General features: G+C 33.8%; 13 protein-coding genes and 2 long non-coding RNA genes across 19 annotated transcripts in view; 8 read left to right on the top strand and 7 right to left on the bottom strand.

Annotated features, from left to right (window-relative positions):
• LOC144855488 (leucine-rich repeat and guanylate kinase domain-containing protein-like) overlaps positions 1 to 3,158 on the top strand; it is an 8,730-nt gene extending 5,572 nt beyond the window's left edge. For all 3 annotated transcript variants that reach the window (XM_078713379.1, XM_078713376.1, XM_078713377.1), the window contains exons 10-16: positions 1 to 31; positions 386 to 499; positions 845 to 1,046; positions 1,327 to 1,477; positions 2,022 to 2,172; positions 2,352 to 2,440; positions 2,722 to 3,158. The exon at positions 1 to 31 is cut by the window's left edge and continues 66 nt beyond it. In XM_078713379.1, the coding sequence (XP_078569505.1) occupies positions 1 to 31; positions 386 to 499; positions 845 to 1,046; positions 1,327 to 1,477; positions 2,022 to 2,172; positions 2,352 to 2,440; positions 2,722 to 3,115 (1,132 nt within the window). In that variant the 3' untranslated portion in view covers positions 3,116 to 3,158. The remainder of the gene's footprint in view (positions 32 to 385; positions 500 to 844; positions 1,047 to 1,326; positions 1,478 to 2,021; positions 2,173 to 2,351; positions 2,441 to 2,721) is intronic.
• A 348-nt stretch (positions 3,159 to 3,506) lies between these two features.
• On the bottom strand, positions 3,507 to 5,562 carry LOC144855500 (small ribosomal subunit protein mS33-like). Its single transcript, XM_078713390.1, has 3 exons — positions 5,408 to 5,562; positions 4,475 to 4,686; positions 3,507 to 3,890 (listed from the first exon to the last, which is right to left on the bottom strand). The coding sequence occupies exons 2-3, from the start codon at positions 4,681 to 4,683 to the stop codon at positions 3,785 to 3,787; spliced, it is 315 nt and encodes a 104-aa protein (XP_078569516.1). The 5' UTR covers positions 4,684 to 4,686; positions 5,408 to 5,562; the 3' UTR covers positions 3,507 to 3,784.
• A 393-nt stretch (positions 5,563 to 5,955) lies between these two features.
• On the bottom strand, positions 5,956 to 15,255 carry LOC144855493 (adhesion G protein-coupled receptor L4-like). Of its 2 annotated transcripts, XM_078713383.1 has the most exons (13): positions 15,124 to 15,255; positions 14,426 to 14,533; positions 13,965 to 14,052; positions 13,654 to 13,774; positions 12,948 to 13,018; positions 11,863 to 11,992; positions 11,136 to 11,233; positions 10,730 to 10,835; positions 10,168 to 10,391; positions 9,788 to 9,854; positions 9,114 to 9,217; positions 8,642 to 8,810; positions 5,956 to 6,615 (listed from the first exon to the last, which is right to left on the bottom strand). In XM_078713383.1, exons 1-13 carry the CDS (start codon positions 15,173 to 15,175, stop codon positions 6,538 to 6,540), a joined length of 1,416 nt encoding a protein of 471 aa, XP_078569509.1. In that variant the 5' UTR covers positions 15,176 to 15,255; the 3' UTR covers positions 5,956 to 6,537. The 2 variants fall into 2 exon arrangements, with proteins under 2 accessions (XP_078569509.1, XP_078569510.1); XM_078713384.1 differs by lacking the exon at positions 8,642 to 8,810.
• A 451-nt stretch (positions 15,256 to 15,706) lies between these two features.
• On the bottom strand, positions 15,707 to 16,833 carry LOC144855893 (uncharacterized). The gene is made up of 3 exons (XR_013614873.1): positions 16,780 to 16,833; positions 16,433 to 16,624; positions 15,707 to 15,796 (listed from the first exon to the last, which is right to left on the bottom strand). It is a non-coding gene; the product is annotated as an uncharacterized LOC144855893 (long non-coding RNA).
• A 339-nt stretch (positions 16,834 to 17,172) lies between these two features.
• Positions 17,173 to 25,720, bottom strand: LOC144855245 (uncharacterized). The gene is made up of 5 exons (XM_078713051.1): positions 25,522 to 25,720; positions 25,221 to 25,274; positions 24,404 to 24,574; positions 23,331 to 23,378; positions 17,173 to 17,381 (listed from the first exon to the last, which is right to left on the bottom strand). The coding sequence occupies exons 1-5, from the start codon at positions 25,700 to 25,702 to the stop codon at positions 17,173 to 17,175; spliced, it is 663 nt and encodes a 220-aa protein (XP_078569177.1). The 5' UTR covers positions 25,703 to 25,720.
• Positions 25,721 to 30,701: 4,981 nt separating this feature from the next.
• Positions 30,702 to 39,809, bottom strand: LOC144855492 (guanine nucleotide-binding protein-like 3 homolog). Its single transcript, XM_078713382.1, has 15 exons — positions 39,676 to 39,809; positions 39,349 to 39,404; positions 38,780 to 38,917; positions 38,500 to 38,616; positions 37,638 to 37,863; positions 36,940 to 37,043; positions 36,340 to 36,484; positions 34,979 to 35,066; positions 34,675 to 34,786; positions 34,027 to 34,092; positions 33,499 to 33,641; positions 32,906 to 33,042; positions 32,353 to 32,552; positions 31,981 to 32,185; positions 30,702 to 31,126 (listed from the first exon to the last, which is right to left on the bottom strand). The coding sequence occupies exons 1-15, from the start codon at positions 39,695 to 39,697 to the stop codon at positions 31,020 to 31,022; spliced, it is 1,866 nt and encodes a 621-aa protein (XP_078569508.1). The 5' UTR covers positions 39,698 to 39,809; the 3' UTR covers positions 30,702 to 31,019.
• A 403-nt stretch (positions 39,810 to 40,212) lies between these two features.
• On the bottom strand, positions 40,213 to 53,922 carry LOC144856553 (mitogen-activated protein kinase 14B-like). The gene is made up of 9 exons (XM_078714572.1): positions 53,684 to 53,922; positions 52,450 to 52,579; positions 51,694 to 51,864; positions 47,824 to 47,901; positions 46,596 to 46,710; positions 45,588 to 45,659; positions 44,676 to 44,755; positions 43,827 to 44,079; positions 40,213 to 43,616 (listed from the first exon to the last, which is right to left on the bottom strand). The coding sequence occupies exons 1-9, from the start codon at positions 53,803 to 53,805 to the stop codon at positions 43,558 to 43,560; spliced, it is 1,080 nt and encodes a 359-aa protein (XP_078570698.1). The 5' UTR covers positions 53,806 to 53,922; the 3' UTR covers positions 40,213 to 43,557.
• Positions 53,923 to 56,325: 2,403 nt separating this feature from the next.
• On the top strand, positions 56,326 to 64,227 carry LOC144855901 (uncharacterized). Of its 2 annotated transcripts, none has more exons than XM_078713854.1 (10): positions 56,326 to 56,425; positions 56,823 to 57,811; positions 57,931 to 58,011; positions 58,352 to 58,527; positions 59,106 to 59,406; positions 60,014 to 60,222; positions 60,610 to 60,765; positions 61,292 to 61,514; positions 62,421 to 62,477; positions 62,882 to 64,227. In XM_078713854.1, the coding sequence occupies exons 2-10, from the start codon at positions 56,861 to 56,863 to the stop codon at positions 63,377 to 63,379; spliced, it is 2,652 nt and encodes an 883-aa protein (XP_078569980.1). In that variant the 5' UTR covers positions 56,326 to 56,425; positions 56,823 to 56,860; the 3' UTR covers positions 63,380 to 64,227. The 2 variants fall into 2 exon arrangements, with proteins under 2 accessions (XP_078569980.1, XP_078569979.1); XM_078713853.1 differs by having other exon boundaries at positions 59,058 to 59,406.
• Positions 64,228 to 69,916: 5,689 nt separating this feature from the next.
• LOC144855904 (alpha-N-acetylneuraminide alpha-2,8-sialyltransferase-like) lies at positions 69,917 to 91,081 on the top strand. The gene is made up of 8 exons (XM_078713856.1): positions 69,917 to 70,054; positions 74,418 to 74,501; positions 75,768 to 76,028; positions 83,899 to 84,037; positions 84,528 to 84,637; positions 86,812 to 86,901; positions 89,402 to 89,643; positions 90,715 to 91,081. The coding sequence occupies exons 2-8, from the start codon at positions 74,434 to 74,436 to the stop codon at positions 90,951 to 90,953; spliced, it is 1,149 nt and encodes a 382-aa protein (XP_078569982.1). The 5' UTR covers positions 69,917 to 70,054; positions 74,418 to 74,433; the 3' UTR covers positions 90,954 to 91,081.
• A 6,682-nt stretch (positions 91,082 to 97,763) lies between these two features.
• On the top strand, positions 97,764 to 105,522 carry LOC144855494 (alpha-N-acetylneuraminide alpha-2,8-sialyltransferase-like). The gene is made up of 7 exons (XM_078713385.1): positions 97,764 to 97,829; positions 98,657 to 98,950; positions 100,047 to 100,182; positions 101,413 to 101,525; positions 103,020 to 103,109; positions 104,180 to 104,421; positions 104,974 to 105,522. Exons 1-7 carry the CDS (start codon positions 97,765 to 97,767, stop codon positions 105,201 to 105,203), a joined length of 1,170 nt encoding a protein of 389 aa, XP_078569511.1. The 5' UTR covers position 97,764; the 3' UTR covers positions 105,204 to 105,522.
• Positions 105,523 to 108,243: 2,721 nt separating this feature from the next.
• LOC144855501 (uncharacterized) lies at positions 108,244 to 112,437 on the top strand. Its single transcript, XR_013614825.1, has 3 exons — positions 108,244 to 108,359; positions 111,801 to 111,894; positions 112,386 to 112,437. It is a non-coding gene; the product is annotated as an uncharacterized LOC144855501 (long non-coding RNA).
• Positions 112,438 to 112,470: 33 nt separating this feature from the next.
• On the top strand, positions 112,471 to 118,096 carry LOC144855499 (alpha-N-acetylneuraminide alpha-2,8-sialyltransferase-like). Its single transcript, XM_078713389.1, has 6 exons — positions 112,471 to 112,646; positions 113,537 to 113,672; positions 114,474 to 114,583; positions 115,427 to 115,516; positions 116,635 to 116,882; positions 117,747 to 118,096. Exons 1-6 carry the CDS (start codon positions 112,603 to 112,605, stop codon positions 117,986 to 117,988), a joined length of 870 nt encoding a protein of 289 aa, XP_078569515.1. The 5' UTR covers positions 112,471 to 112,602; the 3' UTR covers positions 117,989 to 118,096.
• A 2,966-nt stretch (positions 118,097 to 121,062) lies between these two features.
• LOC144855496 (alpha-N-acetylneuraminide alpha-2,8-sialyltransferase-like) lies at positions 121,063 to 142,185 on the top strand. The gene is made up of 8 exons (XM_078713386.1): positions 121,063 to 121,186; positions 123,597 to 123,704; positions 124,039 to 124,311; positions 125,779 to 125,914; positions 126,960 to 127,075; positions 137,037 to 137,126; positions 137,547 to 137,788; positions 138,739 to 142,185. Exons 2-8 carry the CDS (start codon positions 123,637 to 123,639, stop codon positions 138,957 to 138,959), a joined length of 1,146 nt encoding a protein of 381 aa, XP_078569512.1. The 5' UTR covers positions 121,063 to 121,186; positions 123,597 to 123,636; the 3' UTR covers positions 138,960 to 142,185.
• On the bottom strand, positions 128,013 to 132,150 carry LOC144855487 (protein toll-like). Its single transcript, XM_078713375.1, has 2 exons — positions 132,025 to 132,150; positions 128,013 to 130,832 (listed from the first exon to the last, which is right to left on the bottom strand). Exon 2 carries the CDS (start codon positions 130,806 to 130,808, stop codon positions 128,199 to 128,201), a length of 2,610 nt encoding a protein of 869 aa, XP_078569501.1. The 5' UTR covers positions 130,809 to 130,832; positions 132,025 to 132,150; the 3' UTR covers positions 128,013 to 128,198.
• LOC144856145 (protein toll-like) lies at positions 132,806 to 135,197 on the top strand. The gene has a single exon (XM_078714108.1). The coding sequence runs from the start codon at positions 132,952 to 132,954 to the stop codon at positions 135,061 to 135,063; it is 2,112 nt and encodes a 703-aa protein (XP_078570234.1). The 5' UTR covers positions 132,806 to 132,951; the 3' UTR covers positions 135,064 to 135,197.
• Positions 142,186 to 144,179: the final 1,994 nt, after the last annotated feature.

Genomic DNA, 144,179 nt, shown 5'->3' with positions numbered 1-144,179 from the left:
AATGGATCAGTTCACAAAAAATATTAAACAGGTAATATATTTTAAAAAGGCTTGTGTGTACAATGGTTTATGTCCTCTATGCAATATCAATAAAGTGTACGGATTATGGATGGTACTGTTTTGGTAAACATTTAAAGGAAGCCAATTGGCCAATCGAAAATCAGTCAAGCATTTAGGGAGCGAAGACTGATTGTTTAGAAACTAGAGGTAAACTATTTGATCTGGCCGAGCTCAGCGTCCTGTTGTTTGATTGCCTTGATGCAACTCAAGTGATTGGGTTTAGTTGCCTGCTATTGGTACAGTCAACCAGCTATCGACACAGTCAACCAAACACTACTGAAAAGTGTAAGTGCAACTCGATTCACAATTGTCAATGTCTTTGTAGGGAAACTTTGTACTAACTTACCAGGAATCTGGACACAGCTTCGGACTGACAATTGATTCTATCGAAAGTGTCGCTCAAGAAGGTCTGGCCTGTGTCACGCATATGAAGTTAGAGGTACAGTAATATCTAATAGTGGGACTTAATTTATTATTTAAACTTGGCTACTTCTTTTTCTTTGCAATAAAATTACTCTGAATTTACAGGTTTATCTATTGGGTAAATTATACCCCTTGAGTTGTTGTAAGATAATAGTTGTCCTGAGGTAATAGGGACTTTACGAAACAAGACGGTTAGGGGAGGACGACAAAGATCCTGTGTTCGCTAAAGCTTAAAATTAGGGTGTATCGAAAAGTTGAGTCATGATTGAAGCGATGTCTAGTTTTTCTGCTAAATGGCAAAGTGTTGAATTTCCTTTTTCAAAACAAAAATTCAGCATCACAAATGGTTGTTTCTATCTAGGGAGTTTTGTCGATGAAACTGACGTACTTTGAACCACGCTATGTTCTTCTATTACCCTTGGACAAGGAAGCTCACAGGAAAAGACTGGTGGAGCGAGGAGGCTTCAGCAATTTACAGATAGAATCGGTGATGCATACAAATTCATTGTACCAGGATATGCATGATGGCAAGCCTGGATTCTTTGACATTACAATTGATAGTAGTAAGTATAGATCAACTAAAACCCTTGGGCTTGTCCTAAAAATCTGGTACAGTATTCAGAAAAAAACTTTTGCACCTGCAGGAAATTTTGGTTTTGGAAGAGTTTCACTAGGATGTACACTACTTGCAACGCAAGTATTTGACCTATCACAAGTGACAGTTGTATGACTTTTATGTAAAAAAACATAGTAATTTGACAAAATATCCATATAAAACAATAAAATGTTTGTGATATAACACAAACACATTTATAAAATATATATCACCATTTATTGTTGTAGCCAATTTGAAAGATGCATATCGTCAGTTAAGAAAACTTCTGTTGGAATACCTTGGAATTTGCAATGATTTCAACGAGGATTTTGACAGCGATAGCTATATTCAGGAAATTTCCGATGGCTCTGCTTCAACATCGGAAACATCAAATTCAAGGTTGGTAGTACTGCAATAGGCACACTTGTCTTGCTTAGTTAGGTAGTAGTGACAAATAGTGCGTCTAATAAATTAAAAATAAAAGAAAAAAAACAAGCAAGGTACTGTATGTTAAGGCATAGAAGACGCATGAGATTATTGTCTTAAAAACAATCACGAAAACTAGCCCGTAGAGGGAAATGCATGGTAAAAGTTCTTACTTTTTTACCCCATGTTTTATATTCACGCTATGCCTAGCATTATTTGGACAGATGAGAGAGCGCCTTAATTGGCTTCACTGACATGAGTCCACAGTGCCATGAGCAATGATCCATTCGTTTGGAATCGCCACTAAACAAGAACTCCCATTACATTATTTTTATTCTTATACAGTAGTTTGGCCAAGTACAATACCTACTTGGCCTGTGTGATTCTCGGCTAGGCTAGCCTCACAAACGTTACTTTGCACACTGTGTTTGGGTCGCTCCATGATTCTCTCTCGATATTTTGGTAGCCAATTAACTTTTGCCTTCCATTAACGCTTTGTAACAAATGAATCTTACAGAACACAATCTCGAGCGCAATCTGGCACCAAACCGGGCAGCACTCAAAACCTTGAATCAGGAATGCGCACATGGTCTCGTAATACATCAGATGGAACTCATAAACTCTCTCCAAGCGTCCAATCAAAAATGGAATCTTCCAAAAGTGCAGTGGTGAGTATTGAATTGAATATATTTGAGATTGGATTCTGTCGCAATTAAAACGGTTTTTTTTTTGCACATTATAAATTCATAACCATCAAATATTGATTTATTTAGGTGAAATAAAACCAGTGGACAGGAATGTCATTGTTGAACAAGCTATTAACAATTTTGTTCTCAATTTCTAACAGGAAAAAGCATCATACGAACGCCGGAAAAGTGCTGCTGAGGCCACAGCAGCATGTGGATCTGTACCCAGTCCTGTTGAACAGCTTAATAGGTTGGTGATGTTGATATCAAGTTTGCGGTACACCACATACTGTATATTTATTTACGTTGGGTTTCGCGACATTTCGATCAACATACTTTGATAGTCCTCCGGAGTCAGAATGCAGAAAGTCTGTGAAACTTGGAATACAAGTGAAATTTGGTGGGACTGTTGCCACCCTTTCCCATCAGTTTACCGCAAACTTTATATATTAATTTAATAATCGGTAATTTTCACAATGTTCACAATTTGCAAAACATGCAAATTAATGAATTTTCATAATTTTTTTTCAGGCTTCCCAAATCATTTCCAAAAGACATGGACACACTTTCACAGGACTACACAAAACCGGATAGTCCAGATTCAAGTGAGGATGATGCAGGCAGTGTGTCAAATCTTTCCAACCTCTCCGAGGCTAGAGGGTTCTCTGCAGAGCCTTCACCACTAGGTTCCAGAGCATCTCTACACTCTGATGGCACAGACCATGCTAGATCTGGAAGCGCAAGTAACTCACCTTTGAATCTTATTGACCATCTGACTCAGAATGCTAGCCCTGTGCCAAATGGATCAAGGCCTGGCAGTGGGAGGTCTGGATATGAAGGCTCCAGGCCTCATAGTGGAAGACCAGGCTCTGAGAAAAAACCAGTTCTTCCACCTATTACTGATAAAAGTCAACCTGAATATTAAACTTTACATTACCTTGATGAAACAAATGTTGTATTAAAACAAATTTAAATTAAAAAAAATTAAATTATTGGTGGTTTATGTCGCAAGTTTTCAAGACTCAATTCTAAAACGTCTCTTTAATCGTATTACTCTACCACTGAAATAAGAATAGACCATCTATTTGATTTGTTAATTTTTTTTAGTTATACAGTTCCCTCCCGATATGGCTCTTTCTTTCAAAAAGGAACCTGAGAAAATATATTATCAGATTTTGTTTCTTCTAATGAATGGGATATGAGGTTTGAAACATTGCTTAACTTCGGTGATCTGATGAGAACCGGTGTTTCAATGCTGTATGGCAACGTATGGCCACTGTAGCATGAAAAACAGAAAATAAATAGTGCCAGATAATAGATTAATTTTATTTTATTAAATTCCAAGTTCTCTTGGCATCACCAGACCTGCTACTTCCTCAAAGTGACCTTTCAAACTAATTTTGTTCGATATTGTTTTTTTAATTCAAGCCCATAGTTTCCACGGAAACCATTCATTTTCTTTCCAACAGAAGAAGAAAAACTGTGTATAGGTTCTTGTTTTCTTTGCCGAGTTGCTTCCTATATTTGTTTCACAATCACGGTCACTTCGTTTACTTGTGTGAAAGAAAGTTACCTTATAAATAAAGGTCTGATATCACTTGCGTTTTAATGCACGTTTTCCTTCTCCTTTCTTCGGTTTTCCTTTCCCTCTTAATTTTGCTACTCTTTTCATTTCATCTTTAAAATCTGCGTGCTCATCTCTATAATGTGGAAGATACAAAAATAGATACAATATTCCAATATTCGTTGTAACGACCCATGCGTATACTTGCATATCGATGGGCACATAGCCGCGTTGTAAAAACATTAAGGTTCGATTTTATTTGCTAAAGCCGGACCGGAGCAGGTGTGAAAGACTTAACCTAACCCTCTAAATAATGTCTCTCTCACTATAAAGTGAAAAGATTCGAACGCCATACATTGACATCTAAAGTCCATAGTATAATCCATCCATTACACAGAAAGCTCGACAGAAAGCGTTTGCATTAGCGAATTGTAGTTAGGCTCTCAATTCTTACATCAACTTATGGATATGACTATTGAATATTCATGCTTATTTTGTGACGTTTCATGAGGAGGCCCCAACTTAGGTACGAAAAGAAATATTGCAGCCAGGGTGATCTGTACTCATATGATCTCATCTGGTACTTAATAATGCACTTGTTAATTGTATGACCCACTACATGACCACCCGGGAGAGGTACGTCATTTGTCCGATGTGTAGTATAGTGGGTCATACAATTGACAAGTGCATAAATAAAAAAAATATTAATAGAACACTGACCGATAAAGTCCAAAGTGTCTTAGTCTGTACATCAGCCTTGCAATCTCCACATGAGGAGGGTAGTAGTCAACGTAATATTTCTGCTGTTCAATAGGCTCTCGGCTGAGATTACCGACAACCCGCATCGATGTTGGATTGGTTGGACGAACTAGTTGACCAAACACTCTTGAACTTAATCGAGCCATGCGCTTGGCATAATTTGATGCCATAGCCTATCAATTGTAAATACAAAAGGATTCAAAATGTATTTATTATTTATGTGTGATTTGCACAATGTCAACATTGTGGAAAAATCTGAATACCATACACCCTAGGTTTTTAGGAGGTGGGCGTTAACCAAATAAATACCCCAAAATTGTATCAAAATGCTTGGTAAATTGTAGATCATGTCAATCATTGAATTCTACTAGCTAGGCCTAGGCCCTACATAGAAAATGTGTTTATATGCATGTGGCGCGACGTTTATATGACGAAGTAAATAAAGGTGACGTTTTATTATGTCATAATAATACTATTATGTAAATAGGCTAGCCTAGGCCTAGTTCAGACTTAAGTTATAATGAATAGGCCTAGCCCAAATTGACCTGCTTAAAAACAAGCCTAGGCCTCTGGGCCTAGTAGGGCCCTACTAGAGATAGACATTATTTATAGGCCTACCTAGCTATTCTAGGCCTATTTTTTAGGCTAGCTAACTATCATCATTCAAGCTTTTAACAGGCCTACTATTTAGGCTAGGACTCGACTATAAGAACACTAAGTATTAGTTTTATGACTGCTGCTGCTGCTGGGCCTAGGCTAGGCCTAGTAGTAGAGTAGGTAGGCCCGGCCCTACTAGCTAGGCCTAGCCTAGGCATGCATTCTGGGGCCACCCCCCAGTCAGTGGCCCTGTAGAGTGTAGGCCCTAGCCCTACTTACGAATTTAGTAAAACTCACAAGTTCAAGTTCTTCACAGGACAAATATCGATAGTTTTTGCTTTTTATACGCCGTCTCAACACATGTTGCAGACCGATCGCGAGAGCACCTAGCCACACGGAACGGCACGGCGGAAAAAAAGGATCGGAGTCGAGCGAGTAGGCTACTTTCTGCGCTCAATAGTCTTTGTGCGTCAACTTAATTTTAAAACGCGTTGTCTATCGTGATGTGACTAATTAATCGTTTCGTATCTCCGGCCGCTATTGACCTATAATTTGCATAATACAGCTGAGGAGTTACATACATTTAAAGAAACACACATGTAAACTACTTTTTTTGTGCAATAAATATATGTGAAGAGTATTTATTCAGTAGATTATTCCAAAAAATCTTGACTAATCCATTTATAATTTAATTATAAATGGTCGGTCGGTCAATAATAAGCTAAATTCATTCGTAATTTATTTACAACATACAACAGCTTGTCACTATGACGCACATAACTTTTACTGGACCGACAATAATGAACTCCAAGCCCTACAAATCGTCATCATTATTAAATGCCGTTTATGCATTACGTCATTCATCAATTCAATCAATCACGCATATTGGATTGCAACTAGCGCCATCACTTAGTATTATGGGGTTGGGTGTGAGAATGCTTTCTTCAAGTACGCTTAATGGTGAATTTTTAACAACTATTTGCCATGATAAAGTTGCTCTCCAAACAAAAGAAGAATCACTTTATAACATTAACGTGTAACTTTACGTAATACACAAACACTTTTCATGAGTTAAAAACATCTGCCTCGTTATCATCACGAAAAACAAATTGCACAAGAATGCCATGAATACGAACCATTTAATATACATTTGCATTGAATAACATTTGAATTATCAATACTATGACGTCACGATACAAAAGCAATATATAAATTGATAAAAAGCTATAATAAAACATTAGATTTCACTTGACTCAACAGGATACAAAGTACATTTCCAGTGCTGACCAAACAGAGCAACAACAGAATATCCAGATAGTGTATTTAAAAGTTATTTGGAAAGCCTTCCTTAGATGCGAACAAAATATGAAAATGGTTTTCCTTTATCAATATAGCAAGCGTTATCTGGGTCAGTTGCACTAAGTGTACTAACGTCCAGGTTGTGTTACTGTAGTGATTGCGGTGACCCGATTTCGTTTGAAACGTTTTTCAAAACACTTCTTTATCTGGAAAGAAAAAGGTGTTACTTTAGTATCATAAATCACGCGCTCAAATTTGATATGCAGATACCGTTTCTCAGTAATATCACTTCCAACATATTTGTGTAATGAACCATGTCAACATTATTTTACTACAGTAACTGCAGTAATTACATTTTCAATCACACACACTGTTTATAATCATTTATTTGCCTCAAACTGTTTAATAAGAAAAAAATAAAAAAGAAAACAAAACGAAAACAAAACTAATTTTGAATGTTGAGTTAAATGGAGAGAATATTTACATGATACAATTTGAATGGACCAAACTCACGAAACTTTCTCATCTGACATTCAACAAATACATTTGTACCAATTTGTGGAAATGTTGTGGAATTCTCTATCGATGTCAATTTAAATTTGAACTCCCTTCAGACCCGACCGAAGTATTTTCCAACAAGCGGTTTCATTTATCTAACAATTTTACCTGTTTTAGTTCTATTTTATATACAGCGCATTGAAAGCCTGTTCATATTATTTAATTGTTGTCTCAGAGGTAAGAACTAGCTATTATCAGTAATTGCAAAGTGCAAGTGAGTGCTGCAAGCAGATCTAAAACGAACGTAATTTGGGCCCTCAAAACACAACCAGAATGTCAATATTATTCGAACGCTTCTCATTGGTCAACAACATACCTCCCATGGACTATGCAGTGTGCAATCGCCGCCTGCAATAATTGATTTCACCCGGAGAGCGAAAATCTAGCCTATGGAGTCTTAGGCCAATGTTTCGTAGTCAAACAATGAACTTTCGGATCTGACAAGCAATGAAGCGTGACGAAAACTCAGATCTCAGATATATTATCTGAGTTTTCTAGATCTTTCAAGATCATTCTGCTCTAAGAAAACTCAGATCATCACTACTCTATTGTTCCATTATTAATCAATGATAGGTTATTTGAGATACTATTACTTTTAGAGTATATATTTTATGATCAAATAAAAATTAGCATTAATTAAGATAGTTGCATATTTTACGAATGAAGTATATACGATATAAAATATCAATACTGACACCAATATACCAACAGCAAGGATCCAAGTAATTGCCATGCTATTAAATATATACAATAATATAGACAATTTAATAGTTAAGAGTCAAAACATTAACAAAATTATGCAAACCCTAACTTATAACAGTATTAATAATGCACGCAGATCTGAGTTTTCTGGACACCCTGACGAGAGGTTAAATTGATCTGCAGAGCATGAATATTGCAGGTTGCAGTTGATGACAGTTAACACAACAAACGAAAGTGTGAACATATTGATTCATTGAGTTAGAAAATATATAAAGTAGGCCGAATTCGATTCTCAACTTAAGTGCAAAGAATGAAAAAGTCGTCGACAAATCGGCACATGTGAACATCTAACGAAATGTGTTAGAAAGAAAAGTAGGCCGTAGTTGATGCTCAGCTTAAGTGCAAAGAATGAAAAGGTCGTTGACAATGCGGCACATGTTAACATCTAACGAAATGTGTTAGAAAGAAAAGTAGGTCGTAGTTGATGCTCAACTTAAGTGCAAAGAATGAAAAGGTCGACAATGCGGCACATGTGAACATCTAACGAAATGTGTTGGAAGGAAAAGTAGGTAGTAGTTGATGCTCAACTTAAGTGCAGGAATGTAGAGGTCGACAATGCGGCACATGTGAACATCTAACGAAATGTGTTGGAAGGAAAAGTAGGTCGTAGTTGATGCTCAACTTAAGTGCAAAGAATGAAAAGGTCGACAATGCGGCACATGTGAACATCTAAAGAAATGTGTTGAAAGGAAAAGTAAGTCGTAGTTGATGCTCACCTTAAGTGCAAAGAATGAAGAGGTCGACAATGATGTGAACATCTAACGAAATGTGTTGGAATTGAAAAGTAGGTCGTAGTTGATGCTCAACTTAAGTGCAAAGAATGATCAAACAAATGAACTCGCTTAAGTGTGATGAGTAAACTCTTCCAGCTTATGTGATTTTCAACAGTGGGAACAAACTAATCACGTTTACCTCATCATCAAATGCGCAGTAGATGAAGAATATGAAGATGCCTTGACAACCGTTCAGTAAAACAAATATGTATTCAAGAAATACAGTATCAGGACCTATAGCAAACGGACCAATCAGCCACGTGGTCCCCATCAGTGGTAACAGCATGCCGGTTCCCTTTGCAGCTTTTCTAAAGTGTGATATTTTATTATTTTCTTTAAATAAATATGAATTATGAGTAGCTATGCATCAAGCATTGGAGAGGTGTAGTTCACACAGAAAGAACCGGTGTCGCAGTTACACAACCCTCAATATACTCACCGTCGTCTTTATTATGTACAAGGGTTGGATTAGCTTAAATCAACATCGTCTGTACTCACTTATTTGGGCACGGGTTTAACTTGATAGCATAGATAATTCTGGCGCCAATGGACAAATTATGTGAAAAAGCACTTGGCTTTTGCGTAATTGGCAGTAAATTAATTTACATTACCTTATCTGTGTAAACTTTACTTTTTGTCGAGGTGACTTTCGGACCATATTCCCAGCTCGTTTATAGATTGTTTTTGCCACTCTACACATTATAGCAGTGTTGACCTTTAAGAAACGTAAAATGATCAAGATTAAGGTTTACATTAGAGAATTGTATCCATTTTAATTAATGGTATACTACTAAATCCCAATGTAGAACTAAATGGGAAATAGCATAAGATTGTTGGGAGTCAAATTCATGTTATGTGTATCAAAGGCTGGAGTGCAATATTTAACAAATAGTAGGCCTACAATATTATTCCCATTATTGTATATATTGTTATGAATTAGTATGAGAAATCATCGATTCTTGAAGAAGAGGCGTATATGATGGGACTGGTTACACATCGTTATGCCTGAATAATTAATCAATACAATGACGTAATGCATAAAAACATAGAGTAGGTCTACTATATTGTTGAGACCAGTTTCGTTATGTTATTCTAACAAGCCAGTGCGTTTATAAAGTACGTCTTAGTCGGATGCCTTTAAGCTAAGGAGTGTTTGTGTACATTGGAAGCTTTGTCACCTAGCTTTGAATGTTGCACGCACAATTCTACGTAGTCGGGAATGTTTGGACTGTTGGGCATTTATAGTTCAGAGAGAGAAGAGAGGGAGAGAGATAAAGCATCTTACCAGGGCGATACAAACAGCTGGCGCTACAAATGCCCATATCATCCCATCTTTTTGACTTAACCAACATCTGTGAAATAAAATTCAAAGAGTTATGCTATTCCATTTTTAATATTTCAAAATATTATTATTTGGTCATTCCTTCTTTAGTAACTTAATTCATATAAATATGTGTTTTTTCTATGAGAAAACTGTTAAATTTAATAAAAATGTTAGGTATATTTTGCATTGTAGGCCTACTGTATTGTTTGCATTGAGATGGGAACCACCTACAGTATGTTACTTATACGAAAGACCAGCTGCTACCTTCCAAACTGTAATTTTCATGTACGGATACTATACCAGGTTCGAATATGATATTTAAACGATGAAGACTGACTTACAAGTCACCCTCAGAGATGTAGTTCGATGAAAATGCAGCTGAAGAAACGAATACAATGACAAGTGGGATACCATAGCACATTGCCAGGAAATTCCTCAGTCGGTTGTGTTTGCTTTGAACTACAGATGAAACTTTGAACATAAGATAGACAGCTTCAGCACACATCCAAGTGAAGGTGTTGAGTGATGTAAGATGCAGCAGGAATGTGATTATCTTGCATGCAATCTAGAAAGAATGTTATTGTCTCATACTATAAAGCTCAGTTCAGCCAGTTTGCGCCCTAAAATCACCAAAATTAGCGCCTATCATATCGAATATATTTGTAGGAAAAGAATATTCTCGCATGAAACCAATAAATAAGTGATATAACATCATCTTCTAATTATACTATAATGCTCAGTTAAAAAATGTGTGCTTTAAAGGAAACATAGGCCTACCCACAAACTACAAAAGGGGTTTCTTTTTTCCTGAACTACTACACAGTATGTATACATTTTCCAGAAAGAACACAAGCTACATTTCCCCTACTTTAGAAACTATGCTATAATAAAGCTCTTATTTACCCTCAGACCTGTCCGATCAATTCCAAACAAAAATAGCGATTGCATTATGATCATGTTGGCAACTAAGTTCTTATGAATGTTATTCCGTAGAGAGTTCCATAATTCCCTAAATATGGTATAAATGATTAAATTCAGTTAAAGATGTATTGTCCCCCAAAAACATGAAAAAATAAAGATTAATAAAACACTTTGAATATAAAATAATAAATAATAAACACAGATAATTTAAATGTGTCGTTTTGTTGTCTACAATTGCCAATCACATCAATGTTCATGATGTAATAGTACAATCATTCGTTTTTCACTACATTATCTTGTATTAATAATAACAGAACATTGTGTTTCTATGACTAGCTAAAAACTATCATATGGGTGTAATAACCACGAAATATTAACATTTACTTACCGAAATGAACAGTAAACACCAAGCGTGGCGCACAAGGCAATGAGCGAGAGATAAACACAAACGTTTGAGAACATTGATAATTTGTGGCCATCTGGTGCCTTAGTAAAAAAATGGTAAAAAGTAACAAGATGATAATTGCTGGCATTTATATTTTTTGCGTCAGGGAGCTACAGTAAGTTTTTAAAATTTAGTCAAAGGTTGCACCAAGACATTTTACTATTTTTGAAGCAGCACCTATGCGACCTAAAACTTGGGTTTCCACTCTAGGACGCAATGGAAGGACGTAGACACAAGTTATCGACGCAAAGTGCCGTAAGAACATAAGTTCGGGTCACAAGTATGGGAACCGTGTGACACGATATTCAATATCGTTTTTTGCTTTGCGTACGTTGCAACAGTGATGAATCAACTTCTCATAATTGTAATCAATGTAAACATAAACCAGTCATATGAATTGTCTGACCCTTGACCCTGTGCTTTCAGCCCTCCATGAATTATACTATCGATCAGCTCGATCGGAGACATTTGAAATTTTATAAAACGTCCAATTTAGCCCATTCTCCACTCGATCATAAACTCACGAACAAGCTAACGGGTGGAAAGATAAGCCGGACAAGATAGACCAGTTGGCGAATGTATCAAATGTCGCGTTTGGTGGAAATAAATAAAAAAAGGTTGGTTTGTAAAACAGAATCCATGTCAGCAAAAGCTGACTGGAAAAACCTACGTCATGCGCCGTGTCCGTATTAGTAACTTTCATCATCACAGTGAAGCTGGTTAAATGCTTAGAGTAACAAGATACCTGATTCTGTGATACATCTGAATGGTGAGTTATAATACCTCTGTCACTCCAAACCCTTTAAAAATAAAATAGTTTGAACGACAGTGTTAATAATGGCATCAATGCATGGCTTGTTTCCTATTGACAGTCAACGCAAGCACGTGAATACGCATACAGTTCCAATGACGAGCGACAGTTAGAATTATCACTTTTACGCTGCGCTTACATCCCTCTTAAGCGCAAGGCAACGTAAAGCTTGGTTCCCACTAGAGACGCAACGCAACGACGTAACGCAACGTAAAGCGTGGTTCCCACTACAACGCACCGCAACGTAACGACGTATTGACGCAAAGTGCTGTATCGTCGTCGGTTCCCACTTGTGATTACGCAATACAGCATTTTGCGTCGATACGTCGCGGCGTTACGTTCTAGTGGGAACCACGTTTTAGTGAGTTGACCAATCACAAGAGATGAATTATTCGAACTCTCACTTGTGATTGTTCAACACGATTGCTTTAGCATTACGTTACCAAGCATTTTGGCCACCAACGAAATCTTCCGTGATTTTAGTGAGATTATTTATAAGGTATAGGTAGGTTCGTTGAAGGGTGTTTAGAGTTATGTTGATTATTTATAATACAACTTATATATGTAAATACAATCTTTAGATGTTAAAAACAAATATCATAGCCAACCTTAGCTTTCAATCTGAATTAAAAGTAGGCATTCATTTCATTCAATCTAACTGAATGAACTGACACGAATCTACTTAGATGATATAATTAAAGAATGTTTTTATATTCGTGGAATGGTACAAATAATTTCATTCGGTGAAATATGAAATTCCATCTTTCCACTCATAAATGTTCATTAATTTTATACTGTTCATTTAAGATTTTTTTTGGTTGAGATAATAATAAATACTTCTTCCTCTCGAAAAGCTCAAGGAATGCCAATTCGGGATCCTATTGTATTAACTTATTATAATATCCGATGTTCTCAATTTGTTAAAAAAATATAAGACGTGTTACCTTTTTATTTCATTGAAGAAAAGACAAATTGGCTCTGACGTCAGTTCTTTAATTTCTGTTAAGATTGTTAGCTAAAAAATATAATAAATAATATAAGATAAATACAGTATACTCCTATTATTTTCGCAGCAAGAAAACCCTAAAAATAACTAGAAATACTATGTTTCATAGAACAAAACCCCAGTCAGATGAATTTTTGACCTTTGACCTTAATATTTCAGCACTCCTTGAATTTTAAAGAAAGAAAGAAACAAAAAAAGAAGTAAGTAATTACGCCTGAAAACAAATCTGCTGATCTACACTGAAAAAGAAACCAATAGAACTTTATTTACTTTATTTTACAATTTTTGGGCACTGGCTCTCACATAATAATCTTTCTGCATCCACCCGATTGGTCACAATCAAATGGATTTTATCGGTCCATTACATTTGCACTGTACAGTTATAAATACAAGGAGAAACTGAATGTGGAGTACCAGTAGGCCTATCACCAATGAAAACTGTCAAGCATTGGACAATTAATAATATGACGATCCATTTTTGTATTAATAACGATTATTTTGTTGTTTTTGTGAAAGGAAAAATTAATAGGGGTTTAATCAACCATTTTACATTATCAAAAGTGACTCCGTCTCACCTTAAATAGGGATTTGTTTATTTAAATTAAATATTTAAATTGAATGAAATCAATAATAAAGTTACTCACGGAATGTTCAGAGATGGTAAAGTTTAAATCGGCATTCATGTTTGAAAAATTGTTTGAGATATTGTAAACACTACATGAAAATGTACTTGATAAGTACTGAAAGTCAACATCCTCAATACCCCTGTATAAACAAGAATTTTCAAACTTTTCACTAAATAGATTTTAGGCTCCAAATAGTTACCAGTCTAGATGATTTAAACTAAGCTTTCGATTCCATGGTTGATTATGCATGTTTGTTTTAAAAAATTATTGGAGATTTCAAATAGTAACCAGTGGTGTAAGCTATTAGTAGTAAAACGTATTTAACTTACAATTCTAGGTCGACAGTCCCCCTTTCCACCTCTTGGCCTGTTTTAGCTTCTGTGAGATTGCTGAGAGTGGCAACAACCAGGACTTCACCTAAAAACAAGATTATGTAATTTTGGTGAATTCGATTGCAAATTTGTGTTCAGATCTTTTTCTATTGTAGTTTATTTCACATTATTATGATTCAATGTAAAAAAAAAACGTCACAAAAGTTTCTGATTGAATACGAAAAATGTCAATAATTCAACAGTAAGTAATATATTTATATTAGATGAATAATTTTTGTAGGGGTCAATAATAAAGAAACAATTGTTATAAGTGATGCCACAATGCCAAAATCTAAAAAGAAATGTTTAACTTGTGGATTTTTCAGTTTTTGTCAAGAATTCAGGAAATTTATGAACAAATAAACAAAACAAATAGTTTTCCAATATTTGAGCGAAATTGTAAAAGATTATTCCCGTACCCTTTGTGTCAAGTTGAAGCGCAAATTCAACTGTATTTTCATCAGAAAGTTGAAGGTTGTTCAGTATCGGATGGTCAATGTCCACAATCTCTACCTTTGCTAACACAACTATAAAACAGTTAAAACCATAATTATTTTTATTTCATTTATTTTTTAGCTACACTCTGGATAGCTACCCTGGATAGCGATACTCTGGATAGCTATCCTGGATAGCGACACCCTGGATAGCGACACCATGGATAGGGATACTGTGGATAGCTACCCTGGATAGCGACACCCTGGATAGCTACCCTGGATAGCGATACCCTGGATAGCGATACTCTGGATTGGATAGATACAACATAGATGACTACACCCTGTATAGCGACACCCTGGATAGCGATACCCTGGATAGCTACACCCTGGATGCTACACCATAATACAGGAGGTACAGTAACCCTAATAACATCACTCTGGACAACTACAACCGGGATAGCTACACCCTGGATAACTACCCCCAGGATAGCTACACCCTGGATGCTACACCATAATACAGGAGCTACACCCCAACAACATCACCCTGGACAACTACAACCGGGATAGCTACACCCTGGATAGCTACACCCTGGATAGCTACACCCGGACAACTTCATCCCGAACAACTACACTCTAGTAAATATTAAGCTATCCCTTTGGGGCAAAAACAAAATGATTCGTACCATAGTTTTCTTCTTCAACAAAAAAATCAGATGTGAAGTCCCTCTCTTTCATTTGTTCAATTATAGTACTTTCAAAGTCATTAAAAAGTTTGTCGACCTAAAGTGAGAACACAAAGAATTAGTAATTTATTCATAAATTTCACACAGATCTAACTCTAGGCTGTGACATAATCTTCCTTTGATTTTATTATAAGAGGAAAAACTATTTGATACTAGGATTGAACGTCGATCTGACTTTATCTAAAACAAAGAAACTATTTTTACGTTTAGAGCGCTGTGCACATGTTTACTGTATGTCCATAAGTAGAGTGGTTTACTACACTAGAACCTCTATTAAGGGGACACCTTTAATAAAGGTGTCCTCTGAATATGAGGTGATAGTAGTGTAAACATATTTTCTCTTGTCAATGTCATTGGAAATTGCCTCCTTAATAGACTCGTCCCCTGAATTGGAAAGGAAAGTTCTACTAAGATTGCGTAAGTAACTTCTTTCTACACACCATTGAACCAAACTAACAATTCTATATTATGGGAAATCAACCAATCAGGACTAAGTATTATTAATAGAGAAATACATCACTTGCTATTATTTCATCTTGATGATCGACTGGTGTGGGAAAGTCTTGTGTAGTAGATGGTATTCCACGGACTGGACCTACTGTTGTAGAAGATTCTGTGTAAATAAACAAAAACTTCAATTCTAAGTTGACTTTCAGCATTTTACTTAATTCGTTGGTTATCCGCACGGATAATTTCAATTATTATTTCTGATTTTTAATGAAATGGAGTAGAATTATAGAATAGGCTACCTCTTTAATGTGACGGAGATAAATCTATTTTTTTTGGGTTACACATCCAAAATCCAGATTTTCTGATAATTTATGTATAATTATTATTAAGAAAATGATATTTAATAGTAGATGTGGAAATTATTATATCATGAATAATGTATGAGAATAATTATTGTCATGTTAAAGATAGCTCATCTATTCCCTAAATATAAGTTAACCAATTAATTAGCACTCAGTGAGTGAAGTACTTGGCAAAATATTGGCACAGAGGGCGCATGTTGATATTTTGGAAGTTATTAATAACTGGCCAGATTTTTCTGGTTTTCTGAAAAGTCTGGTATTCGGAATGTATTTCGAACGGTAAAAATGAATTTGGGACTATTTAGAATTCAAGAAAACTCTGGTATTGGGAGAGTTTCCGGTTTTCAGAGACTCCGGTATTGGAAGAGTTGGCCGTTTTATCAAGGCTGATTTGGGCGTGGGGAGGTGCGCATCTTAGGGACGAAGGAAACACTTACCTCTAAAAACAAAATTGATAGTATAAGAAGGATCTACATAATAATAATAATAATAATCATCTTCCCATGTGACATGGCATTCGGTAGGCCCACTACTTGATGGATTCTGAAGTGTGAGGAGAGGACCACTATAATTTAAATTCAATTGTCCGTTTATTGACTCTATATTCTGACCAAGTGGACAGGTCGATCCTATTAGGAAGAGAAAAATGTTTATATTTGTGCCTAAAACATCTTTTTCAAAATACAAAGGGAGCATTTCAATTGTTTATTCAACACACTGGGACAATACATCTTTAAGAAATAAGTTTTAATTTCTACAAGAAATAAATATACTTCCATAATACCTTGTGCAGTAGATTCACTGACTGCTGCTGTAGGATCTGTAAAAACATTAAAAGTATAAACAAGTGTAAGCTTTAAGATACTTAACAAACCCTTCTTATGTCAATTAGTCTTACATTCATGTCATTAATGGATTTGGAAGCACTGTTGAAAGCACATTGTTGTTCCTATTCCTATTGACAAAGGGCATCTCATCCAGTGCACTCTTTGACCAGAGGAAGGCCAATACGTCTGAGGCAGATACTAGATGTAGGGGCTGCCATAAGAGTCAGCAGTGCTGATTTCAAATTCAAAATGGAGGAAATGGGGTGCCCAATTTGGGACGGGTAGCTATGCTGTCGAACGTTTGACATTTATGATGCTCAGACGTTTTATACAAGAACTCACTGTAACAATTAAAAAAAATCAGAGACAAAAAGATAATACTTCCCTCTTAAACCGAATTGAAATCTATATGTACGGTCATAGAAATGCCAATTCCATTTGATATAGCACTCGGTATATACATCTTCACTAGACGCTTTCTGTAGCGCAAGACGAAGTTTATTAACACTTAATGTTCCGTTTGTTGACCCTATATACGGGACATCTGGACAGGTTGATTCTACTAATAAAGTGAGAGATAAGTTAGTATTACAGCGCCTAATGTTCTTAAATAACTAAATAAATTTATAAATAGCCCAATAGAACATAAAAACAATATTACCAATAGGCTATAAAGCTCTGTCTACACTACCAAACTGGTTTGACAAAAAAAGTGTGATGTGCCCAAATATGGTGGTGATATGCCCAGATATTATGGACACATCACATTTTGTTGTCATATAAAGTTTGAAAGTGTAGACAGAGCTTTACTGACGTACATTTCAATTTGTAGCTCATAGCATCCATCACTATACGAGACAACAACATTGTTTTTACTTGATTCAGTGCTAATGTCAAGCCTCATGTACATCTTCATGGCATATTATTTATGTTTTATTTTGTTTTATTTATGTCTATACGCTGCATTAAGAAAATTAATTTTTTACTTAGCATTTAGTTAGTTCGATTATGTTATGTTTAATTTCTTTGAATAAACTAATGTCTGTTACAACATTTTTGTATGTGAATCGAAAGTAACATTAATAATACGTTTGATGATAAAAGTAGGATGATTCTACAAAAGTAAAAACAAATCTTATTTTATTTAGTTATTTTCAATTCAAATGTCAACATTTCTTTTTCAATTGATATTTCATAAATAATAATTATGTAGATAAAACAGTGGCAGATTGATATTTAGCGTTGTAATTAATACTATTTTCATTTTTTTTAAAAGATACGCCCGTTTGTGAAATCTCTCATCCACACCATACTTAGTCACAAATATGTAGTTTCATATCAAATTTATAACTTACGCATGAAAGCTTTACAAACACTCCAATATAAAATAAAAACAATATGGTTGCAATACTGAAATTCCATGTAATTTGTTGTTAAGCCACCTGACTATTATAACTCAGCAACACAGCAACAAATACGGGTATCTTCTTGATTTAGAGCTTATATGGTTGAGTCTCTAACAATCTCCGTGGTAACACTACTATTATGTTCATATCAATTGGTTTTATTGTGAATACTCTGAATGGTAATCGTTCATTAATACTCTTGTAGATCATTTTTTTTCCTTGTTAGTTATCTTTGACTGTCTACTGCAAAACGATATCAAGTCCGCCACTACCATATAATTTGCACCTAAAATCAGAACTCTAGGTGCCTCTTTAGCAGAGATATACCTGAAAAGTGAAAATTTTGGGTCCGCCATTTTGAAATCCAAAATGGCGGTTTCCCCTGACCAAATGTTGTGCAACCCTTCCATTTCATGTTTTTGACACCCTAATGAATAACTGTGCAAAGTTTCAAAATTGTATCACAATTTGAAGGATTGGTTCACTTAACAGGCCTACTATCCCATCTCCAAGCTACTTTAAATCATTGAAACTGGTATTGTTTGCAAGTATTTGATTCGACACAGGAAGTGATTGAAAAAAGATGATGTATCAACCTCAACCTCTATGATATTTAATTTCCGTAGATATAAGACCTATACCTGCTTTTTATCTTTTGTGGTTCACCACCACCTTTATTCATTCAATGTTTCGTTACATCATTTCTAAACATTTTCTACCTTTTTTCATTATTTTCTGTTTTTTCCTCATTGATATCATAATTTTAACCTTTATTATCATACCATTAGTAAACATTAGCATTCATTTAGTATTTTTGTTTACTGAATTACTAAACATCAATACAAAGTATTAGTACCTGATGATGACCTATGGTCGAAAGTACTTGTATAATAAATATTTTTATTTTGAGGCAGAAACAAGAAATTTGTCTGTTTTATTTTTATATATAAAAGACCTATACCTAATGACTTTGTATGATACCAATTGCAATATAATACAAAGACATTTAATCTAAACAATTTCATTTAAGAACAGAAATACAAAAGGATGACACTCGTGCACTTTCTACTTAAATCGTAATAATTATTGAATGGAATTGTTTATACGTTCAGAATGTTCACCAAGTCTACCATAAAATTAATAATATGCATTCAATGTAACATTCATATAAGGACCACCTGAATAGTTTCAGTTATACTAAAAAATGTTTTGTTCTTTTCAATTCATATATCAACATTTGTTTTTCAATTGATATCTCATAAACACATTTTCCCCAATCATTAATTATGTAATAAAATATTACTACTGTACTATTTTCGTTTTAAACATACGCCCGTTTGTCAAATTTGTACATCCATGGTGACAGTAACGCAAAATATGGTGACATAAACGCAGTTGAGTTAAGTTGAACTGTTCTACTAATGATAATCAAAGTATATAAATGATTGTAACTTCAATAAACTAAACTTTTCTTTATAGAACCACACACGTGGTGTACCACAGACTTTATAATATCAACAAATTGATTTTATAATATATATAAATATATAATATAGATATATAACTTACAAAGTGCTTTACAAACGGCACAATATAAAATAACAAGGCCAACAGCCATAAGTCGAGTGCTAAAACGCATAGTGATACCGGACCGACAGACAGACCGACATAGTGAACTATAGAGTAAAATGAGTTACAAATATTGAAATTTCATTTTGTAGCTTATAGAAGATACCACGACAGGCTGACTACAACCTGTCCATCACCTTGCTTTAGAGCTAATTATACTATTTACTCCATGGTAACACTAAACTATCATTTTCATGTCAATTTGTTTTATTGTGAATACTATGAATGATCAGGACATTCATTATCTATTGTAGTGAACATGACAGATAATCTTGTTTTTTCTCTCTTTGATTGCCTACTTTAAAGCTCTCTGTCTACATTATGAAACTAGACAAAAAGTGTGATGTGCACAAATATGGTATTGATATACTCAAATATGGTAGTGATATGACTTCATCATGTCTATATAGGCCTATAGGCACATCACATGTTTGGTCACATAAAGTTTTTGTAGTGTAGACAGAGCTTTAACTTGTTTTCTATTCAATTTTCAACACTTCTTTTCTTTCAAGAAATCTTATAAAACACCTAGACGAATCCATCCTCTGTGTGTCCCTCCCTCTTTTTTTTCTCGTAACATAATACTCGTAACATAATACTGATTGTTAGATATCTTAGGTATTACATTGGCATTAAAAATGTTATTATATCTGAAAATAAAACAAAATGGTGAATATGCCATTTTGATATCACATAATAGTTATTCACTTTGACCAACAAATTGTATCCAATCAAATTGTCTGTCAGACATTGGTTTCTAGTTAAAATTTACAGTTTATTTATTTTTTTAAATTAGTGAAATCATTATTTATGTTTGTTTCTACGAAAGTGAATAACTTAATTAAAACAAAGGAAAAAATATTCCGCAAATGTATTACTATTATTGAGTGTGGTACAGTACATTGAGAGAACATCATGCATTCATAACAACATTGCGTTGAAAGCAGTTCAATAATGAAATGGAATACAATTCCCAATAATGATATCTCTATTAAATACTTAGCTAGGACTAACAACTACATTATGTATCTTGCTTAAAATTGTACTTAAGTAAAAAATACAGAAGCACTTACCAACTATATGTCACCACAGTAAACAAAATAACCGCCACAATGTTATCCGCTTGTTAACAGCATACACACAAAGATACAAGCCTACCGAGTCAAGCAAGCATGCTTAACAAGCCTAATTTGCATAAGATATACGTGGAGCACCTGTAAAACAAAGCTACTGTATACGCTTCAGTGATTCAGAGCAATTACAACATTTCATCTAAGGCAACTACCAAGAGACACCCAATGGGCAAAAACAACTTCATCGATTATTACGACATAGTAGGTTGTCTAGTGTAGTTTTCCTAGAGGATAGTTGTTCGTTGTGAGTAGTTGTCATCATGGGGGAAAATTAGTTATTTGGAGGTTGTTTTTCCAGGGGTTATTCTGTAGTGGAGATGTAGCTTGGTGGTTAACATGATTGCCTTCTAATCCCAGAGTTCAGGGTTCAGTCCTAACCTAGTGCCAAGGTTGTAACTCACGGCTCGTTCACCTCCACTCCACTCCCTAATAGAGACTTAGTTTATAAGCACGATAAATGATACATAGTTTATCCTTATCCGAGTTGCTTGCGTTTGGATGCGTATAAAAACAGAAGAAAAAGAAGAATATACATTTTAAACAACACATTTTTCTGTGCATTTTGGAACACTTTTACATACTTTTTTTATTGTTAATTACTCCATTTGCTCAAAAGCCATTGCATTTGATAAACAAAACTGATCAATTTGTAATTTTTAATGATCAAGGCGTACGATAATCAATGATTCGTCATCTGTCTATATCTATATCTCACTATAAACTTCAGGAGACCTGCGCATACTCTTAGCTTAACTTTCTAAACAATCCTGACGAACTTTTCATTAAATGGAATCAATTATTATTTTTCCAAATGGAACGAAAAATCAACCATTTAAAGTATAACAATTATAAGTGTTATAATATTGTGCAATACAAATTTACAAAAAACATCACCTTTCACTTGACTCTTAAATAAACAGGAATGCTACATTTACTACCAGTGCTGATGACCAATCAAAAACAAGTACAGTATGAATATTATTATTGTTATATCAAATTAGGCCCTGTTCAGACCCATGGCGTTTACACCGTTTTAGCGTACGACGACTGTCTTAACAGTTGGGGATTAGCGAGGCCTAAAAGGAGATGGGATCGTAGTCCGTATGTTTAAATACAAGGTGTATTTATTTATTTCATTTGTTATAAAAAAAATAATGGTAATCAGTTGATACATGTAGTTTGTAGCCTAGTTTGTTTTAAACAGTTGTATTTGTAGCCTAGTTAGGCCTTATATATTCTGGCCTTTTTGTTGTTGAAATCTATCTCACACATTGATGATACAGGATGTCAGCCTAGATCAAACCTTTCGCGTCATAACTAGTGTTGACCATGCAATCATTTAAGTATTATGAATATTCATTTTTCAATTTATTTAACTAATAAAACAAAACCAATTTATTTATTTATTATTCTTTGTGTAACCTCTTCAGTTGCTGTTTTTTCTAGTACACTGGGGTAACCCCCTACTCGTCTCGAAAGATGTAATAGGTTCTTTAAAGTGAACATGAGCCAGATGTGTACACTCATGGACCTACGGTTTGTAGTCCTTATCCGAGAAAACTCGTTCAACCATCATAACCATGGAGTGAGTGAGCCTCGAACCCTTGCCGATATTATGGCTACGTATCGGCCACTCACTCGCTCCAACAATGTCGTCTCGGGCCACAAAAGCCTTATGCATAACGATGATAATAATTCATGCATTTATGTAAATTTCATTAAAAAGTTCAAATGGCGCTATAATAAGTTTGAATTTAGTTTACAATACAATATTCCATTTAAAAAGTGACGCATAGAAAGATCCATATTATTCTAATAATTACACCTTTTCCTTCTAAACAGTCCACTTCATCCATCATCCGGCTATGTTAGTACGCCGAATTCCAATATCTTTGCGGTGGCCAAATGCCAATTTCTGCAAATTCTTTATGTCAAAATCATGTCACAGAGAGGTTAAATTCACACATTTAGATAGTACAAGTCTTGAAGGGTACACGTCTAGTATATTTTAAATACAATAGACTACAATTGTATCAACAATTCTTTGATTCATAAAAAAGCAAGAGTAGACTAGTATACAAATAATGAATGTTGAGTGTAATTCCCTTCCCTTGGCCAGGCCTACCTTTCATTTGATTCGAATGACAGTAATCTATTTAGATGTTTAAAACAAATAATGAATGTTTTATATTCGTGTAATGTTACAAATAATGGCATGAGGTGAATGATGAAAGGTTATATATCAACGAGGCGACAGCCACATAATGAGACAAGAGGTATTATCGGATGTGTAAAACATAGCACCAGCCCTCAAATCGGTATAAATATGTATTGCCATACCTTGTGTAGTAGTAGATTCTCTGTTTATACGTACTGTAAAGTCAGATTCTATAAAGTAGAAAACAAAATGATAGAAAGAAATTATCACACTTTGTGGTATTAAATGTGCCACGTTGTCCAAACAATTACCGTTTATAACGATAAATAAACTTACTGTACATTTTACTTACATAAAACAAGAAAAGAAAGAAAGAGATTGGAAAAGTTTTCATTCTAGAACTATAGGATAATTAAGTAATGCTGTCTTTGATAAAATAATATTTCTAAAATCAAATGACGTCATAATCAATAATAGCAATAAAATCGTTGTATGTCACTATGCTATGCTACTACTAATCATAACGTCATTTGATTGGACTTAGCAGCATAAACAGTTATCCTAATAGTTCTAGGATGAAACGTTTTTTATTTCACTTTATTTATCTGTAGGAAAAATGCATATTGATCGTTATCTTCCTAGCTTAACTCGACAAAAATACTAGCCATACTACCAGCGCTTTACTGTATTTAAGAAGTGTGAGGTACAAATCATCAAAGATAGAAAATCAAAGTATAGTAATGTATTGATAGCAACAGCCTTTATAAAAAGCACAATAGAAAGTGCATTATACAAAACCAAAATATAAATCTTTATAATGTATACATTTTTAACAACATTTCAATTAATATTATACTTATTTTGACATTAACTCCTTTAAACTTGAATTAAGAAGTTTATTTCTAGATAAATTTTATCCTAATGTACGTATATATTTTAACAATATTAACTTTTAATGTTACTGTTTTTAGTTAACTTAGTGTGTAAACTTTTCTAGGCCATCAAAATGAATGTTATTAAATAAAAATACATTTTGTAAATCATCTCAATTTGATTTTTACCCGACCTAATTAACAAAATAGATTAATGACCATGTTTAATGCTTCTTTGTAGTATATTTTCTCCAACAATAGTTTATTGACTTTGTATGGTACATAAATAATGTAGTATGATACAGCAACCAACGCATTTGAATGAAAAATACTTTGTCACATTCTTTGAGAAAAAAGAGAAACAAAATGGTAAACAATCTTACCGCTTACACCGAAATAAACGGATTGTAAAAAAATGTCATCCACTGTGATATGGCACTCAATACGTTCACCACCTGAAGGATTCTGATGTGTCAAGTCAAATCTACCATCTTTATATCCAAAATAACTCAATGTTCCGTTTGTTGACTTCATATACGGTTTATTTGGACATTCTATTAAAGTGAAGAGAAAATAAAATATATTTTTGATCCCTACATCAAAATATCGTAACATATTTTAACACTATAATTAATCAATACATACTTGTTTGTTCTTGTGTTTGTATCTATTTGTTATGTTGTAGGCCTACGTTTCTAGTCCTATGGTGGTTGACAATTGTGGAAGAGAAGGGGAGAGAGGAGACTAATTTTAGAGTTGGGCCGGAGATTCCATGAGCATAAAATCATAGGATACTTTTCTCAAATATAGCAGTGTGTATAGTGTTGAATGGACTCATCAAGTTTTATCTACCACTGTAGGCCTATAATTACTATCATGGTGACGTAAAAAAGGAGGTTTATTGGCAAATGATCTCTCTCTCTAATATTTCAATTTTTCTGACCTGATCTACAATATAACGTATAAGCTATTAGCTTACGATTCTAAGTAACTACACTACAAATATATTTATTAAAATAATTTCACTTGGATCCAATAATTAATGTGTACATTTCTATTTCGTTGATCGTATATGAGAAAATGATAAGTACTTTATTAATTATTTAAATTATTTTAAAACAGAAATTTAAATTTAACGCATAGATTAAAATAGTTTATTCTGAAGAAACAAATCGGCCAGCTTAAAATAAGTTATCATACCTTGTGTAGTAGGTGTAGTCTTATTGACTGGACTTATTGTATTAGGTCTAGATTCTGTAAGTAGAAAACAGATACATATAATAGATTCTTCTTTCTTAATGGGACATTTATCTTAACCAGGAGAGGCATAAGCCAATATGTCTGATATGAGGCAGGGGCTGCCATAAGAGTCAGCAGTGCTGATTTTAAATGCTTAATGGGAAAATTTGAATTTGAAAATTAAGCAAAGCAAAGATGTTTTAGTGTAAACAATTTACTATTCTACTACTACTAAAACGAGACACAAAATGATGACACTCACCTCTTAAACCGAAATGAATATTGAATTGATCATCCCAATACCATGCGATTTGACACACAGTAGGTCCACCACTTGATGGATTCTGAAGTGTGAGGTTAAGATTACCACAATAATAAGAATAATCAAATTTTCCCTCTATTGACTCTATATATTCGTCATCCGGACAGTTAGTCTTACTCATATCTATTATTAAACGGAAGAAACAAATTTAATAAATCAATACATGTATTTGTGTGTATTTTTTCATTATCTTAACCAAAATATAGAAACTGTATACTAACCATCTTGTGCTTTACAAAAAACCCAATAAATAATAAAAACAAGAAATTTCCAATACTGAAACTTCATTTTGTGAACAACTTCTCTAGGGGCGGATCCAAGATTTTGTGAAAAGGGGGAGGAGGCGCAACTGTAGAGAGTCCCCCAGAGCCATATATATTTTTATATATAATATGGCTCTGGAGTCCCCGCGTGCACCCCCTTGAATCTGCCTCTGTTCTCCATCTCCTTGCTTTAGGGAATATACGAGTCTTTGCAACTTCGCTAACATCTCCATGGTAACACTAAACAATTATTTTCATGTTAATTTGTTTTATTGTGCATATTCTGCACATCTATATATAAATTTACGTAAGGGCAAAATTTGGTAATTTGCGAGTTATTTTTTACTCGATGGTATATGAAGTTGGTTAGAATCTCGGTACTGATTTTAACCACCTGATGTAACCCTGTTTACTAATTAAATTGAGTTAGATAATTAGTTATGGACAATTAAAACGAATTTAGGTTCAATGATTTGCCCCAAATAGGGGTGTTTTCCGATCGTGCTATACATTGTCTAATGGATGTCCTCTTGAAAAATACCCGCTTACAATAATACGAGGATGCTTCGCATTTTCCTATCTCCTCCTACGATAATTGTTTTTAATGGCTGAAAACTGATTGGACTGCTCGAGTACAGTATCATAATGTTGAAGACAGGCCGATTTTCTTTAAAAAATACTATTTTTATAGATTTCATATACGTTTATACAACTGTATTGATTTGCGATGAATGGAACATTCCAATATAACTATTTTGTTTAACCATGGACGTATACCTCCATCTTTTAACACAAGTAGGTAAATTTATGGGGCCTTGGAGAATAAACATAAATAGTATTGCAATGCTATACAATAGTGTAAATAGGTATTTAACCACTTTTGATTGCCATTTGAATCGCAAATTTCTTATTGTGATGTGAGTGTTGGTACTGTTAGATATAAAAAACAAAAATACAAATAAATTTTATTACTGTGAGTGTGGGTAGCCGCTACTGTTAGATTATAAACACATAATATACAAAATACACTACATTACTGACAGTTGCTTCTCAAAGTTTGTATTAAATAATAATTACAAACGTAGTGTATCGTTACATGTACTTTACTATTTAATAAAGTATTAAAATATTTCATTACTGAGTGGATAAAGAACATATTTAAAATTGTTCCTCTTTGTACCTATCCTCTTCCCCATCCCTCAACTCTAATTTTACATACAAAACACTTGGGTTTGTTTAAAATGAGTCCAAATCATTCATTTTGTGACAAGTTTCTCTTTCGGAATTAATTCCCAGGGTGCTAATTTTGGTTGACTACATAAATCATCGTGTCTATTCGTTTCTGTAAATGACAATGTATTATAGTCGTGCGGTACGTACATTTGAAATCGCCAGTTTTTTTACGCTGAAATTACTGTGTATTCGAGAACCATTTGTGGGCACGACCTAGATGGTACGCTCGCGTACCATCTAGTTCTGAAAATTAATATTTTCCTTTGTACGTGTTTTGAAAATGACTACATAAAGCAATATGTTACACTAATTTTGATATTTATGTATAATTTTACATAGTAAGTAAACATTTAAATCAAACCAAAAGCGGTTATATCAACTACCATACGTTTGATTTAAAGACCACCCATGGATTTTTACAAAACGGTTTTTTTACTTCATTATATATTTTTATTTTATAAATAGAATAAGTAGCGATGGGATAATATAATCTGTTTTTTTGTATAATTTCCACTGCCACAAAAAGAGCTCTTTAAAAGAGCGTTTACTACCATCAGTTGTTTTAAAAATGTTATCTATATTTCTCCATAATTTATTGTTACTTGGACATTCAAAAAAACATGTTTTTCATCGTCTAAGGCATCACAATTATTGCATTTGCTAGTACTCTTAATATTCCACATACATAATCGACTATTTGTAGGCATAGTTCGATTCAACAATTTATAATTAAATTGTGCGTATTTTTTTGTTTTTTTTTCATTTAATACTTTTTGTCTCCAAACATCTTACCATTGTATTGTCTTATTGCATACTCTCTCCCATTTATGTATACATTGAGGAGGAATAAAAATGTTTTTGACGAAGTGTAAATATGTATATTTTGTAGTCCTTTCTAATATCTACCTGTTTATTGTTCTTAATTACATTTATTCACATTTTTGGAATTGCCTCAACAATTATATTGTATTCACTAATCCAATTTCTTTTTATAATAATGTTTAGAGCAAAAAAATCAATCCAAAATATTACTGATTAAGTATCTTTTACCTTGAATTCCTTTCATTTTTTTATATATACTATATGTTTTGTAGATAGTTACCTTTTTGTAAATGTGTGTGTACTAATGTAAATTACTTTGTTAGTTGTCTTTGAATTATTTTTATTATATTGTTAATGTTCTCTACTGAACCACTTTGGAAATCAATTCTTTAGCACTGAAAGTGTCATTCAGTAAAGACAGAATAAATAAATAAATAAAATAGTCGATTATGTAGATCAAATTATAATTACGATTCTGTACCAACGATAAGCTGGTAAGCTTATTCGACGGATTAGTAGAATAATGAGTGAATACTACGTTCAAAACTTGGGGGTATAACATGGAATTGTGTATAGACGCTCAGGGTTATAGTATGCCCAAGTAAAAACGTGGTAGCATAAGGTTATAGGAATAATTCGCATTCCCAATGTTAAAATACAGGTGATAGCCGATGTACGCCTACGATTTTGTAAAGAAAACGAATACTGTAAACGTAGGGCCTACATTTCAAATTTTAGAAAGATATGACAATACAGTTCAAAAGCCTACATAAATAATCAAAAATGTTTATTATTACAAATGGAAGTGAACTAAAGTAATCCACGACAACATGGCTTTTCTTTTACTTGAATATTGTGGCTAACTTATCGACTCACCTCTTTAAACGACAATTCTGCCGTTTGCGATGTTCCTGCTTTTATAGTCTTGAATATTTGATCTATATATAAATTTACGTAAGGGCAAAATTCGGTAAATCGCGCGTTACTTCTAGAATGTTTAATCGATGATATATAAGGTTGGTTAGTAGGCCTACTTTCGGTACTGATTTTAACCACCTGATGTAACCCTGTTTACTAATTGAGTTAGATAACTAGTTATTGACAATTAAAACGAATTTAGGTTCAACGATTTGCTCCAAATAGGGGTGTTTTCCGATCGTGGTACTGTCTAATGGATGTCCATCTTGAAAAATACCCGCACAAAATAATACGAGAATGTTTCTTTTTGGAAAATGCGGCCGTTAAGAGAGGTGGCCGCTAATAGAGGTTCAACTGTATTAATGTTATCCTTACTTGAAAACACTTGCAAATAGATCGCTTAGGTATTCTTTCCAATTCTATTCAATATAAAACACTATTAAAAAGATAAGATTTTCGAATTAAAAAAAAATCTTTATACTTACTTGATTTACAAACGGTCCAGTACAAAATAAAAACCAAAAATTTCCCATACTGAAATTCCATTTTTGTAGCTTGAAGAAAAGTCATACAACAATTACATAATTCTTGTTTTAGAGCTACTGTGCAATGTTAATCTAGAAATATCTCCATGGTAACACTAAATGCTTAATTTACTGTATTTCCAATGTTAATTTGTATTGTGGTGTATACTTAAGCAGTGAATAGTGTATGTTCTATTTTTAAAATTAAAAACTATAATTAAGTCCAAGTAGTTTAATCTAACAACTTACAATTGTGTTTAAAATCCATTAATTTTCTACTGCAATTATATTTAGTTGATAGAGGAAATATAATTTCCTCAATGCTACAATATATATATATATATATATATTTCCTCAATGCTACAATTGTGTTTATTTCTGGTAATTGTTGACAAAAAATGTTTTGCTTGTGTTTTTCTTTGTTTGTTTCCTACTGCTTGGCTTATTTTTACTTTAACTTTCATATTTTTTTTTCTGGTTTTACAAAAACACAATGTCAAGTCAATGGAATATGCGAGTACTTGGTAATAACTGCCATGGCGTTCATTCATCTCAAGAGCTTTCTGACTTTCTGTATCTATTTTCTAAACTACAACTTTTTAAGCGTTTTATACATTTTATCGTATTTTAACCTTTAACTATCTACTTTTTAAACTTAAGTTTTTGTGCAACAATATGTGTGTATTCTATTTTTTAATGTTTGTTTGTAAATGTTGACAAAAAATGTTTTGTTGGTGTTTTTCTTTCTTTGTTTCCTACTGCTTGGCTTATTTTTACTTTGACTTTCATATTTTTCTTCTGGTTTTACAAAATAATACTTGGTAATAACTGCCACGGCATTCATTTATCTGAAGAGCTTTCTGAGGAGATATAACCAGGGACAAATGAGATTACAATCTCACTCTTTCCGGATTGAACTAAGAACATCAGTATTTCAAAGTATACTATATACTGGGTTTGTCTGTACACTTGATATGTTATTCTAATTGGTAATATCCACCTTGTTAAATAGATCAGTCAATCTTGCAACTCATGAAATATTATCACCATTCAACTTGTATATTATAACACACTCGATTGTATTCTTGCAATTTGATTGGTCAATTACACATCATGTGTCATTTGAAATTATCCCTATTTAACATAATATTAAGTTCCGTTCAGTTTCCTGTAATCATTGAGAATTTTTGCCATGTGACGACGTTGACTGAAATTCAAAAACCAACTTGTTCTACTCAACGTCTAAAGTTGCAGTACTGCTTATTTTCATGGCCTAGCTTCCCAGCCTAGCATTCATCAATTTACCATGGATAAATTGAATAAAGGTTATAAAACAAATAATGAATGTTTTGTACTCAACTCATAAACAGTCATTATTTATATTCTAGTTCAACAAAAAAGTAATTTTTCTCTAAAATTACTTATTAGTACCCCAATTAAATTATTTCAAGTAGGTTACTATTATATTTATCAGTTTGTCAGTGCTATTATTGTATTCTTTACTATAAAGTTCCAATCTGGTTTTTATCCTATGTGGTGTTCTTACAAATCCAATTTAGGTTTTCAATATTGGCCGTTTTTGTTATTAAAATTAAATAAAACTTATTTTATATTTAAAACAAATCTTGGTACAAATAATTATCAGAATTATGCAGGGTATTTAAAACATATCTGAAAATTATTTGAAATCCGTCTTGAAATCATAATCATCGTTGTCAGCAGCACTTCCTCCTAACATTTCAAATGCAGAGGTGAAATTGTCAGCTAAGCTTGTTGCCACAGCATCTGAAATAAAAACAAATATTTAATGAATTTATTTTCTGATGAAAAAGAAAAAAATGATACGTATATACAGAAAAACCTTGAAAAGAATCCTCTTTGGTTTGCAAACGTAATCTAAAAAAGAAGCCCATCTAGAATCAAGCCAACTTGGCTTTTTTTCAAGAGAGACTATTAAAATATCACAGAAATGATTTAACATCAGTGAACTGTATAATATCAATTTTTGTTTTAATAAAATAGGTGCTTAGGTCATGGTAAATAGATTATATGGTAACCGTAAAGCTGCCTTTATGTAAAATTTGCAAATATAGAATAAAAGTTAAATACTGAAATTGATGGTGAAAAAATAAATAGATAAATCTGGCAATAATTTTATTCTCCTCTGTTTGTTACATTGAACTAAGTTCTCTAACAATCGTAAATAATTTCTCAAATTAAAAGCCTCTTTGACATTTGAGTTGTACTGTTGAGCAGTGTTTCAATTCTGATGGGCAAAATAAATAAGGAGTTATGGTTATGGTGGTTATGATGCTTGGCTACCACTCCAAGGGTCCTGGGTTCAAGTCTCGTTACATGTCAGGATTTTTTGTAAGGACAAAAATTACAACTCCACTCCCAAAGACTTGTAAGAAGACTTTGTTTATGTAGAGCATCTTGTGTATATGTTTGTCTTGTGAACCTCTGAAGGTTTCTAATGATCAGCAATTGCTGGATGGATCACCCTCAATATATAAAGTAAAACAAAAAACAAAAAAAAACATGGCTCATGAATATAGGATTTCCATAACCAGTTTACAATGATCAGACGGCCTTCAAAGCAGTTGAGTCTACAACGCGTATGAAGAAGCAAGACGTACCAGTTCTTCGGCGTTTCTTTAGCATTTTCTTGTACGATTTCTTCTGGTTCTTATTGGCTGTTAATGTATGATCATCATTTGTAATATCAACATTTTCATTCGGGTTCGCAAACATGTAAGCCGGTAACTTAGCGACTGATGCCATAGATGATGCTTGTTTCTGATTGGCCCTCTTAGATGGCAAGTTAACTGTTACACCCGATAACTATAAGAAAATGTAAAATGCTGTATTTTTTAAAAACTAAAAAACAATTAGAAACTTTTTACGTCTGAGGTTTTATGAGGCATGTTGAATTTACATATTCAACTGGCTGATTTGCATATTCAGGAGGGAAAAGAATACAGATGGGTTCTACATCTATTTATTCTAACCTTATCTTTCTTATTGTCTTCTTCATCGCTTTCCTCCATTGATTCCTCATCTTCTTCTTCTTCTTCCTCTTCAGATTCCCCCTCTTCACTATTCTCCATCTCTTCCTCAATACTTTGAAGCTCACTGTCATCTTCAACGATTCCTTTTGAGGGACCAGTAGACTCATATAAAATAGCTGAGCTTGGCTTAGTGTGTAAACCTAAGAAAAATACTCAAGAAACTATTGTATACCATAAATTTTGGTTGGGGTGCTTTTTCTCATTCTCAGATTTTCCTCATCAAAGTTGAGGGAATCTGTTGGCCCAACTGAGATTCCAACCCAGAATTGTATGCCTGATATGCAGACATCCTACCATTAGACCACTGGGGCTTTCATGGGCATTATTCAAATTTGATTGGATAGTGACACCCCTATGGAATGAAAATAAAAGTCATCATGAAAACAAATGCAGAACATCTATCGTTTTTGTGACATCAAAGTTGTCAAGTTTCTTTAACCTACCAACCCACATACAATGGCAACATTTTATACTAGTACTACTATACTCTTACCTTGCAGAATTTCTTTTTCTTCTTTCTCAAGAGCTGACATATCAAATGCTTTTCCTAACTCTGTCACAATTTCTGCTGTTATGTGTGTTGGTAAGGTGTGCTGTTCTGGTGGATGTGTGTAATAGGATATTTTTCCGCTACACCAAAAAAAAAAAAAAAAATTAAAAACTTTAGGTTGTCCTACAAGGGGCAAGAAAAAACATTTATATTGAAGAAATAATATCATTAAAATCCGGTTTTCCACTAATTGTTTGTGCAAATTGAAATCGTTGATTCTATATGCTTGCAGTTTCATCTTCCAAATCACTTTCTGCGATGAAGTCATTGTGTTTTTCATTTAGGCAGTAGTCCAAAGAGTTTCAATATTTTGAAAAAATTGCGCAACCAATAATAGTGCAGGAAATGAGTGATGACATACTCATGAGCACTCATGCGAATCGAACACATCTAGCTGATGTGTCCTAGTACATCTTCCGAGATAAGTAGGGGGTTACCCAGGTGTACTAGTCATACACAGCCACTGATCATAACTGTGACCTCTGGGAGAACAGTCTTTGCCTGAAGAGGCTACCCAGTATAAAATAAATAATAACCTGTTCCAATCTATAAGCACACCCACAGCCGCTTTGTCAACATCTGGTATGCCGCCTTTCTTCAGCTTGCCTTGTTTGTTAGCCAGTAACGACAAAAATTCATGAACATCACTAAATTCTGGCACCGAATAATGCATCATTAACTAAAGATTTTAGAAATTATAAGTTTTATTTATCTGAGAATTTTTTTTTTTCATTTTTGGCTAATTGCGTGCATTTCAAAATGCCAGGGTTGGGTCACAAATTGCAATAAAAGTGCAAGAGGAGGTCATTTGCACTTAAATTTTTATAGTAAAAAAAAATTTAAAATAAAACAATAATTAAAACAATAACAAAACAATAATTAAACATTTAGATTGTATTATTGTCATGGAAATTGGTATTCATGTATAAATGTGTCGAGTATTAATTAATTTTTTTTTTTATTTTATCAAAATCGGACAATAAAAACTAAATTGCCCACTGTTACTGCCCACTGTTACTACTGACGGTGTATATCCACAAAAACAATTATTGTATTTCACTTGCCTGACTCTTGTTACATCTTCTTAATATTGCCTGAACAGGTCCAATTTGATCATCTAAAGTTTCAATCTACAAACAAAATAAATTTAAATAGTTTTTATTTTGCCCAAGGACCCCAACAAGGCATTATTTTCACCTCACCACCAAACATTGACATACTCCCTGGGAATGTTTAAATAACTGTTTTTATGTTGAATCTATATATTAACTGTACAAAAGGTTACAATAGATTCAGGACCCAATAAATAAGCCCACCCACCACCCAATAAATAAGCCCACCCACCACCCAATAAATAAGCCCACCCACCACCCAATAAATAAGCCCACCCACCTTCAACATGAAATCATGATAAGTTTGGGGGTTGGGCTTATACACGAGGATCCAAAAATGCAGATCGTCAAAAACAGCACATGTACTGTGTATTCAATCATGGAAATCATCCCTCCTCTGAAACCACCACACTAGTGGGTGGGCTTATACCCGAGTGCCTCATTTTGCATGAAAATTAGTCAAAAGTCGGGAGTGGGCTTATACCCGAGTATGGGATTATACCCGGGTCAGTACGGTAGTTTCCATTCAGAAACAAAAACGATGGAACAAGCATAGTCATTCTCTTGTTTTAAACATTTCCCTGTACATGATTGACTCACCTTGACACAGTTTCTTAGAGCCATGGCAGCATCATCATTGCCTGAAGCAAGCACAACGCCAGGACTATCCAGTAACCTAACATGCTTATCCAGATGGACCTCTTGCATCGACCTACAAGAAATATATTACTGGTTTATATACTATCAATACACAACAGTACTGTAGCCACTCTGGTGCATTGCCACATAACAACTCTTATACAACTGCAATTTTACCTAATCTAATATTTTCTATTTTTTTTATTTATGTAATGTGGAAATGCTAAACAAATGAAATTCCCACCTAAATAATTTGCATACTTACTTTGTGACACCTGGCATTGCACCAACGTTACAGGTCCTTGACCTTTTCAAAGAATTTATTAAGCTACTCTTGCCAACATTTGGAAAACCTACAATAGATACAGCATTTATAAAGTTAAAACTGAGGCTATAATTAGAGTCCATATATTGACATGTTGAGCTGTTGAGTGTTATAGTAAGAGGTGTCAAGTGTTATAGTAAGAAGTGTCACGATAAGAATGGTAAGAAGTGTAGAATGTTATAGTAAGTGTCGAGTGTCAAAGTAAGAAGTGTTGAGTGTCAAAGTAAGAAGTGTCGAGTGTCAAAGTAAGAAGTGTCGAGTGTCAAAGTAAGAAGCGTCGAGTGTCAAAGTAAGAAGTGTTGTGTGTCAAAGTAAGAAGTGTTGAGTGTCAAAGTAAGAAGTGTTGAGTGTCAAAGTAAGAAGTGTTGAGTGTCAAAGTAAGAAGCGTTGAGTGTCAAAGTAAGAAGCGTTGAGTGTCAAAGTAAGAAGCGTTGAGTGTAAAAGTAAGAAGTGCCAAGTGTCACTGTAAGAAATTTCAAGTATCACTGTAAGAGTGTCGAGAGCCACAGTAAGATGTGTCGAGTGTCACAAGTGTTGACTGTTACAGTGTCGAGTTTCACAGTGTGGAGTGTTACGGTAAAAGAAATGTTGAGTCTCACATAAGTGTCATGATAAGAAGTGTCATGGTAGATGTGTAGAGCATCACAGTAGGTGTTAAGCATCACATTAGAGTTGTCAAATTTCATGATAGATATGTAGAGTGTCATGGTAGATATGTAGAGTGTCATGGTAGATATGTAGAGTGCCATGGTAGATGTTTAGATCATCATTATAGATGTGTAGAGCGTCACAGTAGAGGTGTTAAGCATTACAGTAGATGTATAGAGCATCATGGTAGACATGTACTAGAGTGTCATAGTAGATGTGTAGATCATCATTATAGATGTGTAGAGCATCATGGTAGATGTGTAGAGCGTCATGGTAGATGTGTAGAGCGTCATGGTAGATGTGTAGAGCGTCATGGTAGATGTGTAGAGCGTCATGGTAGATGTGTAGAGCGTTATGGTAGATGTGTAGAGCGTTATGGTAGATGTGTAGAGTGTTATGGTAGATGTGTAGAGTGTTATGGTAGATGTGTAGAGTGTTATGGTAGATGTGTAGAGTGTTATGGTAGATGTGTAGAGTGTTATGGTAGATGTGTAGAGTGTTATGGTAGATGTGTAGAGTGTTATGGTAGATGTGTAGAGTGTTATGGTAGATGTGTAGAGCCTTCGTGTTGAGTGTAACGCTGAACTGCTTCCAGGCTCTGGTGAGAACGCTGTAGCATTGCTTTTTAACATGAATAATATATTTTCACATACCTACAACACCAACTGTTATAGTAGTCTTGATGCCAGAATTTCTACAATAATTAGCTAACAGTTTAATTAAAGATTCTGCTCCCAAGCACTGACTTGACTGAAGAAGATCTTTACTACTTAGATTAACAGGAATTTTACTACGACCCTATAGAAGTAAGATTAAGAATTCCATAGCTGATCAGATTAAGATTAATTTTTAAGAAAAACACTAAATTTTGGTTGATGTACAATCACTTTTACATCAGCCTACAAATCTGCATTATTGCATTCAATGTAATTAGTTGGATGCTTTTTAAATCTGGCGTAATTGTACCGAGTACATTACTTGTGAAAACAATTCCTTGCCCGCTTTTAGTTTCCACCACAAACTTGTTTTTCATAAGTATTATCAAATGTACCAAGTATTCTGTACAATTGCGTCAGAGTTTGGAAAACATCCAACTTAACTACCATAAGATATTTTTGTCACATAAATCAATTTTAACTCGAATTTATACACGGCTTGTGGATTTGTTTCTAAGATTATTATTATACTGTTTTCTATGGATAGGAATCCCGAAATAAAGACAAATAATATGAAAAGTAATTTCTCATGCTCACCAAATTTTGTTTCTGCGTTTGTGTGGATGCTTTGAATGCAACTGTTGGAAACTCGTTTCTAAGATGTTTTAACCATTTTTCTGCATTTTCTTTTGGTACAAGATCTGAAATAAAGAGAGCGCTGTGTTAATAATAAATAAGGTAAAAAACAAGAGATTGTATTATTATTGCACAGATGTACCCAAATATGGTAGTGATATCCTTAAATATGGTAGTGATATGACATATGGGGCACAACACATGCTTAGTATAAATACCTTATTTACGAACAGAATTGCTTATAATTAGGAGTAGAAAAGTTTTATTTAATTGAATACAAGTTCACTCACAATATGAAGCTAATAAAAATGTGGTTATATCATAAAAAAATCACAATTTTTCCACGGTTTTTACCATTTTCCTACAATCGTGTTTAAAAGTTTTCCATATTATAGTCCACCTGTACATCAAACCAAACAATGTGCTATTGATGGTGTTTGCTGTGATACTTAAGCTCTTTCTACACTATCAAACTTGACAAAAGAATGTGATATGCCCATAAATGGACACGATGACGTCATATCACTACCATATTTGGGTATATCACTACCATATTTGGGCACGTCACACTTTGTAAGTCATACTAGTTTGATAGTGTAGACAGGATTTATGGTAGTATTAATCACAGGAATGTATTTTTAGGCTAAAACTGAACTCACCTATTTTATTTAGAATAAGTACTAATTTTTTATCCAAACCGGAAGCAAGGACTGCTTGTTCCAGTTCAGTGCATCGTGAGCTGAGCGGGTCACGAGCATCAAGAACTTGTAAAACGACATCCGAGGCATTTAGAACCTTCTTAAATTCGCGGTAGTAGGCTTTCCGTGTAGAATCAATTTCTTTACGAGTATTAGTTACGGCATCTGACTCTCCTTGTAATGCCATCTACATAAAAAATGGTAATTAATGCGTCAACTTTTATGACTAATTAAACCTTTTGCACACTGAACATTCTGTGCAGATAATCAACATGGTTAATTAACTTGGTCTAAATAGGTTAATTAACTTGGTCTAAATAGGTTAATTAACTTGATCTAAACAGGTCGATTAACTTGGTCTAAACAGGTTGATTAACTGTAACAGGTTAAACTTGGTTTAACCAGGTTAACTAATTTTGTCTGAATGGTTAACTTTAGTCAAACTGGTTTAACTTGGTCTTAATTAACTAACATGGTCTAAACAGGTTAACACCCAAAAAGCACAGTAAGAACAGTGATAGATGTTGAAGTCACCCAGGGTTCAAGCTATTAATGAACTGCAATTTGAGCCAGTTGATTGAAATTTAGGTGTACAAGAGAAAAACTGAATCTTTTTTTATTGGTAGTCAGTGTCTTCCATTTCGATAATCTAATCTAGATGTCACTAAAGCAAGAACAAGCTTAGATGAAATATCTTCTTGCAGTGATAAAGGATTTTGAAATAAGGGGGAGGGAAAGGGGCGAGGGCCTAAAATGGTGAAATGAAGGCTGAGCCGGCTAGGCCCCACTGTCTTGTTGTAGGAAACATTTTCTTCCCATTTACCTTTTTTGCATAAAGTTTCTGTTTCTTTTCAGCATCTTTTGTTAGATGCTCAAGTTTTCTTTTCTTGATCAAATCTTTGTGTCTTTGTTCTTTTTGACGTTGCTTGTTTTCCTCTACCTGAAAAAAATAATAAATTAATACCATTACATTTTCTCTCTTGCTCCAGTAATAACTACTGAAACTTTAACTGCACTGAACTTTTTTGACAAACTGTTAACACTTGGTCATTTTGACCGGGAAGAAGTCCATTGTATACATACTTTGACCACAGTATACTTACTCTGACTTTCCTCTCTTCTGCTTCTCTCAATATCTTTTCTTTGAAAGGTGCCAAATTTGGTATTCCAATTTCCTTTTTAGGCTTTCTATGTGGTTCCTTTTTGCTCTTTCTTCGTGCCTTTTTATCATGAGCTTTGACCTAAGTAAAAAATAAAAATAAATATAAAGAACATTATTCACAGTTTCTCTTGAAGCATGGTGTAAGAAACTTATACATAAAATCTCGACTGGATGGACCACCCGTAAAATATTGTTGAAATTAATAAATAAAATAAATCATAAATTATTTAGTAATAGTAGTAGGTTTAGGCCTAGTCATTAAAAACATAGACCAAGAGCAATCAAAGATTTAATTTTTATATTAGAATGTATTCCTATTTTTTGTTGTTAAGAATTTGAATTTAAAAAAAAAATCAATATAGCCTACAGTATCTTTACTTTAATTTAAAAATAGGCCTAGTGTATGATTTCTTATAATTGTTAATATCGTATAAAAAAAATGTATTGATTGATCAATGTCAATGATAACTTTTTAAAGAATCTTTTTTAAAACATTTCAAATTGACTCACCTTTTTCTCAATCTTGTATTTCATTTTACACGTCATTCGTTTACTCTTGAGTTTTCCTAAAATAATGAAAAAAATATTTGTGAATTGTTGAATAGCCTAGGCCAGACAGGCCTACAAGCAATGGAAGGCTAGCTATGAAGGAGGCCTAGGCTAGTTTACTCGCGCCTCTCCCTCTATCTAGCTAGGCTAGGCCGCAACTAGCTAGGCCTAGCCTAACTAGGCCTAGCTAGGCCTAGGTAGGCCTAGCTAGCTAGCTAGGCTAAACATTTAGGCTAAAAAAAAAGCCTAGCCTGAATATTATAATAACAAAAAGAACAAACTACTCACTTGGTCTTCCTTTTTTAACCATTATAACTGTTTATTTTTGGGCCTAAATTATTTGTCACGTCTACACAAACAATTCAAAATGGTTGAATGTGGTGTTCTACGCGAAAAACACGTGTGTAACTGTTGTTCTTCCTTCTAGACTTTTGTACAGTCGTACTGTGGTTAAGAAATCAAACATTCTAAACCTACCAATTTGGTACCTCTAAGTGGACCGCGGCCGTGTACGTAGAAAAAACTGTTATGAAACCACGTACTAATGTTGCAATGCAAAAAAGGTTTTTTTTCTCGTGTTTCAATTTTAAAAGTTTTTAAATGTTATTAAAGAAAATCTTTTCTTCAAAAAACATTTTATTACAATCATTAAATGGCGACTCAATGTATAAAAAAGTTTTAATTTCCAAAAATCCGCTAAATTAAATGTATGTTTGTTTTTCTTTGAGATTTTTAATGTACAAATACATTTTTTACTGTACGGTGAAATAAATCTGTGAAATAAAATTGGCAAACTGGCCCTAATACACATAATTATATAAAAAGTCTGCTTTTCATCTTTATTTTCCCATGATATTTTACATTATAAACCTATTCAGGCTGAACATGACATTTTCACAATTTTATAGATAGTTTTCACAGCATATAGGCATTGACGAACGAATATTAAAATAATTTATATCACCCAGCAGATTGCTAAACACACACTACCAATATATTTGAAAAACGCATAGACGTTGTTACAGTAATGTATCCAATTTCCGCCAGTTTTCACTCACTTTGGAAAAACCACTAGCAAAAAATATTTGCAATGGCCGATGACCAAGTTTTGTTTCTAAGCCCAGGCGACGACCAACGAAACATAAATGTGTTATGTCATAGATCGGCAGAAATCTAAAGCCCCTTATTATTTCAAAGATGGTCTCTGACAAAATACATTATTCAATGTTATTTTGTTCAAAGCTCTTTCTAAACTTTATGTGACAACAAAATGTGATGTGCCCATATATGAACATGATGATGTTATATTACTACCATATATGGGCACATCACACGTTTGATAGTGTAGACATAGCTTTATATTGTTTTATTTTGATGTAAAAGGAAAATTTGTTTGCTTATTACTTCTCGTCATTTATTTATTTATTTATTGGTGACAAATAAATAAAATATAGACCGAAATTGATAATTACAACTTTTGCCAATACGCACATTTGCAGCCTGGATACATCACGCTTGGGTACTGCACACACTAAATAAATAGCTGGTGTAAATTCATCAAATATATTACTGTATAAGTTTTATGATATTTATATAAACTGTCCTTGGTGCATTGTGAAATGCTGCAGTCGATTCTTGACAGTATCATGTGTAGTGACTATAAACATTCCGCAGTATTGTGCCTGATTACGACGAAAGGTCCATACCATAGCACCTACAGTAACTTCTAAATATCAACTTAACAGTTGGAGTAGTTGGATTTAAAAGAGTTGCGAATGACTACTACTTTATTTTTTTAACCTTTCAAAAGAAATGTTGCAGTTTATTAGTTTACATTGCTGCTGTAGGTCTATTGTATACTTAATTTTCAAGAATGATTTACCAAGCAGGATGTTATTCAAAGTTAATATGACGGGAGATTATATATACTGGATGTGAGTTACAAATTAACGGCTGTAGAATAAACTCCTATTGAGCAGACACCTTGGTACTCAATAATGTGTCTCCTTAATAGGGGTGTCTTCTGAATAGGCATTGGACATTGTAATTTAATTTAATGGGAAAGTGTTTCTTATAGGGGTCATGGCCCTTAAGCGTGTCCTAATGTATAGGAGTGGTCGCTAAATAGGGTATCCCAAACTAGGAGCGGTCCCTAAAATAGGGTATCCCAACCTAGGAGTTGTCCCTAAATAGGTTATCCCAAATTAGGAGTGGTCCCTAAATAGGGTATCCCAAACTAGAAGTGGTCTCTAAATATGGTATCCAAAACTAGGAGTGGTCCCTAAATAGGGTATCCAAAACTAGGAGTGGTCCCTAAATAGGGTATCCCAAACTAGGAGTGGTCCCTAAATAGGGTATCCCAAACTAGGAGTGGTCGCTTAATAGGGTATCCCAACCTAGGAGTGGTCCCTAAATAGGGTATCCCAACCTAGGAGTGGTCGCTAAATAGGGTATCCCAACCTAGGAGTGGTCGCTAAATAGGGTATCCCAACCTAGGAGTGGTCGCTAAATAGGGTATCCCAACCTAGGAGTGGTCGCTAAATAGGGTATCCCAAACTAGGAGTGGTCGCTAAATAGGGTATCCAAAACTAGGAGTGGTCACTAAATAGGGTATCCCAACCTATGAGTGGTTCCTAAATAGGGTATCCCAATCTATCTATCATACCGTATTCACTGATCAAAAGTAATATTAAATATTTTAACTTACTATTGTTAATTTGATACACTATTAGTACAATATAGATTTAAGTCTCTAGAATATGCAACAAAATAGGGAGACCATTTTAGCCCTAATATTTATATACAATATATACAGTGATAATAGTTTCTAAGTACGGCAAATTAATTTATGATCAGGCCTAAAAAGTTGTTGGTATGCCGCTGTATTTCTCAAAAATAAAAAGAAATTAAACCAGACTTTGAATAGTTATTCACATTCATAGAACAAAAAAAAATGATTTCACTCATATAACTATTACAAAATAACAGGTATATTTAACAAAAAACTATTTTTTGCTTTGAATTATAGTTTTTTTTTCTCAGGTAAATCATTTTTTTTAATGCAAATTTGGTCACTATTATGTGACATTAAAATGGAATATTGAACAAAACAGTTTTTTTTATAATTTTTTTCCCAGCAGAACAATATATCTTTGATTTCATAAGAAATATAGTAGCAAATGTAAACTTAATAGCGCACAAACACTTTTTAGGCCTCATATTTTTCCATTTGACTCGTTTTACAGTTAAATTGTGAATTATCATTTATTTCTAATATGTTTAGGAGGCAAGTTTATTGCATAACAGATTTGGGGCCTTATTTAGTAATATTAGCTGAAAAAGAAAATAATAAAAGTTAAAAAAAAAGAATTTTGAAATTATTAAAAACGTATTTACTACAGCATGTTTAAGATAGGTGCATTACCCCCTGGGGCCAATATGACCCAAATGACCATAGTACAATATTGGCCATGATCAACCGGTTCTTTTGTATCTAGTCAAATAGCATAATACAATACCAATATTCATCACATGTGAGCAACAGTATCCTGGGATTAAGGTTAAATATAGTAAGTCACATTCACACAGTATCATAGTATTTGGCTATATACAGTATAAGAATTTAAATATAGACATAATTGGTTGAACTTATTATTCTTATTGAGCTGGCCTAACAACTTTTAATCAAGGGAAAGAAATTCGAAATTGGAGTTTTAAGAGAGTATCATTTTCATACCGCTCTGCTGTAGCAAAACTCCAAAGCTTACGCACAATTGCGCATCAACATTGGTGTTTTGTATCGTGTGCGCTCCGGTGCTTGTAAACTCCGGAGTTTTGCTAGGCATTGTGAAAGAAATATTTAAAATTGCTTTTTTACAAACAAAGTATTGTGTCAGATCTCAGCTTGAAAAAACCCATCACAATTTTAGTTTTCATACAACAGTACACATGTGGCATCACTTACATTATTTTTCATTGTATATCTTTAAAACTATTTTACCTTCCTTTTTTTCTAAAATCATTTTTTTTTTAATAACTACCCATATGTGCAATAATTGTTACAGTGTATAGACAAAACATTATATGGCAGTTCATTTTTTTTTACTTGTGCTGGCTTCAAAGTAACATGAGTGTGAATGGGGACCTCATCGAAATGTACTCTCCTGGATCTCATTCATGGATCATGGCTTCTTGTGGCTCGCCTTCCAGTACGAGCTCATACACTTTTTCTGAAAAAAAAAAATTATAAAAGATATCTGTGAATCCTCTGTAATCAGGTTTGAAAGGGATCATTTTAAAAATTATTCTACTGCAGTTACTGCAGTAACTACTGCATTGGTCTCTCTTGCTATCAAAGCAGCACAATTTTATAGCTTCTCGCTCGTGCACCTGCCAGCCGTTCATTTGGGAAAAACCGGGACTACCACTTACGGACTTACCCTTCCACTCTTCTATTGTGAGTTGCATTGTTTCAAATTCCCCATCGTATGGCTCGCCGTCAGGCTCGTCGTTTGGATCGTGGTACTGTTCAAAGTAACCATGTTTGAGGGCGTCAGTTGCTGTGATTCTCTCGTCAGAATCCATTAACAGCATCTGTTCCATCAGATTGATTGCTTGCGGATTAGCTCCAAGGAAAAACGTCTTGAAGTCTTTCTTTTCTGTAGGTTCCAATGTGCTTACGTAGCTCTTAGCCTTAAAATCGAAAAACAAAATTGGTAACTTTTTTTTCTGGTGGAAAAAACTAGACAAAAACAAAATTAGACCAGTTTAGCCGATGTATCATATACTATTAGGGACTTTTAGATTTTCACGTGGACTGATACCCTATGGCATCATTTTTATATGCACATGCACACGGTGACTGGCACGTCGACTGCAAAATTTGGGAGTGGCATTTTACAATTTACTTTTTGACGTGATGACCGATGAACTTCGTACACGTTCACTCCAATCTAAAAGTCCCTATTTTTAAAAATTATGTTTTTAATTTGTTGTAGTGCCCCCAACACCAAACAACTTTTTTTCGGATCATCATGCGGGGAAGCAGATGACAGAAAATAAAATTATTTTTTAGGCCTTATAATTTTGATTGATTGAAGCTGTAGTTTGGTGGTTAATGTGCTTGCCTTTCAATCCCAAGGTCCAGGGTTCAATTCTGACCTAGTACCCGGGCTGTAACTCATGATACTTAGTTTATAAGCACGATAAATTATAAAATGGTTTATCCATCCTGTAATTGGCAATCGTTTTTTGGATGCGTATGAAATAAAAGAAATGATTGATCTTACCTCGTCACTTTTTATCTTCTTCATAAATTGTGGAGATGGCGTTCCTACAACATTCATGATTCTAGTAAGTTGGTCTATATCTGTATCAAAATTAAAGACAAAATAACGACCTCAAAGCAGGGGGTGAATCCTTGGATAGGTGCACAAGCTCTCCACCCTCCTCCTAGTTGTCCAGGCAACACCCTTTTTCTGTCATAAATTATTTCTAAAATACTGGGGAATTTTTAAAAATTGACCTGAATCAATTTTAACTTGATATTGGCCTATGAGATGCAATTTTCTGTTCAAGGGTTCGGGGCTCACTTGCTCCATGGTTCTGGTGGTACAGTAGAACAAGTCTTCCCGGATGAGGACTATAAACCAGTGTACATATCTAACTCATGTGCACTTCAAAGAACCCAGTTCATCATTCAAGATGAGTAGTGGGTTTACACCCCAGTAACCTGGTTCACAAAAGCCCCTGTATCAGAGGAATCACAACCTATCTGGTAGGACAGTGATTAATTTACTATTGGTAATCCTTGGCCACATGTGTCTATAAGACATAAAATAGGCAAATATTCCTAAAATGTCTTACCTAAGCCCCACCGTGGTTGGGTGAAATTTTGGTATTCTCAATATCCCCCCGCCCACCCCATCCCCTTCTAACTCAAACAGTCAAGTATTTATACACATAAATCATATCAAAAGCCATGTCAGCCCTCCCCCCCCCCCACCCTCTCTTTAAAAAAAGTCATTAGGTAGTGATTTACGTTTCATTAACGATACACTTCAAGAAAATCTATGGCCTTGTTTAAAAACCACAAGTCAAATAAATTAGACAAACGATGATTAATAATGGTAATTAGTATTAAAAATCATGCTTTTAAAAAGTCAAATGTTTATAAATCGGAGTTAAATCTGAAAGGATACGATCAGTTCCAGGAAATAAAGTTCTTCCCGTCAGTAACTCAGCCATAATACAACCTACTGACCAAATATCAACTGAAAAAAACAAACAAATATCGTTACAGGTCATATATAATATAATAATTAGCACATTATTCTAAAAGCTCTTTTATAAATTCTGATAAATGGATGTCATTAAGCCGATTTTCAACTAGGCGAATTTGTTTTCGCGAATCCAACGTTTTAAAAAGAGAAAAAATCGTGCTACTCCCTTTCCACTACATGAGTGAATAGCTGCGACGTTCATGTTCCTTGAGTGACTGCTGAGCTTTTCGATTCGCATGAGTGCTCATGAAAGCGTCATAGCTCATTCCTGAGCTCTGATTAATTGCGCAATATTTTGCTTAAAAAAAAGTAGAAACAATTCGAACTAGTAAATTTCGTTGAAGCGAAAAATCAAAGGAACTAGAATTCGTCGCAGAAGGGAGTATGGCAGACTGAAACTTGAATACGCATGCGCATAGCATGACGCTTTCGATTCGCGCGAACAAATTCGTCTAGTGGTACAGATTTGAAGGAAATTGCATGGTCGCAAGTATACATGTATTATACTGATGATGAAATTGAAAACTTAAATAAGAGTTTATGTAAAAGTAGTTACATCGGCCAATTTTGTAGTATAAGTATATACTGTAACAATTAAGATTGCATCAACAATAAATATCACAAGGAATTTATTCAGAAGGGTTTTTAGGGGAATTTATTCAAATTAATATGGTATAATTAATGAAGTATGGGACAAATTTGTATACTGTCTTGGGTTTCTTTATGTGACAATAAATTATATAAAACTTTAATTTACAATTAGTAATCCATAATTTACATTCTAAAGCCCTGTCTATACTATCAAACTATATGTGACAAAAAATGTGATGTGTCTATTAATGGACAATGATGTCATATCACGACCATATTTGGGCATATCACTACCATATTTGGATACAATATAAAATACTATGTGGTTTAGAATACCTGCTTTTGTGTACTGCATCCAGTTGAACATAATTTCAGGAGCCCTATACCAACGGGTCGCAACATATCCAGTCATTTGATCATCAGATAGTCTTGCTAGACCAAAATCAAGTATCTAAAACAAGAAATGTGTTATTATGTAGATTCTTTGCTCATAATATGAAATATGAGTGAAAAAACAACAAAAATCAGACATTTAGTGTAGCATTAGTAGTACAAGACAATTATACGCAGAATCTGAGCAGTAACAGTAAACTGTAAATGGAAAACAAAAATATAGAATCTAGGATATTTCTTACGACCATTTAACACACAATGAGGAATGGACACGCGTTTGAGCAAAAACCTGTTCAGGATAGATACAGATTTTATGTGGGACAAACTTTGCATTTTTTGGGTACTGTTACAGATCATCTGTGTAAATTGGCCTTATTGGTGGTGGGTAGCCAAAATTAAACACCAAACACCCCTGGGCTGGCCTAATATAATATTGGTTTTCCATATATTCTGAATCATGTTTTAATGGCAGCAAAAAAATTGGAACCTTTTGGACCTCAAGAAAAGTCCGGTATTTGGAGAATTTAAAGTTTTCTGAGAGTGTTTTTTTTAAAGGAACAATTAGCAGGCCTCCAATTAGTTGACTCAGGAAAGTGTCCCCTTAATAGGGGTTCTACTGTAATTATCAAAGTGTTCAAATCTTTGTGATACAGTATAACCCCTTCTTTGGGAGACCACTAAAAGGGGAAAAATTTGCAGTGAAAAATGAACAAGGGTGCCTTTATGTTTAAATACTACAAAATATCACATTCAGTGGACACTCATACTGTATTATAGGGGAAACTTTGTTTGGTCCAGAAGGTGTCTCCTTAAGCTTGCTTCCCACTAGAACGCAACGCAATGCAGCGATGTATCGACACAAAGTGTTGTATTGTGTAATCACAAGTGGGAACCGACGACGCAAAAACCGCTACGGGAAATGAAATCTGTTTGATTTCACGCAACATCGCAAGACAAAAGAACACTGGAAAACATAGTACAGCGAGTACTCAAAAGTATGAGAGGTGAACCTGGTCAAATTCTACGGCATGCTAACGTTGATGCGCAACAAGCAGGTTTGATTTCACGCAGGCAGGGGCATTTGCTTATGTTGCATAGGTTGTGTTACGTTGCGTCACTAGTGCGAACCAAGCTCTAAATAAAGGATTCTACTGTATAATAATGATCATACCTTAAGTTCACAATCCTCGTTGACTGCAATATTACTTGGTTTTAAATCCCTGTGAATGACACCAGCTGAATGCACATACTGAAAGATAACATACTAATTACAATCAGAACATTAAAACATTTCCTTTTCATCACATTGCGAAAAACAAATTGATTAATAAAAAAAAATTGTATTTCCATACGCATCTAACAGTGAGCAACTCGCCAATTACAGGATGGATAAACTATTTTATTATTTATTGTGCTTATAAATGAAGTCTCATTTGGGGCTTAGGGAGTGGAGTTCACATCACAAATTGGCTTGCATTTTCAAGTTTTAAACTACTGTATATTGAGTTCAAATAGTGTGGAATGATTTTTACAAAATAGCTTAGTATACAAACAATGAATTTTTATGACTTGAATGGTGAGAATATTTCATGAGTTAATATTAACTGATATTCTATTAATGAAATGTGGAGCTGCCGAGTAAAATATTATTTATTTGTAAAGCATTTGGACGCAGACTGAATAGATGGATAGACAACACACACTACAATTTGTTTTTTTAAATGCAAGTCAATTTTTTTTGTTGATATAAAGTTTGCGGTACACCACATATATTATATAGAATATTCTGACTCCCGGGGACGATCAAATCATATTGATTGAAACGTTGAACGTTGAAACTCAACAGTTATCAGAACTAATATACGTGGTGTACCGCAAACTTTATATCAACACTTGATTTCGCCATGCAAACCTTCAAACAATATCAATTTTTTTCCAACAAAAAGCTAAACGTTCAATACCATTTATCACCATTAAATATCACTTTTCCGTTCCATAGAACTAATAGATCACATAATTACCCAAGAAAATTGGAAAGGATACACTGAGGTGTGTGTGTTTAATACAAGGTTGTAAACAGAATGATTAAGTCTATTAATCCACAATCTAACAGACTTCAATTGTGTAAATACTGTGTGTGTGTGAATACATCCTTCCTGTCACAGTAAGGAGTGTTTGACTACCCACCTCAAACAACAAAACACATGGGTTGGCATCTCTATGCTTAAAGGCCCATTTACACTAGGCCATGGTCAGGAGTGTTTGACTACCCACCTCAAACAACAAAACACATGGGTTGGCATCTCTATGCTTAAAGGCCCATTTACACTAGGCCATGGTCAGGAGTGTTTGACTACCCACCTCAAACAACAAAACACATGGGTTGGCATCTCTATGCTTAAAGGCCCATTTCCACTAGGCCATGCGCTTCTTTTTGCGGTTTTATAGTATCTAGACTTAAGGCTGGTATACGCACTAGGATGATAACGATTGCCGATAAATAAACAAACATACATTTTTATAATACATAAACAAAAAATTAGAAAAGTTTTCATCCTAGAACTCTAGGATAACCATTTATGCTGCCTTTAATGAAAATAATATTTTCACACGTCCAATAAAATGATTAGTAATTAAGAGCAATAATATCATGACAATACTATGATTTAATTGTTCCTATTGATCATGACGACATTTGATTGTATTTTTTAAATATTATTTTTATCAAAGACAGCATAAATGGTTATCCTATTGTTCTAGAATGAAAAGTTTTCTAATTTCTTTTGTTTTAATTTATGTAAGAAATTAATCGTTGATTGTTAGTGTCCCAGTGTGCCTTATGTCAAGATACTGTAAAATCTTGAAAAGAAGCCCATGGGCTTCTTTTTTTAGGACTCTAGGATGGGCTTCTTTTTGAGATGGGCTTCTTTTTGAGATGGGCTTCTTTTTGAGAGGGGCTTCTTTTTGAGATGGGCTTCTTTTTGAGATGGGCTTCTTTTCTAAATAAATGCTGTAAATTTTGTGTATGGCTAACTACAATAACATAATTTTTGAGACATTCCCTGCCAATTTTAAATATTTTCCAACAAAGCAGAAAAAACTTTTTCACTTATTAAATAGACAATAAACAGTTAAATTTAACTGCCAGACACATATTGACTTTCAGACAATGGGCTTTAATAAAATGTGTGTGTTGAATGGAGAAAATCAAATCATATGACTAAAGAAATAAAACAAGTGCAAATCAATTGCTAAATGTTTGTACATGGTTTTCAGTTATCCTGGACAGTTAATTTGAAGTCTTAGCATAGAGGTCAAAGGTCCTGAGAGGCATATCATACATTCTATAAATTTTTTAACTCTCCCAATATCAGACACCTTTGGGCTCGCAAATATATTTGGTTTTCTGGAATACATGTTTTGAATGGTAAAAATGAATTTGTGAATGTTTGGAAAATGTCAGAAAAGTCTGGTATGGGGAGAATTTCACGGTTTCAGGAGTCCTGTATTGGGAGAGTTTACTGTATTTTTAAATCTAATTGTTCTCAACTGTATTGTTCTAAGGGTCACAAATAATTGAACCTACTGTTTAGGAACCCTGTGACCCTCCCAACGCTGAATGCCGCCGGCATATTTTAATGTCTTTTTTCCTCTGGGCACTGCTCAGGTGCCCCTGGGTTTAGCCAGTGAGCGCTCATAGCTGTTATGCCACTGACCACTTTTCATTTCATTTGCATTAGACTTTTTATGGACTATTTTAATACCAGTCATTGATAAAGCTTTTTTTTAATTTCTCAATTTTTATAAATTAAATTTCAACTATAACAAAATGTTTTGACTTTGTTTTATTTTAATTAGCAGTAAAAAGTTCCATATCACGATGAAATATATTGCATTAAAATGAATAACTTCAGTATTCTGGAATACCCGGTCTTTGCATTGTTTACTCGAAATGTCAAAGGTCATTCAAAAAACTTTATGACTCAGCAGAGGTTAATATTCTATAATATCCTGGATATTCTAAGATGGTAATTACTCGTATTTAGTATCGTGGTACAATAGAAAATAAACACACTTTCTGAGAGAAAATTTTCAGACCAATCCCTCTGACCACTGTTAGGATTATTATTAACTTTTATGGAGCCCTACCACCAAGAACGGAGCGCCTAACATCCAATACTTAAATTACTGGATAAAAAGTTTTAAGTCTATATTTAAATAGAGGTGCCAAATTGGTTCCTCTTAATCAACAAGAAGTGCGTTCTATGCGTGGAGCAGCTACAGAAAATGTGTTATCACCAGCTTTCTTTTTATTTCGTGGAACAATAAGTCAGAGGGAATCATTAGTGGAAGAAAGTTGACACCTGTAATTACCATTGACCACCAGTGACCATATCTCGCCGGTTATAACTTAATTATTTCAAACACATTTAAAAACAAAAACAATAATTTTGTACAAAATCCTTTGTCGAATTTGAAGGCAGTAGAAAAATTGTAATAATCGATCAATAATGATACGTTAATCAATGCGTATGACATCTAGTGCGACCAATAAGCATGTGAGATACTAATACATGTTACTAGAAAGCGTGGTGGGGTCAGTGTTGTGTTTATCGTTAAAGAGAAGTTATAAATTATTTATTTATCATACTTAAACAATATCAATCTTTGTCTATACTGTACAACAAGGCACCTCCCACTAGGCTAGTTGGCTCGAAAAAATTACACTCCATGTATCTACAGCAATCAGCAAAACGATCATACCTTTTCTGCTGGTAAACTGTAACATTTTTTTGCGCATGTTAAAGATGCGCATGTTATGTATGGGAACCGTCGATTGTTTGATCGTTCTTCACACAGAGTTATTTCCGTTCAACGTGTAGTCATTATTTTTATAAAAAGAGGTTAAAAAGGCTTAAAGTCTGTTTAAAGGGTCTTTCACACATGACGTTCGATTGGATTTGCAGGCGTTGGATCGGAACCTTCCCGGAACAGGTGTGAAAGATCTTTTAATTAACGTCGAATAGTTGTTAAAACTCACCTTCAAGCCTCTTATAACTTGGTAAATAAGGAACTGCACATGGTCATCTGTCAACTTCTGTGTGCGGACGATATTATTGAGATCAGCACCCATCAGGTGAGTTACCATGTAAACATCCTGAAAATCTTTTAATGTTTGGTCTGGTGTGAATACATTTAAAAGACCAATAACCTGTGAAAACACAATGAATACATTTTTCACAGTATTTCAAATATTTTGGTTGGTGTGAACACATTTAAAAGACCAAAAAACCCTGTTTCACACTACCGTACACCGATTTTGCAAATAAAAAGGAAAATGTATATTTTTTATACATTTAGGTGTAATTAGTAGGAAAATTGTATCTATAGGCCAGAAAGATTCTCGACTCTGGGTGCATTTCTTTGTGTCTAGACTGTCAAATTAAAAATTTTGCAAGGTACGGCCAAATCAGGCTGCGCTCTTGAAGTTCTTGGGGTCCGCACCATCATCCCCTACCTTATTCAACATACCCATTTCAGATATCTTTGATCCGCCAATATTGAACGGTATTGTGTATTAACATTGTTGGTTTTACTGCTCTAGTAAGGTGTCCAGCTTTGATAGAGGGCGCTATAATGCTTTATATAAAGACTAATCGGTTATGACATTTCGCTGTATCGTAAGCTAGTCAAATGCCTGAATGGACAGTGCTCAGATTCCTGCGCTAGTCCAGGGTTCGAAACCTATAGATGCCGCCACTGTGAAAATGGCAAGAACGCAAGGTAAACAACTTACGTTTTCATGTTTCATATGTTTTAGCAACCTCAATTCTCTGTATGTTCGTTTAGCATGAATCTTGGACTGGAATGGTCTTGCTAGCTTCTTGATTGCAACTTGCCTATTGCATTGCGTATCCTTTGCAGAACTGTTTAACATTAAAATTGCATGCAATATAAATGTTTATTAAACACACTTGATTGTATTCTTACAATTTTATTGTCAATTATGCATCATGTGTCATTCGGAATTTAGCCCTATCTAACGAAAAAGTGATATCTAATGGTGATAATGAAAGTGCTCTAATGCAAGTATAGCTTTCTGTAAACATTTTGAGAATTTATGCCATGCAACATTGTTGACTGATTGCATTCAGAAATCTACTTGTTGTGTACGCTGTCTACAAATGTTCTACTTCACGCCTAAAGTTGGAGCACTGCCTATTTTAATGGCCTGGTTTCCCGGCCTAGCATTTGTAAATGATTTACAATGGATTAAATTGAATAAAAGTAGGTAAAAATAAAAAATAACGAATATTTTGTATTAGGTTATAAAAATTAAAACAAATAATGAATGTTTTGTATTCGTTGAATGGAGAGAATATTTCATTAATTGAAAAATCGACTGCTCTATTTTCAACTCAGTTCTGCCTTGTTAAAAACAGAGTAGTCAATTTTCCAACTCGTGAAATATTCTTACCATCCAACTCACAAACATTCATTATTTGTAAACATAAATTTAAACTTTTGATTAAAAAACATATAAAATCTGCTGTTGGTAGACGAAAACATTGTAAGGGCATGTGGACTATCATGAGATTGTGGGTTCAATAAAACGCTCGCTGTATTGCTTGTATTTTTATTGTGATCAAAAGAATAATGAAAAATAAAATGTCTTCATGATTTCAACACCGTTCATATCTATGCTTACATGGCACCCTTAACTGTACCTTTAGTAGCCAGAAATATGGTACTGTATCTTCTAGATATAACAATAAACTATAACAATAAAATAAATCATGTTTTACTTTTCTTTTTTAAAAACCAATTGTAATTGGACCATTATTTTGAATTTGAATAAATAGTATACATGAATGAATTATGCAAGCTATCCTGTCATTTATATTAGTGTTAATTAAAAGATAAAATAAACACATTGCTGGCTTATTGATTCATTTTCTAATAAAAGGTCTAGGCCTAGGCTAGTAGTCACACAAACGCTTTCACACTCATCATCATTCAAACAAGCTTACCAAACGCTTCCGTACGCCCCTGTGCCGACGGCTTGCATAATCTGGTACCTGGTTGGTATAATCCAACCAACTCTGTTCATCTCAGCGACATGATAACCGACTGGTACAGATACGCCCGCCATACCTGTATAATTTTAATCAAACCAACAACAATTATTGTGGTAAAACACGATTGAAAAATGTCTTTTTCTCTACGTAATATTTTTCAATCTTGACACAGTTGTTGATAACCGGGGAATATCCCTGCTTCCGTAAAAAAATATAACCCGGAAGTATTTTTTATAAGCGTGTACGGTGGCCGGGGATATTGGAGATAAGTGCTATAGCACCTTCTTGGAAGGCATACAATAAATCCAGTGGGTTGGGGGAATCCCCTAGTGGTAGTAATTAAAGAGGGGAAGAGAGTAGTCCTAGTCCTATAATAATATTGGGGGTAGTTTAGGTGTAGACTTTATAGGATGTTTTTATAATTTATAATGCATAATTTCTTCTGACAATAATTTCAACTTTGATAATTGCTTCCTATGATTTACTTTTACATAAATAAACACTGGCTTTAATTTTAATTTGTTATAATAATTTGTAATTTATCTTGTTTCTTCAGAATACCAATGCATATTTAAAACATTTTTCATTTTCTTCAGTACTTTAGCCTATATATGGCTAAAGAAAGTGCGACTATCCGATTTTAATTAGGCAACATCAATTTCGAAATTGCACTGATTTATAGACCTCCATCGTCACAGAAAAATAGTCTTACCGATAAGTTATTTTTCGATGAGTTCCCTCAGTTCCTACAAAACTTTATCATCGAAAATCCTGGTACGGAGAAAGTAATAGTTGGTGAATTTTCACCTAGAAAACAACTACAGATCGAAATACCAAACGGTTTACTAATGATGCTTTAGATAACATCGCAATGAAGCAATTAGTGTGCGAGCCAACTCGGACACACTCTTGATGTTTTTGTGATAAATGAACATTCACCGTTGAAGTACAACGTTAAAGTGATGGATTTAATCTCCGATCATGCTTTGATTACAGGAAAAATAAATATCCCAAAACCAAGTCGTACGGAAAAATCGATGAAGATACGTAAATACGGTAACATAGACATTGATGTTTTTCGATCTGATATTTCTAATTCGCCTCTGTTAAATGATCAATGTTTAGATGTAAACAAATCTTCGGAACTCTTTACTATAATTGTCTTAATAATATCCTAAACAAACACGCTCCTGCTTAAGTAAAAACTGTAATTGAAAGACCACAAAGATGTTGGTACGGGAGTAAACTACGTGAAGCGAAAGCAGTCCGTCGGAAATCTGAACGAAAATGGCGGAAGACCTATGTCGTTGAAGATTTTGAAGTTTATCAACGCGCCCGTCATATTTACAATGAATTGCTCAAAAAAAGCAAAAAAGGACTACTATAATGATAAAATCGTTGAATGTGGAAACAACTCTAAAATCATTCAAAGCGTTATTGATGAATTACTACACCGAAATAAATGCGCTATTTTACGCAGTACGAAATCTGACATCGATGTTACTGTTACTCCACTTTTTATCAAACTGCACTGGTTACCAATAAAGAAACGCATAGAATTAAAAATTCTGCTACTGACATATAAATGCCTTAATGGCCTGGCACCGGAGTACCTGAGCGAATTGCTAAGCTACCAACACAGCAATCGTTCACTACGATCATCTAATGATAACATAAGATTACACGTACCTAGATCACGCCCTAAAAACGTACGGTGATCGTGCGTTTAGTGTCTGCGCTCCATCTATATGGAACACTCTTCCGATTAACATCAGGAAATCAACATCTACAGACTTGTTTAAAAGGCATCTGAAATCATATTTATTTCAACAAATTTACGAGTGCTAGCGGTTCTGGTGTTGCGCCTCAGAAATTATCTCTTTGGAAAGAATTCGGCGCAGTATAAATATGAATTGAATTGAATTGAATATACAAGAGTAATTTGAACATTTCTCAGTAAATTTAACTCTGACATTTATATGTAAAAAACTAATATAGAAATAATAATAATCATTGAATTTGTATACGTAACTGTAAACTTAGGCCTATATTTTTTTTAAAAATATAATATTAGGCATTGTAAATAACAATTTTATAATGTAAATTCCATTATCTAGGACATATTTTATACAGATTTAAAACATCTTTTGATATTTTCTTATAGGCCTATAGGCCTACAAAAACATAAATTCGTTTTTATTGATAACAAATGAACTTGGTTGTAGGATTATGCGTGAGAGTGCTCAGTTGTGATAATTTTAGCTTTTCTTTTTCAATGGAGGGAATTAATTTAAAATTTATCCTGAGACCGGATTCCGATCAGATAAGCCGACCGAATAATAAAATATAGGATTGTTTATTAACGCATTCCGATACAAAACGTATTACCGGCGGCGGGGTCCCGGGTTTTATTTTAGTGTAGCCCACATAATGCGAATGAATTAAATAATATTAAATACATTTTATTTAAACACCAATCGATCTCCCAGCCGGGCTATTAATATTTATCTATTATTCTTTTGTTTTTTCTGTGAAAATATTAAACAGACATAATAAGATTTAATCTTATTTATAGAGGGCGTCAATTTAAATTAGGGAATTTCCCATGGAAATTTCATAACCCGCATTTTCACAGACTTTTGCCTCATTTGTAAAGAACACGCAAAGAGGAGAAGTCATTTATTAACTCTATAGGTAAATAATAATTGTTTAACCGTATGCATTATTGGCTATAATAAATAATTCTCTCTTTTGATTCACCATGCGATTGGACGATTTGCCAGACAGAGTAGTAGTAGAGTAAGTAGGCCTAGGCTAGGCCTAGCCTACATTACCATCCATGACTCATGGGGCGTGTGTGACGGGCATCTAGATACATCTGTATTTAGTAATTTCACAGTCTAAGTCACAGTGCAATGAAACGTCTACTATAACTCTATGGCTTAGGCTGCCATAGTTTAAAAACCAGGCCTTTCTTCTTTTTTTCTCTAATTGCTTGTTAATTCATAGGCCTATATCTAGGCCTATAATTTAAAAAAAATTATGCAAAATATTGTTAATGTTTATACACAATTTTTAAATTTATTTTCAGATTTCATAGACATTTATATTCACACAAACTTGTCAGAAATGTCAAAAAAAATCAAGCTAAGAAATGCAAATATTGTTGCAGTACAGAACATACTAATTCAGACGGGTCCAAATACGATTGATCAACTATACAGTAGATTTCGTAACACCAAACCAAATTCTACAATTCTTGAAATGTTTGGTTTTAACTCTGCCGAATTTCTGGAAACCGTGAAATTATTTCCACAATATTTTAATGTCAAAGGAAAAGGGAGGGAAATAACCAATGCCAAACTTCTTCAAAGTGAAATAAAACAACTTAACAAAGCGCCAGGAAAACCCCCAAAACAATTTGTAAAAGTACAAGACGGCTTTGATAATAAGCAACAGAACATTGTGAAGTTAAAAACCATAATTCTCCAAAGTCCCAACAAATTTGTAAAATTGGAAGAGCTTTATTCTATCTACTATATTCAAACAAAAGATCAAGTTAAACCTGGGCTGGGAAAAACGATTGAAAGTTTTTGTGAATCTTTAACCACGTTGAAAGAGTTTCATATAAGCAAGAAGAAGAAAAATGTCTCGGTGCTAAGCTCAACTGAAGCTGAAAAAATGAACAACGAAGAACAACAGGACTTGCAGTCTGATGTCGTTTCATCTGTCAGTAATCAGCTTTTACTGCACAATGGCACCAGTGATCAAGTTGTTTCTTTAGATGATGTCAGTGATGATCAGGATATACGTGACAGTATTGATGTAGTTGACCATTCAACATCAGATGTAGTTTCTAAATTTCTTACGATGAACAAGCGCAATTATGAACAGCCAATCATTGCCTTACATACAGAGGGATTCTACAACAACACCAAATATGTTATTACAGGGATTGGCATGGCATCATGGGATGCAGATGTTTGTGTTATTGAATTCCCCAATGGAAATGATGGCCATCTCCATATTAGGGAAAAAGAGTGCCTTAAGGAACTTCTTGAAGATCCAAATATTCTGAAGGTAGGCCTACATTACTCAAGTTCCTTTTTTAAAAACAGATTCAGGAATGTGTGAAAAAACAAAAAACATTATTTAATATAAAAGTTATTTAATAACTCAATTTCAACATCTGTTTTCAGGTTTGCCATGATGTCAGGTTGATGTCCAAAGCACTGTATGACCAGTTTCAGATACAACTTGCATACATTTTTGATACAAAGGTACCCTTATCTACACTAGCAAACTTTAATTTGACAAGACAACCTAGTAAACATAGACTAAGACAGCCTAAACATGGTCTAAGGCAGCCTAAACATGGTCTAAGGCAGCCTAAACATGGTCTAAGACAGCCTAAACATGGTCTAAGGCAGCCTAAACATGGTCTAAGGCAGCCTAAACATGGTCTAAGACAACCTAAACATGGTCTAAGACAGCCTAAACATTGTCTAAGACAGCCTAAACATGGTCTAAGACAGCCTAAACATGGTCTAAGACAGAATAAACTAATATTAAATAATAATAAAAAGACAACCTTTCTTTTTCTGATTTTTTTTTCCACAGATATGTTTCCAAATTCTTACAAAACAACAAATAGCTGATACCGCTGTGGTAACTTTTAAGCAGGTTTGCGAATTCTTAAATGTCACCCATCCCGAATGGAAACAATTATCAAAAGAGGCTCATCTGAAAAATATTGTCACAACAATGGTTCCGACTGTCTACCTTAATTTACTCACGTAAGTTCATACGATTGGTGAAAAAAGTAGTCTTTGTTTTTCATTAAAAAGTATATTTTTTCCTAATTTTTATCCCACAGAGTTTACACATCACAGATAAAGCCTTTTCCTGATTTATTTGTTAATTGGAAATGGGAAGACCCACTTCCATTCATTTTTTGATAAAAATTGATTGAAATATTTAGGAAATTTAATTAAATTTAAAAAGTAGTTTAGATGGTCATTTTTTCTATTGTAAAACTACTTTTCTGCTGGTAACATCAAGCTGCCTCATTCCTTAAACAAATATCTGATTGGACAATAAATTGAACCTTTTTAATGGTAGTTTTTTAAAAATTTCATTCACATTTATTAGAAACAGTACAAAATATACTGTAAACAAGCAATTTAAAATAAAATACTAAGTAAATAGATATTTTTTATTTATACTTGTTTGGAACTTTTAGTATCATTATCAACTAAACAGACCAAATAAATATATGTAAACATACAATAGTTTATTTATTACAATTATTTCATATTTTTATTAGACTTCTAAGAACTACTGAAGATTTAACCAGTTTTGGTCATGCTTGCAGAGCAGTTTTAGAAGTTGCCAGAGATATTAAAGAAAATGGTCATCCCAAATTGTTAACACTAAGGGCTGCAGTAACAAGTGCTGGTGCATCAGGTTATACCGCTACCGATGTTAAGAAAATTCCACTAGAGGGCAGTTTATTCAAGGAAGTTCGAGGCCAACAAAAGTTTTCACAAGCTGTTCCACTGAGCAAACGAAACAAAGTTTCTACATCGGTTTCTCAGTTGGTGAAAGAGAACACAGCACGTTTCCTTCAGTTTGACAACAATGGCATAGCATTTTTTCTTCCAGAGAGTAGTGAGGTACAGTGTAACATTTTACTTAAAGGTTAGCTTCAGGTTTAACAATATATGAACCTTGGCAAAAACATTGAAAATAACCCCACTTTTTTTTTTACATGAATTAGCCCCTTTTTAAAAAGTGGCGCTACTAGACTTTTTCATAATTTATTTTTCATGACTTTTTATGTAAAAAAATTACATTTTCGTATGTAAAATGTGTTGATTAAAAAGTGCCTCAAATTTACATTGGTCAATTTCCTATTGTATCAAATAATGCCCCACTATCCAAAAATAAGTGGTTGCTAATGAAAAGGTTGATAAAAAGGTTTTATAATAAACAAAATTTTAACTTGGAACTGCCCTTTAAATTAATGTTTTTTAACAGCTTTCATATAACGCTTAATGCTCAAAACCTCTAAGCATTATTATAATATGTCATTTTTTTTATCAAACCATGTATGGAAACATATTTCCATAACTTTACAGCTGGTAACCAGCATATTTGTGTTTAACGTTTGTGTTTAAGGTACCCATAATAATAAAAAGCTTAACAATCTGGCAAAGAGATTGATAAATGCTAGCCCTTGTTTTTTAATATTTAACCACATCAAATTTCTTGTTCTTCTAGGATTTGGAATCTGTAAATCCAACAAACATAACCCAGAAAATGCTGGACAGTGTTAAAGAGAATAATCAAAGAGATATGCAGTTATTTCTGGATGTTTTTCCAGATGAAATCAAAGAGGTGCTATTTTTTCTCCATCAGCAAGATGGAATATATTCCCTTGATCTTCTAATTGAGGTTGTGTTAGACATTGGAAGGAAGCCTCATGCAAGGTGTGTTTGCTTCAAAAATATGTTCTTGCTCAGACAATTACAGTACCTTTAATAATTGTTATTGTTTCAGATATTATTTGTTCACTATATCAAAATTTGAATATGGATGGTCACCTAATGTCATCTATGCTATGTATATATGTGATACACAAAATAGTCACAATTCAGCACTATAAACATATACTTTAGGTTTGTAGGATTGAATATGTATATCAACATTGCGCGAACATATGCTTGCGAGTTCAAATCAAGTTTTTTTTATTTATAAATAGTATCAGGAACTCAGGGTGAGCCAGCTAGCTGAATGGATAACTTTTTTCCTATGTAGTACTGGTGTATGATATTAAACAATGAATAGAAAAAATAAAATTTTGATTATTCATATAGATATTATCAACTGGAATCTGGTAAGTGTGTGACAAAGTATTTACTTGACACGGTCATTACTTCTCATCAAGTTGAGGACATTTTTTCTGGCAACCAGTTTACAGAGTTCTCATCAGATCGACGTGCAGGCATAGAGGGCACCCTTCATCGTGTAAGGTAAATGTTGAATTGCTTTGAGTTGAATATGTTCTACATTTCAGGAATTGAAAGGAACTGTATTGTATACGTAACTGCAACTTCAGTTTGATGCGTACTCCTCGAATCATGTTACGCATACTGTTTACAATCGGTTGAAACAAAAGAACGGTCAAATATTTTCTGCAGTTTCAATATTGTGGTGATCGCTATAACCTGAATTCAACACTCTTGTGGGAATAACCTGTGTTTTGCAGCCTGACTGAGCTGAATTACGCACAAATGTCGACGACATATTGCAATCTCTTCTAAAGGGTTCCTTCATTTCGTATGACGGCCTCCGAACGGCGCTCATTCGTCTGTCCACTATGCAAAGCACCAAAGCAGTGTCTTCAACAAAATGCCTAGAAAAATTGTATCCATCTATGTACCAAATTTTTATATATTCACAACTTGGATAACTTTTTTCCTATGTAGTACTGGTGCATGATATTGAATAATGAATAGAAAACAACTCATTTAAAAAAATAACTTTTTACTACTACAGCAACATTGTAAACAAGCAACTTAAACCAGTAGGGCTGACTGCACGAGTTGGACGTGCCATCTATGGCTGCTTAGATATGATATTTGATATTGTGGCAAGCCACAAATCTGTACTTATACTTGGAAGCCCAGGTGTTGGGAAAACTACAGTCCTGCGGGAATATGCAAGACTACTCAGTGATGTCATGAGACGACGAGTGATGATTGTTGACACATCAAATGAGGTATAAAATTATATGTAAATGCAATGATCCGCATACTAAACTGAAAATTCAGTACAGTACACCCACCGATATCAGCACACCGGAGGAAAATTTGTGTGCTTGGCTGAGCGGATAATAATAATGATATCCAGGATTTATAAAGTTCCTAATGTTGTGAGAGCGCTGCATATTATTATTACCCTGGTCATTTTTGGATTAAACATGTACTGTACAGTATGAAAATATATTCACATAATGCAGCTAGTAATCAGTAATTGTGTCTTGACCTTACCAGGAACCCATTTGTACACCTGAGTGGAGAGAGGCAAACATAAGTAAAGTGTCTTGCCAAAGAATACTGTACAAGCAATGCGATGAGCGTTGGAATCGAACCCACGATCTCACTATTAGTAGTCCATCATCCAAAACACTGCACCACATGCTCTCACAGGGCAAGGAAGCCACAAACATTAGCAGTACAATTCGCACATTAGCTCAAGCTCTCCTTGATTGTAGTAGTTTTGGTGGTACAAAAAGTATTCTCGAATAAGGACTCACATCTGGCTCGTGTTCACAGAACCCATTTAATCTTTTGGAAGAGTAGGAGGTAATCCTGGTGCACTTGTTTATCTCTGCCCCTATAATTCGTGGTAGGCTGCCATGGGTCTGTATAGGATCTAATCCGAATTTCAGGTTGAATAATAATACAAATACAGATACCGTAGGCCTTCTTTTTAAATAGTGTACCAAGTTCTTTAACACTGTATGTACACTGGACCAACAGCTTTACATCCCATCTGAAGGCCATGGCAATTTGAGTAAAGCAATTCATCTTGCCTATGACCATGACAGACCGAACACATACTCGTCATTAAACAGACCCATTACTTATAATAGTTATTCATTATTGTTTAAAATTGTTCACAGATTGGTGGAGATGGGGATAGTCTGCATGATTCTCTGGGTAGTGCAAGACGACTTCAGGTAAATTAAAAATAAAATATAAATTTTTTAATATTCTGATTCTAATATTCTAAAGCTCTGTCTACACTATCGAACTTCTTTGACAAACACTTAGTTTGATAGTGTAGACAGAGCTCTAGTTTAGAAATAAAATTGACAGGGTGGGTAAAAATAGGGAGCGCGAGGACCTACAGTAGAGGACCTGCACACATTGTGTCCATATAGTCTTTGCCTGAACCTAGAAGCAGTGTTGAGGAATCGAGTGAAGACACATGGCCCAGAGACATCTAGATTCTACAGTGGGTTGTAGCAAATCAAAAGCTATGGTAGGTGGGTGTCAGAGGTCAGTAAACCAGCTTTCTGTACAACATTTCTTACACAGAGTAGTCGTTTCTTGACACCAACCTCCTCTATGTCTATTTTAGGTACATCCTAGGAGTGAACAATACAAATTTATGATCGAAGCTGTACAAAACCACAACCCAGAGGTCATTATCATTGATGAGATGGGTAGCATCCAAGAAGCACAAGCAGCGCAGAGCATTGCTGAACGAGGTGTACAGCTCATAGCAACAGCACATGGACAATCCTGCGCAGATATTCATCGTAATCCGTCATTGCGACCAATTGCCGGTAGCGCGCATAGTGTTATTCTTGGCAAAGAAGAGGTAAAAACGCGAAAATCACAGACCAAAACGGTTCTGGAGCGCCAACGAGATCCTTCATTTGATGTTCTTATTGAACTCCGAGAACGAGACTGCTGGATAATTCATCATAATTTGGCTGATTCTATCGATGCGCATTTGAGGGGGAGTAATCCTCAAGTTGAAGTTAGAAAACGGGTTATAAAGACCACTGCTAGTGGTGAATCTTTCCAAGAGATAAGGGCTTCTCTTTGTACAATGAATGATGGTATGCTGTAAATAAAAATGTTTAGAGTGCCTCTTTGTACAACGAGTGCAGATATGTTATTTCAGGTGGTTAAAGTTTCTGTTTATGCAATAAGAACAGGTATGTTATGTCTGGATCTTAGAGTTAGTTGGTGCCTCTTTGTAAAATGATTGCAAACATGTTATGTTAGAGTTCCTCTTTTTAAAATGTGTGCAGATATGTTATGTCAGAATGTTAGAGTTCTTCTTTGTCTATTGAGTGCAGATATGTTATGTCAGAATGTTAGAGTTCCTCTTTGTCTATTGAGTGCAGATATGTTATGTCAGAATGTTAGAGTGCCTCTTTTTAAAACGAGTGCAGACATGTTGTCAGGAGGGTAGAGTTTCTCTGTAAAATGAGTGCCAATATGTTATGTCAGAATGTTAGAGTGCCTCTTTTTAAAAAGAGTGCAGATATGTTGTCAGGATGGTAGAGTTTCTCTGTAAAATGAGTGCCAATATGTTATGTCAGAGTGTTAAAACTTAGAGTACCTCTTTTTAAAATGAGTGCAGATATTTTACGTCAGAAGGGTAGAGTTTCTCTGTAAAATGTGCAGATATGTTATGTCAGAATGTTAGAGTGCCTCTTTGTACAATTGAGTGCAGATATGTTATGTCAGGATTTTACAGCAATGTTATGTTTGGATCTTTAATAGAGTATCTTGTTATAAAATGATCAGATATGTTTACAATATTACAGTTTATTTTTGCAAATTGAGTGCATGTATGTTATGTCAGGATGGAAATGGAAAGTTTCTTGTTGTATGCTATGTAATGATATGCACAAAATAATAAATATGTTATATGGAAAGTAATAGAAAATAAAAAAAGATTATTCATTTATTTTTAATATATTTGTTTTGCTATGTTTTGAATAAAGATCTGCACAGTAGGCCTATATAAATTAAACTAGAATTAAAATATTCGTTATGAGTTAGGAAAATAACATTATCATGCCCACTATGCGATTTTAGAATGATATACTGTACATTGTTTTGTGGTAATTGATTGATTTATGATCGCAATCATTCACATGACTCCGGCTAAAATCCTACGATCACAGACCGATAACGGGAACTGCTTGTTGCCTGGGTTGGCACTAAAAGAGTAACGGTTACCACTATCAGGCTCGTTAAATAGAGCAGTTAATGTTTCAACTCATGAGATATTTTCTCACCATCCGACTTATAGCGTTATTTGTTCAATTATTTATTTGATTGTAAAGTGGATTATCTTAATTGTTTTGCGATATTATGAGAAACATTTCTCATTACGAAATGTTTACACGTTTTAGAGAATCGCGACACACAAAAATAGGGTGGTCCTCAGGACGATCAAAGCATATTGATCGAAACGTTGAGAAACTCAAAGTTCTTTTCAGAACTAATACATGTGGTGTACCGCAAACTTTATATCAACATTTCGCCATGCAAACTTTCAAACAATAAGAAATGTTCTTGTTATATAAATAGCCTTTGAAATGCTATTTATAATAAACCACTAAAAGACACCATAGTTGTCAAAACACTCAACAATGAGATATTTAACAATGATTTTCGTTTTATGTCCATAGAAATGGACCGTTTCCTGAAAGTTGTTATTTAATACAGGCAATTTTGAACGGATAAGATCCTTGTGATTGTATGAGATCATCATCAACATTTTTTCTGTATTATTCTTTTTCTTTCTTTCCACCCTATTTTTGTGCGTCACGTTTCTCTAAAACGTGTAAACATTTCGTAACTTTGTCAACATATCAACATTTATGTGAAGTTACGTGAAGCGGGACATTTCATGGGTTGATCCTTAAAGATGTATTGTCCCTTTGACTAATTCCAAAAAAATAAAAAAAAAAGATTTCGAAAAAAAGTTGGTCATTTTGAAGTATCATAATAGTTATTAACTTTCACCAAAAATTAGGCGAAAAAAAAATAATTTAACTGAAATACAGATGTTTTTTTGTTCAAAAAATAACTTTGACTTCCAGTCAAAGTTTTCGATCAAAACATATCTCATAATGCAACGCGCTTGTTTGGCTACTCTGTATGCATAATCATAAAACTTCCTCGCGACGATCTGTGTGAAAACACCTTCTCAACAGTGATGAGTTGTAGGCCTACACAATCCTAATTAGCATCATAAGATAAGATAACGTTGATTGAACAAACGCTTTTGTATCAGGGGCACACGTTTTTTTTGCATTTATAATGCATAATGCATTCTCGTGGTTTGAAATCTTTGCTTACTTTCGCTCGCGACGATTTTCCAGACGAAATGTAATGACATTAATTGACCTGTTAATTACGTAAACTTGCTGTTTTTGGCTCGAATTTTAATAACTTTAATATTACTTTGATAAGGCCATTAAATGTAGAATATTTTGACCTTCATTTTTTATGTTTCAAGGGACAATACATCTTTAAATTGATTGAATTAATCTGAACGAAGGCTGGCGTCCTAGTGATAAGACCCAGGCCATAACCTGTATCATTAAAAGCTTTATTTAAAAAACCAATAAAATCACAAATATATTTTTACTGAAATTCACTTTACTACATTCTCAGATTTTGGTAAACTTTTGCAGTCATGACGTCATACGTCCACTCGTACTCGGCCCGGCCCTCGAATACCAAAATGCCGGTCACTGACAAAAGTGCTCAAATTTGCCAGAAGTCGACGTGCCAGTCGCATAGCGCATGCGCATATCATAACAATGACGTATAGAGTAGCAGTCGACATAGTCGACGTGAAAATCCCTATAATTAATTAACTGGGCCGGGTCGTGCGGCAAAAATAAACAATCACCATGATCATTCCTTGGTCTGTAGCTTTCTTTGATCATACATTATTATTATATCGACATGATTTTTTAAGACAGTTTTAGTTGTTTTTTTGTGTAAATTATATGATAGCAACATTAGGATACTTTGCCAACGCTTTATTCAAAACCAAACTATAACTAATCCCTTACTATTCAACTGCATCACATAAAATATAATAAGATACGTCAGGGGCGGTCGCAGGACTATTTTAAGAGGGTTGCCCAAAAGACTCCAGGGCTGTAGACACTGAGTATTTGAAAAATTGTTAAATGACACCCCTGATGGCCGCAAATGGTACTCTCGCATGTAAAATACATGATAAATTGCACCTCTAGTTTGCCGGAAATGTCACTCATTCTATTAATAGTGCGCTAGCAAACAGAGGATTGTAGCCTATATTATTCCGTCGGTAATAAAACATACGCGACTAACAATATAGGATAACAATTTTTTCGTTCAATGCGAACGTCACGAAGGTACGGTAATACATTCTAATAAGTATACTCAATTAATGTAAATTAATTATCAATTAATAATTTTAACAATTTATACAAAAAATATGAAGCTGCTGCTATAAATATATTGAGCAAAACGTTAAATTGTATTATTTTGAATTAAATGCTACAAAAAATCAGATGTTAAAACCACAATTTCCAAAATTCATTTTTATTTATCCACTATAAACTTTACAAAAGTGTTGTTTAAAACACACTCCAAAATAAAACAAAGAAAATAATGATAGGACATTTGCAGAAAGAAGCAAACTTTGCTCTGCTACCGGTATAAAACGGTTCAACTTTCGGAAAGTCCATAAATTACTACGGAAATTCGGCCTAATATTTACACGGACGTACGGAAGTGAAGATAAATAGGGTACTACACGCATCGGAAATACAAAACTACTGTATACGCACAATTATGATTTGGCCTAAAAGTTGGCCAATATTATGGAAAAACCCCCAGCAAAACGCAATAATTATGGACAAATCGATTATTAGCCTTGGCAATATGCCTAACATTTAAACAAATTCATCGTTTGTCGATGATTTTTTTTTTGACGCAAAGTTCATGTGTGAATGCTTGATCCATTAGAGGTAATCTGTGATGGCGCTAGTAACACTGCTATTAGTGGGTAATTTGTGAATGACGTAGTAGGTTACATACACGAGCCTAGATAGGGAAGATCTGTACTGCCGTTCATTGCGAGAGGAGGGTGAAGTCCGGTAATGTGTCATGATAATGTAACAAGCCAGAGGTGAAATAAAATCACGAATACATTTAGCTGATTTTCGTTGTTTTAGTCGTCAGAAGTTTATCGACCGACATCTATTTCTCATGTGTAGTAGCCTAGAGCATTTCTTTGATAATTTTGTGTTTATTATAACAGTTTAGTAATAGTGAATAAAGTAAACCAATGTTTTATTCAAAGTCAACACTGTAACTAATCCCTCATTATTCAATCAAAATGTTATTATTTTGCTACTATATTGTTGAACAATGGATTGCGTGATATAAAAATGGATTGATAGTAAAACATAACAAAGACATTTTTTGGTTGTGACGGTCGTTAAATTTGTTGGCGCCAGCATTACTTCTTTTGCCAAAACATTCCAACAATGATACAATGCCCTTAACTCTGTAACTAATTTATGACTAAGCCTATCAAGTTCCGGGTCCGGACCCCCCTTATCTGTGCGCGGTATAGTAGGCCTATTGGGGACTGCTATGCATTCTGCCAACTTACAAATATTCTCTTCCACACTGAACTTCTATAACGTATAAATATGGATATTGTATTGTATTGAAATGGGACTCAATTTTAGAAACAACATTTAGTATGAAATTAAGGGTGTTGCCCGGGCCACTAGGGCAACACCCCTAGGTCCGCCTTACGTTCTAGTGTCATGACACCGGAGTCTATTTGTAGTGTACCATTTGAATTTGAAGACACAATTAGAGTTGTGTTCACAAGGCTGGCATTTCTATTCTTCTGCGATGATAAAAGGAGGAAGAGTAGGCTATAAAATGTTTGAATTCAATAGCATTGAATAATGCGTTTCACGGTCTGTAACTGACGCGTTATGTACCCATTGTAGGCCTGCTATCGGACTATTATTCGATATTATCAAAAATCTATTGACAACTTATAATTCCTCTAAACCCCTGGGGCCACCGTAGATGCTAAACATTCAATGATGAGATATAAATAGCGAATTTCTGCTTACCATAATTTTAGAAATGGATTCATTTATAGAAATTTCAAAGGAACCCAGTTTAGTTTAGGCAGGAAATGAATAGGCCTATAGAATTCCTGGCACTCTTTACCATTATTTTCAAATAAACACATTGATTCTTTTGTGCTACTTTTATATTGTTTAGGCCTATATTTACTCACTGTAAAAAATAGTGTTTATATCTTAAGTATCTATTTTGTACCCACTTGTTCTACACATTTAGCTTTTAACATGTAGTTACAACTATGTAGTGCCAACCTAAACGTGTTTATAGTTACATGTTGTTTTGCTTCACTCGTTTAGCAGTAAACATGTCACTATTATGTTCATTCAACATGTTTAGGTACGTGTTTAGTGTTACGTGCATTATGATTTTACTATGGCGGAAAAAAGCTCCACACATGAGCTTAACACATGCCAAATTAAACACGTTTAAAACCTAAACGTGTCTATATATTGCTACACATGTTTAACGATCAACATGTCACTAATGTGTTGAGTTGGATACAGACTACAATGTTGAGAATGTATTTAGAACCTAAACATGTTCATATCTAAACATGTTTAAGGCTAAATGTGTGGAAACTATGGGTACAAAATACATTGTAAAGATCTAAACACTATTTTTACAGTGTATAGTTTTCTTGTAAATAGGCATGTTATTGAATCAATTAAAAAAAAAGTTATTACTCTGAACGCATATTCTCTTAAGAAGCGTGCACTGTTTCAAAAGTGTACTTTTCCAGATTAAACGCCTTTGGATCAACAGCACACGTTTATAAAAGGTGCGTTCTAAAATTAACAATACAGGTACAAAAATAAATTACTAGGCTACATCAAAACTAAATTTAATAAAAACGGTCAGAAAGTAAATTTATGCTGATATAAAGTTATTACTCCTGAGGACGATTAATAAAGCATATTGATCGAAACGTCGAGAAACTCAACAGTTCTTTTCAGAACTAATATACGTAGTGTACCGCGAACTTTATATCAATATTTGATTTCGCCATACACACCTTCAATAAGTAAATTTAAATACATAACAATAGAATTACAACCAATACTTAACACACATTGGCGAATTTTTCAAGACTATCGGGTACGTATTAAAGCTATTTGAAAAAGTATGTATACAAAATGTAGATTAAACTAAATAAATAAACACATACTTTTAAAGTTATAATTTACGTGGGCAGTAGGCCTTTATATAAACAACACATATAAAAAAAAGCTGGATAATCCTTTCAAAATCGGGACAGTTTGAATCTATTGCCTACGGCCCGATTTGATTGGATTTCTGAAAATATTAATACACAATTAATATTTATCGCCGTTTTTCGTTATCACCAAGTGTGACCTCTAATTCTCTGGTTGTATTGCATTAAATTGTGTAGATTACGATGTGTGCGCCCTCTTCGTCATCATACATTTAATCCGAATCCGATTCGCACGGAAGTATATATAGATGATGACGTTCATGAGAGCAGCACGTATTTAAGATCAACACTTTAAATAAGGTACAGACATTATAAGCAGGACTGTATTTATGCCAAGACAAAAACTAGGATTGTAATGCTAAACAGGAATTTACAATGAATATTTTATAAAACGTAAGTAAGCCTGCTTGAATTGTTAATTTTATTTTTTTCTCGATAACGGAATAGTAACGTTATAATAGCATATTTTACGGTGTTTTACGCCACGGCATATACTACCTATCAGACCAATATTGTTTGTGGTGTGCCGTATATGCCATGCTTCCTTCTTCGACGCAGAGATGTTGAATCAAAATCTGCCGTTAAATGCAATGTTAATTTTCTGTATACGCATCCACCGAAGATGTCATACTCACTTAATATACTAAATATTCACCCGTTTACGCGAAATGTGTATTTACATTTAATTTAAATAATTGTATTTCCTTACACGTGAGACATTCGCATTGTATTAATTATCCCACAACTCGCAGAGATAATTCTCAGCGCTGATCTTCACATTATACATTAATTATTCGGTAATATTAATATTAGCATTTACCCGATTGTATTTAGGAGAAAGAAATAAAACAATACTATACGTAATATGGTTATTTTTCCCGGTATAAATATATATAATAATTAAATGCGGGTTGTGTTTTGATATGTCTGGAGTGTGTAGGAGGAGTGAAATATATTTCTGCCATTTTCACCTTTGACTACGTCAGGGAATCTATTAATAATACTGGCCTGTTTATAATTGTTTAGGCTTGTTACATTACAAACGATATCATTGAGATAATGAGTAAAGCGTATTTTGTGAATGCAATATTGACGCCATAGACACGGACGGCTTTTAAATTGATTAAATTGATAAAATAAGAATAATAAATGCATTTTTTGATACAGTAATATAGGTCTAATTGTCTGTACCCGTGTGTATTAGTTCTGTCTTGTCTTAAATGAAAATATGGTAGATGAAAAAAACAAAAACAACTATGTAAGAAAAAAATAAGCTTGTTAATGAAAATGTGTTACAGATAATATGTATAAAAAGAGGAAGCTATGTAATAAATGTGATAATATGTAAACAAATGAATAAAACTCTTTAAATAAGTATATGTAGGCCTAAACAGATGATTAAACAAACATTAATATAATGATATGTATAGTGTATAGTGAAAAATATATGTAAAGAGAACAGTTGTATGGAAATAAAAGTGGGATGAACCCACATAAGATAAAAAAAAAAGTTCTGTCTTGTCCACAGGGTAAATTCCCTAATACAGCATATCTTGTGTTTCACATGTGATGTCTGTATCATGAACGATGCCAATGATACTGACTAAATGTAGATAGACCTACAGAGTACTGAGAAGAGTTACAGTCGAATACGGATTATAGCATGTATCTCACGTGTGATGCTTGTATCATGGAAGGTTAGGGTCTATGATACAGATGTGATTTATGTGTTTTACATGTGTTGCTGTATCAAGAACTTTGCCTATGATACTGAACAAAATGTATAATATAACCGACATTCGGCTCTTTTCTCAATTATTAATGGCCTACTCATGAACGCCACTTGTTTCTAAGCACCATCAATTATACGTTTGTTTTCTCTTCTGTGGGTATCGCCCACCAGCCTTTATTAATTCAATTACACGTGCGGCCTGTAATGCTGTACTCGTTTTAGCAATTTTAACAATAAATTACATCGAATTGAATTAACTGAATTGAAACCTCATTTTAGTATAGTATTTCAATCAGGGATTGATTTAATTTAATTTGTTTTCAAACAGTACGAAGCTAATATCAGGATGCCTTACAGAAATACATACAATAAAATTGTAATAAAATCCAATATTAAAATTAAGAAATATATACAATTATAGTTACATCAAAGATGTATTGTTCGCCACCCCATCCCCCATATCCCATTTTAATGTCACATAATAGTTATTCACTTTGACCAAAAATTGGGCTGGAAAAAAAATGATTTACCTGAAAAAACTGTAATTTAAAGCAAACAATAGTCAAATTGGCTGCCAGTCAATGGATTTTTGGCTGAATTTAATCGTTTATTTTGTTATTTTATAAGTGAAAACATTATATTTCGGGTTATTTTTTCTATGGAAGTGATTAACTTGGTTAAAACTACAAAAAGACCTATATTCAAACTCAGATTTTATTAATTTTCATTTTTCATGTTTTTGGGGGACAATACATCTTTAACATTGACAAAAGAATCGTTTCCAATTGCGCGAATAAATTCGTATTAGCATGTAAATACAGATCTATTGTTTAGAATTAATAATATTGATCAAAACATACGTACTGTAATATAATATTATTAATTATTTTCAATTATGACACACCTAAGTATAGATTATTGTCATTGATTGGACGGATTGGGTCACATGATATACAAATAAATGTGATGTAGCACTCTCCAGAGTGTCATGGCGTTATGTACAATCGAGTACTGTGCAATTGTCAACTATCACACCCGATTTACCGTTAACAAATAATCATAGCTTCATCCATATGATTAAAAATGTTCATACGCACTTTTTAACTGCATGTCCTGTCTGTGTTTCCTTTGTGTGTCCAAGTGGCGCCTAACTCGTCTCGAATCGACACACGTAGGGCTACTGTAGGTTCCCTTTAAAGTATGTGTACACTGGACCTCCGGTATATAGTTCTTATCCGAGAAGCCTTGTTCTACACCACTTAAAAACTATACCTTGCCGATACTATTAATTTCAACTTAATATTGGTAAAAAAATCAATATTTTGGCACACATGGAGTTTCACACGTATAATGCTTGAGAACAAGTTACTGTAAATACAAACGGGGCAAGTGTACTGTGTTCCATTGTCTTAACCGTGCGGCCACGATCATTGAGTAGACCAATCACTCACTGCATGATAAGATGGCATAGGGCGTAGTGTGGCAAAATGCTAAAGCGTGGTTCCCACTAGAACGCAACGCAACGTAACGCAGCGACGTATCGACGCAAAGTGATGTATTGCGTAATCGCAAGTATGAACCGAGGACGAAACATTGCCGTAAAAATCATAGGTTTGTTTTCACGCAGGCGGGGGCAAACACAATGATTGGAAGGGCATTTTCTTACGTTGCGTAAATTGCGTTACGTTGCGTCGCAAGTGAGAACCACGCTTTATTACTGTACTACCTAATTATACCTTTCACAAATAATGATATTTAAGATGCATTTTCTCCATTGCTTTACTCAAACTTAAATTAAGAAAAATTGCTATTTTGTCAGCCCACTTTAACACACAAAAGGAATAACAATAATTAATACTATATCATTGTTTATATAAGGAACCAACTCAAGTTTCTCTTCAATCTATAGTCTAGTAATTCATTTCTTCCATAAATGAATAAAAGCAATTTAACGATCAGTTTCTATTGATTTCAAGGATATTATATCGACAGAAAATGAATTAAAAAAATGAAAGGACTCTCTTTACAATCAAGATATCCGATTGGAAAGAAAATAACATCCGCTTATTGAAATGGACACAATAGAGCTTAAAGTAAAGCTTGGTTCTCACTAGGACACAACGCAGACGGAAGCGCGACGCAATGTCGATTGACCAATGAAAATAATCCATCGCCTGTCATTCGTCAAATACAACCGTTGCACGTACGTCCTTACGTTGCGTCCTGGCATGGTAGGGACAAACTTGAGTGCCACCCACTAAAACGTGACTCCCACTAGGGCGAAATTGCGTCGGACTCACGACGTAATTGGTGTCACGGCCTATCGTATAGTTTATCCATGGACCTATAATTTATAGATTTCATTTCATTTCATTATTTATTCGGTTTATTTCAGTATAATAATTATACATAACAAAAAAAACCAGGGTCAACCTGACCCATCCTTGATTTAGTATCAGAAGAAAAATGGGTTCTCTCTTTTCAACAATCACCTTGTGAAAATGCCGATTGTTGTACGACAATAAACTCTAGAAAGAGTCTGATAAAACAGTAGGTGCGCTGTAAATTGTAATATAATACACAAACACACAAACAATCAATGGATGTTTTACCTTGAAGATTATAGGACTTGAGTATATGACTTTAGCTTACTTATCCCTTCGACGTGTCATAGCTGGCAACTCTTCATTTTATATACTGGCGAAACTTAAGGTGGTGGTCAGAGACTGTTTAAAAAAAATGATAAATTTATCGATTTGGTTTGCTACTATCAGGTGTGGTAATGAGTTTTGTATTCGTTAAATTGGTTTCTATTGGGTTTGGGTTTAGAGTTAGAGTTTGTTAATATTCTCCCCATAACGTCATTATTAGTTGATATTTTCTTCTCAAATGTCATGTTGATTTATTTTCATGGGCTTCTGCTGGAGAAGTAGTAGTAGTAGAATATCGTTGAAAATAAATAAGTAATGAAAATAAATGCACATAATTACCGTACTGATGCATTATTCTATTCCATTTCCACAGGTAGGAACATCAAACAATGAAGACATCTATACGGCTACTTTGTTTGGCATTTGGAACGTCGTTCCTGTTTTCAACATATATATGGTAAGTTAACAACTAAAGCTTGGTTCCCACTAGCGACGCAACGTAACGCAACCGACGCAACGTAACGCAACCTACGCAACGTAAGAAAATGCTCTTCCAATAGTTGTGTTTGCCTCCGCCTGCGTGAAATCAAACATGCGATGTTTGCAGCACTGTTGCGTTGTCGGTTCCCACTTGTGATTATGCAATACAGCACTTTGCGTCACTAATATACGTCATAGCGTTGCGTTGCGTCGCTAGTGGGAACCACGCTTTAAGATCTCTACACTATCAAACTGTATGTGACAAAAAAAATGCAATGTGCCCATATTTGGGAATATCATATTTGGGCACATAAAGTTTGATAGTGTAGACAGAGCTTTAGATCAATTTTAGTTTAAACACAAAGATCATTTTTGGTTAATTCAGTGGCCAACGGCTTTGAGCGCTCACTGGCTAAACCCAGAGGCCCTGGAGCTTGGGGTCCTGAGCAGTACCCAGAGGAATAAACAGGCTTGAAATATGTCAAAAAGGCTAAAAAGGACCTTAGTTCCTCCTAAACAAGGGGCCTCAAGTCGCTACGTTACGCCACTGGGTTATTTATTCCATCTTTGGGCCTTGGTAAATAATAACAGCAACGCCGATTGAAGAAGCATTAAGTTTAATGGGTTTATTGAGTCTGTGATGTTATACATTAAGGTTTGAAGTATAAGTTTATTATACGTGGTAATTTACGATAAAAAATAATGTGAAACCAATGTTACTACATACAATTCATATAACTTATAAACATCTAAAATATCACCGGTAAAAATATTGCTTAAAGGCGCAGACGGTACTATGAAATCAGAAAGCACATCTACCAAACACAGTGGCGTAACGGCTATGACCGCTCACTGGCTAAACCCAGGGGCCCCGGAGATTATTGGGGGGGGGGGGGGGGGTGTTGCGCGCTGAAGTGTGCCCAGAGGAAAAGGCGTTAAATTAATATGTCGAAAAAGGCTACAAACGCCCATTTAGGGGCCTCAGGTCTCTGGATTACGCCACTGTTGAACGAGTGTTTCCCCAGAATTCTATCCATAAATTAACAACGGTAAAATAAAAGAGTTGGGCCTATAGATTAGTAATCTGTTCTTGTATTTTTACAAAGATTTATATATATCAAAGTGAACACCAGACTAAATTACAAGCCACGTAATTCGAACATAGCCTACGTAATAATGCATTAAAATAAGTTCTCCATTCAAACATTGCTTTTAATCAATACTTTTTATATTTATTTCATAGGTGGAATATTCACCCGTATAACTTTGACAATAAAGATGTGAAGCATCTGGGATTGTATTCTGTGCCTGATTTAGGCATACCGAGCAGGCAACCAGACAAAGAAATAATAGAGGACCATAATTTACCAATAAACTTAACGATTTTAAAGGACACCTTTAAGTACATTGCGCATACGTCAACCGATAGTGAAAGTACACTCAACTTGTCAAGTATACTCATGACGCCATGGAAACAGAACGTATCGAATTTACAACAATTAAGGTAATACAATAGATCCATATATGACTGGGTTTTATTTCTATTGAACAAAGTATATCTAGTTTGTTTTATTACTAAAGCGTGGTTCCCATTAAAACGCAACGCAACCTAACGCAGCGACGTATCGACGCAAAGTGCTGTATTGCCTAATCACAAGTGGGAACCGACGGTGCAACAGTGCTGCAAACATTACATCGCAGGCGGGGGAAAATACAATTATTGGAAGGGAATTGTCTTACGTTGCGTAGGTTGCGTTACGTTTCGTCGCTAGTGGGAACCAAGCTTTAGGCATAAATGTTTTGTCCTGATTTTTTTGTTGTTGAATATGCCATTATAATATCACATAATACTTTGAACAAAAATTGGATCGAAAAAACTGTAATTTAAAAAATAGTTGCCAGCCAATGGGTTTTTGGTTGGAATTAACTGGTTTTTTTTTTGTCGTTTTATAAGTGAAAACATTAATTGTTTCGGTTTTTATTTTCTACGGAAGTGATTAACTTTATTAAAACTACAAAATAGCCTATTTAAAGTTCGATTTTATTAATTTTAATTTTTCATTTTATTGAGGACAATACTGTACATCTTTAACTAATTAATTATCACTTGGTATTTGTTTTTATGTCTTTCTTCTGGGTCCTAGTGAGACAAGTTCTACTTTTAACTACCGCCCATGATAATAATGTTAATACTATTCATACTTAACTTTGTAATCTTTTCTCTCTTTATGTCATAGGTTTCAGTTTCTTAACCATTCTTTTGTTTCTCTTATGGCTATATTTTATAGTAAAAAAATATATAAGAATAGGCTAAAGTGTTGTCATTTACTACAGTGAAATATAAAGCCCAACAAAATGACTATTATCATCCAGGCCTACCATACAGTCAGAGAGACTGTGATTGTAATAGGCCTACCGTAAATCTTCTAATAGTAACCCACACTCTAATAGTAACCCCCTTCTAATAGTAACCCACCTTATAAGTCAATCTATAATAATAACCCACTACTCTAATAGTAACCCATGGGGGTTACTATTAGAGTCACAAAAACTTATGATGCAGCCGTATTTTGAAAATAAGGAGATAATGCATGTTAGTGAGTGGGGGAGGATTGAGTGTTTTTGAGTTTATAAAAAAAAGTTAGAGTTCAACCAAATTTGTTTATTCGTACTGTTTTATTATTTTGTAATGAGTTGCTGACCGGAAAAGTTGGGGGTGAGTTACTATTTGCAGGTGCCTAATTTAAGAATAGTAATAGTAACCCACTACTCTAATAGTAACCCCCCTTCTAATAGTAACTCACCCTAAAAAATCAAAGAATAATAACCCAGGGTTATAATTAGAGGATTTACGGTAAGTGTACGTAATATATTGGTACATACCGGTAATGTACTATGTATTCTATACAGGGAGTTTCATAACAATATACCCGGAAGGTTGATTCTTGCGAACAAATGGTAGACCTTTTAAGCTTTGTAAACCTCGGTTTAATACCTTTAGTAGAGCTTCTTTCTTTGATATACGTATCATAAACCCATGGAATTCATTACTTTATCACATTGTTTCAAGCCCAATACTTAACATTTTCAAACACAAATATGACTCACACATAAACACTGTGAGAGGAGGCAGCCTATACGAGTAATTACTCTTTGCCACCTTATTTCACATGCGGATAATGAGTTTTCACATACTAATTTGTAACGCAGTGGTGTAATTGTAAATGAAACAGAACGGTAACGGTAAGCGGAAACAGAGTGTTTGTCTCACGTAGAATCTGTATTATAATCCTGAGTGGGTTTCCGCGTTTGTTAAGTAGTCATAAGAATAACATAATATACATAATCAAATACGAATTCCTTTTGTTTTTAACTACTTCTTTTAAACATAGCATTGAGTTCACTGGTCCTAAACTCTGGAATAGCGTACCAGTCCTATAAAAAGTGCTTTGTCAAAGAAGAGTTTTTCTTTTAAATTGAAACGACACCTCTTATCCAGTTATGTGTAATTATCCTTTCACTTATTGTAGTTTTTATATTTAGCATTTTTCGGTACCTGAAACTAAAAGTCTTCTTTACTGCTTTTGTCCTGTTTCCGGTTCCCGTGTTGTCCTGTTTTCTTTTTCAGTTTTTATGGGCTGCCTTATACAAGCTTCGCTTTTTATGAAATGTTGCCCCTCTTATTTTAATCATATTTACTGTTAATTTTATTTACTATGAAATTAAAAGAAAAAAGAGAAATAAATGTTACTTTGATTGATTGATTGATAGATTCTATATTTTTGTTTTCCGGTTGCCGTTTATCGCTTACAATCTTCGTCTGCGTAAATTTGCCCTAAATTGGCCTTTAAAAAGAGAGTTGCATCGAGGTGGGTAACACTAAGATCACCGACTTGTTGAGAGATTTTAAATCGATTTAGACCTACCGTACAATGCTTTTAAACGTTCATGTACGAAGGTGAAAATGTCTTAGATATGTTATACATTGTTTAAGATTTATGTAAATCGGACATTATTCATTTGTTTATAGCAAAACATAATTTCGATCAAAACAACAATCACAATAAAAATGTAGAGAAAATGTCACAAATAGAAATTACACTAGAAATTACACTAATTAATATAATCGACCGCCATCTTGACCAGAACAGCTGCTGTTTGAGGATGCCTACTGGTACGATGTATTGATTGGGTTTCTTTATTAAAAACGTATCATTGAAATCAGTCAATAGTAAAGTTTTTGTTTGTAAAATAATACAATGTTCACACGTGAATGTCCCATTTATCACTTGTTGACATCTAGGCTTGATGAAGTGACCCCCAGACTTGACCTTAGCAATAAAATAGTGGTCTAAAATTGGCTTTAATATATTATTTAGACATCATTTTCAATTAAATTATTTAATAAGCACATCATCTTTTACAGATTCAGTATTTTTTATTTTTCAATTTCAATTGCACAATTATGACATATCAAAGTATTAATTCTTGTTGTATTTGACTTCAAATACAAAAGTTATTCACTTCCGTAAAAAAAAAAATATTATTTACTTATAAAAAGAGAAAAGAAACGTTTAATTTTAACCAAAAACCATTGTCTGACAGACAATTTAAGTATTTTTTGCATTAAATTACATTTTTCAGGTGAATAATAATTGTTTGTTTAACGTGAATAACTATTATGTGACAATAAAATGACACATTCAAAAACAAATTTGAAATATATATATATTTTTCAGGGGGACAATATATCTTTAAAACTGTTACATCAACAAGCGAGCGGCGTTTTTTGTAAGAAATATTTCTTGTTTATGATGTTAGTCTACCAGTCGGAGTTTCAATTTTTGTCTCGAGCTCAAGTAGAGGCCTACGCATGAAACGCCAAATTGCCAATAGCTGTTATCATTTAGCAATCTTGCTTATGGAAGGCCTATGTCTATTTTTTTATTTATTTATATATTCATAGGAATCACTTTATATCCGCGGCACACATTTTTCATCCAATTTACATACAAAATTACAAATAACATAAGCCACACTAACTAATACATAACATCAAAACAAAATGGTAATTAATTAATTAAACATGTATGGAAAATACATAATACCTAAACTGTACAATATATATCTAACTACAAAAATATATAATTAAAACAAAAACAAAACAACAAAAATACAGGATATCATTAAAAATAATAATAATGAAACTTACAAATTTACAGATACATACTCATGGAGACGTCTGTATCTTGTTTTCTATATATTCATTAATCAGTTTGTTACGAGAGAGGTAATGCTGATAAAATTGTAGATCTAGTATCGCATGCTTTCATTAAATATCTTTTACAATAAAAATCAAAAAATTCTCCTACTGTTTCATTTTCAGTGAATAAATTGTTTAGCATAAAGTGGTGTTTTAATTCTTGAGATCCACAATTAAAATTATCCCAATACATACTTAAATTATTGTATATGAAGTTGTTCTTAAGATCTAAGTATACATCATTTTTTAATAAGGACATTTAAATAAAAAGTGGTTTACTGTTTCTTTTTCCTTAGTGCTACACATCTTACATAATCCTGTGTTATGTTTTGACCAGGATTGTCTACGACCCTCAATATCTAGAGTGTTTGAGCTTGCTTTAAACTTTAAATTGATACTCTTAAAATTAGTTTTATCTGACAAATATTGTTCATAAGGTTTCTTTATGCGGTATATTCTGTTGTTTTGCATTGGGCTTTTGAAAACCACTCGTTATGATCAACTTGTTTATTATTTGTTCTAACTGGCTTTATCCAGTTAATAGATGGTTTTTGATTAAATTTATCGATGAAATTTGTTGTATTTAAAATATCTTTTACATTGGAAAACCAATGCTATGTCATACATTCTTGTAACAGATAACATTGCCTTGCAAAGTAAACGAGACCACCTACAATCTTCCATATTCTTTAATCTGTTAAAATATTGAACTCTGCAATCATTTTATAAGGAAATAATACTTTGCCATCCCAAATCACTATACAGTGCTTCTTTGGCAACATTTCTCGAGGCTTTTAGTATTATCCTAGCCATTTGATATTGCAGGTTTTCAATTTTTGCTGGATGGATTTAATTAAGCGTATAAATGCGTTATAATTTCGATGCAAATGTATTGAATAAATGAAAGTTCAATCATGCAAACGATACATTGTTATATTGTCAAGGTATTAGTCACACAAGTTAAAATAAATACAAAACAAATTGAACATTATTCGCTTTCACAACGCTCGCACTCTAAAAAACAGCATGCATGCACACGCTTCAATAGCCAATATACACAGACGAGCGCTTACGGTAGGCGGTAAACAAACATAGATTCATTCCATATTCATAATCACAATAGTTGATAACATTGATAAGAATGCCATGTAAGTTCAAATCAGGTGGCTATTTCACACACAAGCGATAGAATTCAACGTATTATTTCTGCAACCGTCCTTCTTTTCTATAACAGTCTCCAATTTCAATATCGTTACTGTTCTGTATTTACAAGTGTTCTGGTTTCCCGAGTCTTTTGGTTATGAATTCAGTTAATCAATCCGTTCTTCAATCCTGTAGGCTACCACTCAATTATCAGACGTAAAAGAAACCTTAGTTAAGTGAAGGAGTTATTTATTACAAGACTACAATATCGCTGAAGTGTGCATCAAATTTCTCTTACTTTTGGTTTTCTTTATTTTCTCCGCTTAGCTTCTTATCCATACAACCCTAGTAGTTTGCCACACCCAATCAAGAAATGCAACACTCAGCTTACTCCCAACTCCTTGTTTCAACCTCGCGCCGTTCCCGCACACACTTTATATACCAACCCATCATCCAATAAGAGGATAGAAGATAACCCCCCTCATACGGTACAATGGAACAAAAAATTAAATCACTTGTGACAATCGAGTCATCTATATGAAAAGCATTGTCTTGAACGGCTAATTAATTGGCCTATTGTGTCTATGGTTCGAATATTCAAACATAGGCCTAAGATCGCCTGTTCCTCTGGGCGAATTTATCCGCGCGAATTCAATTTTTGCAAAGAAAAAAAAGTGCTACCCTTTTGTGAGAAGCTTATATAATTTCATGATGTTTTCGCTAATTTTGGACCACGTATAAACATAATTTTGTTGCCAAATCCTTTATTAATTAAAAAGTGGTCCAGAATTGAAATTCTTGATCCGGATTTAATGGAATCTTCAGCGACCATTATATCAATCCGTCGTTTAAATTTGGAAAAGATCGGTCTTTTAGTTTTGACGTTATCCTGCTAGCAGACAAACATACAAATAAATATCGCATACAAAATATAATCTCCTTGGCCGAGATAATAACAAAGTACTTAACCAAAATAATGAAGATAAACAGCAATAATAATAGAAAAAAAAGAAGAAAAAAAAAGATAAATGGAAACGAGATAAAGAGAGTTTCAGAGAAGTTCATATTAAAAAAGAAAAAAATAAAATTCACAAAGCCAGAGCAATTTTCATCAAAATGAACAAAAAAGACACTATAATAAAAAAACAATCAAAACAAATTGTCAAACATGTTTTTTATGGATGTGAATGTGAAAAAAATCAAATAAAAAAAAAATAATAATGATAATAAATAGATAATAACATTAACTCCATCATAAAGGTTAAGTATTGTTCTGTCTGTAAGATTATTTTGGTTTTTTCACTATTTCATTTTACTTGTATAATTCATTTCTTCTTTTTCTTCGATTTTAATGTTATTTTTGATACTTTTCTTTTTGTTTTTATATTGCCTTGTAACGTGTGCCTCTGATACAAAAGCGTTTGTTCAAGTTTATCAGAATCATATCATTCCAAAAGTGCTTGAGGAGTGGCCCAACAAAATAAGAACTTGAGGCTGCAGCTAGAAATAATAACAAAACTCATTTTAATGACAAAATCTAACTGAAGTAGTATCGACAACAAGTAGATTGACCTGAGTAATTTCAACCGGAAGAGAAAAGAAAGAGAGGCAGGCCAAAGGTGACGTGGAGACGAACAATTGAATAGGAAGAGCGGTAACAATGAGAAAGATCCAGTAAATACATTCACAGTAACTAAATTAGAATTGAAATTTAATCAGACAGAAATATACAGAGATAAAGAAACCAGTGGAGATGAAATAAACCCCACGTATTTAAGGGGGAGGGGACAGATAAACGATTGAACAGGAAAGAAGGGAAGCGGGAATCATGGAATGGAGGTAGAACTAATGGCCAAAAAGCGGCCGGGAAAGATGGAGAGAATATGTTAACGGGCCGCCGTCACCGGAAAACAGGACGATAATTAAGAAAGATCCAGCCATCAGTAAAATTCAAACCTAAATTCAATCATATACAGAAATAACCAGAGATCCAATTTGAACAGGAACCAGTGGTATTTATGAGAAAGAAGGGAAAATGGATGAAGGCGCAAACTGCAAGACACCGGAGAGATAGGGGAGAATAATGTTAATGGCCTTATGTGCCATCACTGAACTGACATGTCAACCGGAAGAGAAAAGGCAGGACAAGTACCAAACTTTACCACATTTCCTCAAGTTTGCAAACTCAACCTGATTCTCCGTGCTGTATCTCCACCACTACAATATTTACATAGTATCATAGGAATTATTGTAATACGATATCTCATTTGTATAATTTAAGGTAAAGGGTTAGGTTATGGAATATGATACCGTACAAGATATACACGTGAAACTGAAATGTTTCAGGCCTCTATTACCAAATACTTCCTACGATATTGGAGAAATATAGGTACAAAACCGACAATCGGGTGAGTTTGCTAGAAGTGTAGAGTATAGACCCCTGCAAATAGTCTCTGCTATTTTTGAAGGCCTGCTAGCAACGGGAGTTGTCCATCTGCTGATTTACCACACTGTCCTTTGATTCATGGCTGATTTGTTCCAAACGTCAGCTACATTACAACACGTATTAGCAAACTTTTGTTTGCAAACTCCGTTTTTCAACAGTCACTTCATGACGCTTTGTTGTACTAAACTGCCGGGTAACAGGAATACAAAGACTGTTATTTGATTTTCCGATTACACATACCTTAGAAAACGATGGTATGTCAAGAAAGGAAAGAAAGAAAAGAAGAAGAAAGAAAATTTGAAGACTAGAATTCAAACAGTGTTTCTAGGGTAAATTTCTGCAATATTAATCTTTAAATGTGCGCTTATGTCAACACGGAAATCAACCCAACTCAACTGTGTCTACGCGCAACTGAACACTACTGACATTAATTGACTGCAAAAATGTCGACATAAGCTTATATTGTAGATCAGTCATAATATAACATCAACTTTAATTTTTATCTTCTTTTCTTCTTTCTAGATCCGATTTAAAAACTATAGTTCAAGCAGACATGGTTATGAGCAGAACAAATGTAAAAAAATCTCAAAGAATTAAGTGCACGCTAAATACGGGAACAATCAAGATAGACGACAGATTTTATAAATTGTTGCAGACAAAAGTACGTTTTTACTTTTTTTTAATTTAAGTAAAGAAACTCTAGTATCAAAGAAACTTGTGTTCAAAATATTAAATCTTCAAATTCGATTTTAATCGTATGCGTGTAGCTGCTGTACACGCAATCTGAACTAGCCCCGATATTTCTTTTCGTAAGTTGGAGACCCCACATGAAACGTCACAAAATAAACATGAATATTCATTAGTCATATCCATTAGGTGTGACGACCATGTGTATCACAGAACTATCTTAAATTTCTGTCTACACTATCAAACTTTATCAAAAATGTGACGTGCCCATATGGACACGATAATGTCATATCACTACCATATTTAGGCACATCACACTTTTTTTTGTCAAACTAGTGTAGACTGTAGACTAAAGCTTAAAATTAAAGAAGAAAAAAAATAGGGTGCAGTACGGAAAAATAATGTGAAAAGATTCCACGAGCTTGTTAATAAATGGTTAAAAATATTAGCATTTGTTTTCACAGGAAACTATTGATCATAATACCTACAAAAGATGTTCCATTGTGGGTAATGGAGGGATATTAAAGGGAAGTAAGTGTGGCAAAGAAATCGATAAAGCTGACTTCGTTATAAGGTTAGTTTTCAATCATATATAAGAGAGAGAGAGTTTGTGTTTGTTCGTCGTATGCACCCATTCAATCTGAATCAAAATGATCACAATTATATATTTGTATGTATGTTTGTTGTCCGCCTTACCAAAAACTCCACAGTCTAATCTCACAAACGCTGGCGGTGCTCATTAACTGTCGTTAACTATGCTGTTTTAATGGGGCCTAACAGTATTTTACTGAAAATTGCCTCCCGCACGGATGCAATGACATATACGACATGTTTGTGTTGTCAAAATACAATACCACTAGCAATTTTGAGAGGGAAAATTTTAATGTCAATATATCGCTTTGACTATAAGAGTGTTTTAGTATTTAGGCCTACAAATATTGTTGGACGTTGAGATAGTGGGTTCGATACGCATTGCTTGTATCCTTGGGCAAGACACTTTACTAACGTTTGGCTCCTTCCATCCAGGTAAAAATACATGGTAAGGTCAAGACACAACTTTGCGATGATTAGTCTATAGCTGCATTATAGGAGTATGTTTCCATACAATGATATGTACAGCGCTTAGAGGTTTCACAACTTTAGGCGCTTTATAAATCCAGGATATTATTATTATTAAATAAAAAGGACACAGAACTACATTACGAAATGTGCCGATATCGTCCAACCATTTCCTAGTCATTATGGTAAAAAAAAATCAATTCAACTTTGAACTCAATCAACATCTTGTGCTGCATATCCGGATAGGTACAGGTCTAGCCGGAAACACTTAAGATGTAAATGGACAATAATACTTATCCTGGTGGATTCGTAGCCATAAGTGATTTAGATATAATATTAATGCTACTAAATTTTTCGCGTAATTTTATGTATCTCCTCCCGAAACCGCTGAAAGTTACGTGTTCACATTTGGCACACTGATGTTTCTTGATGGGCCGCACACGATAGGTTATATCACTTTCCTGAATTTTATAAAAGAAAAGGCAAAAATGACAGTAATTTGACGTCTCATGGACCATGTTTCGCGAGTTGTTACGTCACGTATCAACTACGCAACCTCCTGTATTATGTGTACCGCAGTGGTCGGATCTACAAATACCACGCCGAGCCGCCAGACAGTGCTTAGTCTCGGCAGCCGGCCAACCGTATCGACTGATTGAAGTTTTAATTAATTACACCTATCCTTGGAACATAATGTATTTCGTAAATCACGGATATTTCAGTGAGTGAAACGCCGTGGCCATTTATATCAATGCTTAGTAAATGCTTAGTGAATTCGAGTTCGAATCCGCGAAATGTGTAAATAATAAGTAACACCGCTTAAGCCAAATAAATCAGAACTAGACCACAATTTAATTACAAAAGTAGCAAAAAAGATAACAAAACTCCCACATAAAAATTGCAAAATATAAAAAACCATTGAAATAAAAAAATGAATAAAAATATACACACACAAACAAAACGAATTCAAATTGTTTGATATATTGTTGAACATGAAAACAACTTACCACCACAATTACGGAAAACAATTAGCAATGTTTTTTTTGTATTTTTCATTCGATTTATGCCCATTTTTTTTAATTCTATCTATATGTAAATGTGACTTATTGTATACTATTTCTGAGCATATAAAAACAAAGCTCTCTCACAAAAAACAACAAATCATCAAAATAATACACCACGAAAAACATATATAGTTTTCGTTTGTGTCCGCGCGCATCATCTAATTTCGACTACCACCACCATGTGCACTTTTTTATGTTGATTTCAAGTCCGTAATTAGGCCTATTATTACAATATTGATTTATTCTACCATTTTGAAATAAACTGACACGATAATATCTTTAAAACATGAATAAATGGTTCATATTTACATATTTTAACTTCAATAAAACCCCTTAATACAATTATTCCTGTACGCTTGCGGTAATTGAATATTACGAGTTTGTCGGATATTGTTGTTTTTGTTTTTTTTGTCATTTAAATAAAAATAAATAAAAAATATGCATAGGCCTATAAAACAGACGGATCACGAGAGGGAGGTAAAGCGTAAACATTTTAATTGGCCTTATAGTCTTATGAGTAGCGAAAGCTGATTTATTTTGGTCTGTTTTGTCACATTTATTAATGAAGTTTTATTGTTTATGTTATGTTATGATAGTGACAAATAAAGTATTTATTTCTTTTCAGATGTAATGCACCGCCGATAGGTCAATTTAAAGAAGACGCAGGTGTTAACAGTAATATAACCACAATGAACCCTTCAATTATTACAAAAAGGTAAGTGGTCTGTTTTGTGTCCAGGCAAATTCCGTAATACAGCATCCCATGTGTTTCCCATGTGAAGTATCAAGATACAAACTAATATATAACCTTGTTGTCAGGTCTTCGTCCATACTCTGTCTCATGCATAGTGTATGTACCGCCCGTAACCCCTGTTTGTCCCTGCTTATTTTATTAGTTTCGTGCAAACGCGACTCTACAGCTCAATATGTCAGTCGGTCTATTGGTCGGTCGTTCTGTTGGTCGGTAAACACTAACTCAAATTTGTGCACGCGACAGCAGCCATGTATTATGGCCTTGTTTCTCCTTCTTCTTTATTGTATCAAACACAAATTTCAATACAAAAGGTAGCCAAGATATAGCCGAAGCTAATCAAGCTTGGTACCTTTTATCTTAACTAACTACGAAATTAACAAATAAATAACAGAACTTAAAAGAAAATAAAAATTTGATAACGTCAAAAACAAAAAATTGTTTGAATAATAAATAAATAACATAACATAACATAAAGTACTGTATGTACTGTACTGTAATAAACAAAACCATATCAGTTCAATAGATAATATCTAATGGATTAACAATATAAATTATAGATTATTCTTTTATATACTTAAATAAAAGTAATTCTTTAAGTTGTTTAGAGAAAGCAAATCTAGATGTAATTGTTCGTAATTCTAAAGGTAAATCATTCCAAATAACAGCACCAGAAAAAGAAATTCTAAATCGTCCACAATTAATACGACAAGGGGAATGGCTAAATTAAAATAATGATTAATTCTTGTATTATATGCATGATCGGTAGTTTCAAAGTAATCAGATAAACTGTGAGGTAATCTATTATTAAATAGATCAGAAACGAATTTAGAAACACATAAGGTATAAAGTTTATTTATATCTAATATTTTAAGTAAATGAAATAAAGGCAATGAATGTGTTCCAAACTTAGAAAAAGTCATACATCTGACACACATTTTTTGTGTAACTAAAAGGGGTTTTAAATACGAATCATATGTGCTACCCCATATCTCAATACCATACATTAGATGTGGCTGAATAAAAGCATTGTAAAGCAAGATTAAAGTGTTCCGAGGGATATAGTGCCGTAATTTAAATAAAATACCAACCCGCTTCCTTAATTTATTGTTCAAATCAACAATGTGATCTTTAAATGAAAGAAATTTATCCAAAATAATACCAACAAAAGAAATCGTATCCGTTTCAGAAATCTTATTATTATTTATCTTGATAGAGTCATTCTCTAGAAGACACATGCATAAACTATTCGCTACGTATTTTATATTTTAAATTTTGCTTTGTGTAAATAAATGAATTTAACATCCTATTTTAAAATGTATATGTTTTATTTTGTATAAATAAATAAGAAGTAAAAATAAATAAATGTGTTCACATGTGATACCGTATCATGGAATTTGCCTATAAAACTGGAAAAAAAAATAGATTTTGATTAAAACTGACCGTATTTCGAAGTGTTGTATCTTTACATACGTATCCATTTCCGAGGTATAGGAATATGGTAATACAACATCTTAAGCATATATCACATGTGGTGACTGTATCATGTAAGGGGTAGGTTACTACTAGATGCATGTGATGTTGTATTACCATTATGCCTATGATACTTCGGAAATAGCAGAACAGAGAATCGACTGAAAATTAAGTCTTCTAAATGGATTTCACACAGGACAATCAAACCACCTTCCGGAAGCAGGAAGTACATCTCTACGTCTATTGCTTTTCGATTGCCGGTATCATAATATAACAATATTTATTCCTAGAATATTAAATCCCCTTTTATTCGTAAACGCCGCAAAAATAACTATTTAACCAAAGCTGGAAATATTACGCCCTCTATTGATCGACTATCATTAAAAACTACCGGATGTGATAATAACATGAAGGGAATTATATATATGTGGCCTAATGGTTAGGACATCTGCATATCATGCAGAGGGTTCCGGGTTCGAATCTTGGGCGACTTGTTCTCATTCTCACAGATTTCCTCATCTTATCGTTTCAAATTAATTAATTAAATTTCAGTATATCACCGGGCGGTTATAGAATTAACATTCAGCTCTTGTTCTGATAAAGCCAAGTTTATCAATGCTATACTTGATATAGCATAGATAGCAAATAAATAGCTTGCAATTGCTATACTTGATATAGCATAGATAGCAAATACATAGCTTGCAATTGCTATACTTGATATAGCATAGATAGCAAATACATAGCTTGCAATTGCTATACTTGATATAGCATAAATAGCAAATACATAGCTTGCAATTGCTATACTTGATATAGCATAAATAGTAAATAAATAGCTTACAATTGCTATACTTGATATAGCATAAATAGCAAATAAAAAGTTTATCAATCTGTATATTGTCACCACATGGTGAATGTTAATGGATAAAACGGATATTAAACTTCGTTCTGCTCTCTACTCACCTAGTAATTTGTTTAACGTATTATTTTTTAGGTTTGGTAACCTACGGACGAATGTACAACAATCTAGATTTATAGATACAATGAAGGAATACAACAACAGCATTTGGTTTCCAAGTTTTTCAAATTTATGGATTAATAGACTGGGCATTACTTTGAATAACTTACTGAACAGACGTTTAAAATCAGTACATTTAATACACGGAAATCCTTACCACTACAAAGAGATAGGAGCATATTGGGCACAAAAGGGCCTACAAAACAGATTATCAACAGGTTGGTATAGTTTAGTACGTTCAAATCGGTAATTCTGATAAAAAACATTTTGGCACACATGGCGTTTAATACATGGAATTAGTCGCCCGCTGACGAGATTTTTAACTACATGATTGTTGGGCCCATTGCACGAGATTAATAATTATTAAACCTAACTCTATAAATAATCTCTATGTCAATCATTGACCAAAGGATAAAGATGTCCATGGGGTTCAATCAGTCAGAAGTCAGTTGCAAGGTGGAGGTATAATACAACCTATTCGATCTCATATTACATGTCCATGATGTGCCATATAATGTCCTAATTCATGCCATGGCGTAACACATTATATGCATTCGGATCCAACTATCCTGTAGATAAAAATCTGGCCGCCCATAGCGCAACGTAAAAAGTAGCAATTAATATTGCCGAACGTTTTCATGACGCGACTACACAGATCATATCGGGTGCAGGTCAAGTCGGCCCCAAACCGTCTCGGCCAAAGTCAAGTCGGCCCCACGTCAAGTCGGCCCCAAGTCAACTCGGCCTCAAGTCAACTCGGCCTCACGTCAACTCGGCCAAAAACTAATCGGTCAACTCGGCCACAATAAAGTATGGAACGCAAAAAGTGCTTAATATTATTATGATTATTACTATCCACGCTTTAAAAAAAATGAAGAAATAAGAAAAATACTCATATAAAAAAATGATCTCATTGCCATAGAAAAAATAATCGTACATATCGTTTTTGTTCATGATTTGCGTTTTTAAAAAAGGGGAATCCCCCGGTCAGCGAAAATACGTAGCAGTTTTAGATATCGAAATAGCTGCCAAAGGCGCAGAGCTAGGGAGGCGCAGCTACGAATTGGTTTCAGATGTTGTCGCCTAATCAAATGCATACACTGAAAATTTCTACGCGTGATTCAACCATGGAGTTACCATTATTTTATACCTCAATGATTCAACCAAACAATATTGCTGAGCATGCGCATAATGACTTTTCGACGTAGCTGTGTAACCGTAAAACCGAACTGTTGCTAACATTAACTTTTGTAATACAATTTACCATATTACTTTTATTTTTCTTTTAGGCTTTTATTTAACAACCACAGCGCTGTTATTTTGTGACGAGCTTCATCTGTACGGGTTTTGGCCGTTCTCAACTGACATACACAACCGCACAACATCATATCATTACTACGAAGATGTAAAACTTTCAAAAGTAGTTCACGCTTTTGACAGGGAGTTTAATGAACTCGTTAGACTACATAGCGAGGGTGTTTTACAACTTCATGTCGATGATTGCAGTCAAAATATCAATAGTAATTAAAATTAATACAATATGACCAATTGTGTCAATAGTAATCAACACCAATATCGATTACCAATATTGTTTTTTTTAAATACAATCGTAACTTGAATTTAATGAATTTTGGAATTACACCAAAGGTTTTACAATTTTTGAGTAAATTTGGATGCCTTTCCAAGCTTCTTGTCGAGTCGTTCCAAACGTCTAGTTTGCTTGGTCAGTGTGAAGTCATTAACTAGACTACCAAACATCCCAACAGAATTGAAACCAAGAACATATATTATTATTATTTATCAATATTTGCTGCCCTCGTTAGTTGGCCGTTAGTGGCGACATTCAATTTGAAAAGGGTTTTTTTGTTTATTTTGTCACGAAGTTAGCGAAATACGAATAGGCCTACATAAAACATGTGAAACAACCACAAATGTGAAAACAACCACAAAGAACACATATATTGCTAATATCTTGCACCAAACATGTTTCGTAGTTCCTCGCAACGACATCGTGATCATTTCTATTTAGCCACATATCGAATTAGTGAAAACCATGTGTTTGCTAATGACAAATTTAATTTAAATATTTACTTGTTTCCGGAGCTCAGCATTTGCTGGGTCCGGAGTCGAGGCTAGGCTATGCCTATAAGCCCCTCTTTGAGTGTAGACATGCTCTGAATTGTTTATCGAGAGATGGATACTTCTATTTTAAAGTGTGGCTTCGTTTATTTCAGATAGTACAGTGTATTTACAGTATTTTAAAATAATTTAATTTGCATTAATTTATTAATACCTCAATGCCCGGTGTCAAAGAACCTAAGAACATTTCGGATAGTAAGCGGACACAGTGGATAGTTTATTCGCTTATGGTTCAATTGTAGATATTAGGCCTAGAGGGTAGATTCGGAATTTTTGTTATGATTGTTTTAATAGAGATACGTTTATAGAGTTGGGGTGGGGGTGTTGGTAATTGTAAATGATAAATATATTTGTAATTTTAATTTATATAGGCCCTATTCCATTTCTATGACTTTTATACGAGTTTAGTATGAAGATTAGTTATATTAGGGTGGTCTTTTTTAAATTCTCAGGGAATATGTATATTTAATTTATATAACTGAAAACATTCCTGAGTATTTTTTATTTATGGCATCTTAACTTGACGGTAAATTTAGGAGGAGAAACTTCTTGCTATGCTGTTACAGATTAGGCCTACTCATTTTTTAGCCGAATTTAACTTTTAAAATATCAGTCGACTCTCGTAGGGTGTCATGTCTAAAAACAATGAACGGTAGGACTGTTTCATGTCAAGCGACGGTAACAGGCATTCATATTACACGGCAGCCAGCTCCTAACACCTACATTTTGACTAAGACGGTCACATAATCGCCTTTGAAAAAAAGTCAATATTATTTTAAGTTGTCTTTTGATGTTGTCTGTATTATATGTATGAAGGGCCATGTGTGCCAAAATGTTTTACTAAGTAGTAATGTCGAATCGCCGTGTAGAACCTACACTGTCAGGAGGCATAAACATTATGTGGGGAAAAGTTTGTAGTCAGAAGACATGAAACTGCTGTTCGTTTTCATTTTTTTTTATTACGCGCTAGACATCATACCGTACAAGAATCGGCAGAAAATGTGTACGAGAGTATTGTGTAGTAGATTGCATATCATGTAAAATATATATTTTATATGGTTTTTGTATATAAAAATAATAAACTTTACAATATTTTTAAAATACATTTTCGAACAGTAAAGATTGCATTGAAATTTTCTTTCTTTAGATGAGTGAGTTAAAACGGGACCTGCCAACCTCTGTGTTATAAAAATTAAATTAATTATACAAATTTGTCCAAAAAAATCTGGAGAATTAAAAAAAAATTGGGAGATTTCCAGATAAGACAACCAATAACGATGCACAACATTTTTTCAGGGGGACAATCTATTTTTAAAACTGTTACGTCAACAAGCGAGTTAGCAAATACGCCTACATAAAACATGTGAAACAACCACAAATGTGAAAACAACCACAAATGTGAAACGCCCACAAATGTGAAAACAACCTCAAATGTGAAAACAACCACAAATATGTGAAAACAACCACAAATGTGGAAACAACAACGAATGTGAAACAACCACAAATGTGAAAACAACCACAAATGTGAAACGCCCACAAATGTGAAAACAACCTAGAATGTGAAAACAACCACAAATATGTGAAAACAACCACAAATGTGGAAACAACAACGAATGTGAAAACATCTTCCACGAATGTGAAAACATCTTCCACGAATGTGAAAACATCTTCCACGAATGTAAAAGCAATCACAAATGTGAGAATGAATCATCTACAAATGTAAGAATAAGCACAAATGTGAAAACAGCGTCACAAATGTGATATAAACGCTCACAAATTTAAAAACAAAAAACATATGTTAGCCTACTATTATTGGCAACTTTTAACAACGCTGAAATCGCCTTACTATACTATACATATTATGATACTGACCTTGAAGTAAGCCAACACGTTAGCTATTCAATCGACCAACAACACGTGCATCGCGCACACACAAGTGTTGAAACAACCCGGACAATCTAACACCGAAAATACCATGCTTAAATTGTCACAATTGTTCGGGTGGTCTAGTGCTAAATTTGACTTATTTTTTGTTTTTAACATTTGTGGAGGTTTTTACATTTGTGGGTGATGTATTTTCACATTATTGTGGTTATTTTCACATCTTTAGATTCAACAGCGCCCTCTTTGAATCAAACATAATGTTCAATGGTTTATATTAGGCGAAGTGAAGTGTGATATTCATTCATATTCATTAATAATGTATTGGTTGAGACTATAATTTTGAAAATATATGGTAATCATTCGGAATAACCTCAATATGAAACGTAAGTAATATTCTTATCTGACGGAATGATATTAGAGTTGTATAGTAACAGAAAAACTCCAAGATCAATACAACCTTTAAATATTGTACTCTATTTTAAACAAAACATTTCAATCTTCTATCAACTAAAGCCGAACTAGTCTCGGCTCCATTCTTATATAGATACCACCAAATACTTTCATCAGTGCTTCTATGAATGGATGATTAGTTGGGAAGAGGAATGTTGTAGTCTAAAGGTGTTCCGGTGTAAGATTAAAATGTGTCCGGCATTCAAAATTGTCCGGGCGGACACTTTTCAGCATTGAATAGTGTCCGGTTGAATTTTTAACGGGTTCGCGACAAAAACACGTACTTGTAACCATTATATTATTTGGTATGAGTAAAGACAAGAAGAATAAATAGTTGTTATTTATGTGAAAAAAAAAGTAATTTTAGTGGTCCTCTTCCAATTAAAGGTCACTTTACTTTAAGACACCTCCAATTAGCGACCATTTATTAATTGGTATGAGTAAAGACAAAAAGAATAAATAGTTTTTATTTATGTGACAAAAAACAAGTATTTGTAGTGGTCCTCTTCCAATTAAAGATCACTTTACTTAAAGACACCTCCAATTAGCGACAATTTATTATTTGGTATGAGTAAAGACAAAAATAATAAATAGTTCTTATTTATGTGACGAAAAAAAACAATTGTAGTCCTCTTCCAATTAAAGATCACTTTACTTAAAGACACCTCCAATTAGCGACAATTTATTATTTGGTATGAGTAAAGACAAGAATAATAAATAGTTTTTATTTATGTGATAAAAAAAACAATTGTAGTCCTCTTCCAATTAAAGATCACTTTACTTAAAGACACCTCCAAATAGCGACATTAGGAAAAGGTAGCAGACATTCTAATCACAAAAGCAAGACATTTTGATTTTGAACAAACTCAAACTCAAAACAAAAAGGACATTAAAATTAGTGCTCTCTGGAAAATATATTATAGGCCTACATGGTATTCCATGCAGAAAAAACAAACTTGCTCATTGTAGCTAACGTAAATGCCTAAACATTTTTCGTCCATGTTATATTAAAAGGTGTTGTTTCATTATTTTTACTAGAACCAATCCACATTCCTTTCGTTTCCTTCTTTATTTAATTTCAAACTAGAATGATAAACTAAACCATCTATTGATAGAACTATTCACAAAACGACAAAAGCAAAGCGATAACAACGCAACACGCTGTTCTAAATACATAAAACACATTGATTCTTGGGGTCATAATTTCGAAATGGTATAGTTAAAACACAATTCAAATTGTTAATCACATTTTTCCTACAGTATATCCATAATAATCTACTTACTTATTCCTGACTAAGTTTATTCACTACAATAGGCCTTTCAATTGACTAAAAATATACTTAACATTTTTAAAGAATCATTCACCTGATTTAGATTAGTAGTCGCCAAAAGTATCATTGGTATAAATAACTAGATTTAAAAACAAAATGATACTGTGATCCCTCGTTTGTTGTTTTCAGGTTCTACCAATTCAAAATAGGCATTTCGGATACAATCTGCCCCCGGGGTGTGTTGAGTTTTGTTGTGATATATTCTATCGACTTTTTCGCTACGTTGGAATACCTGAGAACAGCCTTGCCGATATTTTGAACACATAGTGGCATTTTAAATGAGATCATTAAAGTGTTTTCATTAATATCCTAGGCCAACGTTCGTCTTTAAAATTCTATCCATATAATTAATTCTATGTACATTTGGAAAATATGAAATTGTTTACCACCCAAGTTCCCCATAACGAGTAGCTCAAGGAGTATTCCGAGAGGCCTTAACGATAAACCTTGCCATTTGTAATTGTAATCTTTCAATTCTTTCACAATCACTTTTACAACCAACCCAAATAGTACTACCATAATTTATTGATGGGAGTGCAATGGTTCGACAGAAGATATCACCATAATATTAAAATTGTTTAAGTTACCAATTATGGCTTTTATATAGCCTATGAGTCGGTTATATTTGTTAACATATTCTACATGGCTATGGTCATTTGCTCCGCTTGATATCATTACACCTAGATATTTATATGTTTCACACTCAGTTATCGACTGATCTCCTAATTTCCATAACTTGTGTTTATCTATTTTCTTACCTACAACAAGTACATTTGATTTGGTTGGTTTAAATTGCATTTTCCAATCAATGGCAAATTTTGATGTTAGCTGTAACATGTTAGTAATTTGTTTCTCATTTTCTGCTAATAGCACAATATCATCTGCCCGGAAAAGAGCTCCTTGCCATATGTACTCCTATTATCATTTGATATGAACATTGTCTTTTAATTAACTTATAATGTATACGTCTCTTCTGAAGACTCTGTTTTTATTAAGGTGAAGGACGATATCCAATAGAGAATCAGTATAACATAAACATTTGTGGATCCTTTTGTCGATATAAATAAAATCGTTATTGTTAATAAAAACGAAGTTAAACTCATAGTTTTGAACGTTAAAAAATGATTTGATATAAGAACTAGCAGTAGGCCCTAGCTATATGTGACTTTGTTCACTTCCTGTAATTTAATTGAATGGTTGTGGGTCACATGGCGTGCAATAGTATTATTAGTAATAATAATAGTAGTAATAATATACTATTTAACGATCATGTAATAGGCCTAATAGTATATTACTTTTTTCATTTTCTTGTTTACGAAAAAAAAAAAATCTTTTTGCGCACGAAAAAAAACGAACGGAAGCAGCGACGCACACGACGCGATCGCCCCGTTCCCCCCTCCCCTCGTGAAAATAGAATTTAACCTCTCACCTCTTGACCTCATTATTTTGTACAATCGCACAAATTCATTATTTGCATAGCATTTAATTGCAGTATTATTGTGGCGACCATATTATTTAGTATGAGTAAAGACAAGTATCTATATATAAATTATGGTTAATTCTGACATAGGCGAGCACAATGGAAAAACTTCGGTACTAATCTCCGCCTTGGATACTTACCTTATCTATCTCAGATGTACCGCGAAACGTAGATTTTATAACATTAGTTTCCACTATTACGATATTGTTCCATATTTCTATCTTAGGAAGATATTATAAAGGGTTTTATAAGAAATTTTCTGATTTCAATCGGTAAATTTTAACTCTACGCGCGGTAAGTAATTTCCGGGTTCACGGTAAGGTGTGTCAATTACCTTGCAAGTTCCCTGCATGGTTGGTTTCAACCAGGGAGTTGTAAAACTCTACTCTTGATATCATTACACCCAAGATATTTATATGTTTCACACTCAGTTATCGACTGGTCTCCTAATTTCTATAATTTGTGTTTATCTATTTTCTTACCTACAACAAGTACATTTGATTCAGTTGGTTTAAATTGCATTTTCCAATCAATGGCAAATGTTGCTGTTAGCTGTAACATGTGAGTCAATTGTTTCTCATTTTCAGCTAATAGCACAATATCATTTGCCCAGAAAAGAGCTCCTTGCCATATGTACTCCTATATCATTTGATAATAAAAACGAATTTAAACTCAGCGTTAACGACTTCGTTTGAGGAAACGGATATTGATAAATACCCCTTTTGAGGAATATAGGCTAAAAATTATTATGGATGCCATTAAATAGCATCTTGTTTAGAAACTGTTTAGTACTGTTGACTTATAACCCGCAAAGGCTACATAGTATAATAAAGACAGTAACAACGCTGAAACTAATAAAGAAGAAATCGCACAAATTCTTTATTTGCATAGCATTTAAGTGCAGTATTATTGTGGTTGATTGTAACTGACGCTATAACGAACCGCCAGCTTGACGTATCTAGATGACTACATGAAATTGAATGTCTTAAAATGCTTCGCCTTAATTTTGAAAAAAACAACATATTCTTATTATTTTTTCATTATTAGGAAAAACTATGATGTCAGTTCAGTTACTTTGGCTCACACTTGGACTGTCTATGACACTTACAACATATCTATGGTAAGAACAGTTTTCTTTTTGAAATAATGTAATAATATTGGTGACCAGATAATGAATTTACAATAATATCGGGTTCGTTCATCGCTTCTCTGATAAAAAATCTGGCCTCAACACAATCATCGTTGATTGGGGGAAATAAGGAGCCACAGCGTTAAATGACGAGCCTTCTTACCAGTTTTATTTTATTTAGTATTATTTTATTTGATGTCTTTAGGCACATGTGGCCAATTAGTAGCAATAGTAAATTAAACAGTGTCCTATAGAAAGGTTGTAATCCCCCATACATATAGGGGCTATTGTGTGAAGCAGTTCATCGGGGTAACCCCCTACTCGTCTCGAATGATGAGCTGGGTTCTTTAAAGTGCATACAGGTTATAACTGTGTACACCAGACCTACGGTTTATAGTCCTTATCCTGTCCACCACCAGAACTAGAAGGGAGTCGGCCTCGAACCCATGCCGATATTGTTGGAACGGCTCCCCTGCCGCCCCCCCCCCCCACCTTTTTTTTTTTTATATAAACGGGTCTTTACCATACTGTACAGTGTTTGATTCTGCATGTTATAGATCAAGTTACTAGTTTTCTGTTTATATTTCTACTTAAAATTGAATAAAAATAAAAATTTTAATATACCATTTTGTAGTTTTATTAAAGTTTGACAAACAAAAATAATTATTTTGTTTTTTAATAAATAATTCGGACATAGGAGGCCAAAACACGGCATGCGTTTGTTTCGGGACGGTGATGTAGTCGAACGGCATCCGCGTCATTAAACGCCCTGACAGCAACAGGTCCACAATATTGCTTTTTACTATTCATTTCCATAGGTTGAAAACCTGCACTCTTAATTTGAACAATAAAAATGTGAAAGATATGCAGCAGGCGTTTTATTCTCCTTTATCGAGTAAGAAACCAGACAACGACCAGATGCAGCAGGGGTTTTATTCTCATGTATCGAGTAAAAAAACAGACAACGACCAGATAACGGTTCGAAGGGATACATTTAAGTCAGGATTTAAGTATCTAGCAAATATGTCAACCCACAGTGAAAGTACACTCGACATTTCAACCATACTCTTGGCACCGTGGAAAAAAAACATGTCGAATTTAAAAGAACTAAGGTAACAAAAGCAGTTAAAGATGTATTGTCCCCCCAAAACATGAAAAATGAAGATTAATTAAATCAGACTTTGAATAGGTTATTTAGTAGTTTTAATAAGTTAATCACTTCCGTATAAAAAAAAACGAAAAAATAATGTTTTCACTTATAAAATAACATAATAAATGGTTAAATTCACCCAAAAATCCATTGGCTGGCAGCCAATTTGACCATTTCTTGCTTTAAATTACAGTTTTTTCAGGTAAATAAATTTTGTTTAGATTCAATTTTTTGTGGATAACTATTATGTGACATTAAAATGGCATATTAAGGGGGGGGGGGGGGGGGGACAATACATCTTTAACTCATAAAGTTGTAGTTTCCCTATCCAAATACTATTTTGGATGTTAAGTAGTTTAGTTCATCATTATTAATTTTATCTTTAGAAAAGTGCTCCAAATACGACAATAATTTCCCAGTATCATAGTAATAATATTCGGTAACACATCATCAACATGTGGTGCCTGTTAAGTTAAAGCTCAGGTACAGACATGCATTTTAAATATAATATCTGGTTAATTGTACATAAATTAAATATTTGTAATAGAAATCAAGATGAAAAAACATGAATTTACCTTAAAATGGTCAAATACACAAATTGGCAAAATTCTTCTATAAAAACCAGGAAGACCTTTTTTGCTATAACATGAAAATAAAACTCTGAAGTTAAATAAAAATACTAGAAACGTAAAATTCAAGTTATATTACCTATATTTAGTCATCTGATAATATAAAAAAAAAAAAAATACCTCTCTATTTACAACATTTGTGTACAAAAGAATAGATGTTTTACTGTGTAATTTTATCTATTCCCCACTGATAAGAAAGTGCTCGTATACCACAAATAAAAAAAAATTTGAAACATAGGGGAAACTATAGATCGATATTTATTGGAATGTATGATCAATAGAAATTGTTTGTCCGCACCTAGCCTTTAAGGGTAAGAAGGTTAGGCCTAAGAAGAAAGGCGATACGATACGATGTGAAACACGTGTAATGATGTATTACGCAATGTTTCTGTACATACTTACAAAAATACAAATATGCTCCTTTTTTAGATCTAACATAAAGAAAACCGTACATACTGATCTCATTCTAACTCAAAAGAACGTCAACATTTCTCAACCAGTGACATTCTTGGGATCAGGGAGAACCATCAACATAAGTGAGGAGTTCTACGGATTGCTACCAAAGGTATTTTCTTAAACTCTGAGAGTTCTAAACAAACCAAATCTGCGTAAAATGTTATCTAAAACAGTTATAAGGAACTAAATCGAAATTACCGATGGTTTAAAGGAGAGTAAATGCGCAAGTTAGTGCAACTGCTAGAATTGAATCAGGGACCTTCATATCTTTAGTCTGACGCTCTCCGAACTGAGCTAAAGTTGAAAATTTGTTAACCAACTGCAGTTACAGATACACGAGAACTAAAATTAAATTTCTGTCATACGCCTAAGGGAATTGTTTCATTCATAACCGTCAAGCACTATATCAGTAAAAACGTTTTGTTACAAAGTAAAATAGTATACAAATATTTACTGGGCTGAAATACTATATCCCTCGATTTTGTCTGGGGATATAGTATGTCTCTGGATCACCTTGGACTATATGTTGTATTGTGCCCCGATGAAAGCCCAGTATTTGTTTTATATTATCATAGGTCAGCTAGGCCAGACATGGACTTAGGGCGTATGAATGGCACAGTTTCGCTGCGAGGAAGCAAACAAAAACAAAGCCTGAATTTGATATTTCTTTTCTTTCTGATGCAATAAATATCCCAAAGCATACTTTATTTCTTTTAAATATTTTCAATGAAAACTTGCTAAATGCTCTAAGTTAGCTCCATTTACACAAGTTAACCATCATATGCTAGGCTAGAGCTAATTATAACAAACATAGACGGTTTGTATCACACTCGGGCAATTCGTTATAATCGTCAATATGTAATTATTTAAGCAAAGATAATTAGTATACCGGTTTTCATTAGGTGTTAAAAATCAGTACCGAAAGTATGTACCATGAACTTTCTATATCATTGTCAGTTATGCGCGATTTCCCGAAATTTGGTCTTACGTAACTTTATACAGTATCGAACTAGTCTGACAAAAAAAAAGTGTGATGTGCCCAAATATTCTAGTGGTATGACATCATTGTGTCCATATATGGGCACATCACATTTTGTTGTCACATAAAGTTTGATAGTGTAAAGAGCTTTATAAAACACACTGTGTGACGTTAAAGCTTGGTTCCCACTAGGACGCAACGCAAGGACGTAGACGCAACGCAAGCGAGTTGACCAATCACAATCTACAGTTCGAGCAATTCATCGCTTGTGATTGGTAAAATCCCTTACGCTGCGTTACGTCGTTGTGTTGCGTCTCTAGAGGGAATCACACATAATTCAGTACAATGCGTCTTTTTCAGGACTCTCCAGAACACAAAGGGCCATATAAAAGATGTTCAATTGTGGGTAATGGAGGGATATTGAATGGAAGTAAATGCGGTAAAGAAATTGATAAAGCTGACTTCGTTATAAGGTGAGTTACATCATTCAAGATGGTACGGTATGTACGTGTGTTAATTTTTATAAGTGTACAAAACTGAATGCAAATGTGCTATTTTCATATCAGAAGACTTTTATAACTACAGACTAAAGCTCGGTGGCCGTATTCACCAATCACACTTAAGTGAGATATTTCCCCTAAATCCTAAGAATTTCCCTTAAATCAAGAAAATATTAAGGGTTTCACTTAAGTGGTATTCACAAAGGGTTTAAGGTTAAGGGAAACTCTTAACTTGGTCTATTTTCCCCTTAACTTTTAAGTTCCCTTAACTATTCAGTACCTTGGTTGTGCTGACGATTCTGTATGTGCGAGTGCTATGCCTACTTGTAGATAGCCCCGGGCTAGGCTAGGTAGAGATGCTAGGCCCCCTGTTGGTCTGCCCAGTAACCAGCCTAGGATTCATATGTTTGGTTTGTTAGTAGCATCTGACCTATTTTTCTTTTCCTCATTATACAAATTAATATAGGCCTATAGATTAATTTATTTGTTTGTTTGTTTTTTTGTTTTTGACTGCTTATTTCTTTGTAATAGAAATATAGGCTTAGCCCCCGTCTTTAGGTAGGGTAGGCTAGCTAGCCTAGTCCCCTGTGTTGGTTTGCCCAGTAACCAGCCTAGCATTCATATGCCTCAATACAGGTTTAGCCTACACAAAAGTTGTTTGTTAGTAGCATCTATACCTATTTTTCTTGATCCTCATCATATAATTACTAGGCCTATATTCATTTATTTGTTTTTGTTTTGACTGCCATTTTCTTTTTATTGATCATCGACGCGTCACACATACTTTTTTCCTCCTCCTCCATCGGACCCCCTTCCCCTTAATCCCCTCACTCTTTTTAAATATGCAAATTAGTTTTTAGAGAGGAAAGTGATTGGACCAAATAGGAATTAAATCCTCTGTGATTGGACAATGGGATAACTCATGAATATTTTTGATTTTTACCCTTAAGTTTTAGCCTTAAATTAAGTGTTTTCCTTAGGTAAGTGAATCCCTTAACTCATTTGTGAATGCCACTTAAGTGTTTTCCTTAGGTAAGTGAATCCCTTAACTCATTTGTGAATGCCACTTAAGTGTTTCCTTAGGTAAGTGAATCCCTTAACTCATTTGTGAATGCCACTTAAGTGTTTTCCTTAGGTAAGTGAATCCCTTAACTCATTTGTGAATGCCACTTAAGTGTTCCCCTTCTTAAATTTTAAGGGTAAGTATTTCCCTTAGCCTAAGTGTGATTGGTGAATACGGCCACTGGTTACACTATCAAACTTTATGTGAAATAAATGTGATGTGCCCATATATGGACACGATGACGTCATATTACTATCATATTCAGACACATCACATTTTTTTTGTCAAAAACTAGTTTGATTGTGTAGACAGAGCTTAAATGTTGCTTTTTCATCATCAACCTTTGAAGAAAGAACATTTAGCGCTTTTGAATGTAAATCACTAACAATCTTATTTTTCTTCAGATGTAACGCTCCACCGCTAAATGGATTTACAGAAGACGCGGGATCTAAAACCAATTTAACCACAGTCAATCCTTCACTTGTTAGGTTGAGGTGAGTAGGCATATTTGAAATGGTTCATATTAAAAAAAACATCAATACATCTAAATATTAATATTATTATTAATATTATTATTAATAACACTTTGCTCACTAAATATTTGCCACAAATTGTGATCGCGTTCTATCGGACGCATACAAAATACATGCCATCAGAGTGCTTTCAAACAATCTGATTGGAAAGTTACTTATACACTATACGGAGCGCGCTGACGTATTATAAATTATGCGCAGTGGAATTTTTTAGTGAGCTGAAAATGACATAATTTTTCCAAACCTGGCACCCTTTTACCCTAAGCATCCAAAATTGTGGCCAAACACTGATTTTTCTCATCAATGACAAAACAGCATCTTTTTAATATTATCTAGCATCTTTTTAATATTATCTAGCATCTTTTTTGCAAAATAAATAGAATCTTTTTTAAATTTTATGATCAACTTTTTTGCGCTTGTTGAGTTTATGAGTATGAAATTGCGTTATACATTTTGGTATATTATAGCGTCACCAACCGATCTGACATTCAAGTTTTGGATTTTTAAACATCACACCTGCTTGTCGGAAATCAGATACAATATCTTCCTCTCCTCCAAATGACAGACTATTGAAATTATAATCATGGTATTAGACGAGGCATGACATGACATTCAATGAAGAATACGAAATGTAAATTTAGCAATCCCTCAAACGTAATATAACACCTATGCTGTACATCTTACCTCATAGTAGACAATAGGACGCTATTACGACTAACAATTGTTTTTAAATTACTAAATTGCTTACGTCAAATGTATTTAAAGGTAAAAAAATAATTTTACACACACATTTTACATCTTACATACTTCGTTTTTATTTGTGTAAAGCTCTGTCTACAGTCAAACTTTTGATAAAAAAGTGTTATGCGCCCAAATACGGTAGTGATATGACGTCATCGTGTCCATATATGGGCATATCACATATTTTAGATAATAATAATAAATGTTGACAGAGCTATTATTAGGCCCCTCTAGCCTAGTTGTTAGATCTACTATTCTCACTTTGTTAAGTTATAAATCTGTCTTTCTAGATTTGGAAGTGCACGTACGCGTAAAGAAAGAACGAGATTCACATATAAAATGGATGAATACAGAAACTATATTTGGTTTCCAACTTTCACGAGTAGCTATAAGATGAGCCTTAGAGTAAACTCATTACTCAATAAGCATTTGAAAAAAGTAACATTTGTACATGGAGATCCAAGGCATTTTACGGAGTCACAAGATTTTTGGGTGAACAGCGGCGTAACAGTATTAAACAGAATATCATCAGGTTAGTAAACATATTATTTTCTACTGTTCCTGTCTTGTGATGCAGGACTGAAATAGCATAAAACAATTTATACAAATATATTTTTCGTGTTGAAATAAAGTTTGCGGTACACCACGTATATTAGTTCTGAAAAGAACACGGATATACGTGGTGTATATCAACATTTGATTTCGCCATGAAAACCTTCAAACAATAGGCCTACAATATAAATTATTATTCCTAATCGAGCCTTTAAGGCCTATTTGCGGGCACCAAGTAAATAGTAATTTTGCTTTAATCACAAACTTGAATTTAGCATAGAAATTATTTCTAGAACATTTTTGGACATGATGATGTCATATCACCACTATATTTAACCATATCACTACCATATTTGGGCACATCACACTTTTTTGTTGTCAAACTAGTTTGATAGTTTAGACAGAGCTTTAGGCAGAACTAATACCGCTTTGTAATTAACCAATCAAAGTAAAAATACAAACAGGTGTGTTATATAAAAAAATAACGATATAAAATCGTAAAAGTGTAAAGTTAAACATGTCTGTCTTTTAGGCTTTTACATAACCACAACGGCGCTGTTATTTTGTGACGAGGTTCATCTGTACGGGTTTTGGCCGTTCTCAACTGACATATACAACCGTCCGACATCCTATCATTACTTCGAACAAAGAAATCTAAGCAGATTGTTTCATGCTTTTAATCAGGAGTTCAATGAACTCGCCAGATTACATAGTGAGGGTATTTTACAACTTCACGTAGATGACTGCTATAAACATCCATAGTGTGGTTTATGCAGTTAAATAATATTTTAATTAACATTTTTAATAGTTTTGCAGACATTTGTTACAGATTAGAGGGTTATTGGTTTTTATTGGGTTTGGTAGAGGTTGATAATGCTTTAGAGTGAACATACAGCAGAAGCCTTATTAAGGGGGATAACTTTCGGACACAAGGTAGTGCCTACAAAAATGGGTTTTCACGTGTCATGTCTGCTCCGGTCCGGTCCCAGTTGTTCAGGTTCGCGTCAGATTGCGCGCACAGCATTAAGGTCCATTTACACTACGACGATAACGATAATTTATAAGCATGCGTTATTTTACATAAAACAAAAGAAATTAGAAAGGTTTTCATTCTAGAACTACAGGATAATGATTTATGCTGTCTTTGATAAAAATAATATTTCTAAAATTCTAATCAAATTACGTCATGATAAATAAAAACAATAAAATCGTTGTATTGTCACGATATTATTGCTCTTACTAATCATGACGTCATTTGATTGGACGTGTGAAAATATCATTTTCATCAATCATTTTCATCAAAGACCGCATAAATGATTATTCTATAGTTCTAGAATGAAAGTTTTTATATTTCTTTTTTTTTATGTATGAAAAATACATATTTGTCTATTTATCGTCGATGGTTATAGTTCTAGTGTAAATGGGCCTTTAAACTTTTTGTTTCATGACGCGCCACACAGCTATACGATTGAGTAAAACAAGGTTGGCGCTAGCTGCGCGCGACGCTTAGTAAAAAGAAACATTGAGACGTCATTTTATTTGCCGCATCGGAACCGGAGCAGATGTGTGAAAATCTCTTTATTAGGTCACGTCCCCTGAACAGGGGACATCTATTTAAAAAAAAAACATAACACTGCCTCCTTAGTAGGACGTTTTTAAGAAAAACCAAGTGACCTAAGATTTAACATCTCACCATTAGTAGGTTTACATAGTTTAAGATTACATATTAGGGGCCTATACATTTTTATATAACTTTTTATATAAAGTTTTAAATGTCTTAAAATACTGTAAATTGTTGCCTTGAGGAAGACAAATTTCAAATTATTATATCTTTTGGACAAAAGAGTCTTGAATCTTGACTCTTTGTGTTTTTTTTAATTTAACACATTCTTAAATAAAGTCAGTAATATTAGGCCTATACTTTTATAAAAGATTTCTTTTTTTATCATGTTTTTTTTTCTTTTTATGTTTGTTATGTTATTTTTGGGCCGGATGTGTACCGTAGTGTGCATATTATAATGGCTTTACCAAGTTGAAACAACAGTTCTCGTCAGATAACCGAAATTAAGTTAAGCAATGTTGGGTCTGTTTGAGCTTAGATGGGAGAGCATGTGAATATCGGGTGCTGTATATGGAGCTAGGGTCCCATTAGGCATTTGAAATCAGCACTGCTGGCTGACTCAGTATGACATCTAGTAAGCATATCTGCCTCAGACGTATATTGGCCCATGCCTTTCCTCTGGTCAAGGTGGTCACTGGACGAGAGAAGCCCTTGATCAATGATAGGACCAATCAAGGTGCTTTAAAACAGCCCTGGTTTTAAACTATTTACATTGTCGGTCATATATATATATTTATAATAATTTAGACAGTTATGGAGAATGTTGTACTCTGTATTTTTTTTACGAAATAAAAGATGAAATGAAATAAGAAGATTAGAAAAAGGAAGGATAATTAATTTAATTGGTAATTAATTATGATTAAATATGCGATATTTTTTGTATAAAGAGGCCAACAACGAAGAACTTCTACAGTAGAGTGATACTGTAGGGTAATGAGAATGCAGCCCCAGACGCATGGGCCCCGGACGAATATTTATTTTAAATTGATGGATTATACCAGGCCTACGTTGACAGCCAAAACGAAAACATTGTTTATTGAACAGGACTAATACAACTCTGTTCTCCCAGACGAATTCACATTTGTTCAGCCTTTGTAAACTATAAGCTTCCGCGTGATAGTTTCCTAATGCTTCCGTCCTCTTGAATATACCAGGGAGTTGTAAAATAATTATTATTTTACAACTCCCTGATATAACTGCAAAAGCGGCGCGAAAAAATACCAGTACAAAATATTTAGCCTGGCGGTAGACACGTGATATTTGATTTATGTCCATATAGAGCGCCCCCTATAATGTCCAAATTTATTACATAATTTAATTCTCACTCATGAAATAATCATTATATTTCTGTCTTAATCTGATAAGAGAAAAAATAATGCGGGCCGGACACCTTTATACTTTCAGGTAGTAAGCGATGCAGACAATGTAAATTATTTATTTGTCATAATCCGCTACCTTATTGAATTATGTATATGTGAATTGACCTGACATACAATTCGTTAGGCCTAATGCATACTCTTTCCATCGGGCCTTCTGTGTAGACGAATGAACTTTGAATGTCGATATGGTTTTTTTTTTCAGGATTTTAGATGTCAATTCAAGATATTTATATTAATCTTTTTATAGCCTTTGGTATTAGTCACTTACCTTTCTTTAAGGGGTGTTTTCTTTCTTTTGTTTATTGTCAAAAAGTACCTCACCATAACGCCCAAAGTGGTGTTTTTATAATGATAATTTATACATTTTTCCCTTTAATAGAGTTAACTGTACTCTAAGGATGGTTTCGCCCCTCTCATACAATAATTTAGTTAATAATAATAACCCTTCTATTAATTTTCTATTTAAGTCTTAGTGCCTTTAAACCCCATTTAAAACATTCACTCAATTCTTACCCATCTTTTTTCCTTTGCTAGTTCTTTTTTTACAATTTACAAATCTACAAGCAGTGTTGTCAGAAACAAATTATGATATACAGCGCTGTAATAATTTATAAAAATTATCATTTTAATTGATGTTATTTTACATTAATTGCTTATACATTTTATTTTAGGTATGTTGTGATAAAATTGTTTGGTCCAGCTCGTGCTTTGACAGAAAAAAAGAAAGAAAAATGAAGTGAAACTGTGAGTGCGCCCCCTTTGAATCAAGCATAATATAGTCTGTTCAATACTTAAGTGCATTAAATAGGTCTAATACACCTTTAGTGAAGTGTGAAAATAATTCATTGATAATGTAATTGGTGAGACTATAATGTTGGCAATACACGGTAATAATTCGGGATAACCTCAAGTTAAAACGTAAGTAGCCTTAATATTCCCTTTGGTTAGACGAGTAGAATGATCTGTTTGTAAACAATTACGGCCATACTGCGTCGGGAACACCAGTTCTCGTCAGATCACGGAAGTTAAGCAACGTTGGGCGCGGTTGCGTTCTGGATGGGAGACCGTCTGGGATCGCGTCGGGTGCTGTATATACCGGTGTAATGATAATGATAATATCGGACTAGCATCAGCATGTGATAGGCATGAGTTCGAGCCCATCTGTACCATTCCGGTTCCATCCTAAAGCTCTGTCTGCACTATCAAACTAGACAAAAAATGTGATGTGCCCATATATGGACATGATGACATCATATCACTACCATTGACTCATCCTTCGAATGGGACTTACAGCCACGGGCCCTGTGTAGTCACTCTATTCGAAACGAGATTGGATATTGATTAAACATAAACGCTATTTAGGCATCAAGGTTTACATCAACATTTAAACATCGTATAATAATACCCTATTTTGATCAGAAGATTTTAATAATTCATATGTCCCCTAAAATTTTTAATTTATAAATGAAATTATAAACACGCATTTGTTATTTATGCAAAGAATAACATAAAAAATGTGCACTACATCAATGGCTAAATGACTCACATATAATGCCACTTCTAAAGCTCTGTCTACACTATCAAACTAGTTTGAACAAAAAAGTTTGATGTGCCCAAATATGGTAGTGATATACCTAAATATGGTAGTGATATGACATCATCATGTCCATATATGGGCACATCACATTTTTTTGTTACATAAACTTAGTGTAGACACAGCTTTAAATTCATCTATTTTTAGTGTTGTCGCTAGGAAGCTTAGAATTTCTCTCCTTATGCTTACATTTTCTCATAGGGCGGCATGTATAATATTAACTAGATATTGGCATGTGGGACACAATAATATGTTACAGAAAAGTGCTCTGACCTTTACGCTATTAAAATGTAGCATTGTAATAACCAAATGATGCGGACTGATATAACAATGTATTTGCTCAATTTACTCACTGTGTTAGTGACAGAGCTGTAGATACAATCAATGGGTTCCTTATGCTCTATAACCTGCTGGATTACCAGGAAGCTAGGGTCCTTAAATGCTGTTAGTACTTCACCTATGAAAGGCCTAGCTTGCTGGTCATCTCTCCAACATGCCTATTAAAAGATAAGAATGTAATGGTCAGTTTGACCAGTAGCCATTCAGTTTACTATGCAGTGATTGTTCAAAAGATAAGAATGTAATGGTCAGTTTGACCAGTAGCCATTCAGTTTACTATGCAGTGATTGTTTTTTCTTATTGCTGATTGTTTTATAGTGTTAATGTGTAGGACCTATTAAATCAACTGCTATCTATTTTTTTGATAAAGAAACAAATTGTTTTCTTATCTTTTACAATTATGCTATTGTCTATATACGAAAGTAGAACTTCAGTGAGGTCAAGGGTCCACTTCTAAATGCACACTCTGATCTATTCTATGAATAGATGGAAAAAAAACAGGAATGCTTAATAGACCAAAACTGGGTAGGCCTGCCGTTTTTATTCAAGAAACCCAGTGACGCCTGTTTTAACTATGTTGAAAGTGGCTCATTACTTCCACCAGAATTTCTTTTGTTTTCTTTTGCCCAATATTTATTAGTTAGCAGTATTATTACTCAAATCAGTTTTCATAAGATTTTAAAGGATGGGTTGTAGAATAGCATATTATGGGAACATATCATTAAACTGTTATATTATACCAGTCAAGCTTGTTCCCACTAGGACGTAACGCAATTGGACGTAAACGTAACGCAATTGGACGTAAACGTAACGCAATTGGACGTAAACGTAACGCAATTGGACGTAAACGCAACGCAAGCGTGTTGACCAATGACAAGTGACAGTTGTCCACTACAAAGGACACTTTAACCGAAAAAAGATTAGTAATAATTTGAACTCTGCAACAAAACATTAAGACGAAACATTGCATTCATTTACTGTAATTTATGACGAAGTCAGCCGGACAAGTGTGATCGTTATAACTCAGATATAATGCTAAACTTATATTATTGATTCGAAAGGGTAGTTTAAAAAAGACCTGCATTGTTACACAATAGTTATGCTTTGTTAGTATTGAAATAATTGTATATTATATATATATTATTATAGTTGTTGTGAATACTATTAGCATTTTGCAAAGCACGCTCATTGAGCTTGTGCACTCTTTGTGTTCATAATCGATGTACCATGTCCCGCATACCTGGCTCAGCCTATATATTGTGCCAGTTCTGCGGTACATATAATTTCGAAACCTGAGCTGCACTGACGAGATCTAGAGTAACGAAACAATAATTTACTTTTTCATTTTGATACATGTTTTAAAAAAAAAATGATATTCTTTCACTTGACTAAACACACAAATATTTGTAAAGAATTGTTAACCATGTTGACTTGATCCATTTAAATCTGATACAATTGTGTGCGCAGTATTCAATCTGCTACGTGCCAAGTTCACTATGTCTGTCAGTTCAGTTGGTCGGTCGGTCGGTTAGTCGGTAAACACTAACTCAAATTTAAGCACGCGACTGCAGCCATATATACTTTTCAAACATCCAATTCCGCAGCTTTCTAGATCCAGGTCTAGGTTTATTGTGTCAAGTACATTGTCTATACAAACTAGTGACAGAGATAAAAAAAAGTACACTGTCAATACAGTTGAACCTCCCGTAAGCGGTCATCCTGTGGACCAGAAAAAGTGGCCGATTACGAGAGGTTCTTTCGATAAAGAGCCAAACTCACGTATCATGGCTATAAACGATATTTTTCGGCGTTCCTAACGCAACGGGCCTCAATATTCTCCAGCTAATTGTATTTAAATGTTTATGATCAGGTGGTTTAGTGTTATTCATGATTTTCGACAAATCGGTCAGTCAAAATCTGTGTGACAGCTGTAGAGTGTTTTAAAAATGTCATCACATAACGATGTTTGAGTACTGAGAAAGAAACTCTTCATAAACTTTCACTTAAACTGTATTTATAGGGTATTAATTTGCGAACGACTTTACGCTAAAACGTCATGTGCGCCTATTGTAGTATTGTATAACATTTTATTGCGACGTGTTTACGCTAAAAAAACTCGCTAATATGAGCGTTTTTTAACGTTAATAAATGTAAAAAAAGAACGAATTGAGAGCTAAGCGGTGCACGGAATATTAAAAACTTATCAATCTAACCTCTAAATAAAATAATACTCAAATAATGATAAAATGGGCATGTTTGCTTCTTAATAGTCAGATGGAAAGAAAGTAGCGGACCAAATGAGCAAAAGTTTACTTTAGAACAGAGGTGTGTTATAAAACAAATAATGCATTACTCATCCTTAGATATAACTTATTAAAATAAGTATTGTTACAATGTTATCTGTAATTAATCATTTCCATTATTAGGCTACAGTACCTATCAATACTTAAACACAATGAAGTCAGTTCGAGTGCTTTGGTTCACGGTTGCACTCTCTGTCACGCTTACAACATATCTATGGTAAGAAGGACTATTTTATTCTAAAAACAACAATGATGACCAAATAAGGGAAATGAAGATGATGATGATGATAATAATAATGATGATGATGATGATGATGATGATGATGATGATGACGATGGTGAATATGATGATGATGATGATAATGATGATGATGATTATGATGATGACGACGACGACGACGACGACGTTGATGATGATGATGATGATGATGATGATGATGATGATGATGATGATGATTATGATGATGATGATGATGATGATGACGACGACGACGATGACGACGATGTTGATGATGATGCTGATAATGAGATGATTTTTCTAAATAACAATTGGTGAAATGTAAACCGATTGAAAATGAAACATATGGAAGTTGAGCGTGGATGATAGTTGGGTAAGTGATTTGTTGAAGATGATATGATAATAACGGTAGGATAATGTTCGTGCACAACTTTACATTGACACATTTCTTTTATCAATATATTGTCTAGGTGGAAAATTCAGCCGTCCATGAACGAAAAAAGTGTGCAACAAAAATTGTATTCTCTTACAAATATTTACAATGAATACAACAGAAAACCAGAAAACGTAAATAAAACGATAGTGGAAAATTCACTAAGAAAAATAACGATTCAAAATCATACATTTAAGTATATTGCAAATACGTCGACCAACAGTGAGAGTACACTCGACGTGGCAGATCTGTTTATGACACCGTGGAAACAAAATATATCAAATTTACAAGATCTAAGGTAATACAACCGAAACAATTAAATCAGGTTATAATTTTTAAAAATAGAAATTCCTTCAGATTTACAACAATGAAACTCAAGGTTTTATACTGTATTGTAAACAACTGATTTAAGCTGCTTTCACATCGCGCCCGGATTCGCTCCGGTGCCTTGAGAGAAATAACGTGGATAATGGGTTCAGTAATAAAGCATAGGATCGTTCACCCCGAATTAGTACGATTTAAATACGTACCTGATTCGGACTCCGAATACGGAACGATGGATCAAGGTATAATGCGTTTCGTCTCATTTAGATAGAGCATCAGACGTTCAACGAATGAAAATATTCTCTCTCATTCAAATAATACAAAACATTCATTCTTTGTTTTATAAACCTACTGTTTTACTTCTTAAACAGCACAACCATTGGTATTAAAAAGGGCTCAACAATGCATGTTTATTGTTTGCGTATACTAAAATCCTTCAGAATCAAAACGAACTTTGTACGGTATCCAATACAGTATCACATATTCTGAAAAGAGTGACCTTAATTGAATCGGTTTTTAATAAGGAGATTATGATAAATAATAATAAGATAATATATTAAGGGCACATGTCCACGAATGTGTTCAATTCGCTTGTGTGGAAAATCAAAGTAAAGTTATCCGGCCTTAAACCTAACAATGCAACTTACAATCAAAGCATGAGGCGAAGTTGAGTTAAATATCATCCTTCACCGAATGAAATTATTTGTACCATAGCACGAATGCTCAACGGCATGTGATACGAATTAACCAACCAACCAAAGGTTTATAATACTGAATACTTACAAGTTTAAGTAGTTGCAGTTTAGTATACTATATATTTCCAATAATACACATTTATTTTAATTTTATTTGCTTTTTTTAAAGATCTGATTTAAAGAAATCTATCCATACAGAGATGATTCTAAGCCAAAAAAACGTTAACATATCTGACAGGTTAAAGTGCACGTTAGCGCATGCAAGTATGAATATAAGTGAAGAGTTATACAGATTGTTGCTCCAAGTATGTTGGTAACAAACAGAAAATTGTTCTTCACATTTCCATTAAAATGTTTAATACAAATGAATAGAGAATACAACGAAATGATTACTAGAAATAGAGATGAAAACACGAAAAATGAAGATGAATGCAATTTGAATAGCCATCTTGTATTTTTATTGAAGGTTAATCACTAAATTGTTCAGGGGGACAATTTTATATATCTTTATTATCTTTTTTTACCATATAGAATTAAGATAAGCTTGAATTAATTGTTAATTGCAGAATTTGATATTAATATTTATTTTGTGTGTGTGTTACCGCTGCCTTGGTACCATGAAATATGAAATAAATAATAATAAAAAATTTTTTTTAAAAGAAATAGAGTTGATAGGTTAAATGGAAACAGTGAATATTATTTTGCCGTTTGATAGACCTAATGCTAAAAATAACATATGTTTATTAGTTGGATTCTGAGAATATTTAATGACTTGAAAGATTGAGTGCATCTACTGTATTTAGTTATTGTAAAATAGAAAAGTCAATCTATCAACTCTCTCTATTCAATTCGAGTACAAAACATTCATTGTGAACCTACTGTGTAAATGGAATAACATGGGCCGAGATAAGGTTATATGCCTGAACAATCAACCAAATAAAAGACAAGAATCTATTGAGGTGTTATAAGATTCATTATTGCATATTATATAACACCTAAATAAATTCCTGTCATTTGATTGGACGATTATGGGTCACATGGCGTGCAATAGTACGCACTATTTATTATGTGTATAGGCCTACTATTATTATCGTGTTTCTTTACAGGATTCCCCAGAACGTAATGTATATAAAAGATGTTCCATTGTGGGTAATGGAGGGATATTAAATGGAAGTAAGTGTGGCAAAGAAATTGATAAAGCTGACTTCGTTATAAGGTTAGTTTTCAATCATTTTTCAAATTATGACGTCAATACCCGATTATCAATGTAAACTACCTTCGTTTTCGTTTTGTTTTCTCGTTTAACAGACAGTAAAACATGTGTATGTGTGGAAAGAAGCCCAAATAAGTTGCATGAAAAATTGCTCCGAGAGCAAAAAATGTATTGAAATTGAAATATTATGTATTGAAATGGAAATAAAGTCTTGTCTACACCATAAAACTTTACGTGACAAAAACATGTGATGTGCCCAAATATGGTAGAGGCATGCCCAAAGATGGTAGTGCTATGACATTATCCGTGTCCATATATGGGCACATCAAATTGTTTTTGTCACATAAAGTTTGTTAGTGTAGACAAGGTTTTAGGCTGAGAGAATCTCACGGAAAACCAACGTTATCCTCACGTGTTTCACCCAAATCAATATGAACAGCTTTTATCGCCAAAATCAATATTGCAAACTTTAATAATAATAAACTCCAACGTATTGTTAATATGTATTCTTCACGTAGGCTATTATTGGGAGAGAATAACTAAGAAAGCATATTCAATAAATTTAAGACCAAACGCGTATGCCTATATTATTTATTGTTATCATTATTTATTTTTTAATATTTTGTTATTTTTTTTATTATTATTTATTCACCTTTTTTAAAGTACGGAAGCTTATAATGACCACCCAGATGCATAGATAGCACTCGGTGTCTACATTCATTCAGTTCATATCTATTACCAAGTCTAGAACTACATTCTAAAATACTGTACTCCTATATCGTTTTAAGCACGAGACGTCAAGCAAGAATGATATTTGAAACAGACATAATTACTGTATTATTTCAGATGTAATGCTCCACCAATCAATAAATTTAGAGAAGATGCGGGTGTTAAAAGTAATATAACAACAGTTAACCATTCGATTGTTAGAGACAGGTGAGTAGGGCAAACATATAGGTGTTTTTTCACCTTCACCACTAAAACAAATTAACAAATAATGCATCGAGGAAGAATTGAACTCGGAAACAAAGTCCAAAGAAGAGTGGTTACGCGCATATCCAATAACAATTTAAAGCGTCTTCACACTTACTACTCCTGCTCGGCAGGTGGTTCGGCTCCGGTCCGGTTTAGCACAAAAAAAATCATCACATATCAATGATTCGTATAAAGGCGTAGGTTAGACGCGCGCGTGGAACGTCGTGAAAACGAAGCATTGAGATGTGATTTTTTTTTTGCTAAACCAGACCGGAGCCGGACCACCGGCGGCCAAGCAGGAGTAGTAAGTGTGAAGACGCTTTAAATTGTTACTGGATGTGCGCGTAACCGCGTGTCGCATCGTTAAAACGAAAAGGCGCTATGCTGTACGCGCAAACTGACACGAACCTGAATTGAAGTCGGAGTCGGACCGAAGATAGTATCAAAGAACTTATAACACAAGAATCTCCTGTTCGTCCGAAGCGCGTAACAATTTCGAAAGGCATTGTGGGATAGAATAGAGCTATGGGTGGCGCCATTGTGAGCCATGGAGTAGGGCGCCCGCATCAAATTAGAAAGTCAAAATCATAGAGGGGTTCTGCTAATACTCTAGGGGGGTAGAGTAATTGACTGAGGAGTAGGGCGCCCGCATCAAATTAGAAAGTCAAAATCATAGAGGGAATCTGCTAATACTCTAGGGGGGTCGAGTAATTGACTTCCTAGTTTGGAGGGGGCGCTGCTCCATGCTGTGAAATGGCGTCGCCCAGTTTGACCTTTTAACCCTGTACTTCCGATACTGTGTTTTGAATGCAAATTGAAGAACAGGAGATTCCTGTGTTATAAGTTCTTTGATAGTATAGGAACGGTATTTGGTCTATTTAACTTCCGTTCTTCGTGTACTGTCCGAAACGAAATCTAGCTAAACGTTTTCTAAAATTGTAACAATAGGGAGCTTTCGCATGAGCACGAAAGCGTTAACTTTAACGGATTATATTAAAGTTAACTTTAAAATTAACGCGCTCGTGCGAAACTCCCCAATGCCTATGTGCCTATTCTTATTTTCAATTCTCTCTTTGTAGATTTGGTAGTATACGTAAACATGATCAACAGTCCCGGTTTATAGATAACATGAATGAATACAACAACTATATTTGGTACCCAACCTTCACGAATGAATGGACCTATAAAAGTGGAATTAAAATAAATAAACTATTGAATAATAATTTGACATCGGTGAAATTTGTACATGGAAATCCAGATCATTTTAGAGAGATAAGTAGATATTGGGCGAAACAAAGGGGTATGCGGCGCAACCGGTTATCGACAGGTTAGTGGACCTACCATCATACTGTATAGAGATAGACACATGCAAACAATAAGAGTAAAGGCCAATTTACATATACAGGTATAATCAAAACTAACCCGATCAAACGTTAGTATAGATAATATAATAATAAACAATCCCTGGACAATAATATCCTATCCTATTTGGACAACTATTCCACGACGAGAACAACTACCTCGCCAACAACTATTACCTGGCCGGAATTGTCTGTCTACACTATCAAACTTTATGTGACAAAAAAATGTTAAGTGCCTATTATATGGAAATGATGATGTCATATCACTACCATTATTTGGGCATATCACTACTATATTTGGGCACATCTTAGCTTTAGGATATGGCATCCTAAGAGGTACTTTCCAGGATAGTTACCCGGATGCGATTTTTTTTTACATAAGTCGGGGTCCCCTTATGCCAATGTAGCCGAACTACTAAACCTAACTCTGTAAATAATCTCTATCTCGCTATAAAGTAAAAAGAAGTTGCTCGTGGGATTCGAACCCCATACATCGACATGTAAAGTTCATAGTCTTAATCCACTCAACTACACAGACGGCTCGACAGAAAGCGTTAGCATTAGCGAATTGTAGTTAGCTCAATTCTTACGTCACACCTTATGGACATGAGGGGTCCCCAATTTATGTACGAAAAGAAATATCGCTACCCGGATACGGTTCTCTTGACAATTTTTTTTATGTCAGACAACCATCACCGGATGTTACGTAGCAGTCGTTAGATGAATCTTAACTTAATTTAACAATCTTGTTCAAATTTAAATAAAGTAATAATACATGTTATCAATAGTAAATAAATATCTTAAATACATATGTTATTGTTGTCTTTAAGGCTTTTACGTAACAACGACAGCCCTCTTATTTTGTGATGAGGTTCATCTGTACGGATTTTGGCCATTCTCGACTGACATACACAACCGCCCGGCACCATACCATTACCATGAAGATTGGAAATTGAACAGAGTAGTTCATGCCTTTAACAAGGAGTTTAATGAACTCGCCAGACTACATAGTGAGGGTGTTTTACAACTTCACGTTGATGACTGCTATCGGAATACCAATATTGATTTTTAATAAGGTATAAGTTTGGTATAGATAAGTTCTCTTAAATCCGAAATGAGATTTATCCGATTACAATGGACTTGAGATCAAAACAAACAAAAAACGTAATGCAAGGCAGACATTGTGTAAATAGCCAATAAAAAAATGAGAGAATATAACAGATCAACGTATTAACGTTTCATTATGTTTCTGGTGGGAGAAGAGGGAAAATATCAGTATACACCGATGTATCTGCTATTCAATGTAAGTATTGTAGTATATATAAATTTACGTAAGGCCAAAATTCGGTAAATTTAATTAATTCTAGAATATTTACTCGATGGTATATAAAGTTGGTTCGTAATTTTGGTACTGATTTTACCAACCTGATGTAACCCTGTTTTCTCATTAAATTGAGTTAGATAATTAGTTATTAATGATTAAAACGAATTTAGGTTCAACGATTTGCACCAAATAGGATGTCTATCTTGAAAAATACCCGCACACAACAAAACGAGGATGCTTCGCATTTTCCTATCTCCTACTACGATAATTGTTTTTAATAGCTAAACAGCTCGAGTACAGCCTCATATTGTTGAAGACAGGCCGATTTTCTTACATTATTTTGATATATTTAATATACGTTTATACAAATGTATTGATTTGTTGCGATGAATAAAACATTCCAAATTATTTGGCGGCGGAGCGGTATACTTCCATGGTTTAAAACAAGTAGGTAAATTTATGGGCCCTTCAAATAAACTTAAAACCATAAGATATAGTATTGCAATACTATACTGTAAATACCTATTAACCACTTTTGGTCGCCATTTGAATCGCAAATTTCTTACTGTGAGTGTTGGTACTGTTAGATATAATATTATACAAATAATGCATGTTTATGAGTGTAATGGTACAAACAATGGCATGAGGTGAATGGTGAAAGGTTATCTATCAACGAGGCAACGCATTTGGTTTTTAATAATAATTATTAAATATTATTATTTATATGGATTTTATAAACTGTAGTGTTAATTATGTCAAAAAACGACCAAAACAATCCTAGGCCTAGGAAGGCTAAAACGCCGAGGCCTAGCCTAATACTAACATGCCTACTACTAGCTAGGCCTAGGCTGAAAGACAGCAATATGAAACTTTGACAGGCAACTGAAATTAGTACATATATATCTCTCCAAATCGTATACAAAAATCTGCTGCTGGTGTTTACAAACGAAACTGAGGCCAGACGACAGGTGGCGCTATTGTATTTCACAGTAATTTGTATACTAGATTTTTTTTCATCCGCGAAACGGTTTTTTTTTCATACACAAAAATGTTTCAAAAAGTACTATTAAACGATCGTTTAATAGTGCGTACTATTGCACGCCATGTGACCCACAATCGTCCAATCAAATGACAGGAATTTATTTAGGTGTTATATAAAAACATATAATTATACTAATAAACTGTATTACTGTGAGTGTGGGAGGCCCTAATGTTAGATTATAGAAACATATATACAAATAAACTATATGACTGGCAGTTGCTTCTCAACGTTTGTATTAATTAATAATTACAAAAAATATAAACGTCGTAGTGGTGTGTCGTCACATATACTTTACTATTTCAATCGACTATGACAGTACCGTAACAGTTTTAACAAAGTATTAAATCGCAAATGTTTTACTGTATTTAGTGGTATATTATTTATCGGCCTATAAAACATGAACAAAATATTTCATTGCTGAGTGGATAAAGAATATATAAATTGTTCCTCTTTGTACCTTCTCTCAATCTTAATGTTACATACAAAACACAAATTGGGTTTGTTTAAATGAGTCCAAAAATAAAAAATGTGGCTTCTCTTTCGGAATCATCGTGTCTATTTATTCGTAAACGACAATGTATTATAGTCCTGCAGCAGTACGTACATTTGAAATCGCCAGCGTTTTTACGCTGAAATTACTGTGTATTCGAGAACGTCCATCTAGTAATAATAAGCTATTGTTTTATTTTGCAGCAGAGGAGGCACAATTCTTTACAGATGTGCAAACAAATAAAAGTACATACAAGCGGTTTAAAAACATACATAATAATAATAAATAACATAAAATATAAGTTATGAAATTGTAAGTAAGGAGAAATAATAATAAAAAGTTGTGTCATGTAATAATACTATAAGGTTTCAGTTCGTTCTTTCCATGCAGTTTTTAAAAATAATTTACAATATTTGTCAAAGATTATAGTTGTTAGTTGATACTGTAGTTGCTTATTTGTCGGATTGGGTATTCTTTATGATTTTCACCCGAGATAGTCAATTCTATGTAAATCAAATTTGTTTAAAATATCCTCAATATTTTTAAGCCATTTCCAACTTAGTGTGTCTTTTAATACAAAGAGAGCTCTAAATAGTAATCTTGGCCAGCGGTATTTTCCATATTTTTTAGCCTATACAAGTATGTCGTCAGGATTGACTCAATAGATTTCCAGCCAAGTTCACCATAGGGCTTCCTTTGCGACCGATTTGCATACAAAATATACATGGGACACTCTACGCACTTGTTAACATAGAAAATCATTATCTATGCAATTTTTTAGCTAGTGGCACCAACTAAAAAATAGGGTGTGGTGGTGGGGGGGGGGGGGTGTTGCATGATAACCCCTTCTGGCGACTGTACCATATTCTTTCTGCGCAAGAGCATTTTGTGCACAGTGGACCTACGGTATATAGTCCATACCCGAGAAGACTACCAGAACCATGGAGCGAGTGAGCATCGAACGCTTGCCATAAGGATTGATTTGAGCGTTTAATATTTGTGAGGTAGGTATTAATAATAGAACCAGATAGGATCGATATGATAGGAAAATTCGGTAATACAGCATCTCATTTGTGTCATATTGTGATGTCTGTTGAAAGGTTAGGTGTGGTGTGCGGTATATTTTATAAATTGACTGTCTGTTGAATAGAAAACAAACTTCTTTTTTTTTTAAATGTAATTGACTTTCCAACCTCGGAAAAAAAATCCGTGTGCCGGTAGATAACAAGCGCCCCCTCTGGATTAAGAGTACGCCTACGACAATTTCAGACAGCGCATTTAGTTAATATACACCGTTAGTGAAGAATAACGATATGACGTGTATAATCCATTAATAATGTATTGATTGAGAAGAAATGCAACGTTGGAAACTAAAGATAATGATTTAAAATAAACTTCACAAGAAATATAAAACGTAAGTAATCTTTACATTACTTTAACGGCGGGTCGTTCATTGCATTGCTGTTTTATGTTTATTCAATATTTTTGTCTTTGTGTTCCATTGACTGTACATACATTCACATTCACACCAAATTCGGCGCCCGCAGGCCTATATTATATACAAAAGCAAAATACTGAAGAAATGACAATGCTGTGGGTATCAGTGGCTGGATCTCAATGGAGACGATAAAGTAAAACAGCCAGAAAGTTAGCAGAGCTAGGGCCTATATATTATATTTATGTATGTATTATTGACGAATTGTTGCAATGAATGATTGATTCTAATTGACAATTCTGTTCCGTCTAACTCACAGGTGAGTGAGAGACTTACCTAAAGAAATATAAAAATGTGTCGAGTTTCACTCTGACTAAAGCTCTGTCTACACTATCAAACTTTGAAAAGTGATGTGCCCATGTATGGACATGATGATGTCATATAACTACCGTATTTGGGCATATCACAACCATATTTGAAATGTCCATGTTTTTGACAATGTTGACCAATTGTCGTTCACGTTTTTTGTTAAGGCAAAAAGGCTTAGTATTGCAAGATCATCGCTATCTTGGACTTGCACAGTGTACGGTTTTCATTAAATATATCATTCCATGCTATCATTCTAAATATCTAATAATAATTGTTTTCATTTCATTTTGTCTTGGTAAAAAGGGAGGATATTTTATATTCCTCCCCGGAGTTTATAGCTTCTCTACCCGAACACAAATCGACAGACACAGTTTAACAAGAACGATTTTAATTAAGTCTTTTTCCAATATTTTATTTTTATATTTTAATTTACATCCTACCTAAAATTGTAATTGAAAGAAAATAATGGTTTAGTACTGAAAATCAAGCATCTTATTATGTAAATATGCAACGTGAAAGCAGCTTTCATGTGACGACGGACTTCATTAAGCTCTTCTATTTATACTAACTCCTCCATGTGGCTTAATCACTATTTCTACATGGCAGAATGTTTATTTTAGTATTCTCTCTGACTAAAGCTCTGTCTACACTATCAAACTTTATGTGCCAACAGTGATGTGCCCATATATTATGAACATGATGATGTCATATCACAACCATAGTTACTGTCCATGCGTCTTTTTTCACGTTTCACGACACAAAGGCTTAGTATTGCAAGATCTTCTCCATGTGGTTTAATCATTATTTCTACATAAGGAAATATATATATATATTGGCAGAATGTTTATCTTAATATTCGAAAAATACATAAATATCGCGATCAAATTGTATTACGATTTTAAAAAACATGAATAAAAAAAAAACATGCAAAGGGAAGGATATCAATATTATTTTAAACAATCAAAATGCGTCCAGGATCATAGGACAATTCCGTGATACAGCATGTATAACATGCGACAACTGTATCATAGATCTACGAATGGTTTTAAAATGATTCTTGACTATGAAAACATGGGTCCGAACACCAAATTGGTTTGGTTGGGTTATTGGTCGAGATATAGCAAAAAGTTGATTTTTGTATAATGGCGGCACTGATTTGCATAACATTACATTTTACAATAATGCATCATGTTACAATGGTAAATAGTAAATATACAGCAATTACTGTAATATCTACAGTATATCAAACATTTTACAGTAATCACTGTATGAACAATTTACAGTAACAATGTGGTTACTGTAATTATTTTTACTGTAATTTTCTACAGTAATTACTGGCAACTAGAGCCAGTAAAATTACGTGTATGAAAGTTTTGAAAAGAGTTGGTATCGTCTCCCGGTGTGCTGATCTGGTAGGCGCTGAGGACCTAATCCAAATTTTCTCAGTTTCCAGTTAAGCTTGAGGACCAAGAATAATAAATTTAACATTTAACATTTTCTAAACTCAGACCATAACAAGCAAGACCATTGGTTAATAATAGCTGTAAATTATAAAGACTCGATTTGTTAAACATTGCATTGTTACAGCTGGATTTTGGTGGATTTTGGTAGATTTTTGGCTCAATAATCGTACCTTTGTTGTGTTTTATGTCGTATTGTTGAGGGCCCTTTAAAATCAGCTTCCGCTGGCTGGGTCACCCTCTTGAAACATGGTTGAATAAATAAAATAAATAAACCTTTATCAATGAGTCAACATGTGGAACAACATTCTTCGTAGCACACTAAAAATAATTTGTATAGAACCTTTCTATTGCGAATTTAACAGCTTATTTTGTTGTGAATAACATTATTTGAAACTGCAACGTACATGGCTTATTCAGAGTCTGATTTTATTAATTTTCATTTTTTGTGTTTTTGGAAGACAATATAACATCTTTTAAGTGTTCAATCAATAATAATATATAGTAAACATTAGATTGTTTACAATTATCTGATGTTTTTCTCTTAAATGTTTTTCTAGCATTATACGCCTTGATCTAATCATTAATTATTTGAAAACAATGAAGCCATCTCTTCAGTTCTTTTGGTTCGCACTTGTATTGTCTGTTATGTTTACAACGTGTTTATGGTAAGAAAAATTTCCAATTATTAAAAATACTGTTTTTCTTTTAATTTTATTAATTTTTGTTTTAATACCATAATAATATCTTTCTTCTTCTTATTATTATTATTATTTTTTTTTTAAAAGCATTTGTTTACTCCCAAATAAGGGAAATTTATAACATTCCGGGTTTGATTCATTGCGATTGGTTTCATTTATAATGATAGCGGTTTAGTCTGGCCTAAATTTGACCTACAGAGAAAAAGGTCATATACCTAGGCAACCTATTTGATGTAGGCCTACTGACGTATCACTGCAAAAATCTAATCTCGCACAATCTCCTTTTATGCATTTACACTAGGTGGAACATTCATCAGCAAAATATCGATAACAAGTATGTTCAGATGAGATTTAATTCACCAGTCATAGATTTAAAGAAATTGAAAATCAATTTCACGAGCATAAAAGCAGAAAAGAAAACAATAGAGGACAATTTACCAACACAATTAACTATTCGAAGGGATAAATTTACGTATATTGGAAATATGTCAACCAAAAGTGAAAGTAAACTCAACATCTCAACTATGTTTATGAAACCCTGGAAACATAACATATCGAATTTGCAAGATTTAAGGTAAACAAGAAATATTTCTTACAAAAAACGCTGCTCGCTTATTGACAAATATTTTTTATTTCAAATTTGTTTTTGAATGTGTCATTTTATTGTCACATAATAGTTATTTTACCTGAAAAAAAGTTAATTTAAAGCAACAAATACTTAAATTGTGGTTTCTTTTCTCTTTTTATATGTGAATAAATATTATTTTTTGGTTACAGAAGTGAATACTCAATTTCTGTCACTTTAGTTAATTTTATTGCTAAGGTCAAGTCTGGAGGTCACTTCATCACCCTAGATATTTCAAGTGTGAAGTATCCTATTTCAAACACAAACTTTATTGGACTGTTTTGATAATAATTCAATGAATATCTGACAGTGAATTACAGTCAAAAGTCGTATTATAGTCAAATAGGACTCATAAATACAAGAAATGCTTTGGGATTTGTAATTTTAGCATGACATGTCCTAATAGACTCTTTTCCCAGACGTTTTTTGGGTCTAGCAGCTGGAATCAATAAATTATAGTGGAGTTTACATTTTCGCATTTCTGTCGTCCTGAGTAGCGGGCTAGAGCAGCAGCGTGAAAAAATGCATTATATTGTGAGCAAATAAATAATAATCATAATCATATATCAAATGTTACGTTTCCATATGCTAAGCATATCAATAAACGGTCCCGCTCCACAAATAGGAAAACATGGACAACAACATACATGCCACACATGAACAAATGATTAAAATACGACGTTGAGCAGATTTTCTAAACAGCATGATAATCCTATGTATAATTCCGAAAATTTATTTTGGTAAATAATGTTTCTAAATATAAACAAAACATTGCCATTTAAACAAGAAAAACCCCATTTATTCATTTTTTTTCTCATTTATTTCAATATCGTCATCGCAGCCTTAGCTGAAGTATAAAGATATTTACATTATTCTCAATAATAAAATGTGTATAAAAGTATAAAACCAATTGTAATTATATATAATATATTGACACCAGAAATACTATACAGGAACATTATAAAAGTTTAGCTTAAAATAGTAAAACACCAAAAAAACACCAAAAAGGACCAATAAGGCTAACATAAGACATTAAAAATAGTGAATAAAGGGAAATTATTATAATACTATATGTTATAGGTAAGTATTATTTTTTATTACTCTAGCTGCTTCCTATGTTAATGTCACCATGTTACCATTGTCGATATAGGCCCTCTAATTTTATGATAAGAAAGAAGAAAGGATAATTAATTTGAAATATAAAGTATTCAATGTTTTCCAAATATTGTTGTATTATTCTACAAAATAATTGTTATTATTTGCTCAGTGTTAGTCTCAGTGTGCCCAAATACGGTAGTAATATGACGTCATCATGTCCATATGGGTATGGGCATATCACATGTTTTGTCTTAAATACTTCCGTATATCGGTACATATGAGTATATGAGTGTTTTCAATCTCTTTCTTCTTTTACAGATCCGACTTAAAGAAAACTGTTCATACTGAATTGATATTAAGCCAAAGAAACGTCAACATATCTCAAACATTTAAGTTCTTCTTAGGGCGGGGAAGCATAAATATAAGTGAGGAATTCTACAAATTGCTAATCAAAGTATGTTTTTAAACTTTGTATTTAATAGATCAAAAATAATTGTAGACAGTGTGTGTAAGCAGATACAACATTAATATTGTATTGTTTTTTTTAAAAATCGAAATATTTCTCTTTATTTGCTTATCTTCAGGAATAATAATAATCTACAATGTAACATATATACTTATAACAAACCGATGAACCATAATCAAAATAATTTAAAAAGAAATCAGAATGCTAAAAACTAAACCTGGAAAAAACAAATATCATATAACCTATAACTAAGCTACAAATAACAAAGATAATTGGTTATTTTATTTCTAGTTATTTTATTTTGGCTTGTTCATTTTATTACTTGTGATTGGTAAATTGATTGTCTATTTAAGAATTCTTGGTAAATCACATATTGAATTTTTATGAAAACAAAACATACACATACATTTTAAGTAACAATTTAATGTTTACCGACCGACCGACCAACCGACCGACTAACACTGAATCAGTAAAACGAAATTCAACGGGAAATAAGAAAATTCATTGGGTAATGATACCAACATTGCATGGTTGGTGACGCAAGTGTGGAGTAGTAATTGAATATCATGTGACCCACAATCTTCCAATCAAATGACAATAATATACTTAGGTGCATTATGAATTACATTATGAATATTAGGAACAAATTTAAAAATACTGAATCATGAATGGCTCACTTTTATTTTATATGCTTCTAGAAAAGCGGTCTTTAATAATTTTTAATTTTTAATTCCAAGTACAAATTCCGGTAATTGTATTACCCCCTATTATCTCCCACCCATCCCCGGGTCAGTTTAAGTACATATAAGAATAAATATAACAGACAAAATAAAAAGATATTTATCAAAGTTATTAGTGGAGCTTCTGACTCTATTAATTGTTGAGTTAATTAAACTGATCAATGTTGCTATGGTGACATCAGTGCTTGACAATGGTTGAGAAAAAGCACATTAAAGTCGAGTCACTGCATCTTCGATTGATATTACTCTTAAATAATTAATATAGTAATATAATATTACTTTTATATTCACAGGATTCTCCAGAAAGTAACGTAGGCGCATACAAGAGATGTGCTATTGTTGGTAACGGAGGAATATTGAATGGAAGTAAATGCGGCAAAGAAATCGATAATGCTGACTTCGTTATAAGGTTGGTAATATTCATATTCATATTCATTTATTATCCAGAAATAAATAATAATCATTAAACCGTACATTAAAAGATTGCTTACTCTGAATTCCTTCCATTGTAAATACAATAATATCATAAAGCAAGGCAATCTAACAGCAGGACACTGAGCTCTCCTTGACAAGATAGGAACTCGTAACAGTCCTTTGATCTTATGTCTGGCTGCGACAAACACAAACAGTCACTGTAATATGTAGGCTACATATTCTCCACGGCGCACGGTGTTTGTTTGTTCAGCCACAGATAAACTCTCTGATCTCCTGAGCTCAGCATCCTGTTGTTAGATTGCCTTGCATCAAGGAAGTAAGTTCACGATACATCATGCACGCCTACAGAAATAATGGAATATTCCTATTAGAACTTATTTAGATGTGTTTCGTTAGATATCGTTCTTATAGATCTACTCTAACCATTGTTTTATTCGTATTTGGTGTTGTTATAAACCTAGTGTGTTAATCCATCACATAATTAACAAGTTTTCTGAAATACTCTATTTTTATGTTTTGTTTCTTAGTAAAAAATAGCATTGATCTATTTTGTACTCAATGAAAAATATTTACACACCATCATATGTCGGCGCCATTCCCCATAATCACTAATCGCATCCCATCATACCTTTTGCAGCGTGACGCAATTTACGTAGAGTAATCGATCTTCTGATCACGATCTTTGATTTAAGTTAATATAAAATAAAGCATGTCTATGTATTGGTAAAGCTTTGTTTACACTTGGATGCAACGCAAGGCCGCAGCAAATAATGTGATCAATTTCGACGCGAGTAATTGGTAAACGCACTGGTGTTGCGCCTACGAACGCGGGTGCGTTGCGTACAAGTGGAAACCGACCTTCATGGAGGAGACTGACCGGAAGTGAATTTGAAATTGCGCTAAAAACAATGTTACAGAATGATAGTAAAGATTTAAATAAAGACGTTTTTTTTTAAACACATAAATATTCTTGTAATTAAAAATTAATTTAAAAACCGTAACATAAACATAAATCCATGATACAGCTAAGTTTGATCACGTGTGACACATTTATAAGCATCAAAATATCTTTGTAAAAGTGAGTTAAAAATATACGTTCACATGTTTTCATTAAGAAGAACATCCGGCTGGTAGCCTCTGTTGTCCATTTCTGCGTCACCTCGAAGACGAGCTTCACGAGCAGTAGCGTTCTCTTTCGGAAGTGCAAAACACAGCTTTTCCCAGAACAACGGGTCATTCCATTCTACGTATGTATTAGAGCTTAAGTAAAACTTAATATCTTCATTCACTATGTCCTCGAGAGGGATGTTTTCCAAAAGGACAACAATCAAGTGATCTCGTTGCTGTTGTAAAGAGTACTGGTGAGCTGCCTTGAACTGCATAATGCACCACTTGTCAGCAAGGAACGCTCGAGAAAGTAGAATGACCGTTCGTCTGCTGACGTTTACCGTATCAATGATCGCCGTTGCAATACAATCACCAACCAGAAAATCTCGATCCCGTATACATAGTTTATACGGAGAGGTTATACCTTCAAGTTTTGGTACAAACGAGTTCATGACCAGCGGGAAGTCGTCATTACTATACGAAATAAACGCATCGTATATGTTATCATCATCCTTATCAGTCTCATTGTGTAAGATGGAAATACCGAATCTAGCGTATAGCACCACACGGATCGTGCGTCTGAATTTAAAGGCGATGACTGACACTATTAACAGAAGAAGACTGACGCTAGACACTGCGATAATGGCAGTAAAGTTATTGACGTTAACAACAGTGACGTCATCATCTTTGCAATGGAACTCATCGTCTGCTAATGATACCAATGGTTTTGAATATGAACCAGTGAAACAGACTATGTTACTTGGGTTTTCGACGACGTTCTTGTTCTCTTTTAGCCAAAACTTTAACCATCGATTTCCACATGTGCATGTGTATGGATTGTCTTGAATACTGAGATACCTTAACTGATTTAATGAGTCGAATATTCCTTCAGGAAGAATCTCTAAATTATTGTTATGAAGATAGATATGAGTAAGGTTAGTGTTGTTTACAAATGCATCTTTGTCAATATGCTGAAGCGAATTGTTCTCCATATGGATTTCCTCAAGTGCTGCAAGAGGTTCCAATTCGTTTGTCAATTCAGTAAAATTATTTCTATCTAAGTAAAGTGCCCTGAGTGATGCTATACCAATAAATGTATCATTCTGCATATCATATAGTAAGTTATCACTCAACAACAGTTCATATAGATATTCCAGCCTCATCATGTGACTTACGAGGTAATACACATTACTCATGCGCAGTGACCCACTAAAGTCTAAAATATTGATATTAGCAACTAGAGCGTTCGGAAGATAGTTATAACTACAGTTTGCAATTACATAATTGTCTGGTGACATTCTGTAATACGTTGAACAGTTATATGCATCTGACGTCCAATCCAAGGGACAAAGAACATCTTCTAGGCTTACTTGAGATACTGACTGTCCCGCGGATGAATATGGCGCAGAACACACCAACTGATCATAGTCCAATACGCGTATGTTTTCAGTCTGCGTACCATTCCCATTCTTAAGATCCCTTACACGACTACATCCACAATGCAATGGATTACCATCAAAATAGATTCCAATAACATTGTCCGACCAGAAATTCAAATACTCAATTTCATTATGGTAATCATCCGGGATCTGCGTTAATAGATTATGCCGTAAGTCAAGTATCTTAAGGTAGCCAACGTCATCAAAACCATCTTCTTCTATTAAGTGGATGTTGTTGTACGATAGATCTGCCACTTGTACACCATAAAGCACAAAATCTTTCTCTTTGATGATAGAGAGTTTGTTGTGACTAACATTAAGGTATAGTAAGTTGTTGAAGGTTCCTCGTCCCATTTTTAATTTGTAACGCGTTAACTTATTATGTGAAACATCAAAACGTTCGATGATATCTAGCGGTGTATAGCTTGGTAAATATTGAATTGAATTTTTAGATAAATCAACGTTGGTTAAAGATACTAAATATGACCACTTGTCGATTGGAACAGTTTTAAGATCATTTCCACACAAGTCTAAATTCTTAAGCTTAGACAATCCTTTAAAAGTTAATACAGACACATCTTGAATAAAGCTGAAACGCAAACTTAGCGTTTGTAACGGACATGTAACGTTCTCCTTACAAAAAGCATTATCACCAAGTTGAGTAAAATGGTTATAATCCAAATGCAATGTTTGTAATGAACGAATGGATCTGAAAGCGGCAATGCTATTATTGGAAATGTTACTATCGACGATAATAACCTCTGTTAAATTGAAATCTGCAAAGGTAAATTCATCAATTAGATTAAACCCGCATCCTTTCGATTGGAAAGACTTTAACGTGAAACTATGTTTAGAAACCATCGTATCATTCAGCTCATACATTCTTGACGGTACGTCACATGAAAAAATAATGCGTTCGGTGACCGGCAGACTATCAAACAATTGGAATAAATCTTGATCATCTCTTAATGTACACTCAATACTTTTCTTGATAGCGTGGTCATTCTCGGTTATTTCGCAAGAGTCGTAGCACGTACACACGGAAGAGTTGCCAATTGTTGGATTCCCAAAACAGGTCTCGTGACCGCATATTGTTTCTGTGGCAACATACGTCTGAAACATCAAGGTCACGTATAGGCCTAAAAGGAAGGTAAACGTCATACCGTATGATCTAGTGATTTAAAACTGAAATAAAAAAAATAGTTTACAATCATTTATTGTCTCTGAATACACCATAAATTAGATGTTATGTTTTATGTATTATAGCCTAAGACTATTTAATCATTATTATCTATTTAAGCGGAATTATTCGCGTAAATGGAAAAGTGTTGGTTCTTGCGCATGCGTATTAATAATTTTCCGAATCTACTTTTTTAGTGCGAAAAATACGAACTCATATGAGTGTTTGATTTATTTGCGCTATTAGTTTCGCGAAAACAGGCTTTAAACAGGAATAGTGGGTACAGTGACATAGCCTACAGTTAAATATAATAATGTCCATGGAGGTACGAATTCCTCCATGATATGTCATAATAGAGTTGAACTTTGACAGCTCTACAAAGAGACAATTATAGAAAGTTTACATTAGTAGGATATACAGTATATATAATATTTATAAATAATAGTTAGGACAATGATCACGAGAGGTAACATCGATTAAATTCGCAAACGTTACGTATGTATACTATATAATTTCCTAATCCCGCAGTTAAGCAGTGTACTGTACTTACAAATCAAATCAAATCAACATTATTTCTTCCACATAAAATAAGAACAAAAATCCAATATAAATTGTAATATGAAGGAAGAGGGCAAAACTCAAAAAGTAACGCCAGATGAAAAACAAAAATTCTATTAATCAAAAGACCTTGTGGCGAGCTAACCCTAAATGAATGATATAAATAAAAATTATAACATTTACATTCCCTAATTTTGACAAAATGTTGTCATTGACAATATTGAAATCTGTATGGAAAAAAGCGTTTTTTATCCTATATAATATTTTATTGTAATTGTGTATCGCTTTAGGCAAAGGTCCTTTAAATCTTTTGATTTTTTTTTGTACCGTTTTTTTTCTTTAATTGTGTTGTATACGATAGTGGCTGTTTATATCTTTATGTTATATTGTTGTTTTAAACAAAGATAATAGTGCCGCTGTTGTAAAAGTAAAGATTAAGTAATTTGACCCAGGATCAACGGGTGGTTTGTGTATTTTATACACTTTACACGAATTATTTATGACGTCACCATCTTAAGGAATGTACAGGTTTCGTTAAGGTGTTTTCTTGTCCTCCAGCAGAGGCCGCAAATGCCGAAAACAAAAAAAACAAGACAATGGAATTTAAAGCTTTGGAGAAACTAAAATAAATGTACTTACATAGTGTGTTCTCTGGAGATAGATGTGGCTTTTAAATCGTACTGCTGTCTACTATTGAATCATAGCGGCCTACGTATGTCCAGTCCAAGCGTTAGCGGAAAGCAGGGAGTGTGGCGCAATAAGCCGGATGGTACAACACACCACTATTTTGTCTTTATGCAACCGGAAATTAACCAAACGACGAAAAGGGTCACCTTATAACTGTGAGTTCATTGTGGAAAGAGGTCAGGGGTACACTGTACAATTACATTTTGTGAATTCATCTTGTCAATCTTTTAAAGTCAACTGCGCAGTCGCAGTCATGTATACGCATACGATTATGTTTTTGTTTGATTACCAATAAAACGGTTATGAGGATTCGCCGAGGAAAACAGAATTATTAAGCGATAAAGTATAGGCCTATGCGTAAGGTTCGTGTGAGTAGGCCTATTGAGATTTACAGTGTTAACTCTTCTAAAAACGTATTTGACAATGTCTTGCTCAATGTTTTGCAGCCGAAAATTCAAATATCTTCAATTCGCTGCATGTATGTTATTACTAGACCTACTTGTGGTGATTTCAGTGACTCAGAACTGTGAACATATTAAAATCTCGGACGAATTTCACGCCTGTGGAAATATAACGCAACCAAAGCTATTTAGTTGTAGATGTAAATTATGTAGACCAGTAGGAAATATATCTTTAACTTCTTCATGTTTGGTTAAGCAAGATGTTGATTATGATTTCAATCTACCTCCATCGACGGAGACGAGTATAGGGTGCTTTCCTACAAAAAACGAAACTCAATTAGATAGTGGTATCGTTTTGAATCCGGCTTTTTTGGAACAATGTGGATCCCCTCGAATTTTGAACACTACTTTTTGTAAAGTAATCGGTATTAAGGATAAATTAGCTTCACATTTATACAGTTTAGATACCTTGCAAATAATGTATGCGAGCATTAATGACCGTATCCATCCATCATTGAGAGAATTAACCAATATCTCAAATCTTATTCTGAGCGTCAACAACCTCATCAGCTTACCAGCGTATGGCTTGTGTGCCATGAACACCACGTGTAGACTGAAACTTCTTGATATAAGCTTTAACAAATTGCGGTATATCTCAAAGAGGGCGTTTGATGGGCTGGTTTTTCTTGAGAGTTTATACCTTAATATGAATGATCTACACACTGTATATATGAACACGTGGTTGACGTCGTTACCATTCTTACGCACTTTTAGCGCAAAATTAAACAAAATAGAAATGGTTTTACAAAATGGCGTATCATCAATAAATCATTCACGGATTGAAATACTTGATCTAAGTGAGAACAACATCACACATTGGTCATGCGCACTAGGATTTCACAACTTGACAAGCCTAAACATATCACATAACGCTATATCTATGTTTGATGACGAATGTTTTCAGTTTCCATTGCTTAAGAATTTATATATTCAATATAATAAGTTCTCAAAAATTCCAGAAAATGTCTTTAACCACGTGAAGTTCGATCTGATTAACATATTTATGGAAGGAAATCCATTGTCTTGCGTTTTTCCGCACGAATCTTGTGAAGCGATTCGTTACCTTTTACGAAATAAAAAAGGTTATTTTAATGCTCATACAGTCATTAAAGATTACGAGGCAGTGAGATGCACTGGACCCCCTAAGCTTGCGAATAAAACATTGGCATCGCTTAATTATAAAGATGAACATATTCATTGTGACATTCCGAATAATTTATCTTGTTTGTATTACGAAAGAGTTTGTGATTATCTTAAAGTGTACAATTGTAGCTTCCGTAGCTGGCAAAGTGACCTTCCCAAAGACACGAATATTTTGTATATGACAGGATCATTAAAATTAAACAATGTGTCACGCATTTCATCAACATTTGTTGTTAATGATAACATTCTTCAGCTTTATTTGAATCATAATGCTATTGTTGCATATCCGCAGCGTGCTTTCGACGGCTTAACGAACCTACGGATACTTGCGCTTAATGATAATAACATTTCTGAAGTAAACTTAGCGTTTGAAAATCTCCCTTTTCTAGAAGTTTTATCATTGGACAACAATCATATTAAGAAAGTAAATGCGGCGTCTTTTTCAAATAATGTAAACCTAACCTATTTGTATCTTCATAACAATCTCTTAGAAACACTTCCATCCGGGGTATTTGATGCATTAACTAATCTTGAAATGATTTCATTACATAATAATATATTCAAGTGTGAATGCAATTTGTTATGGCTGAAGAAATGGATAAACAATAACATTAACATTGTTTCGAGACCAGGAGATATTTTATGTGTGAACGCGTATAACGGTATGAGTACCAGTAACGTACCTATACTGCAACTGCTAGACATGTATTTTATTTGCGCTGGATCCGGCGGTAAAGACAGAACAATATATGCGATAATTGTTTCATTATTAACACTAATTGTTTTCATTGTCGCAGTGATACTTGTACGGCGTAGGAAATATATCCGGTGGTACGTGTATATCAAATACGGGAATAGGTTATTTGCTAATGAAGATGATGATGACGAAGATGTCAAAAAGTACGATGCGTTTATCTCCTATAGCAGTCTAGATTACCAAGTAGTGTTGTACGACTTAGCACCAGTTCTTGAGGGTCGTGACCCACCGTATCGACTCTGTCTTCATTATCGAGATTTTCCTGTCGGTGCATCGATTGCTGATACCATCATTGAGACGGTAGCTGCTAGTAGACGGACTATTCTACTTCTATCTCCAAACTTTTTACAAAGTGAATGGTGTTTATTGGAGTTTAAAGTAGCGTATGAACAGGTGTTGAATGATCGAATGAACAGATTAATTGTTATACTTTTAGAAGACATTTTAGAAGATCAGTTCGATAAGAATTTAAAGAAGTATCTATCTACAAATAACTATATTCGCTGGAACGATCCATTATTTTGGGAGAAATTACATAAACTTCTTCCAAATGTTGACCAACGTTTAAATAAACTGATTAAGGCCAAAACTGACGAATACAATTTCGCAGAAGAGATAGGCCTACTGTAGCTATATAAGTTAAGAAGTATACCGTATATATTTAGAAAAACTAAACTACCGTATGTCTACGTTAAGAAGTTTACTGTACATTAACTAAACTACCGTATGTCTACGTTAAGAAGTTTACTGTACATTAACTAAACTACCGTATGTCTACGTTAAGAAGTTTACTGTACATTAACTAAACTACCGTATGTCTACGTTAATAAGTTTACTGTACATTAACTAAACTACCGTATGTCTACGTTAAGAAGTTTACTGTACATTAACTAAACTACCGTATGTCTACGTTAAGAAGTTTACTGTACATTAACTAAACTACCGTATGTCTACGTTAAGAAGTTTACTGTACATTAACTAAACTACCGTATGTCTACGTTAAGAAGTTTACTGTACACTTACTAAATTACCGTATGTTGAAACCTAAACTACTTAATGCCCAAAATAGAAAGTATACGTTATATATAGTAAGTTTAGAGGGGTAGGTAGGCATACTTTATATGTCGTGTTAATAAACGAGAATAAAAAAGGGGTAAATTCCTATTTTAATTTTTAAAAAGATTGACATGTGACATAAATCTTTGTTTAGTACTGTAAATTACTAAATCGTTCTTTTTTTTATAAGCAACAATAATAAAAGTGTGAGAGAATACTTCAGGAACAAATAGTTACTTTGGTTAGTTTTTATGATTAATTAATTAGTATTGATCAATTTGCATTTTTTAAAAACGATTCCACTGTAACATACTTGCACAGAGATTGGTTGGAAAATTGTAATTACTCACTCACTCACTTCTTAGACGTACTCAAGTGCTTTGATACGCAGATCAATACATTCTAATAAGCTAAACAAATAATGGTTTCCATAAAATTGTAAATTGGTTTTATAGTAACTACCTCTAAACCAGAAAACACTTGATGCATTGCAGAGAAATTAATATTGGTGTTCCAGAAGGAGAAGGTGTTGCAAGACCTACGTTGTTTCTTCTTTTTATTATATTCTACAGTCTATTATAAATGGTTTACATGCAGCATTTTGCTGATGATGTTGTTTATACGACAGGTGATTTTGCTATGATAATTATAGATACTTTTTCTAAATGGTATAATGATGAAAAGGCTATGGTTATGTTGCTATAGAAATAGTTATACTGCAGGTGCAGGAAATAATGAATTATATATCGATACGGCACAGTAGATGGATGAAGCTACTGTATTGTTCTAACCACGTGACTATGTAGCGTAGGTTTTTTTTTTTTTTAATATATCTACATATATATATGTATATGTATTTGTTATATTTGCAATAATGTACACTAATTTGTTACTGAACTATGGAGAATTTTTTTCCGAAATAAAAGATGAAAGATGAAAGAAAGTAAAGTAAAAGGTATCTAGGAGTCATAATCGATATATTATAATATATGTTAACTCAGAAACAATAAAGAATATTGGATATAAAAATTACAATGCTGGGTAAAATGGCTGGAAGTTTAAGTAAACCGTTACTAGAAAAATACTATTAGTACTATTCAGCATTGTATTGATTGTTATGCCATAAATCAGTCTGGAGAAATTCACCAGACCTGAATAATTTTTTAAAACCACGTCAAAAGAAAGCGGCTCGACAAAATTGAAATGATTGGTGATACTCATCCCATGGAATAGAATGTCTAGATATAAACAATAACAACTAAAAATGGACCACAATGTAAAACAGGTATTATTTTACCAGATTGTGAAATCATGGATAAATATGTTGTTTTTAAAGTATCGATAGTATAATTTCGCAGTATTCAGTTATAAACTAAAGGTATTTGAAGATGTTATAAATAACAGTATGCATTCAAATATTACTTTTCTCAAATAGTCTAAATCTCTTTCTGTCTGTAATTTTTAGTATCTTTAGAGTGATACCTCAATATGAAAAAAATATTATTACAATATCAAACATTATTATATATTTTATTATTTCTCTTCAGATGTAATGCTCCACCGATCAATGGATTTAAAGAAGATGCTGGTGTTAAAAGTAATTTAACCACTGTCAATCCTTCTATTGTTCAGGTCAGGTGTGTACAGTATCATCATAACTTGTTACGTGTTAATTTTTATCAAGTTTTGCTCTCCATACATCGGGGCTCAATTCTGAATACTGTATTGACAATTTATGACACGCTATTATTTATGACCTAGGTCTAATACTGTAGTACAGTAGTGAACCTTTGCGTCTAATGTTTGGTCCCCTATACTAGGACGCAATGACAAGTATGACGTACGCTAAATACAAGTAGTTGACCAATCAAAGGCGACAGACATATCGGGTGATCCGTCGTTCGTGATTGGTTAACCTATGTTACATATATACGATATGTTGCGCCTAAAACTCCCAGTAGTTTCTAGGTGTATTATTCGCACTTTTTATACTTACGGCCCTCCAGTCTGGTTGGTAGCCGTACTCTGCTAACTTTGTCATAAATCTGTCTTTATAGATTTGGTTACGCACGCACACATGCTCAACAATCCAAATTTATAGAAAAAATGAAGGAATACAACAACTACATATGGTTTCCAAGCTTTACAACTTCCTGGATTTATAAAATGGTAGTTAGAATAAATAAAGCACTAAATACAAATGTGACGTCAGTAAACCTTGTACATGGGAATCCGAATCATTTTAAAGAGACAAGAGTCTTTTGGTCGCAAAGGGGAATACGTAACCGGATATCGACAGGTTAGTAAAGCTGCTTTTACAGCGCGTCCGGATTCGGTTCGGCGCCCTGACGAAAATATCGCGAGCACGAATTCGGTTATCCGTTGTCAAGCGAGGTCATTCATGATCATTGCTGATTAGTCAAAAGAAAAAAATCGTACAATTTCAACAAACAAAAATATGGCTTCTTGTTCCGAATCACGTACGGATTCAAATCGTAAGATACTTTAACACTGAACCTATTTTCCACGATATTTTTCTCAGGGCACCGGACCGATTTCGGGCGCGATGTGAAACCTTAAGTATGGACACCTTCTGAAAATTCCTACACTAAAATTGTTAATTAATTAATTTGTTTTCACATTTTTAAATTGGTTTCCAATATATTATAGTGTTTGATCTTCCTTGTCAGGGAAGAGTGACATCACTCTCCCCTGATTTTGTCAATTATTACATAGTGGAAATTATAACACACCTAAATAGATTCTTGTCATTTGATTGAAGGATTGTGGGTCACATGATATTCAATAGACTTATACTATTAAACTCGTAATGACGTCATCGAGAGTAGTCTTTTCACGCTTTTTGTACGAAAAAAAATTCAAGGCCAACTGTGAACATCCCCGTGATATATCCAATCGTGCTGCGAGAGGTGAAAGATGAAATGTTATAATCACTAGGCTGCGCCTCGTAAAAATCTGACCATACATTATTTGTAGACTCGTACTTTTCCTACTCCCAGGAAAAAAATTCATTTTAAAATTTTGTTTAGCAATATTATTGCTAATCAAACTGATTTTTGAGTCGAGAAACATAGTTTTGTATTGTATTTTTTGCTACACAATTGTGTAAAAAAAAAATGTGTAGCAATAAGGTTGTTTTGTATAGCTTTTTGCTTTGCTACACTGGCGAAATTATTCCCTGACTCCTCGCTATTTTATAAACATTATTGTAATATGATTGTCGTTTAGGCTTTTATATAACCACGGCAGCGCTGATGTTTTGTGACGAGGTTCATCTGTACGGATTTTGGCCGTTCTCAACTGACATACACAACCGTCCGACATCCTATCATTACTACGAAGATGTGAAGCTAAAGAGAGTAGTTCATGCCTTTAATAAGGAGTTTGATGAACTCGCAAAACTACATAGTGAAGGTGTTTTACAACTTCACGTTGATGACTGCTATTAAAGTATTAATGTATTGTCCCCCTGAAAAATAATTGTTAACATTTTTTTGTTGAATATGCCATTTTAATGTCACATAATAGTTTTCCACTTCGACCAAAAATTTACCTGAAAAAACTGTAATTTAAATCAACAAAATTGTCAAATTGGCTGCCAGCCAATGGATTTTTGGTTGAAATAACCATTTATTATGTTATTTATTTTATATCATTATATTTTTTATTATTTATAAGTGAAAACATCATTTTTTCGGGGTTTTTTTTCTATGGAAGTGATTAACTTGATTAAAACTACAAAATAACCTATTCAAAGTCTGATTTAATTAATCTTCATTTTTCATGTTTTTGGGGGACAATACATCTTTAATGCAATTTAGTTCCTAATGTTCATTCTATGGCCTATTTCTGCTGATTTTTTTTAAACAGGTTTTTGAGAAACCGGTTTTTAGTTATTTGATCACATTGCAGTGAACATTATTCTATGGAAATATAAATCTGTCTCGTATATATAATATATATTTGTAAAAGGTACCGTAAAACATCTGTCTCAATACAAACTATCATTAAAATTCTTCTTTTGTTACATACAGTATATATTTACATATATTATTAAACAGAACATTTAACATGCTAATATTAATAGATTTCCATTACATTATAATAATTGCATACATAATGCTTTTAAATACAAGTTACATAGATTCTCATAATTATAAAAAAAAAGAATAAGGGCAACTGTGTTAGGACCGACAGATAAACAAAACGAGTATTTATTATATAAGTATACAGTAGGCCCTACATGTTACTGTTCTTTTTTATTGCTATATGACATTTGCATAGATTATAGATAATGTATGCATCCAAGACGGTAATTTCTACACAGAATTTTGCATCTCAGAATTAAGTATAAATTTATAACCATGTTACTATTGCTTACAATATTAGGAAATACTAGCATCTTCCAAATGACATTAAACCTCCTGGAGTTGAAAAACATTAACTAGAGGGAAATGAAGATATAAACCATACGTAGATTTGGCAATATAAAATTAATCTTCCGGAACTGACAAAAGGAATTTCGTGGACTTATAAAAGGCCTTGCATAATAACAGTTAACAGACAGACCAAGGGGTAGCAGAATGTTCAGCAGCATTTAATGTAATATATTAATGCGAAAAAAAAAATCTACATTTTTATAAATGGCAAACACCTGTTTCAATTGGTCGCGTCCGCAAAATAGTTACTTTTACATAGTATGCGTACTATGGGAACATATTTTCAGTTTGATGAGACCAAAATAGTTTAAGATAAAATGTTAAAACATGCATCGGGAGGAAGAGAGTAAATCCTTCACAAAGTTTTAACAAGACACTGTGGTAAATAGGCCTACGTTATGATAATAAATTGATGATGAATGTCAGGGCGTTGTATTTTTAAAGATGATTTATTTTTAACCCTAATGATTATTAGAATGCGCTATTATTAACATTCCAACATGTCGGGCATATCCTTCCAACAATCAAGGCATCGCATTAAAAATTGCCGAGCCAACGCACTTATTTACCTTAACTATTATCAGTGCCATAGTGTCGCATAAAATCGTGACAAGAAAATTAATAAATAAAAGAAAATTAACATATCAGTAAAAAAAAGGTTTTTTTTCAACCATTCAAGGTTTGTCAACGTGGCTCAAGAGTACATTTATACACACGACGTCAGAGTTATAAAGCCAAGCCAAAATGGAATATAGAATCTAGAAGGTTATTAGCTGTACAATATGGGGTTATTTTGTTTTAAATTAAATTTTATATTAATAAAATAGATTTGATTTTGAATTCTCAAATAAACATTATCTAGTATATAAATGAACGTAAAGGGAATTTGTATTTGTTTTTCTTATATAAGATGGCGAAGTAGTAAAAACTATTCGTTGTTTTGAGTAGCTTTGCTTAGGGCTGTGTGTACGTATCATTACACAATGTAGAGGTTAAATATGAAGAATGTTAATTTAATTTTCATTTAATTTCCTTCCTCATGTGTATTACTTTTTGTTGTAAATTGGTATCGATATTTTATTTTGACTAAATAAATGAATGAATACAATATTGTTCCAATTTATTTTTTCTTTCTTTTCAAAATCGCTTGCTTTTAATATTTTCTCTTTTTTTATTTAACTCCTATTGTGTATTGCAATGCTTTGTGTTGTATTTTTTTTTTTAATTTAATCGATTTTGTCAAAATAATTGAATAAATGTATAAAACGATAATTTTCCCTTATTCGTTTTACAGCAGAATAATGTATTTTTTATCAATCTTTTATACCAGCGTTTTGCAAACGTTTTATTTCGCGGCCTCCTAAAATCCAGTTCCCGGGACCAAACCGCGGCCAAACTACCCACCTGGATCAGCTGGGTAGTTGGGTGGATGAAGCAAATTGGGTGGATGAAGCAAATATAAAATAGTCTGCCACATCAGCCCCACCATGGTTTGTAAAATATGGACCTGTAGGTCCCCGGAAATTGCATTGTAATTCTTTTGGAGGGTAAACAACATTGCACTGATGATCCACCGAAATTAATTTATACCGCACACGACATATGTCATGTCGCCGTCACAGTTCACACAATATTCAATTTTAGCCACCACATCGATTGCGCTTTGTATGTTTACAGTGATCAGAAGATCAAACCACATAAATCATAACTATGTAACATTAAACAAACAACATTCATCATCTCGAAATTTCACTGTTTGTTGTAAACTGCGTATTGCTAAAATAAAGGCACTTTCGATGCTGGGAAAACATTTGTTTTGTTTTCAAGCCACCCCGCGGCCCTTCTAAAATGGTTCGCGGCCCATCCACGGATAAGAGTAGTAACGAATTATCTACCATCTCGCATCCACCCCTAATTGCTGCGCCTTTAATTTCTTTTGTTGAATTCGGATGACCCAATATAACAGTTTATTATTAATTAAGTACAGTATATATAGTGTCAGTTACAATCCTGACTTTTACAAGCTCAACTAATTTTGTCATTAATTTGTTTATATATTTTATCTTTTATGATTTTTAGCTTATATAACTTTTCTTTTACTTGTTTGTTTTACTTTTGATATTGGGGCATTTGCATTTGTTTGGGCAGCATCATTTTGACGACACTTTTTTATGTTGGCTGCCCCAGAATTGTTCGTCCGTCCGTCGTATTATTGAATAAAATGACATTAACACGGTCTGTGTCTTCGTATGTATATGTTGTCACAAATACTTGATTCGCTACAGCCATCCATACTATCATTTGTTGTTTATATTTTATGTACAGTATTTGATAAGGTAAATAAATTGAAACTGAAATTGAAACCTTTTCTTTATCTCAATCATAACACATCCAAGGACCACTGAAACTAGTCATGCAAAAATGCCTTTATTTATATTATGTGCATACAGAAATGATTTTAGGCCGAAAGAAAGCCAACATAACATATCACAAACAATGAACTTCGTGTCAGCATCGGGAAGCATGAATATAAGTGAGGAGGTCCACTGAGAGTGCTAATCGAAGTAGTTCTTAAATGCTGATGCAGGAAAACACAATTCGTGTCACGAAACATAAGATTATGATGTGTAATTTTATTACCAAGATACACATTTAAAGAGTCGAGTTATACAAACCAGTAACATTGCTGTAAACAGATTTTAAAAGTAAACAAAATAAACTGTAGCTACTTGGTAGTTTTCCCATGTCGTTATAAATTATCTTATATTTAGGCCTATAGACTGTTGGTAGCGCACGCACACATGCTCAACAATCCAAACTTATAGAAAAATAAAGGACAACTACAGTATATTTGGTTTTTGAACTTTGCAACAAACTGGATCTATAAAATGAGTGTTAAAATAAATACAAAAGTAATTATACGAATAGTATACGTCAGTAAAATTTGTGAATGGAAATCGGAATCATTTCTACAAGGTAGGCCCTACAAATGTTTTAGTCGAAAATTAAGGGAAACATGTAACCTGCTATCGACAGGTTAGGTTTTAGTGGACATACAATACATGATTAATCATTTGGGTTGGTATTTGTCAATATTTCTGCTTAGGTCAAGATACATAATTCAGAAGTAAAACATTAGGCGTTTATTATCAAACCAATTCATCATCCTAAAAATACACATAACTATTTATTTACATTCATATTATTTTCTAAAACTGACTTATGTATATAAACTGCGCGCATGCTCTCATGTTTTATAGTTTCTAGGTTCAGGCGACGACACATCGATTGACCTGACCTCGGTACGTCAAAAATAAAAAAGCTCCCTATTGACTTGTCTGATTGAAAACTTTAACTAGATTTGAACTCGTCCCTATGCACGCCACGCAAACACCACGTGCACGTCATACGTTAGAATATTGCGCACAGAAAAACGATTATGTCATTGTGACCTCTATTTTGTGTATATACACTATATACATACTACATACAGTGCAGAATAAGTGAAAATAACGGGACCCGCCTTTTATTCCAATTTTATCATGATGACGTCATCAAAATGAAGCACGTAGATTGCAATTTTGGAAGGGGATTATCTGAGCAACAACAACAACAAAATTAAGAAGCCCAGGCTTCTTTTCAAGGTTTATATATATCTATATTATTTAGGATTATATTGAATCTTATATCATTTGTTTATTGTATTGTAATTTTTTAATTAGCCGTTGGATTGCTTAGTTTATTTTAAATCGAATCATATAAAACATTAAATTGTTGTTTTTGTGAGTTTTAAAAGCTATACAGTACAGTGAAAACTGATAGATCAATCAATAGAAAAAGTACTGGAATAAAGTACAAAAGCAGTAGGCCTACAGTACAGTGAAACTGATAGATTGAACAATAGAAAAAGTACTTGGAATATACAAAAGCAGTACAGTACAGTGAAACTGATAGATTCAACAATAGAAAAAGTACTTGGAATATACAAAAGCAGTACAGTAAGTAAAACTGATAGATTCAACAATAGAAAAAGTACTTGGAATAAACAAAAGCAGTACAGTAAGTGAAACTGATAGATTCAACAATGGAAAAAGTACTTGGAATAAACAAAAGCAAACAAAAGCAATATAGTATAGCAGTAAAAACTGAGATATTATTTAACAATGGAGAAATCACTGTGGAATAAACAAAAGCATTACAGTACAGTAAAAACTGAGAGATTTAGCAATG

This window comes from Antedon bifida, chromosome 11 (genome assembly GCF_963402885.1).
Source record: "Antedon bifida chromosome 11, ecAntBifi1.1, whole genome shotgun sequence".
NCBI classification, from domain to species: domain Eukaryota; kingdom Metazoa; phylum Echinodermata; class Crinoidea; order Comatulida; family Antedonidae; genus Antedon; species Antedon bifida.
The sequence above is the reverse complement of the archived record's forward strand: the minus strand, read 5'-3'. Positions and strand labels throughout refer to the sequence as shown.

Coding starts and splice junctions, on each gene's coding strand:
- LOC144855496 (XM_078713386.1), top strand. CDS start 123,637: ATGAAGCCATCTCTTCAGTTCTTTTGGTTCGCACTTGTATTGTCTGTT. Junction 127,076..137,036: donor AATGCTGACTTCGTTATAAG/GTTGGTAATATT, acceptor ATTTCTCTTCAG/ATGTAATGCTCCACCGATCA. Junction 137,789..138,738: donor ACGTAACCGGATATCGACAG/GTTAGTAAAGCT, acceptor ATTGTCGTTTAG/GCTTTTATATAACCACGGCA.
- LOC144855494 (XM_078713385.1), top strand. CDS start 97,765: ATGATGTCAGTTCAGTTACTTTGGCTCACACTTGGACTGTCTATGACA. Junction 103,110..104,179: donor CCTTCACTTGTTAGGTTGAG/GTGAGTAGGCAT, acceptor CTGTCTTTCTAG/ATTTGGAAGTGCACGTACGC. Junction 104,422..104,973: donor ATTAAACAGAATATCATCAG/GTTAGTAAACAT, acceptor TCTGTCTTTTAG/GCTTTTACATAACCACAACG.
- LOC144856553 (XM_078714572.1), bottom strand. CDS start 53,805: ATGGCGGGCGTATCTGTACCAGTCGGTTATCATGTCGCTGAGATGAAC. Junction 52,580..53,683: donor GGGGCGTACGGAAGCGTTTG/GTAAGCTTGTTT, acceptor AATGTTAAACAG/TTCTGCAAAGGATACGCAAT. Junction 45,660..46,595: donor GATGCAGTACACAAAAGCAG/GTATTCTAAACC, acceptor TGTTTTTTTCAG/TTGATATTTGGTCAGTAGGT.
- LOC144855245 (XM_078713051.1), bottom strand. CDS start 25,702: ATGAGTAAGACTAACTGTCCGGATGACGAATATATAGAGTCAATAGAG. Junction 24,575..25,220: donor GACTACACCTACTACACAAG/GTATGATAACTT, acceptor TCACTTTAATAG/AATGTCCAAATAAACCGTAT. Junction 23,379..24,403: donor CGTTTATTTCGGTGTAAGCG/GTAAGATTGTTT, acceptor TCTACTTTATAG/AATCTGACTTTACAGTACGT.
- LOC144855904 (XM_078713856.1), top strand. CDS start 74,434: ATGAAGACATCTATACGGCTACTTTGTTTGGCATTTGGAACGTCGTTC. Junction 84,038..84,527: donor ATAAATTGTTGCAGACAAAA/GTACGTTTTTAC, acceptor TTGTTTTCACAG/GAAACTATTGATCATAATAC. Junction 86,902..89,401: donor CCTTCAATTATTACAAAAAG/GTAAGTGGTCTG, acceptor ATTATTTTTTAG/GTTTGGTAACCTACGGACGA.
- LOC144855493 (XM_078713383.1), bottom strand. CDS start 15,175: ATGAAAGAGAGGGACTTCACATCTGATTTTTTTGTTGAAGAAGAAAAC. Junction 9,855..10,167: donor TACATCTCTGAGGGTGACTT/GTAAGTCAGTCT, acceptor TTTATTTCACAG/ATGTTGGTTAAGTCAAAAAG. Junction 6,616..8,641: donor ACTGCGCATTTGATGATGAG/GTAAACGTGATT, acceptor TTTTCTTTCCAG/ATAAAGAAGTGTTTTGAAAA.
- LOC144855499 (XM_078713389.1), top strand. CDS start 112,603: ATGACACCGTGGAAACAAAATATATCAAATTTACAAGATCTAAG. Junction 114,584..115,426: donor AAAGCTGACTTCGTTATAAG/GTTAGTTTTCAA, acceptor GTATTATTTCAG/ATGTAATGCTCCACCAATCA. Junction 116,883..117,746: donor GCGCAACCGGTTATCGACAG/GTTAGTGGACCT, acceptor GTTGTCTTTAAG/GCTTTTACGTAACAACGACA.
- LOC144855492 (XM_078713382.1), bottom strand. CDS start 39,697: ATGGTTAAAAAAGGAAGACCAA. Junction 37,044..37,637: donor ACTTATTCTAAATAAAATAG/GTGAGTTCAGTT, acceptor TCTTTATTTCAG/ATCTTGTACCAAAAGAAAAT. Junction 33,043..33,498: donor GTGCTTATAGATTGGAACAG/GTTATTATTTAT, acceptor TTTTTGGTGTAG/CGGAAAAATATCCTATTACA.
- LOC144855901 (XM_078713853.1), top strand. CDS start 56,861: ATGTCAAAAAAAATCAAGCTAAGAAATGCAAATATTGTTGCAGTACAG. Junction 59,407..60,013: donor TTCTTCCAGAGAGTAGTGAG/GTACAGTGTAAC, acceptor TTGTTCTTCTAG/GATTTGGAATCTGTAAATCC. Junction 60,223..60,609: donor GGAAGGAAGCCTCATGCAAG/GTGTGTTTGCTT, acceptor TTATTCATATAG/ATATTATCAACTGGAATCTG.
- LOC144855487 (XM_078713375.1), bottom strand. CDS start 130,808: ATGACGTTTACCTTCCTTTTAGGCCTATACGTGACCTTGATGTTTCAG.
- LOC144855500 (XM_078713390.1), bottom strand. CDS start 4,683: ATGGCATCAAATTATGCCAAGCGCATGGCTCGATTAAGTTCAAGAGTG. Junction 3,891..4,474: donor AGACACTTTGGACTTTATCG/GTCAGTGTTCTA, acceptor TCCACATTATAG/AGATGAGCACGCAGATTTTA.
- LOC144856145 (XM_078714108.1), top strand. CDS start 132,952: ATGTATGCGAGCATTAATGACCGTATCCATCCATCATTGAGAGAATTA.